At 41.9% G+C, this 121,896-nt stretch overlaps 2 protein-coding genes across 4 annotated transcripts; one reads left to right on the top strand and one right to left on the bottom strand.

The window, feature by feature from the left end:
* The first annotated feature begins 22,206 nt into the window (after window positions 1-22,206).
* Window positions 22,207-53,648, top strand: chst15 (carbohydrate (N-acetylgalactosamine 4-sulfate 6-O) sulfotransferase 15). 3 transcript variants are annotated; one of them, XM_048270438.1, is made up of 8 exons: window positions 22,207-22,458; window positions 44,165-44,840; window positions 45,266-45,581; window positions 47,722-47,865; window positions 48,989-49,145; window positions 50,013-50,169; window positions 51,155-51,302; window positions 51,769-53,648. In XM_048270438.1, exons 2-8 carry the CDS (start codon window positions 44,418-44,420, stop codon window positions 51,957-51,959), a joined length of 1,536 nt encoding a protein of 511 aa, XP_048126395.1. In that variant the 5' UTR covers window positions 22,207-22,458; window positions 44,165-44,417; the 3' UTR covers window positions 51,960-53,648. The 3 variants fall into 3 exon arrangements, with proteins under 3 accessions (XP_048126395.1, XP_048126393.1, XP_048126394.1); XM_048270436.1 differs by having other exon boundaries at window positions 45,242-45,581; XM_048270437.1 differs by lacking the exon at window positions 22,207-22,458 and adding an exon at window positions 32,239-32,510 and having other exon boundaries at window positions 45,242-45,581.
* A 61,087-nt stretch (window positions 53,649-114,735) lies between these two features.
* gpr26 (G protein-coupled receptor 26) lies at window positions 114,736-120,629 on the bottom strand. Its single transcript, XM_048268968.1, has 3 exons — window positions 119,410-120,629; window positions 117,702-117,815; window positions 114,736-116,957 (listed from the first exon to the last, which is right to left on the bottom strand). The coding sequence occupies exons 1-3, from the start codon at window positions 120,078-120,080 to the stop codon at window positions 116,603-116,605; spliced, it is 1,140 nt and encodes a 379-aa protein (XP_048124925.1). The 5' UTR covers window positions 120,081-120,629; the 3' UTR covers window positions 114,736-116,602.
* Window positions 120,630-121,896: the final 1,267 nt, after the last annotated feature.

The following is a 121,896-nucleotide window of genomic DNA, read 5'->3' as shown; positions in this document are numbered from 1 at the left end:
AATGGACGCAGAGGTCACACAAGCACACTGGCCCACTGGAGAAGCATTCTTTCCCTCCTGATGAAAGGCACTTAAAATAGAGGGGCTGGGAGAGCCAATGCTGCTGGTGGGTCCCTCACATCCAGACAGAGGAGGACTCTAGGCAAAGTGGATGAGGATTTACAGTAGTCTCATTAGTCTTATCATAAAATGGGTCTCTGGTGCACCTTAAGAGCTCTTTTATGGCTTTTTAATTTGAAGTGTCCTTTATTTGGACGCCTAATTGTATTGAGTATTTGGCCGAGGTATCTCATCATTAATACTTCAAGAAAGAAAAAAATATATAATTATTCCCCAGCACAAATCATGAGGTATGCAAGACTCTATCTACCCTAATGACTATCATCGATTAGTCCTTTTTAAACGTGAGAGAGCACTGAACTTTGATCTGTGACTCTAGTGACTAATGCAAGATAACATCTCACAAGTCAGGATATTGGTGAAGCATCTGAGTCTATTTTGGGAACCTACACTATTATAAACAGGGCATCTTTATCCACAAAACTCTAAACTTGGAATGTAGCATTTTTCTGTTTTTGACTGTTCATATATTCTGAGTTGAATACATTGTGTCCTGTCATCCGCAATGGTATGAATCTAACTCTTTTTGACAATAATCACCACATCCAGGTGTTTACACAAGCTGGATCTCAAAGAATTGCATGTCATAAGCCTGAGGGTAAATACCTTCGTCACAAACACTGAGAGAAGTAAACACAGTGAAGACTTATCTGTGTTTGCTGAGAGCCCAACTGCAGTAATGACCATGGTGTGAAACAGAGGGCCAGAGAGCATACTTTCTGTCAGGGAAGATGAACGCTCCACAGCCTCAGGCCAGTGCGAGTGTTTATATAATTTAAAAAGTATTTATACCAAGCTGGAGGTTGTTAATGGATGAGACTGCGCAGAGTGGTTGGAACTCAATGTCAGCTAGTCTCCCAGGAATGGAATGGAGACATCATCGGCGAGTCTTTCCATCGGCCCAAAGCGTAATTGCTGCCTCAGCTGAAGTAGATGTGTCCCATGAATCATCTTGTGTGGTGGGGCATGTGTGGGACATGTTTGCTCTCATTTCCAGTAATGCAGTGGCATTTGTTGTCATTCACTGTTGGCCAACAGCGGTGATGTATTAATGAAGACGTTCAATGTCAGAGAGTTTCAATTCCTTGAACATGGCGTTCATTCACTGCGGGATCTCCCCCTTCCCCTTTGCTATACACAGACACATATCTGGAAATAGTTTACACTCTGTTTTACCAAACCTCGGTAAAAGTGTATTTAGCATACATGAGTGTTTGTTCTTAATGAATTATTTCCTGTGATTAGATTATTACTCGAAATAAAACACAATGCACACGTATGTCTCTGTGTTCACACTCACTATTTTAGTAGATAAATGAGCAGGAAAGTGATCATCAGTTAGAGGCTGTTTAAATTGACCCCATTGCTTGGGAGAGCTTGTCTCTATGCATTTGTTTGCATCTGAAATTATGTTACTGCTGAGGATAAAGAACACAAACAAATAAAATATTTGAGAGCAATTGGGGTTGGCATTCTGGTCATGCTCACTGTAAGATGTTTATAAACGGAACACGCTCACCCGCGGGATCACCAGAAATTAAACACATAGTGCTTATGCATATGCATGATGTGGAGATGTTGATTATTCAAATGAGATTATCTTTGGTGGGCTGAGGGGAGCTTGGAACATGTTTGCTACATATTAGATTACAAGAATTTCTTTCAGTATCAGTAACTTCAGTAATTTTATGGACTTTGCAAGCATATTTTTGCATTGCATTTTTTAATCTCTTTTTAATAATTTTCACCAAGAACAACAGATAATTACAGGTGTAAGAAGTCCTAATGTTTCTATACTGATCAAACTCCTGATCATGTGAACTGTTGATTAATTACCCTACCACGTGATGGTATGACCTCATGGTGGGTCCATTGTCACATATTGCTGCTGTAACGGCGTGGGCTCGTTCACACCATCACATAATGAGGGACAAGAAACAGTTGTAAAGAATAATAATTTTTTAAAGAAGTGCAATCAAATCAGGTCAATAATATGTGTCTAGGGTATGTTGGTGCAATGTCGTGCGTGTATGGATGTGGTGAGCGTCTAGTAGATCAGTATCAGGATGTTAGCTGCAAAGGAAGGAAATTATCATTAAGATAGAGTGAGATGAAGAATGATAGAGAGCGTGTCCGTGAAGGAAAGAAGTCAAATAGTGCCTATATGAAAGGAAAGAGTGCCCAATTGAAAGAGAGAGAGAAGCCCCTTTTATAGCCCAACCCCTAAGTGCAGGTGAAACCAATAAGGCACTTAGGCTGCCTAGGACACCCAGGCCTAGCACTGTCCGTGCACTGACTGCACTAGACCCATAGGGGCCGTGGTTTGCACCCAGGTGGGCGTCACATCTCCCTCCCTAAAAAGGTTTGCTAAGGCAAACCAAAAACCCAAACAAACAAACAACAACCTGTTCCACACATGCAAACACCTCCCTAGATCCAGGCGCCTTTGGCCTAGGGAAAAGAATGAAGGGAAAACAGGCAGCGTGAAAGCAGTGGAGGAAGATAGAAAAAAACAGAATTAAACTCTAGACAAAGCATCAGCAACAACATTGTCTTTGCCTCTGATGTGCTTTATCCTTAGTGGATATTGTTGAAGAATTAAGCTCCAACGCATAATGCGTTGGTTCTGATTCTTCATTCGATTAATAAAGACTAACGGGTTGTGATCCGTGTAAACCTCTATTGGAGTTAAAGAAGAGCCAAGGTACACCTCGAAGTGTTGAACAGCTAGGATTAAAGCTAGCGCTTCACGCTCAACAGTGGAATAGACTCGCTGATGGCGATTAAACTTCTTAGAGAAGTACCCAACAGGGTGCTCTACACCGTCAGATCCCAACTGCAACAGAACTGCACCTGCGCCACTCTCACTGGCGTCAACAGCAACACTGAAGGGACAATCAAAATTAGGAGCAGAGAGAACAGGGGCAGAAGCAAGCAGACACTTTACATTATCAAAGGCTTTTTGACACGCAACAGGCTCTGTAGTACCCTGCCATACCCAGAAACTTCCGGAGATCCCGGCGGGTTTCCGGCACTGGGAAATTACAAATGGCTTCAATTTTGGCCCCTACTGGTCGAACTTGCCCTCCTCCTACTACCTTTCCAAGATTTCAAGATTCCAACTCACATTTGGCCAGGTTAACCGTAAGGTTAGCTGCAGATAGTCTGGGTGAAAAGTTCATTAATCTGTTTTAGATGATTAACCCAGTTATTACTATAAAGAACCAAATCATCGATGTATGCATCAGAGCCACGCATCCCAGCTAAAACGCAATTAACAAGCCGTTGAAATGTGGAGGCAGCATTCATGACCCCAAAAGGCATGACCTGGTACTGCATGAAATTGTCAGGTGTTACAAAGGCAGATAACTCTTTAGCCCTAGCCGTTAGAGGGACCTGCCAGTATCCTTTTAGAAAGTCAAATTTACTCACGTACCTAGCCTAATCTAACACGATCCACACAGTCATCGCAACGTGGTAATGGATAACAATCAGGTTTTGTTACTGAATTAAGTCGCCTATAATCAGTGCAGAACCGATACGTTCCGTCTGGTTTATTAACCAACAGACAAGGGGAGCTCCAGGGACTAAAGCTAGGTTCAGCAAGATTATTGGCTAGAAGGTAATCAACCTCTTTTTGCAACAATTCCCCTTTCCTTGGATTGACATGATAGGCGTGCTGCTTGATGGGCAAAGCCTCGCCAACGTCTATATCATGTTCAATCACAGATGTACGGGAAGGAACGTCAGGAAAGAGACTAGGAAAGGACTCAATCAACCCAATGATATCTGCCTTCTCTAGATCAGACAAGTGAGAGAGATATGAAGGCAGGTCTTCCAAGAACTCAGAGTTTCGCAAGCGACCCTCCACAATCGCCTGCGACGGACCCCTCACCCCCTCATCAAACTCTTCACTGACAGGATCCAGAGACGCAACCCCATTGCCAAAACAGACAGGTTCTGAATCACTAGCGCTCCCTAGTGGAGTGGTGGTAACCAAAGCAACAACTGTAGATGGCACAGATGAAAAGTAAGGTTTTAACAGATTGATGTGACAAACTTGTACCTTCTTCCGCCGCTCAGGCGTACTAATGAGATAATTATGGTCAGGAAGGAACTTGACAATCTCATAAGGACCGCTATACTTAGCTTGAAAGGAACTATTCACAAGAGGCAACAGAGCCAGAACTTTATCGCCAACGTTAAAGCTACGGTGTTCAGCCTTCCGAAAAAGACGTTGCATCTTACACTGAGCTTTACCCAGTTTACGTCTAGCAGCTGCTCATACAACCGATAGCGGAAGCCACTAACGTAATCCAGCACATTAACCGGGGCCTCAGCTACACACCACTCATCAGCCAAAACAGCCGTTGGCCCTCTTACTGCTTGACCAAAAACAAGTTCATTAGGGCTGAAGCCCGTGCTCTCCTGGACCACCTCTCTAATTGCCAAGAGTAGCCAGGGGAGACCCTTCTCCCAGTCAGACCCAAGCTCAACACAGTAAGACCGCATAAGAGACTTCAAAGTCTGATGAAATCGCTCAAGGGCACCCTGACTTTGAGGATGGTAAGCGCTTGAGATGTTGTGTTTGGCACTGTTGATGCGGCACTCGCCTCAGCTTTCTTTAAGACGCTTTTAACCTCCAACTGGTTTTTAACAGAAAGATACAATGTTTCCTTTATACTTTTCTCTTGAGCAGTAACAATCAAGTTGTAATGTTGAACCACTTCTAACAGTTGAGCTTTACTCAAGCCAGACAGCAACTCCTCAGAGGGGTCAGCAATAAAGTCTGCAGAAGACACCATTGTTCAACACAATGAGCTATACACCCAATAAACCCAATAAAACTCTTTATTATGACTATTGCCAATAAGCCGATGCTAAATTACAGCAGCAATAACAGAGGCACAAAATTACGCAAAATCAAAAATTGAGGCACAATGAGAATGTAGAAAGAAAAAAGAAAATCACACAGGCTACTATAACTTCCCCACGCACAATGGGTCAATAGGCTACACAGTGTCAAAGTGTTACCACTAAGCACACATACCGGCAAAACCACAAAAATAGCCTATCGTTCTCAAAACAAGTTTTAGCTAAGTGCTAGTGATGTGCCCAATGAAGCGAGGCTTCGGAGCTTGTGTCGAGCAGAAAGGGGCGTGCCAGATGAAGCCCCGGTTCGAGGCTTGTGTCGTTTCCATACAAATCACGTGACTGATGACAAGCGAGGCCTCGGTTTGTGAGTGTGACGTCTGAAGCTTCTTTTGGGACACACACCCACGTGACTGCTTCGGAATCTGATTCAAAGGCTTTGAATTGCGCGGACCAGGGCACCCGCTCTAGTGTCGGAATGAGTTGTGTTGTATTGCAAGAGTCAGGCGAAATTTGTGGGTAGCCCTGTTTTATATAGGATGTTTTCTCTGTGAATTTACGTTCTTTTCTTTCCGGAAAATGTCCATAATCCATAATATCATGCACATAGAAATAAAGAAGAAATAGCCTAGGCCTAGCCTAAAGCTTTGCCATTTAGAACAATGACATTAAAACGTGTCTGCGTTGCAATCTTGTCTCAACTTCAATCGTGTAATTTAAAAGCAATACAGGCTAATAATTTCTATGTAGGCCTAACAATAATGGCTGACATAATATTTTCCTTTTATTGAAAGTTTGATTCATGAAACGTCAAACTATGTCAGGCCATGTAGGGTTTGGTTTAATTAGGCGCCTGGTCCTTTCCTTTTCACTCTCGTCCATAGCGTGTTGAGGTTGATAATACTTCGTCCTTGTTCAGAAGCTAAGTAGTGTCTACTGCGGTCGTTAAGTGGATGGGAGACCGATTGGATCATTGACTGGGATAACACATGATTTCACGCCTCCGCGGAAACCCCAATCTTCACGTGATAACGAGTGACGGGATTATGTTGCCTAATCGTATTTTATTGTATTGATTTGAGACAAACAGAATTGCAAATTTCTTGCAACACTTTTAATGTAATGAATGAGAACATTTCGAAGCTTTGGCATTGTGTTGAACGTTGTAGGCATTCTTTTCACTAGTCCGTGGCTGCGATAATTTATGCAAACCACCAGATGTCGCTGTGTTTTCCTTGTCTTCCATGTTTCGAAGCTTCGGCACATTACTCGGCACATTAGGGAAATGTGCCGAGTAGCGCTCGAGGCTTCATTTACCCATCACTACTAAGTGCTGAACATCACGTTCAGGCAATCAAGCATTAGCATAACACAGAACATCAAGTTCCAACAAGTCTAACTCACTCGCTTTATTAATTGGCCAAGTTAAGTATATGCAAGCATTAAGCTAAACGAGGCATAACCTCAACAAACAGTAACTTTAAATTGCCTATGCGTTCGCCTGCATGGCCCGAAACGTCGCCGAGACAGACTACACACAAACAATGATGAACGTCAATCAACCTATAATTAGGTCACTGCAAGTTCCTTGAGCAACTTCACTACAATGTATCAAGATGTAGCGCAGCAAACACAAACAAAGCTAACAAACTAAGCTACAAACAAAGAAAAACACTTACCACATCCGCAAGCGTGGACCAAAATACTCGAACATACCTCCAGGTGAAAGCATCAGCTGACTGCCGTTGAACTCCACGGTAGCTGTGTGGATAACGCAGGCCTCTGGTTCCTAATTACCTAACCAGGAAGCTAACTGACCTTGCTAGGCTTCGGGAACGTGCCGGTCTTGGGATGGCTGATTAACGCTGAACTCGCAACAGTTTAACTGTTCGAAGTGTACCCCTGACAGGAATTTAAAACAACTCCGGGCCGGAATTGTCCCCAAAAACAAGAAGCTAAAATAACAAACAAAACAACAAACTGTGCACCGATGGAAAGGCCAAGAGCCCAGCTGGAGCACATGACTTACCAGAGCCTACAACTAACCAACGAACAACCAAAGGATGTTCTCACCTGGAAGCACGTGAGTCTATGGTCAGGTTTTCAACCAATTAGGCTAGATCGTGGACGAGAACCCCAAATTATGTAACGGCGTGGGCTTGTTCACACCATCACATAATGAGGGACAAGAAACAGTTGTAAAGAATAATAATTTATTTAAAGAAGTGCAATCAAATCAGGTCAATAATATGTGTCTAGGGTATGTTGGTGCAATGTCGTGCGTGTATGGATGTGGTGAGCGTCTAGTAGATCAGTATCAGAATGCTGCAAAGGAAGGAAATTATCATTAAGATAGAGTGAGATGAAGAATGATAGAGAGCGTGTCCGTGAAGGAAAGAAGTCAAATAGTGCCTATATGAAAGGAAAGAGTGCCCAATTGAAAGAGAGAGAGAAGCCCCTTTTATAGCCCAACCCCTAAGTGCAGGTGAAACCAATAAGGCACTTAGGCTGCCTAGGACACCCAGGCCTAGCACTGTCCGTGCACTGACTGCACTAGACCCATGGGGGCCGTGGTTTGCACCCAGGTGGGTGTCACAGCTGCTACAAAAGCCTGAAGAAGAACAGCAGCTGAAGAAGAACAGCAGCTCTGTGGAGAGGGACCTGGACAGGGCGAACCAGTTGAAACACTTCTACAACAGGTTTGACTGCCCTGCTCCAGCTCCAATGGCGGTGGTCTGTCCACCATCCAGCCCCCACCCCCACACCCCCACACCCAACACTCACCTCCATCATCACAGGCTATCGTACCCCCACCATCACTGGATTTTGCACCCCTCCCCCACATGGCGATCATGAACAATGAGGTGACCTCAGTCAACAGCCATCAGACACACAGATCCCAGATGCACCCCTCCCCCTCTCCTCCCCTTACACCCCTCACCATTACAAAAGGTCAAGTGACAGTCCAACTTAAGAAATTGCGCAGCAATAAAGCAGCTGGGCCTGACAGACTGTGCCCAAGGCTACTCAAGGCCTGTGCTGCTGAACTGGGGGAGCCACTGAAGCACATCTTCAATTTGAGCCTCACCTTTGGACAAGTTCCAACACTGTGGAAGACATCATGTCTCACCCCTGTCCCTAAGAAGCCACACCCTAGTGAGTTTAATGACTACAGACCTGTCGCTCTTACATCACATGTGATGAAGACAATGGAGCGATTGGTCTTAGGTATGCTCAGACCCCAGGTACGCCATGCACTAGACCCGTAACAGTTTGCTTACCAGGAGAAAGTGGGCGTGGACGATGCCATCACTTATCTTCTACACAGGACACATTCCCACCTGGACAAGGGGAAAAGTGCTGTGAGAATCATGTTCTTTGATTTCTCAAGTGCTTTTAACACCATCCAGCCCCTCAGATTGGGAGACAAGCTCTTGCAGATGGGTGTGGACGCCACCTGGTAACCTGGATTACAGATTACCTGACCGGCGACCACAGTTCGTCAGACTGAAGAACTGTCTCTCTGACACTGTGATCTGCAGCACCGAGCCACAGGGAACTGTGCTCTCTCAGTCCTGTTCACCCTGTACACATCTGACTTCTGCTACAACACGGAGTCATGCCACATGCAGAAGTTTTCTGATGATACTGCAATTGTGGGGTGTATCAGGAACGGGCAGGAGGAGGAGTACAGGAGCCTGGTGGAGGTCTTTGTGCAATGGTGCAAACTCAATCATCTTCAACTTAACACTTCAAAGACCAAGGAGATGGTGGTGGATTTCCGCAGGTCTAAGCCCACTCTGCTACCAGTCCACATTGATGGGGTCAATGTGGAGGTGGTTAGCACCTACAAGTATCTGGGTCTCCACCTGGACAATAAACTGGACTGGTCAGCCAACACTGACGCACTCTACAAGAAAGGGCAGAGCAGGCTGTACTTCCTGAGGAGGCTGCGGTCCTTCAATGTGTGCAGTAAGCTCCTCAGGATGTTCTACCAGTCTGTTGTTGCCAGCGTCCTCTTCTATGCAGTAGTATGCTGGGGAGGAAGCACAAGGAAGAAGGATGTGGGGCGAATTGACAGGCTGGTAAGGACTGTCAACCACTGTCTTTATGCCTCACTGTTTGCGTGCTATATTAGCACATCAGCACATATGCATAACCCCCCTATATTAGCACATATGCATAACCCCCCCCCCCATGCCACAGCCGAACTGTGGCCACACTTATACATTTTCTTAAATAGTTAAATATATAGATATATAGACTTTACCTTACTTTATTTCTGCATTGTTGCACTGTTGACTTACTCATTTGCACTATCACCATTGCACTACCACCATTACACTCATTCACACAGAGCACCTTAGAGCACCTTACCATACCTTACTATGCACAGAGAATCACAGGCTCAGTCCCTGCCTCAGTCATTGCAAGTCACCTGGGAGCTGGCATGTTATTATGAAATGACCAAGCATTACACAACGGTGGGCAGTTTGTCAGCGATGGTCCTAGATTGGTCGCGAAAACCTAGCACAGCCTGACCCCCTGTAGCATAGGAATTTGCTTGACTGTCTAACACGCTGATGAGTATAGCAGTCCGGATCAGCATGTAACCTCTGACCACTTCCAGACCAATACGTGTTATGTTTAGGAACCGCCCGAATTAATCAGCAGATGGAGGAGACCTATAGTATATATTCCTAAGCTTGAGCGCGTGTCACAAGAAAACGAGTTAGGCATTCTCATTAACAATATGTATTGTGACCGTATCAACCCACTAAGGATAACAATGTTACAATGAACCGAAACTTTTCTAATATTGAGCGGAGTTAGATTTATGAGGTTTAACGGGGGTTTATAATCAATTGATATATTTCCAACAGCGCGCGGACAGCTTCACGATTTCCTTCGACCACTCCCAGTTCCCTCATTGGTCCTGACGAGTGACGTCTTACAGGCAACGTATACTTATACTTATATTCCCATATCTTATGGTTGGCAAGGCTAGTGCAATAATCATCAGCATAACAATATATAGAGACCTGAAAAACACAGTTACTTCAAATGAAAGAGCCTGAGGTGGAAAACCCATGTAGACATACATCCACATTTACGCCTCATCAGAGGTATGCACAACAACACCAGTATATCCACATCCCCAAGGACTCTAGCAATATATACTAGTAGAGCCACACTCGTGTTTATCCATCTGCTGGCATCCATTACGTTTATGGTCATGTTCATCTGCTCTCCCTCATCCTCGCATTAGAGCTGGGCTATATAGCCCTAGTCCTGATCTTTATTTTCCTCTCTCTCCCAAGGGGATGTCTCTGTTTACCCTATTACATCTCCAAACATAAACCACGCACAGGATCGTTAAACTCTAGGGCAGGAAAATATGCAACGGAAGATTAAGAATACTTTGGACAGTGGAAGGAAAAAGACGATTGCTCTAAACTCCTACTGTTCATAAATGCTAATTATTGAGTATAAGTGCAATGATAATAAGACAATGTTATGATCTCTTGTATCAACAGGTCTCAGTTCTTTCAGCAACAATCTCTGATGCACATGTAAAGAGGAGATGATGATTGATGATTCATGTTGTCCATGACACAAAGGCTGCTTTGGTTCCTTTGGTCTTCTCTGAATATCTTTCATCATACTATCACTGGCTGTTCAGGTGAGTTGCACATGAGGATTGTGTAAAAATTGTGATGACACATGTAAAGTTATTTTCGAACTCCACGTTGTGATTCACAATATCTTTTTTCTCACTGGAGGCAGCCCTGAAGAGGACACGACAGAAACAAATGCCCTTGAGGGAACCTCTGAATCAATCAGTTGCTTTAATCAACCACTTGTTCTACAAAAAAGGAGAATGTTCACTAAGCAATGTCTTGTGGCATTTCAGATTCACACCAGATGAATCTGGTTAATCCGTTTTGTTACGTTAATTTAGGAAAATAGCTAAAAATGAAACAAATGTATGAGAAAACTAAATATCCATCTCCATTGTTAATGGTATGCACCCTCATCCTGTGAAATAATATAACATTGAAAGTGAAACCACATAATAATAACTTGGGTCATTATGTTCTATTCTAATACATCGTAAACATGCAATCTTTTAAGAAGGTGTTAGTGTCAGCTGTTAACTCTGAAATATACACTGTGACTCCTGGGGAAATCCCGGGGGGGAAAAAATCACTTAATTTCCTGACTTTGATCTACAAAATCACCCTAAAAAAATGCAGTTGACCCTTGACCTCAGGAAAAGGGAATGAACATTTATTTTGATCTTCTGTGAGTGAAGTGGCTGCATCTCTCAGTTCACAAACGTGTTATTGTGAGGTAATGAAACTGCTCTGGGCCTTTGCACTGTGTATTCAGATTTGAGGGCATTAACGTCGCTGTGGGGAGAGCTGAATCCCTTCTTTTGTTCTCCGCTAAAAAAACACAGTTTGTTTCAATTTATACTAATACTGGGGGATTTTAGCGCTGCTCTCTCATCGCACAGGGTGTGTAGTGTGTTTTGAAAGAAGAGAGAGAGAGAGAGGGAGAAAAAAATCTACGGCATACATTCACAGCAACAGACAGTCATTGTGCAGTGGAAGCATAGGGCCTTCACAAAATCAGGAAGGGAACAAAGCAGCTCCACAGCCCACAGCCAAAGTCAAGAGTGTACATGCAATAGATAACAATTTCATACTCTACTGGCTGCCAAAGAAGATGGCAGTGACTTACAAGTGTTCACAAGTCTAATAATTACCGGTACTGTGCATGGTACAGTGGCAACATGGGAACAATGAGGAAAAGGAAGCCAGAGCAAACTATACCTTCAACCAGGAGAGGAAGGAATTTTATATAATATTCTTCATTAACATTGATCTGGCAGTGGTGATTGACTTAGTCCTTGTTTATTGAAGGCATGGCAATACGTGTAGGTGTGCATTTAGGGGTGCATTTCCACATTCATGGTTGAAGTTCCACAAATCATGTGGTCTAAAGAGAAGCTTCTAGTCAAGACAAGCCCAAGTGATCTCCATAATACCGTTCATCTGAAGCAGTGCTTGATTGATTAGAAACACACAGGGATTTCTAAAGCCTGTCTATCCTTCAATTCCAGCAATAAAGGCGAGCAGATGTTTGCAGTTTCACTGGTGTCCTCGCAGCTTCGGAAACGGAGTGAGTAGCAGGGGGATGAACAACAAATAAAACCATTTCAGCAAAGCAATAAAGCCAATGATTCCCTGCCATATATGAGAACGACGATTTTCCTCGAATAAGAGACTGATTCCTCCTTATTACCTTCTTTCCCGTTTTGAAATTCACAGCTTCTGTTTTGGTGGTACTGCATTGCTGTGCACGATTTGTGTTTTGTCCAGTAGATTAGTCTATTTATATCTTCAATCAAAAGTGCTTGTAAAATGCCATGGAGGGATTTTGTGTTTTCTTAAATCTCATTGGCTATGGGGAATTAAGTTTTAATTTCCCATTGGGCAATTCCAGTAGACAGGGGGAAAACTCCACCTATAAACAGCCCCAGGTCATTGGCAAGTGTAGGCACTCCACTGCAGAGTCGGGAGATGGAAAGTAGAACATTGTAATGCACTATCAACAATCAGACAACACAACATATGAAATGACAGAGAGAGAGAAAGAGAGAGAGTTAGAGAGAGTGAGAGAGAGACTGCACTGCAGAGAAGTATAGTTGTTTTTCTCCATTCCTCTTACGAGGATCATTTTGGGACAGAGCGTAAGCAAAGTTTCAAAGTTTGTTTTTGGAATTATAAGTAGAGCAACAACAAAGATGCCAGACAACATGTGCCATTTCATTCATAAAAGTTACTGAAGATGCTTCAAACATTTTTCACAAAACTTCCATCCCCTCCTATGATATGTTAAGCACATGCAAAATGACTGGCAGGTCAGGATGCCTTGTTGGATTGGGCTTAAACATTTACTTAAGTGCACCTCTCAAGAAGCAAAAGCTAATTTTGCTATAAAGTACTAAAAATATCAGGATGTAAATGCAGTTTAGCAGATTTTTTCCTCAAAAGAGCACAAACTGTGTCAGTTTTGGTGGCACTTTTTTGTACCTGTGACAAATACAGTTTTGACTTTTCCCATTCACACCTAACCAAATGGCCAAAGGGTTTTCAACTAAGTTATTAAGCAAGTCTTATGGAAAACAAATTGCTCCCTTTGGTGTATATCAAGCCAACCGTGGCAGAAATGAAGATGAATATTCTTTTGTCACTATGCATAAATTAAACATAAAACAATAGGGTTATAAAGCACAATGGCAGAATGTTCTAAATATATGCTCAGTTTGAATAACACTCATTGCTACTGTTCATTACAAAAGAAAAATGAATTAATTCAGGAGCAGATTTCAGGTCATAGCTCAGGTTTTTACTTGCATCAGCCATCCTCTATCCCATTGCCTTACCCCTGAGGATAATACCATGCAATGATTTTGTGAAATACTCCAACACCATTATTCTGCTGGTACTGACGGTATGTAGGTGTTCTCTACTGAATCATTCTGCTGTGGGTGGTGCTGTCCCTCCATACAGTGAGATTATAGTGAGGCTGTGAGCCTTTAATGTGTCCCTGTGCACAAAGGTGCCAACAGCACCAAGAGATGGGTTTGAATCCAGGGAAGCACACAAGCCTCACATGGACACATATGGACACTCATTACAATGGCTATCTGCATTATAGGTTTCTTTGAAGAGTCATATACTGTAAATGTAAATGGTTTTGTGTGAGCGTGGGGATGTGTTTTTTGTACCATGAGAATGAGTTGTTTCACTAATGCTAATCTCTGTCCCTGATTACTCATATTCCATCCCAAGAGGTTATACTTATAAGCGAACACTACTTTATTGGTGGAATCTGTATTCAATGCTGACAGGCCAGAGCTCATTTCAAGTCTCTATGCAGGTGCAAACATGACATCCATGACAGCGTTGTGACGGCCAACTAAAGACGTCATATAGGCTCAGTGAGGGACCTGCCAATCACAATCTTTGGCTCAGAAGTCACCTTATCCTTTGAATATTAGATTCACACCGTCACTGAGGGAATTCATATCTAGCCAGAGGGTTCTTCTCCTTTTGCATCAATCATGGCTTATCTAGTGGCCTTGGACAACGATGCATCAGAAAAGCCAGGCAGCCTTGCTCTGGCCCACACTGCCCTCAATTTCTCTGCCCTCTCAAGGTCATCTGTGGCTTTGACACCATTCTGGTTATTGTGTGGCACTATTTCATACTCCACTTTTGTTTAACTTGTGTATTGTGAGAGATTTTCTGTATTGTGTATTGTGAGAGTGTCTGTAGTGAGTGTGTCTATCAGGGTTGTACAAAATTCAAATTGCAATTCTGCTTCCTGTTTGCTACCTCAATTGAAATGCATTTGGAATTCGAGAACTGAATTGGAATTTAAGAGCCATGTTTCAATTAAACAATTAAATTCTGGAATTTTACCCTTTTTGTATATTGTGTTTGTATGAGAGCGAGAGAAGAGAGAAGAGAGAGAGAGAGAGAGAGAGAGAGAGAGAGAGAGAGAGAGAGAGAGAGAGATACAATACTTGGTACATATCAAACAAGGCAAGGCTAGTCTCTCCTTTTCTGGTAATGCTATACAGTACATCAAGGGAACAAATTGGTCCCTTTTCTTCACAGAGAATGAACACAAGACAAAGAATACATGTCTTGATAGATGCAAGGGTTTTTTCTTTTTTGTTGCTGTAGCACAGTGTGCTATTATCGCCTTTGATGGATTCCCAAGTCTCTGGGATAATAAATCGTGCTACGTTTGGAACAAAATGTGGATCACAGTGGCCCGTCATACAAACTCTGTCCTGTCCCCTTACAAAAACCCTTGCACTTGCTGAACTACACTAGTGTGATGCAATTATTTGCCTGCATGGGAATATTTCTAATGAATTGAAAATGATTTTACTTGAACAGAATGAAACGACTTTTCTGACTCGTTTTGAATCGCCTTTGACTACTTCAGAGTGGCTGCCTATGGGCATGCATAAACATATCTTTAAAACAACCCTTAACGTTCATTTTCAAAACTGTGTAACTTACCGAGTGGTTAGTGGTGTTCGTTGATGTTCCAAAAACAAGTAGCATAGCGAAATACAGTTTCTGACGTGTTTTATTTGGCATTTTGTAAAATCCCACTGATTTCTGTTGGAAGTCTCATTGCACGTTGATATTACCAGAGACTTTCTAATGAGGAGACACATCACTCAAAAAATCCTCCATAGAAATGCATTGGGTTAGTTTCCAATATGGCAGTTGTCTACACCACTTCCGCGGCAAAACGTCGACATGTGAATACATTGAGCCAATCATGTGCTGTGTTGTGAATACATTGAGCCAATAATGTGGTGTGTTGTGAAGACATCGTGCCAATCATGTGTTGTAATCTCGCTGCTGGAGCAAGATTGGTGTCGTGAAGCCTTGCGCACGCGCATTTCTGCCGAAATAGATGCCCGATGAGTGCCCAAAAAGCATTGCAATATGGCCGCCGAGTGGAGGGACTTGCCTAAAAGGACTTTGATATTACTGTGCCACCGGAAACGGAAACGGGCTGTTTACATTTGGTTGTAGTCTTTCCCCCGCGAGACTTTCTTTTACTGTCTATGCTTCAGGCTCAAATATTGAGCGGAAGTTTATACGGTCTTGTGAGGTATCTGAAAAAAATAGTTCCACAATAGCAAATAACACGGCTGGAAATCATACATTGCGCCGATATTTGTTTTTAATAATCAAATAAACACCACTAACCACTCGGTGAGTTGCACAGTTTTGAAAACGAACGTTAATGGTTGTTTGTGCATGCCCATAGGCAGCCATTCTGAAGCAGTAAAGGCGATTCAAAACGAGTCAGAAAATGTCAGTGTCCACCACTCTAGTTCATCCAAAACAAACCAGAAAAGGGACTCAAAGTGCTAAATACGGGAATTATCCTTTAAATTCAAATGTATGCATTGCTGTAAAGGCAGATCAAACTAAGCTGATTCCATTAAACAAGTTGATAACAATTATGTCATCCTAATCATGTTCAACCTGTCATTGTTTTTTTGTTAACACTTTACTTGACAGTATCGACATAAGAGTGACATGACACTGTCATGACACATGAAACCTAACCCTAATCCTAACCTCTAACGCTAATCCTATTGTCACTTAATAACAGAAGCGCCATAAACGTTAATGACTTGTTTATGACACGTTCATGTCAGTGTCATGTCACTCTTATGTCGACATTGTCAAGTTTTTTTCTCTCTGTTTGAAGAACATGAAACAACACTCGGCTCTTCAAATTGAGTGCACAGGACAGGTAATCTTTAATGTTTGTGTATAATGCAGGAGCTTACAGTTTTTAACTGTTTACACACCATTGCTAGGTTACGGGGACGCTGGCGAGACACGCCGCTCCGTCTGGCGTCATGTTTTTGTTTGTTTTTATGTAATGTTCGTAATTTTATGTAATGTCATGTTTCTTTTTTGTATTGGTTTGTCTAGTTAAATGTTTTCCCTATTTATTTACGTTATTTTTTTTTATAGTTTTCATGGTTGCCTTTGTCAGTGTCCTTATGTGAACTTGCACAGGTAAACTTGCTCATCTTTACTTGCGTACCACTTCACACCAGTGCTTCAGACCAGAGCTGATGCTTCAGCAATAGATGTCACTGAAAAGCTGTAAGTGTTGTTGAACACAGCTGTTCTCACATTAGCTGATTGCGATAAACATAAACCATTGTTGCCTAATTACCAATTATTCATTACACCTGTCTGTAGTATCTACTTTTTTGTGTTTTTCACATATAGAATTTTGCAGTATTTTTAAAATTACAAAATTACTATTTTGCATTTGAAACACATATTACAAAATTCTGGCTATGATTGTTCCTTGTATTGCATCATGAGCCATCACTGCACCTATTGCATTCTACTGTTGTTTTGTCTTCTTTAAACAAAAGCCTAGCTCAGTCATTATGTTGTACCACATCACCCTCCATTAGAAGTGCAATGAGCTGCATTGAGCATGATAAACTGCATTTAGAATTCCAAATCCATATTTCCAGGTTTTTGGTAAAAGTAACTTAAAAGTAATACAATAGTAGTGTAATGCCTTACAATTCAGAGACAGTAATATTATAATGTAATGAATTACTTTGAAATGACAGTAATAAGTAATACATAATATATTACGATTTTGAAGTAACTTGCCCAACACTGATTAAACCACATGTTACTGCTTGACTAAATGAAAAATATAGGCTACTGAACATGCATGGAGATCGTCATAGTTGACAGAAATTACGATACTGATTATATAATAACCTATAGGTCCAAATCTAAATGTTTGGGTTCAGTTTATGAAGTGTTGCTACAGCATGATACTGTGTGTTTGTTATTTATGGGGGAATCAGGGGGATTTTGGGTATCGGTGGGCTTGTGTGTGTGTGTGTGTGTGTGTGTGTGTGGGGTCGTCGGTCCAGTAGTGGGCCTGTCCAGGAGAAAATTGCCAGGGCCGAATTTTGTTCCCAGTCCAACCCTGCACTGAATGCAAATGCGCGATTTGATGCAGGCAAAAGTATTGACTGTTACTAATGAAGGTTTTATAGCAATATTATAAATGTGATGACAGAATAGCCTAGAACTTGGGTAAGCCTTGCGTTTAGTAGCCTAATTGCGGTGATAGCCAAAACTAATGTGAATCACGGACTATCCTACAACCAAAGAAAGTAAAAGGTGATTAGTAGGCCTACCTCGTTAGCCAAATAAAGGACGGACTGCACCCTTCACAAACCGTAAAATAAAGTTTATTAGTTTTACAGTTGACTACAGTTGACAGTTCACCATCAGTCCACACAAACAATTCTGGTTTCCTTGCACTAGCCATTTCGTTAAGTAGCCTATTCTGTCTGTTTGTAAAGCGCAAGTTTTGGTCAATTTATGTAAAGAAACAGTGCCACCTATAGGCCTGGGGTATGAAGTAACGTGTTGAGTCGTGTTGAGATGGATCCATTTGGACGCAAATATTCTTGATACGGTTCCAGGGAAGATGGAGGAAAAAAAGATTGGTTTGGTACGTGTGGACTAGGCCTAACGTTAGCGATGAAGAGCTCCAATCTCACGGAGCAACAAACGGTCGCTGTTAAAAGTCCATCTACACGATCGCCCACTACTTCAGACTGTGCTTCCAGTGATCTCCAGACTGCAGTCTACAAGGCCTAACGTTAACGTTATCTCCAGACAGCCAGTGAATTCACCGGGTTGGTCAGTTGCCGTTGCATGTGAAGACACAGCTCTGTGCGCAGTTTTCACGGATCATCATTGCCCTTGGACATTTTTCAGCTGGTTTGGAAATTGGACTAATTTTAACATCACTTTTCCCACTTTTTAAATATATATATATTTTACTTTTTATTTGTTTATTTGTTTTGTTGTCTGTCTTGTATGTCTTGGTGTCATGGGTACGCTGGCGACTACGCCGCTCCGTCCAGCACTTTTTGTATTTGTTATTTTTTAAATGTATTTGTGATGTCTTGATGTCATGGGCACGCTGGCGACTACGCCGCTCCATCCGGCATCTTTTGTCTTGTTATGTGTCTTGTTTGTGGAGCGCTTTGGGTTGCACTCTGTGCATGTTTATAGCCTGGAAACCAGACTCTCTGACTTCGCAGAGAGTCTGGCCTAGATCCATAGGCGTTTGTTTATTTCCGGATGGGAGGGCACAGTTTGAGGCTTAAAATCATTGGAATTCCTTTGAACCGCTTTGAACCAATCACTAACAATCGGCGTTTCGTCATACAGAGAAGTTTCTCTGCAGCACGCCCATAACAAGTACGGGTGCATCTTATCAGCAAACAATCACACGTTTCATCCGCGTAACTCTCGCCAAAATGCATCATATAGTGTTTTGTGAATGTACCCAAGTCAAACTTTCATTATGCATAAGTACGTCCAAAGCACCACTTTTAAGCTTGTATGCGTTGTCGTTTTCGGGTGAAATTACCTTTTGAATGGGATTCCTATAGGGCTACTACTTTTTTGATACAATCGCGTCAAAATCGCTATTTTTCAAATACTATGAAGGCTCGACACAACATGAAACTTTGATCGAAGTATCATCAGTGTCTCTACACATGAACTCGAGCATTGAGAACATTGTTGGTGTACACAAAGTTTACTAAAAGAGAGGTTTTGAACAACTCACTTGTTTTTTCTGCTCGCTGCCATCTTGCCATCTTGCAAGGAGTGAGTTGTCCAAAATCTTTCTTTTTAGTAAACTATGTGTACACAAATAATGTTCTTAATGCTCGAGTTCATATGTAGAGACACTGATGATGCTTCGATCAAAGTTTCAAGTTATGTCGAGCCTTCTTAGTGTTTGAAAAATAGTGATTTTGACGCGACCATGTAGCCTACTAAACTAGAGTTTGACTTGAGCACGTTCGTAGCCTATTTCAAGTGACAAAATCTATGACTAAAGTTTAGCTGACGATATAACATCCTACTCCACTTCGTTCGTGATGCTCCTGTTAAATAGGCTAAACTATTATTCACATTTGCTCAAAGATTTCATAAATATAAGCCCTTTTCGCTCCCTACGTTGATGTACAGTACGTTGACAGCAATGTCTCGGTCAGGCCTCACACACCTCTGCTCAGCACAAGCACGTGCATGCCATTTACAGTTTTTTTCAGCTGCTTACACACTAAATATTTGCTTGTCACACAATTTTCTGTGACAAAAGTCTTTCAAACACCATAACCCCACACCAACTCTGCAAAACCATACTGTACACTAATTCTCAGTGTTTGAATCAGTTTAAATTTCAATTTCCTAAAACACATTTTGCAAAACACCACACACAATTTTCTACATAGCACAAAAATCGAACAGGAAGTAACTTGATTTCGTTTTTCAAACACAACCCTATCAAAATGCCACACTTATTCACACTCAGTCCTCAATGTACAAACACTCACTACTTTACTGAACACTATCCGATCATTGCCTTGGTATAGGCCTATGAATAGATATACTGTATATAAAGGCATAGATCCTTTTAATCTATTTCTAGAGGATTTCCTAGTGGAAGTGGGGCGGTGGTAGTGTAGTGGTTAAGGAGCTGGGCTAGCGTGCAGTAGCCTGAAAGTTGTCGGTTCAATTCCCGGCTTCCACCATTGTGCCCTTGAGCAAGGCACTTAACCCCAAGTTGCTCCAGGGACAATGTGATCCCTTGTAATATAGCTGACATATGTAAGTCACTTTGGTCAATGTCTGCTAAATGTAAAATAAAAATGTAAAATGTAAAGTGCTCAGAACCAATGAAGATACCTTAAAAAAATTAATTTGACTTTAGCATCATGTTTTACAAAAAGTCGACTTGACATAAAACTTGTCTTTTGTCCCGAGTTACCATTAGCTCAATGTTTTCTGTGCACATGTTTGTTTCTGCAGTTGAAGGGTCTATAGGCTTATGAATATACATGCCCAACTGCACCCCCTCCCCAAACACACACACACACACAGACAGACACAGTAATACTGTATATTTTCTTTGAAAAAAGCAAAGTAATTTGATAGTCAGTAATTTCTTTCTTTGGAAATACAGTAATTTCTGGGCCTTTTCAAAACTCCATTTGCTTCCTTTTGCTTCTTGTTGGCTGTAAAATACTATATTCGCAACAGCAAATTATTTGGGGAAAATCACTATTTTTGGTTTCAATATTGCTTACATGTTTACTGTGTATTTCAACTTCTCTCTGTAGATAACTTTCACACTTGTATGAAAATATACATAGAAGCGCATGAAAGACAGAAGAGCTTTTGAGTAACAGTGTGTACAAAATGTCATATTATGACAAAAGTGTTCATAATGTGAGGCGAATGTTTGCTTTAGAGATGTGTTTGGGACATTTTTAATGTTGTGTGTCATTTTGCTGGAGATTTGAGGCATTTTGCATTTTGTGTGAGCAATTGTGGGTTTTGTGTGTATAGAGTTTTGAAAAATAGACACAAAGTTTTGAAAATGTGTAAACAATTGTAAAAAAAAAAACTGAACGGTCTATATGGTCTGCGGATCTTTTGTTTCGTTCAGTTCAGGTTTTTGACCTAGCACCTGTGCCAGTTTTTTGTGGATGTGCATACCCTGCACTTTGCTCTGTGCATGTGTGTAAGTCCATGAAAACTCTACACATCAGCGAATGTGCTTCTGGCACTTCTCGTATGATTGACACAGTGATTTTGAGTATGATGCCAAACATGTCTCTAGATGGACTGACAATGCATAATTTAGAAGGAGCAAGGGTCAAACTAATGGGAAGATGGTCAGAGAGAGAAATGGAGAGAAGCGTGTACATGACTGGCCTAACTACAGACAAATAGAAGAGACATTGACTGCTAGACAGGGTGTATGGAATAGATGGAGTAGTCCTGCAATGTGGTTTTGATGTGGTGATCTACTCACTCACTTTCTTTCCTATCAAAACGAATAGCAGAATTACAGTGGGGTATAGGTCTAGCTTACCTGTTTTAATGGACTCGACAATTTGTTAAAATAATTACTGAACCAAGTAAATAAAAGTACAGTTTTACAGTTGATCATAAGTAGGCCTAGTTGTCAGCTGTGATGGGAGTACAAGTGTCTGAGGGCTTGGGGTTGGTTTGTGATTGTGGTGATTTTACAAGTCTGCATTCAAATAGCATACACAGACATAGCCTAAACTAAAGAGTTGCTTGAATTGCTTTAAGCTGTGGTGTCTTTGAAGCTATTGAAGCGTTAACTCCAAGTTACATGGAAGGGGCTTTCACTTTCTTCATATCAGCAATATGTAGGCTAACTGCAAAATGTATTGAATGTTTATTCATTAGCCTAAATAGTTGCCTAATGTAGGCCTATGGTTCATTAAGGCTCCTGGTTGAAGGAGATACGCATCTCGCACCCATCTATTGGTTTGAATTCGTTTCGAACATCACCAGTTCTGTGAGTATCCTCTCAGGGTCAACTATGAAACGTAATTTTCCAAAACAGTTGGGAGAGATCGGACTCGCTGCCGTAACATGATGACAGTCAGCTGATTGGAGAAATTTGAGTGATGCGCGTTTTCCTGTTTCTGCTCTCCGGTGTTTCACTACCCCCTGTCGCCACACTGACAGCTCAGAAAACCTGAGCATGACCGACCGGGCGTGTGTGTGTCAGAGAGAGAGTGTGTGTGCCGAGAGAGGGGGGCTTCAGCGCAAGTCGAAAATGAGCAGATGAATAAGGCAGACAAACTTGTGAGGACATCTGAATGCCGTGACATTTTCAAATTTCAATGTAAAAGCAATCATTCCTTGGCTCGGATATTTAACATTTATCAAGACGAAGAACGAAGGACGTCCCCGGAATAAACCAAAGGAACTTAAATGGAAAAGCATGGTACGTTCACGTTTCTCAAGTTGGGCATCATAGCCTCATGGATTCTATAGCCTACACTGGAGCTCTGGGCTAACGTAAAGACCACTTGTACATGTTATAGGAAGCAGGCTAATGATATCCGTTTTCGCATGCCTTTCGTCAAATAAATGACTTGAATTCGCCAGCAAAACGCGGTCTTACCGTAAGCCTCATTTTTTGTTTAAGGCTACTTGTGCTTGTATTAAGTATTAAACCGGCAAACATAACTATTTAAATGGCAACAAACGGTCATTAGTTTGCTTGGGCGGCATGGAATTCGGTTCCGTCTGCCCCGGTTCATCTGGAAAGATGATGGTAAATGAACATTTAGATGGTTTGCTGATCGTAGGCTAATCTATCTTGAAATGTTAATGTTTGGTAAGTAGCCTAGGCTATTGTAGTGTGTTCTTTGAAATCAGGTTCCGAAGTGTAGTTTTGGAAACATTGGCATGAAGACTGTTCGGTCCGGACCCCGTGTGTCAGCGCGCACAGTATTGCATTGTTGCTTGCGATTATTATGGCAGCTCGAACAAGGTATAAGAACGGAACAAGATTTTTTTTTTTTTTTTATCACAGATCAGTTCAAGAAACACAACATTTGGACATGAACCAATGTCATTTTCCAGATGTTGCATGCGCATCATATAGGCTTAATGTGTAGGACGTGAACGTGATTTTCCTTTTATAAATCGTGAGACTAATAGCCTATTGGTCTGTATGATCAACAAACTGAAGGGTAGAGGAAAAATAACCATAAATTGCAGTTTTCATGTAGGGTATAGATTGATGGACATTAGCCTATATATAAGGTAACTGCCCAAAGATTGTGTTGCTCTCTGTCCTGCAATGATGTTGTCAGTGAACCATCAGACAGTGGCAGGGTTGGCCTTATCTGTCCAAATGAAGGCTTATAATTGTTTCATCAAGGAAACACTCTCATACTTCTTGCCAAGTCAACACAGCCAACAATATGGATGCCATCAGGGGCAAACATTAGTGACTTAAAACTGAGACATACATGCGCGCGCATGTATGTACACACACACACACACACACACACACACACACATACTAACACTGCTATTTCTGTTGAATAAATGTAGCAGGTCTGTACAATTATAGTAGATGAGTTTTATTTGCACCTTGCATTTTTGTATTGTTTTTAGTCCTCAGTGTAAGGGCCTGCATGGACAAGAGACCTTGCTCGTTTACAGCACAGTGTGAGACAGGGAAAAACAGTGCCTGTCCAAATAGTAGGTGGAAAGGTTCTGTCCGATGGAAATTATTCGCCATAGTCTCACACCCACTTATTCCAAACGTGGAGCCATTTTGCATTAAACAGATGCAATAACGTCAGGAACCTCAGTGGAGGACCACCTCAAAGGTCATCAAAGGTTTGGGTTGTTATGGCTCCATCTGATTGGCTACCTGGGAGGTAGCTGCCAAATGCTTTGAAAGGAAAACAGCAGACACTCATTAGGCGTCATTCCTCTGTTTTTTCCCCTCTCACAGCTGCACAACAACCGTCAGAATGGCAACAGCACCAAATTACCACCCAGTTGTCCATGTTACTGTTTTGGGCTCTGGATTCGTCTCTTGACACATTGTCAACATTGTGCACATTAGCATTTAAAACTGGATTAATCTGTGTTTTAAGGACAGCGTCTAAGCTTCCTACATTTTATGTATTCTTCTCTAATGTGATGGTTAGTTTTTTACAGATGTGTTTGGGGTGTGTGTTGATGCTGCTGCAGTCACTCCGGGGAATGTGGCACAACTCACAGGAAAACTTGGATTTCTTAGATGTCAAACGAGCCAGGGCCGTTTCCCCCTGACATTTAGCTTACTTCCCCTCTTGGCAGCAAATGAAATGAAACATGGCACTGGGCAGACAGATGACCTTTAGGTCCACCATCCACCCTAGCCATCATGCATATTGTGAGACTCACGCAAAGCACTTTAAAAGAAACTTCTCAAACTTCAGAGCAGGTAGCACTGAGTGGGGATGAGGTAATTGTCCAGAGACTTAAGTTTTCCAGTAATGAACCAGACAAGCTCAGTTCTACCTGCCTAAACTCAGATATAGTGAACATCTCTTGGTGCTCTTTTTCACTCCTTTGTGTATTTCAGTGTCCCAGGAATGGAAAACTTTTTAAGTTTAAGGATACAATAGTGCTCGTGTACTTTTACAGCCGTGATGCCATTCATACGGCAACATTTAAAGCACAGGGCAAGCTAGCTCACCTCGCATTGCTTGAGGAACATTTTTCAATGCTTGTGTTGTATTAGCACATTTTATCAGCTGGAAAATGCTGTCATGGAGCTTGTGTCATACACAAATCTAGATAAAATCGCACTGTTCATTTTTGTGGCTCTAGAACTGTAAGACAAAGGGGAAAAAACATTTCTCAGTACAATAAGGACTGATTGTCCTTTACACATGGACTGACAGAGAGACTCAACCTGTCTCTTGAATGCTCCGTCAACCACTATAATCCAAGCCAAATCAAGATATATAGAGGAGAAGAGAAGTAAAGAGACAGATAAATAGATAATGATTGATTGAAAGAACGAGTGAGTGAATGGGAGGGTAAAAAACCTAGAGAGTTCTAGGCAAAAAAGAGAGAGAGAGAGAAACAAGGAGAGAGAGGGAAGAAAGCGAGAGGGTGATGGGATTGCAAACCTGATGGAGAGAGTAATTTGATTCTAATGTGATTTGTGCCTCTCGATGGCTGGTGATTCATGCCTGCCCATGTCCAGTGTTTCTGCCTCTCGGCAGGACGGGCAATCTTTCAAAGCCACTGGAGCCACTGGTGGCGCTGATGAGGAATTAGGCGGCAGTGCTTTACAATCTCACAGCCGTGTAGCCTGTGGTAAATAACGACAATGTAGAAATATATCACAATCTGTTGTTGGTTCATGCCACACATGTAAGAGAGACAACAGCTCATTGAACCCATCTAGAGAAAATATTTAGTCTCTCGAGGCCCTTGAGAACTTCCAACTGTGCTTTCCATGTGAACCGACAAAGATATGCTTTGTTATACACTATAGGCCTGGCTGGCGCACATTTCTATTTATTTGTATATCATGCATCATGCTAAGCTTGTTGTGAGTTTATGAGTGCATGTAAGACATGCATATGTGATAAATGCAATTGTATGTGCATATGTTTGTGTGTGTTGTACATGTATTTGTTTGTATTCATGAATATGTGTGTGTGTGTGTGTGTGTGTGTATGTTACACACACCCCTCAAGGCCCTGGAAAGCTCCTCAGCTGCTCTGCATGGGCAGATAAGGCTTGAGAGAGCCTGGCTTTTCTCCGATGGCTTGGGGATTGAGCCAGGCCTCCTCAGCCCCCCTCTACCCACTTTCCATCCCCTGGACCACCCAGCCATGTTGGTGCTTACCCACCCCACCCCCATGCCCCTCCTGTTGCCCCAGTCTCCCTCATCCCGTAACCTTCACACCAGGCAGGCGCTTTTCATCTCCATTTGAAATAGAAACATAAACAGAGGTGAGCCACGGACAGATGGACGGTGAAGTGCGGAAGCGGTCGAGCGGCTTTGACTGGTCCCCGTTGGACTGGACTCTGCCAAACGTTCGAGGCTGTTGGCTGTCTTTTTTTAACGGCGCATACAGAATCCTCTGGACGGCTTCCTCGCCGCCTGTAGTGGAGTAGAAGAGAAGAGGGGGAAGTGTGCTGAATGCACGCGGCTGCTTTTCATGTGTTCAAACTGTGGGGGTAACCATGATAACAGGCTTTTGATGCTGACAAAAGAAATGCAAATATTAGGCTGAATGCACAAACTCTTGTGGGTAGAAATGAATTTATGAACGAATGAATGAATGAATGAATGAAAATGTGACTAAGTGAGAGACTAAAGGATACATTTGATGAGAGATAAATTTGCCTGGACCTGGAGATTGTGTTCTGATTCTCCAGTGTCGATGGCACCTGCTCTATTTCATCGACTCCTTTGCAGGTATAGTGTGTGGTGAGCCGTGAGAGATTTACTGCCCTTCCTCAGGACGTGTAATTAGCCAGGGTCAGGCTTTACACATTTTATGGGCCAGGCCATTTGAGGAGCCTTCTTATTGCCACTTCAAATCACAAGTACGGCCTGTCGTTGAGTAGTGCCTTGCAATTGCTTTATGCATAAGGGGGAAAGGCCTTGGCCATGGACTGTTATAGTGTGGCACTCAAAACTTCTGTGAAATTTCTCAGCACATGAATGGGTGTGTTATTACCTGGTGTTTGTGTGTATGAGTGTGTGTGTGCGTGTTTAGTAACACAGCCAGCTGAGGTAAACTGGGGAAGCCGCCGGCAGACAAGCTGCTCTCTCCTCTCTTTGGTTCACTTTTAATTCCTCTTCTACCTCACGTCTCTCAACGCTAAATGTGAGGTGGATTATTTCCTCAGAAGTTTCTTTTGTCAGAAGAAACGGAACATTACAATGAATCTTTGCCTGGAGCTGAGAGGAAAGGGAAGCAACGCAAGGCATTAAAAAAAAAGGAGGACAAAAGGAAATCCTTGGTCACGTCTGTGGGAATACACCTGCGAAACAGTAGGAGGATGCTTCTGCGTGTCAATCTGTTTGTTATTATGACACAGCAGCACAGAAGCCTGGTGGAAATGAAACAAAAAAAAAACAGAAAATCTCACGTTAGTGGGCAGCTGACAAATGTCGCTCGCAGCCCACATCTGCTTTCCAGATGTCGGTTGGACGGACCTCATGGGGTGTTAGTGTTCCGTTAATCTGTCAACAACTCATTTTCTCAATGTCATTTCGGATGGCAGCATCATTTCTTTTGTGTGTGAATCTGTGTTGGGTTTTTTTTTTTCAATAACAAATGCCACACTGCCCAAATACATAAGCGGTCACGAGATGCAGTTGGTTAATAGCCTATTGTTTGCCAGAGCAACAGATGCATGGTTGTGCGTAGCTGTGTGCGTGGGATACAAAATGCCTTTCACACTCCCCATCCTCATGTGCGTATTGCTCTCACAGAGATGGAGAGGGGTAGGGGATATTTATGGATTGCTCAGCTGACAAGGATCTGTCCTTTTCAACAGAGCTCTGGTCACAGGGGCAAGACCTTGGAGGACCAATTTACAGCAGATATCGCTACATTTTCTGAGAGAGAAGGAGAGAGACAGAGAGAGAGCAGAAGTGGTGGTATTTACTGTTTTACGTGATGCACAATTTAATGCACATTTTCTGGCTCTGAGGATATCTTGCAGATTGCAGACTTTCAGATAATAGCTGGAATGAGTAATAAATCAAAAACAAACCCACTGTGAGGCAGACTCAGGCATTTCCCTGTGGTCAGAGCTCTAATGTTCAATCAGATGACAGGTGGAAAAATGGACCAGTCACTTTGGTTTTGTACTCAATTGCATAAATAAATAATAATGAAAAACATAATAGTGACCCGTGCATTTTGTTTACTGTTTTCCTAAGCAGTCATTTCGTGGATCATGTCATTAGATGATATGACAAAGAATCAGAATGAAACATCACCATGGTTTTAATTAAAATGTCACATGCTCATCCTCCTCCTGCCTGTCAGTGGTGTTGTGTCTTGAAAGTGCGCCTCATCTCCCCCTCTGTCCAGTTTTGCCCAGCAGCCTGTCAGCCTCTCGATTTTCGCCCCTCTTTCGTCTCAACACAATTAAATCTACCTGGGCTTGGCTCTCTCCCGTGTCAGAGCGGTTTCATTTCATCCCAGTGTAGGTCAACACCGGGGCGGGTGTTTCCATCCCCCACAATTTTCACTGCAATCATGGTGGTCTAATGGGCTTCACAGAATGACTCTGAATGAGACTGGATCAGCCTTTCAAATAAATGGTCAATTTCCTTATCACTGACTGGACTGGCAGGGGAGCCAGCTGGTGTATCAAACTCCTCCTGAAGACACCTTCTCCCACGAGGGGAGCTCCACTCTCAGTTCAGCTTTCAGCAGATTTATTTACATATCTCACGATGCCAACAGATTTACTGGCAGCATATGTGCTAACCATTTGTAGCTGGTTCTTCAAAACACACTTCTTTTTTGCCATTACTAGAACCATTCCTCACATATCACCGATTGGTCTTAACTTAAAGGTTCCAGGTCCAGCTAATGAAGACTCAAGGGCTTCAGCTTCATTGCTAATTCAGATGATAGTCCTTCAGAACTGGGCTTGTGACATTTGTTTTGGCGATGTCAGGCTATGTAAACAAGTCAGCACAACAGATGTTGCTCATATACTGTAGTGGTCACAAATGAAGATGCTGGGCCCTATTTGATCTAAAATGTGTGGTCTGAAGTGTATGGTTTAAGTGTATTTAAAGTGTATATAAGTCACATTTGCTAGTTTGATGGCGAAATAAATAAATAAACGCCAGGTGCATGCCTTAAAAAGGTTATTTACGTTTCTCAATTAATCACGGGTGTGTTTTTGGCATAACATCCAATGAGAGCACCTTCTCCCATCCCCTTTAAAAGCCAGGAGTGCTTTAATCATGGTGCGTTGCTATTATGATGAATGATGAATCAACACATCTCTGTAGAGGAATCTGCTTTTCCTTGTGGACTTGTAAACTTGACAAATATTGCCGTTTTTGTCACTTGAAAGCAGCATATCTTTCATTCACAAGCACCTCACACCATATTTTTGAGCAAATACAGTTGTTTATTGATTTATTATTATGTGTGTATGTTTTCATCTTTGTAGTGTCGTCCATGTGTTTCACATCCACATTCCAACTGCAAAACACATGAACACTTCATAAGAACAATGACATTCTCATTATTCCTAGAATGCATGAATGACCACCATTTGACACCGTGTGCATGGACAGATGATAACTGCGTTGGTCACAAACTAGTGAAGACACTTTGTGTCCCACCTACTGTAGCGCCACGATGCATTGGGCTTAAGATAGGGTTGGCAGAGAGAAGATGGTAATATTATTGATGGGTAAATTGGGGCAGCCATGCCCGACCAGTGGGCCGCGGCTGAAGTGCCCTTGAGCAAGGAACCTAACCCCTCACTGCTCCCCGAGCGCCGCCATTGTAGCAGGCAGCTCACTGCGCCGGGATTAGTGTGTGCTTCACCTCACTGTGTGTTCACTATGTGTTTCACTAATTCACAATTGGGTTAAATGCAGAGACCAAATTTCCCTCACGGGATCAAAAAAGTATATATACTATACTATATATAAATATTGCCTGCTCTAAGCATACCATAATATATTCCAGTGTATGGACTGGCTGTATAGGCCAGGCTACACGTCAAGCATTTTTGCATTGGCTAAACCAAGCTCTGTACTGTTGTGTTGAGCATAGACTTTGAATGAGCTGGATCTTCTTCTGGAGATGTGACTGGTCTACTGTTAAAGGAACCATATGTAAGATTGTGGCCAAAACTGGTACTGCAATCACTTTCAAATTACTGTAGAGCGGTGTATCCCCTCCCCCTCCCCCCTGACTCGAGGTTGCCAACCCAGATGGCGAAACACTACTGACTTTGTGATTAGTAGATAGGTGGAGGGTGGCGCATCAGGCCAAAACACAACATGATTTGACAAAACACAACATCAACATCAGTTGAGGGCTGCAACTTCACTATTTAAATGACAATATCCTGGCCGGACTACTGTTGTCAGTGATATAAATATTTGAAATGAACATGATTTCTTAATGTCTAGTGATATATCAGGGCCACTTTATGATTAATTGAAATACATTTCTTACATACGGTTCCTTTAAGAATCAGAGCACAGTGCCTGAAAGAGAGCTGGGTAGTGGTGGGGACATCACCAGGAGGAAATGATCATGAACAGATTGAAGGTGTTGCCTTTGATCTGGGTAGGAGGTTTCTCTTCAAAGTCTGTCAAATCATTATGATCGCTAGTGGGAATTGTGGAAACTGTTCAACATTAATGTCTTGTCTACTGCACATACACACACTCACACACACATATATAAACAGGTTTGGTCTGTTGAAGAGAGTAAAAAAAAAAAACCCTACTGATTAGTTCACATGGAACCTCTTGCATAGCCCTTGCATACATTTTATGTAATAGACACACCAAAACTCTCCGTTATTAGTTCATTTTACACATTGGAGAGCATGCATAATGATACCACACACCTGAGTGGCAGAACATCTCTGAGGCATAGGAAATTACACAATGTGTACATTGTAGATGTCCGGCATCAAGTCGCTCTAATTCAAAGACTTGTATGTGATATAGCACCGTAACAGCCATTTTCTCATGTGCCATCTAGGACTTCTTCCTCGGAAGTCTTAGGAGACTGCTTCCTCCACAGCTTCTTTCTAGTCTTATTTCACACAGCCGTGGATGATGGCATTGGGAAGATTGGAGCCGACACAATAATTTATGGCATGTTTTGAAAATAACGCCAGCCTGTGAAAACTACTGCCAGCCTCATGAATATTGCTTGCTTCTTCCAAATTGAGCTAAATTGGTCTTAAATAAATAAGCTGCAATGGCCAATAGAGGAATATATAAGACAGACCTTCAGAGTTCTTAAGTGTTCTTGGAAAGAATGTTCTCCTTCTTGCTAGAGCTGACTCACTTTGGTTGACAAAGTGTGTTTGAAACATAAGAACACCTTGAGAATTGAAGCTTTAGGTTCTGATTTTTTATAACACACCAAGATGACTTGACAGCATGACAGCAGAGGGAGACATGATGCACATGGCAGCCTCCTGACCATATTTGGGTCTTAGTACTCACAGGGATCTGGGTTCGATTCCCAATCTGGGATCATTTCCCTATTTCAACCCCACCACTCTCTCTTCTGTCTCCACTGTCCTCTCAAATAAAGGCAAAAACCACAAAAAACATGACTTTGCAGCATTGTGAATGTCATCTGGCAAAGCTGTCCTGGAAGATTTATAAGGGTTATAAATGAGGTTCATAGAAATCTATTTCTTTCAGAATATGAAGATATGTGAAAGACATTGGTGTGAGACGAGAGAGGGATATATCAGTGTGAGGCAAGAGAGAGAAGGATATCAGTGTGAGGCAAGAGAGAGATATCGGTGTGAGGCAGTGTGAGACGAGAGGGGGTGGGAGTGTCATATCTTTTTTAAGCATTTTTGCCATTTCGTTCAAAAGAAAACTCAGTTTTTAGTCACTGAAATGGTTATTTAGAAAAACTTAAGAAAAACTCCCTGTTTTCATGTGGACAGGGAAAAAAAGGGTTTTGGGATTGTGACGTGATATTTTCTCCTTTGTGTGAAATGTTTACAGGTCTCTGACCACCATCTGCTGTGGCACAGCTAGCTAGGCCTACAGCGCCTGTACCATATTCGGGTCCGAGTGCCCACGGGGACACAGGCTTAAATCCGACCTGCAGTCATTTCCCGATCCCACCCCATCTCTCTCTCCCATTTGCTTCCTGTTTCACTCTCCACTGTCCTGTCCAAATAAAGGCAAAAAGCCCCAAAAATATTTTATAAAAGTCACAACTGAACTACTAACTAATAACCACCGAACCTATTGAGAAAGCAACCCAATGCAATTCTAATACAACTTAACTAAGGGCCCGTTTACACATATCTAGATGTTTGTATAAACGCATACTTTGGTATGCGTTTTGCCCTTTCGTTTACACGTAAACTTGTTACTTTTACAAACGAACTCCAAAGTGAAAATTTATTAAAACGATGACGCTTTCGATTGTGTCGTGTGTCAATTCGATTTCATATGTGCAGCAAAGATTCTAGAGCGGAGCTTTTGACGTGCAGTGCAGTGCCTGCCTGAACATTTCACACAGACTGTAGCCTACACACCACACCTGATATGCGATTATTTTTAATATTTCGCATACTATTTCGTGCTCACCTCACACAGGTTCACACAACTGTCTGTTGACTTCTGAGTTAATTATAGAGTTTACTTCATGTAAGTAAGTTTAGTCTTGTGACGCTAACATAGCCTAGGCTAGGCCTACTCAACGGATAACATGTTGGATAAAGTCATCTTCATTTCCAAACCTAGAGAATGTACAGGTATGTAGAAGATAAGGTAGGCTATGTTTGTTATTCTGGCCCGCTGTGGCATGATTAATTGCCGTATCTGAGAAGTTATGCTATGGTGAGTTTTGGCAGTGGGTTTGCTATTCTGGTCAGTTTGGCATACCGTGCGAGTTTTATCCTTGGCGCATTGAAAGTGTTGTGATGTTGGCTCTGCTGCCAACACGGTCATTAAAACAGCCGCCCCATTTCAGTTCTCAGTTAAAAGGCCTTATGTGTGCTATGTGCAGACTACTAGCTGGGTCATTGTCCATGAGCACTTGCCAGCAACTCATGGATACTCAATAGCCTACCACACTTACATCACGGCAGTGTTATTACATGTCTTTATTTAAAATGCAGATATTCTCATGAATTACTGTAGCCTAGGCCTATTATTGGATGTAAGATCGCAAGGTGTGTGGGCGTCTGTCTGTGGGCGTAGGCTACACGGCATTCTAAATCGCCTGTTTACGTTGTGGATAGCTAAATAAATGTAGCCTAATGTTTTTACACCTGTAGGCGTTTTGTTATTAGGCATTTTGACCCTAATCGCATGTTATAGTTCTTAAGTTTTTTATGGCCATGGGTGTCTTTTGGGTGTAAAACCAATGAGAGTGATATCCGTCATTCCAGCAAGCAGTGCAACATCTAATAGCGCATCGGTATTTTCATTATTGACTTTGGCTAAGTGGCAATTGCTGGTGTTGATATAAAGCAGGCGTCGCCAACCTTTTTTCCTCCAAGAGGTAGCCTACTTTGACAAAATGAACATGGGCGAGAGCTAATGTTTATAGGCTATTAGTAGCGTAATCCGTGCCCTCCTGAACTTTCCTCACTTTATACTGTAGCCTACTAAGAGAAAGTAGTTCTCGTCATCGGTCCAAATGTATGAGCTGCTTTATGAGTCGCTTTTTGCCATTTCCCTTCGGTTTAATCAGCCCAAAACGCGTAGCCTTCTGTACACTTTATATGTACCTAAGTTTATTCTCGGATATGCAATTGAACTTTGACTGATAGCACAATTACAGACGCCGAAGTGTAAAGTGAACCGTGAGATGTTGGTAGGCTTTTGCACATTTTAATCAATGCTTGCCACGATATAACATAACTGACAACTCATCTCCATCTCATATTGTATATTGTTGGCCAAACTGATAAACTAGCACTGGTAAACCAACGTGTCTTTCTCCTTGCCAGTAGGCCTAGGCCAGTGGTCGGCAACCTGCGGCTCTTTGATCCCTCTGATGCGGCTCAGCTTTTGAAAATAATTAATGAGTATTTAATTAAAATGTATTTTATTTTAGTTCGTTCATTTTCAAAATGTAATATTGTAGCTCTATCTGAGTAGCCTAATTTATATAACTTTCCACCTCACATGACTCCATAACGTAGCCTGCACAATATTGGTAGGCCTACATTCGTGGTTCGTTGCCATGTCAATATCAAACAAAATCACCGATTTCCCTCCATTCCAGTCAACGACAACACTTTAATTGTTATTGTTGATGTGTGCACTTGCTGTAGGCTAGATTAGGAAAATGTCAAAAAGGAAACGTCAGCGACCACAGCTGCGAGTGCGAACACAAGCGGGCTGAAATGGATAGGTTTCCATCCGAAGACTGATTCTGAAAACGCAAAATGAACTGCCCGTTATCGCACACTGCAACGAGTTAGTATTGCTGTGTTAACCCTATTCCACTTGCATGTGAGAAATCTTTTTCACATATGAAAAATATAAAGACAAACCTGTGCTTACGTTTAAGGGCAATTCCGCGCAAAACTGTCACATACATAACGCCAACACAATCCCATGGTAGGCTATTTAGTTGGCGTTATGGATATATGACAGTTTTGCGTGGAGTTGCCCTTAAATGATGACAGCCTCAATTCTTGCATGAAACTTCACCTCACTGAATATGAGCCAGCCAGACTCCAAGGCCATCACCAAATCTAATCGCTGGTAGGCCTAATGTTCAATTTCGCCAATGACATGTCAACGAAAATTGAGTGTGTTGATACTTTGCATACCAAAGGACACAATAGGAGGTGGTGTTTAGCCTACATGGGCAGCCTAAAGGCCTATAGCCTACTTCTGTCATTCCACTTTACATTTCAAGTTACTTGCACATTACTATATATAGTTACTTTTAAAACTAGTAGAAAATGTATTTAAAAATCCTCTGTTGAATGAAAGTAGCCTAACTGTACTTTAAATATCCAAACTTTTTCTTGTAACCGTCTTTATGTGGCTCTTCTGAGATTAAAAAAAAAAAAAATTTGTAAAAGTGGCTCTCCAGGCAAAAAAGGTTGCCGACCCCTGGCCTAGGCTAATTGAGGGGAGGGAGGGCGAGCAACGCAGACAAGTAGACGACCTAGACAACACTTTATTCTAGGTTCTACATAAACATTCACCTTTGGAATCATTTTGCGTTCCAGTGTGTATGGATATATTTTTTAATCAAATGTCGTGTAAACGTGATTAAAAAAACAAACGCATACAAAAATATCCATTTAAAAAAAAAATCTAGATACGTGTAAACAAGCCCATAACAACTTCAAACTCATGGTACACTGACATATAAAATGGAGGATGAAGTCTCTGACATCGTCAGTGCATGCCCTGGAGCCAACTTTTTGAGCAGGCCAACCACATAGCCGGTGCCATGTGTTCAGATTGGATGATCATGTTAATTTGCCTACTGAAAAATAAGTTGCCCAATATCAAAGGGAACATGCCAGAACAATAATACTCAGGAACATTGCCCAGCAACATTACTCGAAAAGGTCATCAGCTTTGGAGGACACATAAGCTTACACATCACAGTCAAAGTTGTTCCAAAGTTCTACCAAAAACAGGCAAACTTGACTTGAGTTGAGTTAGTGGGTTGGTGTGAGCATGCAACTAACATGTTGCTCATCTGGCACTGGATAATCTTCCTGAATCTCGGTAGTCTGGGCAAATTACTAATATCACCAAAAGTATTGGTTTTACCAGAAATATTTTGGCAGCATTTTTAAACTACAAAAATACACATATATACAGTATTTTGATATAAAATACACTGCCATTTTCTTCAAACCAATAAAATACAAATAACAAAATGCTATTTTCTATTTGAAATACATATCAAAATTACTGACCATCCCTGTAGCTGCACCATGCAGGACACGCCTATTTTGATTTCATTGGTCATCATTGGTCATCATTGGTTGGCTTTATATGGGTAAAATGGCTGCAATTAAAATGGAGATAGATTTTTCATACCAAAGTCAGAGAAACTAGGCAGATTCATCTTGCAAAAAATAGTTTTAAAAAATAGTCTAAATAGTCCCCCCTAGACCCTCATCTATGGCATAGGCAATGTAAGCTTACACAACAAAATACACAATAGTTGACTATTTTGATGCTGTGAATCTAAAGCTCTCTGGTACTCCACTTCTGAAATAAGATTGTCTGACTGGTTGTGCATACACTAAAAAGGTCCACAAATTGGGAAAAAGACTCGCCTCATCCATCAGATTGGCTACGCCCCTGAGCAGAGGGATATCTGAGCGGAAATGAGAGAGATGTCAGAGTGAGATATGTAAGATGAGTGTGAGACAAGTGAGATGAGTTTTTCAGATATACACAGGAGAGGTGATAAATTCATTGTGCTGTAAGTAGGAGATTTTCACAGTGGCCAATCAGCAACCAAGACTATTTAATATCACACAACATGACGCAAGATAAAACAGCAATGCACAGCTGGCCGGTGGCCAATCACAAACACGCTGCATGTTGTGCCCAGGATACGTAACGGCTCATCTTCACGGTACCAAATGCGCTGCCAGTAGCCTGAATGTCCAACCAATGAGAGATGTCAGTGTGAGACAGTGAGGTGGGGTTGGGGAGTTTGTTGTAGGAGTAATTACCTCATGATTTATGCTATGGTGCATTGGATGATTCTGCCTACACTATACTAGTTTTTACCAAAAAATACTTTTTTAATAACTTTCTTTCAAGCACAGATCAAAGTGTGTGTGTGTGTGTGTGTGTGTGTGTGTGTGTGTGTGTGTGTGTGTGTGTGTGTGTGAACCCGAATGTGAATGTGCTCCTTCTGTGAGAGTATGTACTAGTATATTCAGCTTTTGAAAAAGTACATCTGTTCTTCTGGGAGAGACCCTTTCTCCATCAGCTCTTTTGTGTTTGTGTGTGTGTGTGTGTGTGTGTGTGTGTATGTTCCTAACCATCAGTTTTTCTACCCTTGTATCATCCTGTGTGAGTGTGTGTGTTTGTGTGTGTGTGTGTGTGTGTGTGTGTGTGTGTGTGTGAGCTGATCTGTGTGTGTTTCCGTACATGACTGCATAACCTGCAGCCTTTTCGAACACCCCTGGTACTGCCTCCGTATGCATTATTCACTGGGACTCCATCTCTCGTTACTTAGATCCCCATCTTAAATTAATTGTGATGAACATTTAATGGCTGCCGGGGGTCTCTGCGCCATCGTGCCCTGCGGCAGAAGCTGGCACTCGGCTTGCCTAACGCCGCCACACAAAGAACGTGGCATCAGTGGGTACAGCAGAAGAAAAGCCAACAGACTTGGCAGTGTTGCCAGAGCTGTAAGACTATAAGAAGATGGAGTTCTCAAGAGTCTGTAGCAGGAGATTTTTTTTGGGGCAATGAATGAGGGAGTTATAGTTTTCTTACCTGTCCATATTTTTGATTTGGGTGCGGGTGACTGAATATTAATGTGGCCTTGTTTGTGTACAGGCTTCATTATGAATTGAATTCCGTTTTGTTTTGATTTGATTTGTTTTTGTGCGTCTTTGTCCTGGCCCATTTGGGTGAAACAGGATGATTAGTTATGTAAGACACATTCTGGATGGCATTCAGTAATGATACGCATCAAGAACTGAACTGTGCCTCAGACAGGGCCGTGATAAGGCGCTGTTGTTATGGCTTGTCTGTCTGATTTTGAATTGTGACACAAAAATGTTTTATGTATGATGCACACATTTAAACACACAGCCCTTCACTGCAATGTAGCCATCAACTTGCACTGCATAGTACACAAACATTAGCTTGCACAAACACAGTCACACATACACACACACACACACACACACACACACACACATGCATACATGTGTACGCATACACACAGAAACAAGTACATAAACACACAGTAGTGGGTAAATGGATAACATACACACACTCACACACACACACACACACACACACACACACATACACACACACACTCACTCTCTCTCACACACACACACACACACACAGTCACACACCCAGACACACATACACACAGAGACACACACACACACACACACATACACACACACTCAAGTACATAAACATAAACACACATACACTCACAGAGCCCTCCACAGATCTATTTTTAAGATTTTCCAAGCGCGTGTTCCTGTGGTCTCTCCCTGCCCCCACACACACACACACACACACACACCCCTGCCCACCGTGGCCCAACACAGTGCGCTACAGTATCACGCTCCCTTCCGCGGTGGTGCTCCTGCGAGTGGGTAGGCGTGGCAGGCCCGACCTCGGACCCAGATTGTTGGCATTCCAGTCCACGGTTCCCCACTCCGCTGCCTGCTGATCCATTCATCATGGCACCGCCTGCCACTAACAGAGGCACATTGTGCGCTCAGACAGGCACAGTCTAGCACTGGATGGGGACGGTGCCAACTCTGCCCCTCCCCTCCCCCACTGCCTGCTGCTGTAATGTCCACGCCCCTCCTCCAGGCTCGTCTGTGGCTCCAGTCCGAGGGGACTATCTCTTTGGTCTGGCCCAGATCAGGAGCTTTCCACTGTCTCCTCTTGTATACTGTGCGCAAGTGAAGAGGAGAGTTTACTTGTCTCACTGACACTTCCCAAAAAAAAAAGGGAAAAGCATTAAGGTTTGCTCTTTCATTCATTTCATGCTGATACATAAGTGTTTCCCATACGAAATCAAAACCAGCCGCCACACATGGATATTCTATGTTGTACTATTTAAATTAAAGATAAGATAAAATCCTTTCATTGAGCTGCGCTTTTTACGCACGCAGCCTTTCCTTGCCCCGCCCGCTCTCTCTCGTAAGGAGCCCGCTGCCCCTCCTCTGCATGTGCATTTAACAAAACATTAAGGATAGTTGAAGGATTGTTGTTGCCACATAGAAGCATTGCATAGAAGACAGTGGGCTAAATTGCTATTAAATCCGCTTAGCATCGTGACAATGCTGCGCAAATTTGTTCAAAACTGCTGCATTAAAGTTAACTCTGCTAAGGTCTTATCAGAACATAGTACATTGAGGAGACTAAAATAAGTTAAGTGCAATCAAGCAGTATCTCAAAGCTAACATTAGAATACTGTTTGGATGTCGAGTTTAGCATGCTTACAGCTGTTTGTCAATTTCGATACTCATGCAGGGCTCATTTCATTGACTCTGACACTGAATGTTTGCAAAATCCCGATGTAAATGGAAAAGAGTTTTCCAAGACTCAAAAGTGCTTGTCACAATGAGAAGTACGAACCTTTATTTTAACTATGTAGAAAACGTTATGAATTGCATCCACACATCAGCAGCCTTTTAACTGTGTACATAATCCATATCCATTTTGCGAAAAATAAAATAAAACCTGAGGGTTTCAGTTGTTAAATAGGTGAAAACAATACATTTAACCATGTAGCCCCATGTATTTTGGACTCGCACGCGATCGCCATCTAGGTGAACTCTGGTGAACTGCAGCCAAATTCGGTTTGTATGGGATTTAAGAGTGGGGAGGCTCTCCCCCCCAAGTCGTGCTACCGCCACAAATTCAGTCAAATTCTGTGGGAAACACTGTACATGTAGGCCCCTTCCTCCTCTACACACAAACAAACACACACACACATCTCAGATAAATGCTTTGGCACTGACATGTAAACACAAGCATACTCTTTCTCAAGAATGTGATTCCAGAGTCAGGAATGTCCAGTAGAGATTAGCTCTCGGCTGGGTCACACATGAATAATCCAGGGTAAAATAAACTGGAGTGTTAACAACCTGGACAGCACGTGTACGTGTTTAAGCTAAGCTAAGTACGTGTTTAAGCTCTACAAGTGATCGGCGTGATGATCGCCATTAAAAGAGACATCACCTGTAAATAAGTCATTTTCACACAGCATTTTCAAACCGATCTCAATGTGCTCCAGTTCCATAGTTACATCGATGGTGCCATAGTTACATTGATGGCATGGATCTCATCTGGATTACTACTTTTCCCACTAAACTCTCAGCTAAAGAATCAGGATATCACACTGTCAGACTGGCTATCAAGCTAAATGCTGATTGGCTGCAGCAACTGACAATCAGAGCCTGCGGAAAGGCTCATCTCGTTTGACTGACATCCTTTTTATATCCATTGCACTCCCAGGGCTATTACTGTGATGAAGAGCAACTTGAGGCCAGACTCTTGATCCTTGCGTTTGGCACCCACTTCAGTGCATTTTTTGTTGTAGCTTTCTGATGTACTGCCTTCGCACCGGCTTATCAACCTCATCAAGAGGAACTTCAATTAGACAGCATCTTCCTGCCATCAAAAGGACTGGTTTTCAGCTTTTTTCCCTGTGAGGCTCTGAGGGATGTGTTCCCAAAGGCTTTGTAAACAGGATATGAAATGAATGGGAAAAAATATGGATGCTATTTTGTAAATACTTTGATTAAAGAAATGGTCAAATATTGCTCTGAAATGTCAGAAGTAAAGAGAAGAAGCTTCAACAAAAGCTTCAACTGAAGCTTAACTTTGAACCAAATAAATCACTATGAGTCACTCTACAAGACCTCCACAAGTCAAATAGACAAGAAAAAAAACAGGACAAGCCACGATAAGAATGTTCCCTCTGAGCTTGTATAGGGAGAAAAACAGGAACTGTTCATTTGAAGCCCTGCACCCGGAACACATTGGATACGTTCTTGTTAGTCACACTTTGGCAAACTTGAGGTGGCTTTATCCAGCCAAGCTGGTGCCATTCTAGAATGTTCTGGTGCTGCTCTACTTTACCTCCTCCCCCTCTGTGCGCTGATGAGCGACACACGGGGAGGATCTCTCTGATGAATTATCAAAGGTTTACATGGAACTCCATCTCCCCCATGGATATCTTCCCCTTCCTTTTTCCCTCCCTTTTCATCTCGTTCTTTCTCCCCCTCTCTCTCTCTCTCTCTCTCGGTGTCTGTTTCAGCATGGAAAATGTTCCAAATCTGCACCAAATCATCAGAGATGTTCTCCTGCTGTCACTCACGGCCATAAATAAACTCAAGCATCGGGACTGCTTCATTATCATTTTAAACGACGCTCTAAAACATGTGAATGCAAATGTTTCCTCATCCACAACAATGATAAGTTCTACACTAGCTTGCAAAGTCATTTTGAAACCCCTGTCTTTCTTTCCTCTGTATAACATAATGGCCAGTTTTTCTCAGATGGGGTAAATTTGAGAAGAAGAGAATTCCATCTGCTACAAGGCTTATCTTTACGAGAGTAATGTTCCTTTCTACCTTACCGTGGCTGCTGTTGGACTCGCATGCCAACAGATCGATCGCGACAGCCTCCCTTCCCCCGTGGGAGCCAGTACAGTCTCCTCCTCTCATCACACACATCCTCACCCCACACCAGATCCTTCTCTCAACCCCCCACACCCACCCACTCCAACATCTCTACCCCCCCCACACACACACATAAACTCACACCAGCACGACCCCCAACACCACCACCACCAGCATCCCCTCCCACATCTGCCCAGACAGTAATGAGGATCCGGAGGGTCAATAACCACTAATGGTTCTGAGTGTCTCCACCGAGAGCCTCTTCATCACTACTGATGGGAGGAAGAGGAGGACAATGTGGGGGAGGCAGCAAGACAGCGGATGCTTGATCGGAGAGAGAGAGAGAGAGAGAGACCGATGTGTTGCCTGTGGGCAGAGGATGAGCATATATTCTCTCTTTCTCTTTTTATATCTCTCTCTCTCTCTGTCTCTCTCTCTCCCTCACACACATACACACACACACACACACACAGAGGTGCATAGGCAATGTGGTGAATCTCATGTGTGGCGTATGAAAACCTGCCACCACTGCTGTATGTTTTCTAACAACCTCGGCTGTTGGTATGCATCTGTAGAGGAGACCCCAGCATTTTATTTACAGCAAGTTAGCCTCAAGGAGGGGAAACACATACAAACACACACACACACACACACACACACACACACACACACACACACACACAGGCACACACACACACACAGGCACACAGTCACATCAAGAGTTTAGTCCTCCATGCTGTACTCGGAGCTTTATAACCCACTCCTGAGGGCTGTGTAATCTGCAAAAGCGCTGGAGGATAGTAAAATAAGAGAGTTATGAGTCCAATAAGAGTGAGTGTGGGTAGTGTTCGAGGTTGGGAATCCCCCCCGCCACACACACACACACTCAGTTTTTGATTTCAGTAATAACAAAACTCCCAAACGGTGCCAAAGAGCCATAATTGGCCTTTTAGCTAAAAGTGCTAACTTCTTTTCCTTGCCCATCTGTGTCAGTGACCGAGGGGTTGGAGCTTGGCGATGTCAAGCCGAGAGAAGCCAGCTGCTTGCAGATGTTGTTACGAGCCTCTGCGTGACCGTAATGTTTTTGTGGTCACAGTGACGCCGTTTAGCGCACGGCAGTATGGGTCGGCCCTGTTTGACTTTGAGTGCTCAGCTCCTACAGATTTGATGGCAGCTCACGCTGATCGCAGTGTGTTCCCTGTACATTTGATAAGGGCTAATCTAAGCAAGAGTTCTATACATGTGCACATCTACTGACAATATACTGTATCAGACATTTTTGCAGAGCCAGACACATTTGTTGTCGACATTTGACATTCACACCCTGATGGGCACACACCCATACTATACTATTTACTGTGCGCACACCCTGGTGCGACGCATGGCTGAAAGACTGACTGACTGAAAGACTGACTGACTGGGTTGCCAGGGGCGATGATGGTTGTTGACGGGATTGGGCTCATGTTCAGACAAGCCGTTTGCTTTTGCTGGCTGTTAGTTTATTGCAGGCTCCAATTTAAACATATATGGTAATGCAGGTGCCAGCACACACACACACACACACACACACACACACACACACACACACACACACACACACACACACACACACACAGTCATGATACACATACAGAAGTAAGCCCTGTCAGTCAACAAGAGGGGTATGGCCACCCACATTGGCCCAGCAGGTAATAATATCACTGGTTTATGCAGTACTATAAATTAAGCCCGTTTTACTCAGTCTTCATATTTACATTCAAAGAAATGAAGCTGCAAAAACTGCAAAGCCCTTAATAGTGGTATTTAACTCTTCACTTTGAAATGCCCAGACCGGCTATTGCATGACACACCTTAAAAGTGGACTGACCACAGGGCATAATTTCATGAGTTATGCACGTTTTTGTTAGAGTTTAACATTAAAGGAAAATGAACCTCAGATTTTTCCATGAGTTATTCTATGCTTAACATACATATACTGTACATTATATGCAGGGGAGAAAACTAAAGAATAACTGGAAAATGCAGAAAGTAAGGAAAGCAGAGGTAGAAATGTTCTAGTGTAGACAAGGTGACTATGTTGAGGTCTTTTTAAAATGCGTGTCCTAATCTATTATGCTAGGCTAGCATTGTACATCTGTATTCGCTTTGGGAGCAGTCTTACACAGTTGATGAAGGACATTTTTTCAGACAGCTTTCTTGTTCTCAAGAAACCTTGTGCACTATACTGGAACATTTCTTAAATGTACATCACTTTCTTCAGTGCACAGCAATCACCTCCAGGATTTCCAAACAAACAAGAACCTACAGTTTATTTGGGTTGTCCTGCTTTTTTTTCTTTTACATCTTCATTAGAATAGTCATAGAAACCTACATTATACCTACATACCTACATTTTCTTGTATTATTTAAAATGGTAAATTGCTGTAGAATAAGCACACACACACACACACACACACACACACACACACACACACACACACGCTTGCGTTAACACATGCACAGAGACTTGCAAACAGAAATATATATACATATGCATGCCTTTAGTCATAAACACTTTGGCACCTGCATGTTGACACACACACACACACACCGATGTGAACACAGTTATTTACCTACTGTATGCATGTATCCACAGACAGAAGCTACTATAGTGTGTGCAGCATGAGAGAAGAGTGAGAAGGTTAGCAGCTGGTCTCTGGCTGGTCTTCATTAGTTCTCGCCTGAGGCTGATGGCCAGAAATGGATTAGTACTTAAACCTGCTCCCAAAACACACAAAAACATGCTCCCTCTTGGCAGCTGCAGAGTACCACTTGGTGTCTGGTGCATTGGTGCAAAATGGTCAATGCCCATTTTGCATTGACCAGGGAAAACATATCTATCTTTTCTTTTATGATACTTCCTTTCAGTTGCTTATGAAGCTGCATGAAAGTGCAAGCAAAAGGTTAAAAAAAAATCTCAGAGAGAACAGTTAAGTCTGATCGATTATGTTCCCCTGAAAAGACCTGCATCTCTATTCGTCGTTCTGATTACTTTAGAGTGCGCTCATAATGCCTCTTTATCTCCGCAGGATGAAGGGAGACTGAGGTAGGAGCTGACTCCTGGTCTGCAGGACCGACGACCGCACCGCCATCTGGAGTGATCGCTGGTGCGGCCTCCAGAGCAGCATCTGGCTGTGGCTCTGATGGAGAGGCCCATTCATCCCTTCCCAGATGTGTCCCGCGGCATTCCGGGTGATCTGGAAGCCTCCATCTCCTGAGTCCAATTTAATTATCTGCGACTCTCCCACACTGCAATCCGCTTGATTTTGAGGCATCTCCCAAATGGACTACAAATATGGCCGCCTTAGCCTCCCTGCCCAGGCTGAGGACTACAGAAGAGAGCCTATCCTGCAAAACGCAGGCAATAGGTCGATGAGCCTGTTGGCTCTAGTGGAGGGGAACAGAGGGCAATGGTGGCCCTGGGGCAACAAGAAGGCCAAGCTTTATAGTTTCCTGTTTGGACTGACAGTGGCCTTTCTGATCACAGCATCCTATGTCCTTAATGGTGACAAGAAGGGTCTCCTGCTGACCCCATCGCCATACCACTTCCAGGTTGTGAGCAATACAGGACATCACCCTTATAACCTGACCTTTGACAGAGACTATGCTGGTGTTAAAGAGGTGGTGAAGAGCATTGTAGCCAAAGTGGAGTTCAGCCATCGAAGAGTGCCTGATCTCAAAGAACTGCTGGAAAGTGAACCACATGTAAGTTTAATGCTTTTTATGCATAGTCCTTGCGAAAAAATGAGAAATGTTTTCAAAGCATCCTCGAGCTGATTTGTCTGACCTCATTAGTGCTTGTTAGACACTATTTTGTCTTTTTTTAACCTTTTTTGTCTTTCTGTTATTCTGTTTTTCCCCTTTTTATCCTTCCCTTCTTGTTGCTTTCATGTGACGTTCAGTTTGGTATTTTGAACTCTTATTCCCTTATTTATGTATATTTTTAATTATGCATTTATTTCCCTTGTCTAGAAAGCACTGTTCAAACCCATTTGTTTTAAAATAAGCCAACATTATATAATTAAAAGTGACATGATTAGATCACCTCTAGCCTTCACTTGACATTACCAACTTCTGAAACCAACTTCTCTGCATTGACAACACAGATATTCTCCGTTATCCCCCGTAAGTTCCTCACCAGCATCAAAAATCCTTGCTGGTACGAGGAGCATATTGGGAATGCCACTGCTGACGCCTACGGGAAGAACGTGTACACCCTCTACTCACGCCGCTTCCAGGCCATCTACAAATACCTGAGGAATGCTTTGATGGAACATCTGTACGAGCACGGAGGGAAACGGTACCGCCTGCGATGCCTCCCTTACTTCTATATCATGGGCCAGCCGAAGTGTGGCACTACGGACCTGTACGACCGGCTACGCCGGCACCCTGACGTCCGCTTCACAACTATGAAGGAGCCCCACTGGTGGACCAGAAGAAGATTTGGTAAGGAGTTAAGTTCAGTGGAACTTTAGTTAAAAAAAATCTTGCAGACAATGCCACCAAACTTCAGCTTTAACTTTGCTAATGCCAAAGGTTGTGTCATTGTGACAGAACCCAAATGTGTATGAAAGGTAATCATAAAAAGGTAAATATGGGGTAGGATTAGCCTGGCGTAGCCAGACTAGATTTCTTATTAGAATTTTAGTCTGGTAACCCATAATTTAGATTTGATTATGGGATGAATTTCAACCGATACAGGGAAAAAATGCATTGGCACATAAATAGATAGGGCTGACCAATCAGAGCGACTAAATATGTGAATCCTATAGGGAGAACAGCAAAAACATCCTTCTTCTGGACAAATGCCTTAATCACTGTTTTCTGTTCATCTTTTAAAGCAATTGCGCTGTCAATATCTTGTATAACAGCGGAATCAAAACATCTCGCTTAGCCGCTGCCTTTTTGTTGAAAACAAAATCAACTCAAGTGTACTCAGGTTGACGTTAATGATTATGTCACTGACTGTTGCTCATCTGTCCATCATTGTATAAAGTCTACCCACATTTTTTGATTGGTCTGAACACAGCTTGTCTAGGCATATTAGATATAGACTTCTTAATGGAGGGACTCCAGACCCAAATTCAGTCTGGAGGGGGCGCACAGAACTGAGGAGACCATGGTGCCTTGCTATGGCACTGCACTGATGCCTTCATCTCTGACAAACGAGGGCCACATATGTGCTCCTGGGGGTGTGTGAACAGAACAGCCTCTGCTTAGTCAGCAAATCTAGGCACACATGAAGAAACAGACAGAGAGAGAGCGAGAGAGAGAGAGAGAGAGAGAGAGAGAAGGAGAGAGAGAGAAATGAGCATAAAATACAGTAGCAATTTTTAAATTGTGAAAGATTCAACTCTGTCAGAGGTGTGGTGTAATATCCATTTGGAAAAAAAATGCATGCTGTACTCCCTTCACAAACATCTTATTGCGCGTGCTGCATGGTATCGTAATCAAAGTGAGAGATATACAAACACACCAGTGTCTGTAGCCATAATTAGACTCACTCTGTGTGCACTATATATCACAGCTGGCTTGTGTGTGATGAAATAACACACTGGGTGACTATTTATGGTCATTGACACAAGCATTTCCAAAGTGCTTGTGAAGCTGTTCTGTGATATAGCGTCTATGGAGGTGTTAAATATTTATAGGCCACTCTAACTCATGTGACTCATTTGTATTCTGCAGCCTCTAGAATCTAGGTGATTTACAGAGAGAACTCAGACTCAAATCAAACTCAGCCATCAAATGTGTTATCAGGCTTTTTCTTACAAGGATACATTCGGCAAATCCTTAAGTAAATACAACATGATTTAAACTATCAACTTATTAGGTAATGCTTTTAAAAATGAAATGTGAACCACTTAACATATTTATTTGTTTATGATTACTGAGTAACTTTAGGACATACTGTTACATAAATGTGTGTTCTCGTGTGTTATACATAAATTACATAAATGTGTTATTCTGTAATAGAACTTTTTAGTGGTTTTGCTAGCCACTTCTGTCAAACAGGCTCATGTAGCTTTGAGGAAAACATCAGGGACTGGTGCATTTTTCATCTTCATCAGCCTTGTAACAATTTACAAAATTGCCATTTTCTGCCCAGTGGTATCAGGATAATCACATTTCATACCAGCACTGTGACCAAAAAGCATGAAACACTTTCAAGCTGCAAAGATCACATGGTATTTTCCATTTGTTGTGAATGCCTTTGTCTTTTGTGTGTGTGTGTGTGTGTGTGTGTGTGTGTGTGTGTGTGTGTGTGTGTGTGTGTGTGTGTGTGTGTGTGTGCGTGTGTGTGTCTGAGTGTGTATCTATATGAATGTGTTATGTGTGTATGTCTGATCTGGGGAAGCATTACTGATATGCATGGCATGTTCTGATAAGACTGTAACATTTAACTAATACAGCCACACAACAAGGTGTCCAGACCGATAATTTGTGTGAATAACAGGAGCTGCACTACACACTGGCTTGAACAGTCTGAATAGGACTGATGGGGAACAACAATCTAATGAATGAATGAATGAGATTCCTATGACCCTATACAGGTGACTGAATACTGATTGTCTTTCTGACTCAGGTATCATTAGGCTGAGTGATGCCTTCCAGGCCCGCTACCCCATGAAGGACTACCTGGATCTGCTTGACCTGGCAGCTTTTCAGATTCACGACAATCTCTTGGGGAACCGATCCAAAGGTCGCACCAAGCGGGATATCATTATTGGTAAATGACATCATGATGCAAAAGTAAACAGCAATGCATCAATTCCAAGCCCGTTTTTGTAGTCAAGGTGGACCCTCGGCAAAAACAAGGTTTCTTTTCCCTCACACATGCTGTGGAGGTGAAATCCGGTTTCTTAATCCTTTAATCTGAAATGGTTAGGGGTTTCTGCGGTGTCCAAGACTGAGGCAGTGGCTGATTTGTGATCTTGTGATAAAACAGGATCACTGATATGTGGCGTGAGGATGCTGTTATAATCTGCCCAACCCTCATGACCAAGGGCACAGTGAAGGACATGACCATGCTCTTATTTGTGCACTGTTACCTACATATTACCAATATTACTGGTACATGTTTTTTTTTTTTTTTTTTAAAGATGTGTGCACTGTTATGTTATTCTCTTTTGGCTGTATGTTTAGCTCTAAATGGTGACTGCCCAGTCCTTATCAAAGCAAATTAAATTAAATCACTTTAATTGTAAAGGACATGGTGCTCGCAGGCGCAAAAGCTTACCCTGTCAACAATAAGTAAGGGTGACAGTTTGTGTGAAGGAGCTCATTTGGAATTAAAGAGTAGATTTTTGGATCTGCCAGTGAGAAGGTCATGCAGGTCTCAGCTCTTACTGCTTATATTTTACCTCGTCTGGCACTGCGCTGTCTGGACTATGAATGTCAGAGTTGATTTATCATCATACTGACCACAGCGTTGCTGATAAATGGGAGACCTCATCAGGAATTTGCAGGACATCATGCCGGATACCTGCTGTGCATGTCGGAGCACTGAGTGGGGTATTATTAGATGCAGTCAGTGCAAGGCCCTCATCTAAATTCAGACTCATGTGGCTATTAAAGCTCACATCTCAGATGGAATTCATTCGTCTTCAAGTGGACAAAGCTAACAAACATCAAAGCGAGTCCTCCAAGACAAGCCTTTGAAAACTACCCTCACATCACAACCTGGCAGTGCCATGTCTACGTTCAAACAGAAAATGCTATATGCCCAGACATAACTAACTATATCTGATATCATATTATATGAGAATAAGTTTTAAAAATAATGGATTTTTATTATTTCTTGAGTAGAGATGTGAAGAAATGGTCATGGGATAGTACCTTGTTTTTGTCAGGTGAGGCCAGTGCATCAACTATGTGGGACAACAATGCCTGGGTGTATTTCTACCATAACGGGACAGAGGAGGAGCCACCATTCTTGGTGCTGGACTTCATTCATGCTGTTCAACCTGATGCCAAATTTATTGTGATGCTCAGAGATCCAGTAGAGAGGTACAGTACATATGTATCCTCTTATAGTTTTTCGTATAAGATATACAGGCTGTTTATTCAGATGTATAGAAATGCCCTCAAAATAGCACACTTCATTCACTTCTCTGGTCATGGATTAAAATGGGCATAGATTTGCTTATTCATACAAACCATACTTGTTTACTTTGATTAACTTTATACTGTAATCCACTAAACTGTAACCACACTAAATACCATCCTTTGTAGCAAGTAAAAATGCTAGACATAAGATAAACATATTGTGACATATTGTGGTCGAGGAAGTACTGTTGTCAAATACACATACATCATAAAGCCATTTTGTCATATCATGAAAATCACCCAGAAAACATAGTTTATGGGGGAAAAAATCATTAAAACAAGCCATGTTTGTTGTGTGGTAGGCACACTATGAGTCAGCGTCTTCCTCTTTGGTTTGGTGGAGCTGCAGTCAAACTACAGGAATGTCTGACTCAGACTTTCCTGTGTATGTTTTACAGAATTTTAATGACTTATTGCATGTAATTAGTCCCTTTCAAGACTAATACACAGTATATTCACAGCATCGGCATGTGCATTGATGTTAATACTGTAAGTGTTTTTCATAAGAAATTAGAAAGCAAAGATTAAGTTGAGACCTTTTTATCTTACTTACTTTTAATGTATTTATTTCAAGCATACATACATATAAATAAAGACTGATTGGTCGATTGATTGATCCCTAAACCAAAGAGTCTGTCCTGGGTTGTGTTCAGCTCCTCTCCTCGTGTCCATGTGCGTTTGTGTTGTGTTGCCTCTCTGGAGTCACTCTGTGTCTGCTCTCCCACGCCGTGCTCATGTCTGCTGTGTGGTTTTGTCCTCCTCCCCCAGACTCTACTCTGATTACTTGTACTTCGGCCTGGCCAACAAGTCCGTGGAGGACTTCCACGAGAGGGTGTCCGAGTCCCTGCAGCTGTTGGAGACGTGCCTGTCTGAGAGCTCCCTGCGTTCCTGCGTCTACAATACCTCCCTCAATGTGGCCATGCCCGTGAGTTAGCCTCCAGCCTGTTTGATGAACTGATGAACTGTACATTTGTTTTCCTTTTTAAATATGTACTTAGTACCAGCTAAATTAAAGCCAAGTGGCATGGTCATGGGCTGGAGGGTTATTTGTCACAGCCTTTAGGGGCTAATGTTCCTTGTGTCGATGGCTTCCTGAGATGCGGCTGTGTCTCACTGACACAAAAACAATGACACTTCTGTTGTCTCGATTGGGCTTGAATGATGCGGACTCAGGTGACATGATAGTGTCCCTCTTGTCTGTGTCTGACGCCATGGTGCTTAGTGATGGTCTATTAGTGTCCCCTCAGGGAACTTGCCCAAACAGCTTGGCTCTGCTTCAGAGCTGGAGATTTGCTGCACCTCGAGAGGATAGAGAACTTCATTGGACTTCATTTGTTAAAGTGTTTTTACATGGATTGTACCAGCTGCAGTCTGGGTTGCTTTGGTCATAATAGATACATTTGTAGCACAAAACACAGTAGAAGGCCTCTGGTGGTTGACAAAAATGATATAAGCCTTTTTTCATGAACACAGATAACTCTGAAAACTCCCTGGCATGTAGAGACCATCTAGAGGGGGAATCTTTTAAGGATAGCCTTTGGTGCACTCTGCTGGTTGGCAGTGTAAATGAGACAAATGACAGGGGACCTCTTGTGGTCATAGAACTATAAAGCTGTTCAAGCTTTTCATACTGATATTTTACTGATTTTATCAGTACATTGAATCATCAGCTGTTGTTACGTAATACAAGGCCACCAGAAATAACATTTGAAATGTGATTTCACTGGTTTTTTCGGAGGGTCCCTTCTCCTAAGTTAGGAGAAACAGGTGAGATCTCAATAAAAGCTGCCTTATTTCTCATGAGACAAAGACAAGACATTTCAACACAAGAAACTAAAACCCAACAACATTATTTTTTTTGTTTGGTCTTTGACATTTTCCATAGCCTGTTTCTCCCTGTTTCCTTCCAGGTAAGACTCCAGGTTGGCCTGTACATAGTGTATTTACTGGACTGGCTGTCAGTGTACAGCAAAGAGCAGATCTTAGTGCTTCGCCTGGAGGATCATGCAGCCAACTGCAAAAAAACAATGCACAAAGTCTTCAAATTCCTCAGTTTAGGTAAGACCCAAACATTTTCATTTTTGGATGATACAGACTGATATCATGAACTGCGTATGTATGACACGGCAATGGCCACTGGCGTGTTATCTAACGCATAATAGCATTTTGGTGTGTTTATCTACGTCATAACCTAACCATAAACCAAACCCTAACCCTAACCCTAAAGGGCGCCATATACTTGGCGTTGACCTACACCGGGAAGTGAGACTGTAAGTGGCGTGTATGTTGTATGCGGCGTTGACATACGAGCTGATAACTCCAAATGCGTGCAGATAACAGTCAAAAAATTGACTGTTGGCTATTTTTGAAGTGGTGTGTATATTTTAGCAAAACCATGATACCAAGTTGCAAACAGGATACACCCTAAACTGTAGAGACTGTAAGTTTATTCTTGCTCACAGTCCTGTCAATTTGTAGGATTACACATTTGTGTAAATGTGTGTCTGTGAATTGTACACCTCAGGACCTCTGTCGGAAGAGAAGGAGGCTGAAATCACTAAGAGTCCAGCTTCCAACACCAGGAGAAAAGCTGACCTGAACCTGGGACCCATGTTGCCTGTGACAAGGGACATCCTCCAGCAGTTTTATTGGCCCTTCAACCAGAGACTAGCCAAGATGCTTCAAGACAAGGCCTTCCTATGGACACAGTCCTGAGAAGATGAACCAGTTTGTCTTTGGAACAGCATTTCCATATAGATGGCTTTTAGGAGACCTCCAAATGGAGACACTCCACTGTGACAGAGATGCAAAATGCTTCTAAAGACAAAAATAAATCCCTATCATTATAGGTATGTATGGATACCTGGAGACTTGGACTCAGAATGTTGAAGCCACACTACTGTCCTTAACCAGAGTCTTGAGAGCCAGCAACTCAGTCTTCATGAGGTTCTAATGAATGGCTAAAGCTGTCAGATTCAAGAAATGTCCTTGGCAAAAATAATTGAATGTCTCTCTATAAATGAATTTCCAAACTGCCTCTGCAGCAAGTGAAATGCACAAAAGATGTTCTGATGATGAGTGGGTGTCTCTACTTATGTGACCTTTTCTGTTTTTGTATCGGTGAGGAAGTAAGATAACATGAGAAAAAACATGGGAAATATCATAATTAACTCAAGGCGAATATCAGAATCCTAAAGGAGTGGTGTGCTGGGGTCTATATTGGCTTCTTCTGAAATGAGTGGTTACTGTATGTGTAACATCAACATAAAGACAGTGCTGTTTACCATTCATCATGCCTTTCATGCATAGTAATACATTTTACACTGCACAAATTAACATGTATGTACAATAACATCCATTCCTGTCATGTTATTCTGAAAGCGTTCTGTCAGTAGGTCTATAAGCCACATTTAGCTGATTACCTGGTATGATACTCATATGAGAGAGAGGTATTTAAATAAGTGCAGGTAACTTTATTTGTACTCTTTTGACTTGTTTATATTTTTTTCATTGGTTGAATATACTTTACACAATTATGGGTGATTACATTATACTGACCATGGGAAATATTGATAATACAACTGATAGAGAAGATGTATCTGCTATTTGCACAAATATCTCACAGGGAGAATACTACTAGTAGAGTTTGACTTATATAGTTCAACAAACAAAGGGTGTGTGAGACAAACATAACATTACATTAAGCTGGTGTAGTTGCTTTCTAACACAGTGTGTGTGTGTGTGTGTGTGTGTGTGTGTGTGTGTGTGTGTGTGTGTGTGTGTGTGTGTGTGTGTGTGTGTGTGTGTGTGTGCATGCATTTATACACAGCCATTATATGGGTAGTGTCATGTTCTAGGTAAGCGCTTATTATCCACATTATCCATTATGTCGGTGTACCTCAAACTATGGGATCATGATGGATAGCTGTATTATAGTATTAATGACAAGACTTACAGCACATAGACGATTGAAAAAAGTGCAAAATGAAACAGTTACATTCTCAAATTGACATTTCATTTTAAAATTACACCACATACCGCACTAAGACATTCTATAATATGTTGTAGTTGTGAAGTACAGCACAGAGGCCCAAATTATCATCATTTTAATGGAAATGATGGGTATTTAAAATGTATAGGCCAGAAATATAGCTGACCTGGTTGAACTGATTTCACAGAGGAAATACTTCAGATATGCATCCAACTAAGAAACAGCCTACCAACAAAATATTGTTTACACAAATTTAACCTCATACTAGACACTGTATTTGTTTTCAGATGTCCACTCCAACACTCTAATATCACTGGAAGTATACATATCTAAGAACTGTCAGTGACCAGTTGCCATGAAGCACCTTTTCACCCTTCAACAGATGTAGATTAAACAAAAAAAAAAAAAAAAAACACAAAATAATGATATTTCAAAAACCGTAGGTTTAATATTTAGGCCTAAACAAAGCGCTTACCCTGATTGTGAAACTACCCATGTACCTGCAGTGATGCCACTGCTAACCTGAACAGAAGGTCCTTGTAGGTGTTCATCTGCAGATCTACGCAGGTTTATCAGCCTCACTCTGGTCAAGAAAGAAAACTTAATGTGACCGGCATCATTGCCCAGGCCTTTTGTCAGTGTCTGCATCACCTGTGACCTGTGACTTCTCTCTGTCCTTTGGGGCCTTTAAATCTGCCAAATTGTACCCCCCTCTCTGTCTCTCACACAGACAAACACACACACACAAAATATTGATGTAAATAACAGCATAATTTTTACCACTCCAATAAATCATAAATCTTCCTGAACACTTTCATTCTACTTCCTGCTATCTGTCCTTGTACTTCTTCCTGTCACAGGAGGTAAGCAGGACTGTTTGACATTTACTCAATGTGGGTTTGTCCTTAATGTGGGTTTGTCCTTTGAATCCAGTAACACTTTCTTTTACATGGGGTTCTCTTGCCATATGATTGAGATTGCACTTTTTGCATTTAAGAAAGGATAAAGAAGCACGGAAAACTATAGTGCAGTATTTCTTTGTGTGAACACAGCCTATTAAAGCTCCTTTCTTGCAAACCTTTCAAATGCCATTACCTGCAGGGAAATGACTGAGGTCATTGATATGTGTGCCACATGTCTACATGTTGAATGTCGATTTGTGTAAACGAACAAATGTGTTTGACATTTAATGCTCAATTAAAAGGTGTGCACTAAAAAAAAAACTAACATTGAAATCTTCTTGGTATCTTCTTGGTAAAATGACCAATTCTCACACCAGGGGGCAGCACCTTCACAGTCCAATTTCCTAAAACTATGCAGTGCGGTTTATATATGGATCAGTAATGCATTGTTTGGCATATCCCCCTCTATACATCAGTAGTGCTATTGCACAGTTTGCATTCTTTAGTGTGTGTGTGGCTGTACCGCAAGAGAGGAGAAAGAAACCGACTTGTCCGGACTCATCAGTTTCTGTCCTCTCACACACCTTGTCCTTGGACTTTATAATAGCAAAGCAGAGACAGAGCATTTAAGTGGAGCAAAGATGCGTTTGCAGCACAAGAAGATGACTTCAGGGAGATGGTGAGATTCTATTGTAGTTGATGAAAGCCTGCCTATGACAGCGGCACATTTGATCCTTTTTAATAAGGAAGAGCTTAAGAGCCAGGGATGCACTCACCCAATTAACAAGAAGACGAAGGATAGAGACAAAGGGACACTCCGGAGGTCACCTTTTGAAAGTGCCTTCACTTTCTCAAACACTGGAGTGGATACGGATGAGGAATTTTTTCAGCAAATTCATGAATATTTTCAGCCATTAACTAACCAGAGCAGTTTAGGGAGATGTTTGAAGAAGAAGCTTGTTATATTTGTGAGTGGGAGAGCAGTACAGTACAAATCAGATTCTCTAGATGCCTTAACCTCACCTTCAGACATTTGCTCATGAACCACAAGGGTTTACTGTGGATGGAATAATGCAAAAAGATGCATGCTTAAGATTGCTTAAGTTTTACAATGGACACTAATGGTTTTGAAGGAAAAACTATACTTTTCATGTGTTTTACCCTGCTTGCCTCTGGAAAAAAACTGCTGTGATATTGGACGACAACACCGTTGTCCTCACATTGACCAGTTTATTGAGTCTGCATGCAAAAATAGGGGGAATGGAAGTTTTATAGTCATCTACACGAAACAACAACATTGATTATAATGTAGTTTTATATGTTACTAATTCTAATTAAGCTGTGTTGGCCTATTGGTATTGGTCTCTGTGATAGAGATTAGCATCTACATTACATATTGAAATAGAAACAAAACCTATGGTAACATAAGGAGTGCTAAGCCATAATTTAGTATTAGAACTCTCATCTCAGATGGAATTCATTCGTCTTCAAGTGGACAAAGCTAGCAAACATCAAAGCGAGTCCTCCAAGACAAGCCTTTGAAAACTACCCTCACATCACAACCTGGCAGTGCCGTGTCTACCTTCAATCAGAAAATGCTATATGCCCAGGCATAACTAACTATATCTGATATCATATTATACCCCTGGTGAAAATAAGTTTTAGAAATAATGGATTTTTACTATTTGTTAAGTAGAGATGTGAAGAAAGGGATAATACCTTGTTTTTGTCAGGTGAGGCCAGTGCATCAACTATGTGGGACAACAATGCCTGGGTGTATTTCTACTATAACGGGACAGAGGAGGAGCCGCCATTCTTTATTCTTTTTAAAAAAGGCATTCAGAATATGTTTGATGATGGCGGAGGTTATTGTCCAATGCTTATAACAATACCAGAGGTATTAAATAGTTCCTAGAGTCTTGATGAGTGTAGACCTACATATTGTGAATGTGGATAATACAGTGTGATTTTTGAATGTTAAAAATTGCAATTGGTGAATAAACTCTAATAAGAGGTGGATAAACTCTATTTCTGACATTTCAGAGGTGGATAAACTGTGTTTACTTGCGTTTAGCCTCCACTACACCCCTGCATCCTTTGTATCAAGTAAAAATGACATAAGATAAATATAAGATTGACATATTGTGGTCTAGACAGTGCTATAGTCATATACACATACATCATAAAGCCATTTTGTCATATCATGAAAATCACTAAGAAAACATACTTCATTAATCATTAAAACAAGCCATCAGGGTCGGACTGGGAACAAAATTAGGCCCTGCCAATTTTCTCCTGGACAGTACATTCGGCCCTGACAATTTTCTCCTGGACAGATGTCACTGAAAAGCTGTAAGTGTTGTTGAACACAGCTGTTCTCACATTAGCTGATTGCGATAAACATAAACCATTGTTGCCTAATTACCAATTATTCATTACACCTGTCTGTAGTATCTACTTTTTTTGTGTTTTTCACATATAGTATTTTGCAGTATTTTTAAAATTACAAAATTACTATTTTGCATTTGAAACACATATTACATGTTTCAGAAATACTACCCATCCCTGGGAACAGGCAGATTACATCTTTATAGTTGGCCATATGATGACATACTTAGGTTAATACTGTATTTCACCAGTTAGGGCACCAAAATGGCCAGTAGCTGCACTGTGTAGCCTATCTTGACATGTCTTTAAGTTTTGGGTTACAATATACAGGTAGTGGGCTCTCTGCTGATTTTAATGAGTAGGCCTAAGCCTAAAGTTAGAGCATTTCTGTCACAATTGACCAGACTTTGACCTTTTGTCTTCTTTAAACAAAATTCTGGCTATGATTGTTCCTTGTATTGCATCATGAGCCATCACTGCACCTATTGCATTCTACTGTAGCCTTAAGCCTAGCTCAGTCATTACTGTATGTTGTACCACATCACCCTCCATTAGAAGTGCAATGAGCTGCATTGAGCATAATAAACTGCATTTAGAATTCCAAATCCATATTTCTAGATATTTTGGTAAAAGTAACTTAAAAGTAATACAATAGTAGTGTAATGCCTTACAATTCAGAGACAGTAATATTATAATGTAATGAATTACTTTGAAATGACAATAATAAGTAATACATAATATATTACGATTTTGAAGTAACTTGCCCAACACTGATTAAACCACATGCCACTGCTTGACTAAATGAAAAATATAGGCTACTGAACATGCATGGAGATCGTCATAGTTGACAGAAATTACGATTTGTGCCAACATGTTGTAGAAACACAACCACAGCCTTTAGGCCTATTTGGTGCAAATCGTCTACATTGGTTATAGTCAGCGATTCACATTAACTGTAGGCTATCACCACAAGTGTATACTAAACGTTTTTGCCCAAGTTTGTGTGCCGTCATCACATTTTGCAAAATTAGGCTACCTTCCTTACTAACCTACCAGTTGATACTTTTTACGTTGCATCATTTCACATTGATTGTGCATCTAATGTAACACTCAGTGGAGAGACTTCCACTTTCCAAGTTCCACTTTCACTGTCGTTGTGAGCTAAAAGGCTACTATATGGGAAATACTTTGAAGTTCCTTTTGAGTCCAAACATGAATAGGTTTTCTTTAACCTGTGCTACACTTTTCCACCAAGTTGTGCGAAAATTGTAGGTACCTGGAGTTTTTTTTATGTTGACAGACAAACCGCACTACAGTAGCCTACATGGTGCAGTAAATGAAAGCTCTTCGTAGCGCGTGCAACTTACGTCTATAAAAACAATATATTTATGGAATAAAATTAGACACCTCTGATTGCTGTTTACGGTTAAACTGCGATGATGTGAACACCAGCCAGCGGAGGGCACTTATATAGCCTAGGCTACCATGCATGGACTCGTGGGCTATATTTCCCCACAAACCAAGCGGCTGCTTGGACAAATCCACTTGAGGGGAACACACACTGAACCTGTCATGAAGAGGCCAAAATGATTGACCTGTCCCCCCCCAATCCAAATGGATGCAACTGCATTTATAGGCTAAGCCTAGGTCTACATGACGGGCCTCAAATAGGCTAAATAACTTAAAAAAAAAAAAATCCCGGAGGTCACCGGCCCACATGTGGACAGGCCCACCGGGCATTTGCCCGGTTGTACAGATTACCAGTCCGAGCCTGCAAGCCAAGTTTGCTGTGTGGTAGGCACACTATGAGTCAGCGTCCTCTTTGGTTTGGTGGAGCTGCAGTCAAACTACAGAAATGTCTGACTCAGACTTTCCTGTGTATGTTTTACAGAATTGTAATGACTTATTGCATGTAATTAGTCCCTTTCAAGAATAATACACAGTATATTCACAGCATCGGCATGTGCATTGATGTTAATAAGTGTGTTTCATAAGAAATTAGAAAATAAAGATCAAGTTGAGATCTTTATTTGTGATATATTTTTATTGTATTTATTTCAAGCATACACACGTAGAAATAAAGACTGATTGGTTGATTAATTGATCCAAGAGTCTGTCCTGGGTTGTGTTGAGCTCCCCTCCTCATGTCCATGCTGTGTGGCTTTGTCCTCTTCCCCCAGACTCTATTCTGAATACTTGTACTTTGGCCTGGCCAACAAGTCCGTGGAGGACTTCCACGAGAAAGTGTCCGAGTCCCTGCAGCTGTTCGAGACGTGCAACACCTCCCTCAATGTCGCCATGCCCTTGAGTTAGCCTCCAGCCTGTTTGATGGGGACACATCTCCAGAATTGGTTTGAGCTGAAGTGTGAAGTCGTTCGGTGGTGTAAATGTGACACATTAGGAGGTTTGTGCTGTCTAGGTGGAGCCAGTAGAGAAGCATGTGATTAACAAGGATGGGGCCAACTGGTCACACCTCTGCTATTGTATGTCTAAGGGGTGTGCTGATAATGCCTCATTACAATCATTTACTTGAAAAGAAACAGGCCGAGATCAGGAGTGTGTCCAGAACGCAGATATGTTATTTATAATGGGCCTTAATGTTTAAGCTCAGCACTGAATTACTTCTTGGTCGACTTCTGCTGTCTCGATAGGGCTTGAATGCTGTGGACTCAGGTGACATGAGTCAGGATAATGGTTGGGGGCTTAGTTGATTGGTTGTCACCGGGATGCAGAGTTAGTAGTAAGGTAAGTAAGGTGACAGCCGCAGGAAAGAAGCTTCCGCTGAACCTGCTGGTTCGGGTGCAGAGTGACGCAAGCATCGCTTGCCCTGGATGGCCTGGATGGAGGGGAGTGATGAGGGGAGTAATGTGAGACCGGTGATGCGTTGGGCAGTTTTCACCACCCTCTGCAGTGCTTTTCGGTCAGCAGTTGCCATACCAAACTGTGACACAGTTGGTGAGGGTGCTCTCGATGGTGCAGCGGTAGAAGTTCACCAGGATCTGGGGAGACAAGTGGACCTTCTTTAGTCTCCTCAGAAAGAAAAAAGACGCTGGTGAACCTTCTTGATCAGGGTAGAGGTGTTGAGGGTCCAAGAGAGGTCCTCAGAGATGTGGACACCCAAGGACTTGAAGCTGGTGACACACTCCACCTCAGTCCCGTTGATGAGAATGGGGGTGCGTTTGCCAGCTTTAGACTCTCTGAAGTCTACAATGAGCTCTTTGGTCTTTTTGGTGTTGAGAGCCAGGTTGTTGTCAGTGCACCACGATGTAAGGTGCTGGACCTCCTCCCTGTAGGGCATTTCATCGTTGTTGCTGATGAGACCAATCACCGTAGTGTCGTCTGTAAACCTGACAATGGTGTGTGATTATCTAACCTAACAGACTGAGGTCTGTTGGTTGGGAAGTCCAGAATCCAGTTACAGAGGAAGGTATTGATGCCCAGTTCACTGAGTTTGGTGATCAGTTTGATCAGGAGATGATGGTGTTGAATGCTGAACTAAAGTCAATGAACTGAACAGCATTCTCACATAGGTGTTGCTATTGTCAAGGTGGGACAGGGAAGAGTGAAGTGCCGTAGAGATGGCATCCTCTGTGCTCCTGTTCTGATGGTAGGCGAACTAGAAGGGGTCCAGTGAGGGTGGTTAGCAGGTCTTGAGATGAGCCAGGACCAGCCTCGCGAAGCACTTCCTGGTGAGTGCAACTGGACAGAAGTCATTAAGGCTTGTTGCAGTGGAGTGTTTTGGCACCGGCACGACGCGGGGACAGCCACCTGGGATAGTGACAGATTAAGTATGTCAGTCCAAACCTCAGTCAGCTGTACAGCACAGGCCCTCTGGGGTCAGAGTTGTTCTTGAAATGATCCTCAATCCTTAGCTTGTGGTTGTGCTTGGCCTTCTTGATACCCCTTTTCCCGTTAACCCTGGATGAGCTATAGGCGAGTATCACCTGATCTGAATGCGATGTCTCGTGCCTTCAGCAGGAGTCTGACTTCTCTGTTCATCCATGGCTTCTGATTAGGGAAAGTCGTTATCCGTTTGAGGGTGGTGACACTGTTGATGTTGGAGTTGATACAGTCCAGAACGGAGGAGGCATATGAATCAATGTCCGTGTGGGAGTCATGGGGGGCCTGAGTTGTGAACACTCTCCAGTCAGTGTTTTCAAAACGCTGCTGAAGTGCCGAGTCATCTCCCTCTGGCCACACTTTGACTGTCCTAACTGTTGGTTTCAAACGTTTGATGAGTGCTGTGTATTTGAGTACTTAGACAACTTCATTGGACTTCATTTGCTAAAGTGTTTTTACATGGATTGTACCAGCTGCAGTCTGGGTTGCTTTGGCCAGAATGGATAAATTTGTAGCACAAAACACAGTAGAAGGCCTCTGGTGGTTGACAAACATGATCCACATAATGACATAAGCCTTTGCCCATAAACACAGACACCTCTGAAAACTCCCTGGCATGTAGAGACCGTCTAGAGGGGGAATCTTTTAAAATAAGATTTTAAGCTGGTTGCCGGTGTAAATGAGACAAATGACAGGGGACCCCTTGTGGCCATAGAACTATAAAGCTGTTCAAGCTTTTCATTACTGATATTTTACTGATTTTATCAGTACATTGAATCAACAGCTGTTGTTACGTAATACAAGGCCACCAGGAATTACATTTGAAATGTGATTTCATTGGTTTTTCCGAAGGTTCCCTTCTCCTAAGTTAGGAGAAACAGGTGAGATCTCAATAAAAGCTGCCTTATTTCTCATGAGACAAAGACAAGACATTTTGACACAAGAAACTAAAATCTACAGACATTATTTGGTTTGGTCTTTGACATTTTCCATAGTCTGTTTCTCCCTGTTTCCTTCCAGGTAAGACTCCAGGTTGGCCTGTACATAGTGTATTTACTGGACTGGCTGTGAGTATACAGCAAAGAGCAGATCTTAATGCTTCGCCTGGAGGATCATGCAGCCAACTGCAAAAAAACAATGCACAAAGTCTTCAAATTCCTCAGTTTAGGTAACATTTTCATTTTTTGGTGATACACAACCTAACCTTTAGCAGAAAGTTGAGACTGTTAGTTTGTTCTTGCTCACACTCCTATCAATTTGTACGATTGCACATTTGTGTAAATGTGTGTCTGTATTGTACACCTCAGGACCCCTGTCTGAAGAGAAAGAGGCTGAAATCACTAAGAGTCCAGCTTCCAATACCAGGAGAAAAGCTGACTTGAACCCATGTTGCTTGTGACAAGGGACATCCTCCAGCAGTTTTATTGTCCCTTCAACTAGAGACTAGCCAAGATGCTTCAAGACAAGGCCTTCCATAGACACAGTCGTGAGAAGAGGGACCAGCCTGTCCTTGGAACAGCATTTCCATTAAGATGGCTTTTGGGAGACCTCCAAGTGAAGATCACTGTGACAGAGATGCAAAATGCCTCTAAAGACAAAAATAAATCCCTAATAGGGTTGTATGGATACCTGGAGACTTGGAATGTTGAAGCCCCACTACTGTCCTTAACCAGAGTCTCGAGAGCCAGCAACTCAGTCTTCATGAGGTTCTAATGAATGGATAAAGCTGTCAGATTCAAGAAAGGTTCTTGGCAGAAAACAATTGAATGTCTCTCGATAAATGAATTTCCAAACTGCCTCTGCAGCAAGTGAAATGCACAAAAGGTGTTCTGATGAGTGGGTACTTGAGCAGAGACATTTGCCTCTACTTATGTGACCTTTGCTGAACAGAGCTGATAGATAAGGTGTAATTGCTATTTGCACAAATATCTCACAGGGAGAATACTACTAGAGTTTGACTTAAAAAAAAAAAAACAGTAGTTCAACAGACAAAGGTTGTGTGAGACAAGCATAACATTACATTATTATAGCATAACATTAGGCTGGTGTAGTTGCCTTCTGACACAGCGTGTATATGTGTGTGGTGTGGTGTTTATGTGTGTGTGTGTAAGTGTGTGTGTGTGTTAGTGTGTGTCTATATATGTGTGTATTACGGTAAATTAAGGTAAGCGCTTATTATCCACATTATCTGTGTACCTGAAACTATGGGATCATGATGGATAGCTGTATTTTAGTTTTAAAGACTTACAGCACATAGACAATTAAAAAAAGTACAAAATGACACAGTTACATCCTCAAATTGACATTTAATTTTAAAATTACACCTCATATCATATCATATCAACAGAATTTTACTGTGGCCAGAAAACAGGATCACACTAGGATATTCTATAATATATAACAATACTGTATACAATTGTGACATACAGCACAGATGCACCGAATTATCATAATTTTAATGGAAATGATGGGTATTTGAAATGTATAGACTAGAAATATAGCTGACCTAGTTGAACTTATTTCATAGAGGAAATACTTCAGATATGCATCCAGCTAAGAAACAGCCTACCAACAAAATATTGTTTACACATATTTAACCTTATAGACTAATTTTTGTCCACACAATGTCCACACAAACACACTAATATCATTGGAAGTATACATATCTAAGAACTGTCAATGACCAGTTTTCATGAAACATTTTTCACACTTCAACAGATAACAAAAAACATACATAATGATATTTAAAATAGGATATTTTTTCTTAATATTTAGCTAAACAAAGCACTTTCCCTGACTGTGAAACTACCCATATACCTACAGTGATGCCACTGGTAACCTGAACAGAAGAGTCCTTGTAGGTGTGTGGTCAAAATTAATCCAAGACAACTGGTGTGAGACTGCAGCTTTATTCACAACGCCGGCTTGGGCGTAGATTTAGGGTGGGATACTAAGGACTAGTCCTAATCAAAATTTTAAGATGACAAAATTGTCCCCACCAATATTTTAGCGAACATATTTGTACTGCTGATCATTCCGACAGCCAGCACGACAATACAAGAAACGTCAGGGTTATCTGACACGCAGGCTACACGCATGGAGAATGCCAATGCACAGGCTACTTTGCAGTGGCAGTCAAGCGAGCAGGTGTGTCAACAACAACGGTAAGTTACCAGGGCTGTCTGCCAATACATACCCCATAAAAGGCCAAAGTAAAACATTTTGATATTCCCTTTGCCCTTCAGCATGTACATGTCTGCCCCTTTTTGTGGTTTGTAGATCAGCTATGCCACCCAAGAAGAAGAAAGGGGACATACAAAGCTTTTTCATTATGCAGAGTCTAAGTAGGCAAACTAGCCATGCAAACTGGCAACTAGTAACCAGGCTTTCAAATTCGGATTTTAGCCTACTGTGTAAAATAACATTAGCTGTTAGGATTACCCAGGATATTGTCACAGCTAAACCTAGCTTCTGCAATCTTTCAACCAAAGTTAGGAGTCATGTTGAATATGGGTGTGCCGTACGGAGAGTCTCATAGGCTATAGCACAGAAAAGAAGCCACTAGGCTGCCAATCTTGCAGTGTATTTGTGAAAGTAGCCTGCACAATGCAAAGAAATAAAAGATAAACTAAGTGCATTTCCATAGAAATTAAAAAAACATTGCGAGACACCAGATATTTCTTCTATGATCTCATCCCATAAAGCTTTTCTTTGACTTGTTAGGTTTTTGAACATTTATTTTATCTAATGACATAGCAAACATGATTAATTGAATCCACATATCCTAGCACTTGCGAAAACTATTTTTCACTAGCCTAAAACAATGAGGTCGCAAAAACAATGACTTCAGACTTGACTTGCGACTCCATTCGAAAGACTTCAGACTCGGACGCTTCGAGACTCCAGAACAAGCTGTATTTCATGCAATTATTGCTTTTTTTAATCTAAATGTATTCATGTATTTCTATTTTATTGTAACATACAGTATACTTTGGAAAACGTATAACGAGCGGCATGGCCCCTTTGCCATAATGTGCAACATAACGCACGTGCGCACACTCACAGATAAAAAATGCATTGACCATGGCGACAAGAAGTCCTCCCGGAGTGCCTTTTATCATTACTTTCGGTTACAATAACTTCGTGCACAGAGGAAATAAGCGAACAGCTACATGCAAGGTGTGTGGCAACAAGGTCTGATTTCATCAGGTATCTCCAAACGCACCCATATAGGTCAGTCACTTAGGCCTAGTATATATCGTCACAGATGACAAGCTGTTGTGTTGTCAAAGTGTTGTGCTAATGCTGGGAACAGGCAGGGATGGGCAAAAATACATCAGAATGTATTTCAAAATAAAATACCTAATAGGCCTACCCTCATTTTTAATGTATCGAAATAAAATACTGTATTTTTGTATTTAGAAAATACTCAAAATACTTTTTTCAAGGAAGTTTGAAAGCACTGCAAAGCCTACTGGTTAGCGCTTCGGACTTGTAACCGGAGGGTTGCCGATTCGAACCCCGACCCCTCATTGCTACCCGAGCGCTGCTGTTGTTACCGGCAGCTCACTGCGCCGGGATTAGTGTGTGCTTCACCTCACTGTGTGCTGAGTGTTTCACTAATTCACGGATTGGGATAAATGCAGATATTATATTATATTATATTATATTTATTATATATGTAAGTATATTTTAAATGCAGAGATTAAAATATACTTATACTTACAATTAACCACATTATAATCAATAGGCCAAAATCATAATTGTGTATCTGTGCCGAATTTCGTAATTCAAGTCCAGTGTAGAACTGAATAAGAAAATCATAAGGCTGTATATCTTGAACTTCCAGTATGTGAGAAACTTGACTTGCCTTAATATCTCCAACCTCAAGTATGCAGCTAATAAGGAAATAGAATTGTTATTTAATTAAACAAGGTGAACTTCTCCCCACTGTGCAATGCAGAAAAGGATGCTACAAGGAACGGAATTCAAACACACTCAACACCCTACCATCTATATGATCTATTGATGTCATTGTGGTTCATTGAGATATCTGACATTTTTTTCTGTTAATTGGCTTGGATACAAAAGGACATTGTTGCCTTTGTCGGTGTCCTTATGTGAACTTGCACAGGTAACCTTGCTCATCTTTACTTGCGTACGACTTCACACCAGTGCTTCAGGGCAGCCGTGGCCTACTGGTTAGCGCTTTGGACTTGTGCCCGGCGGGTTACCGGTTCAAACCCCGATCAGAGGGACGGCTGAAGTGCCCTTGAGCAAGGCACCTAACCCCTCACTGTTCCCTGAGCGCCGCTGTTGTTGCAGGCAGCTCACTGCGCCGTGATTAGTGGGTACCTCACTGTGTGTTCACTGTGTGCTGAGTGCGTTTCACTAATTCACAGATTGGGATAAATGTAGAGACCAAATTTCCCTCACGGGATCAAAAGAGTATTTATACTTATACTTATACTTCAGACCAGAGCTGATGCTTCAGCAAAGGCCGTCACTGAAAAGCTGTCGTTGAACACAGTTGTTCTCACATTAGCTGATTGCGATAAACATTAACCATTGTTGCCTAATTACCAATTATTCATTACACCTGTGTGTAGTATCTACTTTTGTTAGTGTTTTTCACATACAGTATAGTATTTTGCAGTATTTTTAAAATACAAAAATACACACCAATAAAGTATTTTGATACAAAATACAGAGCCATTTCCTTCAACCCAATAAAATAAAAATGACAAAATACTATTTTGTATTTGAAATACATATTACATGTTTCAGAAATCTTGACATGTCTAAGTTTTGGGTTGCAATATACAGGTAGTGGGCTCTCTGTTAATTTTAATGAGTAGGCCTAAGCCTAAAGTTACAGCATTTCTATCACAATTGACCAGACTTTGACCTTTGGTCTGCTTTTAACAAAATTCTGGCTATGATTGTTCCTTGTATTGCATCATGAGCCATCACTGTGCCTATTGCATTCTACTGCTGTTAGCCTTAAGCCTAGCTCAGTCATTATGTTATACCACATCGCCCTCCATTAGAAGTGCAATGAGCTGCATTGAGCATAATAAACTGCATTTAGAATTCCAAATTCATATTTCTAGATATTTTGGTGAAAGTAACTCAAAAGTAATACAACAGTAGTGTGATGCCTTACAATTCAGATACATATTATAATGTAACAAATTACTTTGAAATGACAGTAATGAGTAATACATAATACGATTTTGAAGTAACTTGCCCAACACTGATGACAACCATCACTTTCTATGTATGTCTGTGTTTGTGTGTGTGTGTGTGTGGAGGGTCAATCAAATTCTATGATTGCCACTGATGTGAATGATCTCAGAAATCACACAAACCAAATCAAGTTTTAAAAAATCGCAAAAGTATCGAAATTGAGATTCTTCACTTAGTATTGGTATTGAAAAACTAATGTTGGTATTGTGACAAAAGGAGTTGGGGATGTGTCCCCACCAAAGCTGAGACCAAACCTACGGCCTTTGACGCCGGGAGCATGTTACCCACATGAAATGTCAAAGTAACAAGCCCACCCATCTGTGGGTGAAACCAACTCTTTTACCCTTAACACACACCCATGGAAAATCACAAGTTGTCACCCACCAGTGATCACCTAACCATCTGAGATAAGAAATGTTTACCATCCCTCATCCTGAGGGTTACCCCTAGTTCGGTGACACAGGGTTATCTTAGCTTTCTTAAGTCAAAACATGCCAACATAGGGGTTTTAGATGACACAAGGGTCAGAGTAAGAGGATGGTAATTAGATTTCACTACATGTCTGTAAGGTATAATAAACATTCAATGAGAGACATATGAAAATTATCCCACAGGTGTTCATCTGCAGATCTGCACAGGGTCATGCAGTGTCACTCTAGTCAAGAAAAAAAACTTCATGCATCACCTGTGACCTGTGACTTCTCTCAGTTCTTTGGGGCCATTAAATCAGTGAAATTGTACCCCCCCCCCCCTCTCTCTCTTTCATTCACACACACACACACACACAAGCACACACAAACATATTGATGTATGTTAGAGCCATAATGTAAATGTGTGAAATTATTTAGTTTGTAATGTCTGTATTGTTATTTAAGTTTTAGAAATGAATGACTGTTGTGTGTTTGGTAAAATCAATGTTTACTTTGCATATTTGTTATTGGATGACAGGCACCTGTCTGACGTCACTGTCTTAAAGAAGCCCTATGCAGGTCTGGTTATTCCTTCGCTGTTTCTGGGTTTTCGGCTGATTTGGACTCACATTTTTCACGACATAGCTCCCCCTGCAGCTTCGGTAGCAAGTGACTGCTACGCTAAACCCCCACTAGCTAGCGAGCTAGCCATCAATAAACCAAGCTAAACACATAGGGCTCACAATAAAACGGTCGAGCAAACACATTGTTCAAGAGACTATCAAATCACATTACAAAAACGAAGTTCACCCAAGGGTAGGCTACTCACAATTTCAACAGCAAAAAAGTCGGAGTCCGTTTTGCAGTCTTCTTAGAAACTACAATCTGACTACATTTTCGAGTATTTCCGCCGAGTTACATCCGGATGTGTTCGGACCGCGAACAGAAAGTTGCATATTCGGTTTTTCTGTGGAGAAGCACTAGGGGAAGACGAAGCACCCACCAAACGACCCAAAAAGTGTTGTAGAACCATCACAACGACTCTCAACCTGCATAATTAAGGTCATTTTTGCTAAAATTGTTGCATAGGGCCTCTTTAAAGCGGTAAAAAATGTACAGTGATGCATAGGAGTTAGAGTGCAACAGTCTTTGACCGTGACTAGACGGAATTTGCATGCTTCTGTAAATTGCTACGGAATATCTGTAATGTACAGTAGCCTGCCTTTTACATTACGAAAGTCTTTAAACTTCTTGACTCGCGTCATTGACTCAAGTCTCAATAAAGAACAAAAATAAGAAACTGCCCTTACAATGTAAATAACAAGCATAATTTCCATCACTTCAATAAATCATAAATCTTCCTGAACACTTTCATTCTACTTCCTGCTATCTGTCCTTGTACTTCTTCCTGTCACAGGAGGTAAGCAGGACTGTTTGACATTTACTCAATGTGGGTTTGTCCTTAATGTGGGTTTGTCCTTTGAATCCAGTAACACTTTCTTTTACATGGGGTTCTCTTGCCATATGATTGAGATTGCACTTTTTGCATTTAAGAAAGGATAAAGAAGCACGGAAAACTATAGTGCAGTATTTCTTTGTGTGAACACAGCCTATTAAAGCTCCTTTCTTGCAAACCTTTCAAAAGCCATTACCTGCAGGGAAATGACTGAGGTCATTGATATGTGTGCCACATGTCTACATGTTGAATGTCGATTTGTGTAAACGAACAAATGTGTTTGACATTTATTGCTCAATTAAAAGGTGTGCAATAAAATAAAAAAATCATTGAAATCTTCTTGGGTTCTTCTTAGTGAAATGACCAATTCTCACACCAGGGGCCAACACCTTCACAGTGTAATTCCCCTAAAACTATGCAGTATGGTTTATATATGGAGTAATACATTGTTTGGCATATCCCCCTCTATACATCGTCAGTGCTATTGCTACATTTGACTTGTATGGCTGCACAGTGTAGTATACGTCAATCTGAGCACTTAATCAGATTGGTCAGATTGGGATGGAAGCACACTTTGCACTGTGTCTTTGTGTATAAATCACTTTACATAGTCATTGGACCACTATCCCAGAGGATTAGTGGCCTACACCAACAATCGAGTAAGGATGGTGTTGTAAATACTGATGAACCTGTGGACCCTTCACAAATGTCTAACCTTGTGTATGTAACATATATTTCAACACAACAGGAAGCTTGTAGAGAAAACCAGCCCAAGTGAGTTTTCCATTGCCTATGGCTTTAATTTGGAGGAATGTGATTTCATGAATACATATTCTACTGTATATTCATATAGAAGGAATACTATTGAAGACCTTTTACAGTACTGTACGTCCATTGCTGAAAAAGGGCTTTTGAGCCAAGAATTTCGCCTTGATTATGGCATATTCATGCTGATGGTAAGTTTTCTGGCATTCAGACGTTCACAGGCATTCAAATAAAGCCAAATCAATCTAAGAGATTTGAGTAAATTCCATTTATTTTTCTCTCTTGCCTGTGTCTGACGCCATGGTGCTCAGTGATGGTCCATTAGTGTCCCCTCATGGAACATGCCCAAACAGCTTGGCTCTGCTTCAGATTGGCTTTTTTGCTGCATCTAAAGAGGATAGAGGACTTCATTGGGCTTCATTTTCCAAAGCGTTTCTACATGGATTCAGGAGCGGAGCTTGAGGGGGTGCGGGGGTGCGGCACGCCCCCGGCCCGGGACCCGCAGGGGCCCGGTGCGAGGACGCCCCTCCCCCACCTCCGGGTAAGGTGGGACGGGCCTCTCCCACGGCACAAGGCCGGAGGAGCTAAGATCATGCAAACGGTTTCTTTTCAATCATTTTCATCAGAGTGGGATGTATTAGGCTTATAGGTTGCCCCAGTCAGGACGAGTTATGACTCACGGTTGCTGAAAAGTTTTGAAATTTACTTTGATGATTTAGTAGGTGTAAAATATTGAATAAAATGTTCTGCTGTATGACTGGATTTATTTTAACTCTCATATTGAACTTTACGACGTGCAAATTTACAAAATTGGATCAACGATATTGTCTCCTACAGGCGTCAATGAGAGAACAATTACACTTACATGATTTTGGTTTCGATTTTCTAATTGGAGTAAGTCTTTGTGACAACACGTCATGATTCATTTGATAATGTTTGATCGTTGTTTTGGTATGAAGCATCTTTTACATGCGCTCTAAAGTGAAAGTAGCCTAACCTAGGCCTATATGCGCTCTGTGTCTGAGCTGTCTGTGCATGTCCGCAATTGATTACGTTCCTCAAATGGAGAACACATCAATCCCATGGTATTTTTGCCCTAAAATGCATGAAACATGCAAGTTAAAAATCCTGCCGGTAGCCACGTTACATCTCCGTTTTATTTGCCTAGGCTACTAGCCTACAATAAATGAATTGAACGAACTCAACTGACAACAGGTATATCTACTGATTCGGTCATTGAGACAACAGAATACAGACTACAGAATACAGCACAACAAACTTTCCGTCTTTCTGAAGTTTATTTTTGTATTCCGGGGTACAGTAGCCTAATTGCCTAATGTCTTGACAATAGTTTTTCTTACCGGCTTGCTGTTTAAACTGACTGCGCCGCTCTGAACTTTCCTGCCAGGTTTAGGATGTAAACCGCTAGGGTAGACTACAGTTGAGACATGTGTACAGTTGAGACACCTTAAATATCTTGCTTGCACAGCAAGCCCAAGTTGTGATTTTTGCTATGCACATGCGTATTAGTGCCCTCTTTGATCATGGAAAATTTGAATGACACAAGTATCTCCCATCCAAGGATATCGGCAAATGTTTTTTTTCCAAAGTAAGAATTTCACTACACCATGCACCTTCGACAATGAATAGCTCATTACACTTATGTTACTGTTAAACGTAACAGGTATCATTACAAACATTACTCTGTGTCCTAAAAACTGAAATATTCAATGGCATTGTGTCATGTAAGGTCGTTGCAAAATCTAGAGAAATGTGTGAGGTGGTCAGCGGGGGACAATTGAGACACACATTGGATTGTGTTATTACTTGAACATTCCATTTGTAGGCTAGGCTACTGTTCGCCATATCTGTTCCTGTGTCACATTTTGTTCATAATATATTCCTTTTAACCAACGCTAATTTAAATGAAATTAATGAATTTTAACTACAAACAGTTTGCAATTGCTATCTTTTTATTTATTCAACTTTCCAACTAACTAGTTAACTATACATCATTAAAGATGGGTGTCTCAACTGTACCAGGTAGGTGTCTCAACTGTACTCTATAGGGTACAGTTGAGACACTCAAGACAAAAAATGCACCTTATGTTTATGAGCTAAATGTTGAAAATATAAACTACTTATGGGTATTATTAATTGATAATATCTTATAGATAATAAAAGGAAATAGCATGTGGAATGTTGTGTGGAAAATCACTTTTCAGGATCTATTTTTTGTTTGCTTTTGTGTGGTCAAAAAGTGTCTCAACTGTACTCAGTCTACCCTACATCTCGGCTCTGGCATTGCCTAAACTTATCGTGTGGGAAATCAGATTATCTGTCAATGTTGGGCTTTGAAAGTAAGGGATATTTGCTCAGTAATAGTAGGCTACATTTTGTAACATTTATAGAGAAACCGAGGGGAAGTTAAATTAGAAATTAGAATCGTTGGAAATTGAAAACACATACAAAAAAAGATTTGGGGTTTTTGAATAGAGATTCGGGGCTTGAGCCGATGCAACCGCCAATGGGGCCGCCAATGCAACCACCCAGCAGTAACTTCTGCATTCAGTGAGATTTGCACCGCCCTAATTTTATTTTTGACTCTTCCCGTCACCGTTGCAACCTCTGAACGCTCATTCTCCAAGTTAAAGATCATTAAAAACCACTTGAGGAGCACAGTGGGACAGGAGAGACTGAGTGGACTTGCCATGTTGTCCATAGAGAATGAGAGAGCAAAGAAAATGGACATACACAGAGCATCGTGGGCCGAAGTTCGCTGGCGCAAGGCTCGTCGGCCCTTCAAATAGTGCTGCGTATTATTGTTGTTTTATTATTAGGGGTCATGTAGCCTAATGTTTTTGTTGTTGTTCTCTTGGTTACACTTCATGTACGTTCGATGGACTTTAAAATGACATACCGTAAATCCTCTAATATTGGCCTGTATTCCATTAGCGGCCGGGACTCTAACATTGGCCGGTCTTGCTGTCGGAGGAGGTAAATAATGGCCGGCCTCTCATACAGGCCGGGGCTATAATTAGAACCAACGTTTTTTCTGGGCAGGCCTCAACATTATACTTGTGGTAGTAACATACAAGTACCACAGGGGGGCAATGTTTGCTAACGAATCCAAGCCATAACTACGGTCGCCTGGTCATCACCTCGCTCTTGACTCGAACGTGAGATTTCAGTTTTCACCAGTAGGCTAACGTTAGTTAGACATCAAGTTCAAAGAGAACGTGCTGGAATATGCTGCAGAGCACTCTGGGGAGCAAGCTGCTAAACATTTTAACATTGACCCGAAAAGAATAAGATACTGGAAAAAGCAGAAAATGGATCTAGCCGCAGCAAACAAAAAGAGAGAAAGACTGCCAGGAGGAGGGAGAAAAAAGGTTAGCGAGGAGTTGGACACAAAACTCTCTGAGTGGATCTATTCAATGAGGGACAATCATAACCGAGTGTCAAGAAAAATGATCCGAAACAAGGCTCTGGAAATCTACCCCACAGTGAGTCATAGCGGTGCACGATTTCTGGCTAGCAGGGGTTGGCTACAAAAGTTTTAAACCAGAAATGGCTTCGCATTGTGACGCCGCACCACAATGGCTCAGAAGGACCCAGATCTCCTCACAGAGAAACTTGTCTCATTCACCGACTCACGCGAGCAAGACTGTCGCCTCTCGAAAAGAATTTCAGAGAAGGACATAATTGCAATGGATGAGACTGCCGCTTGGTTCGATATGGTGTCTCCCAGTACCATTGACGAAGAGGGACGAAAGAGCGCTATGCCAAAACAACAGGCCACGAGAAAAGCCATCTCACTGTTGTCCTTGCTGCCAAGGCTGATGGCACTAAACTCAAGCCTTATGTCGTCTTCCGGGGGGCCATCCGTGAGGTGAAGGCAATGCAGCAAGAGATCTCAAGAGCAGTCATCGCCACATCTGCCAACAGCTGGATGAATGACGACTTGACCACAGCATGGCTAAGGTCAGTGGTAGGCAAATTCAGTTTTCGCCCGCGCCTGCTGGTGTGGGATGCCTACCGCTGTCACATCAGCACCTCTACCAAACAGGAATTGAGGCCCTACAACATCACAACCGCGGTGATCCCAGGAGGCTGCACTAAGTATGTCCAAGCCCCCGATGTCATGTGGAACCAGACATTCAAAGCGAGCCTACATGCTTCTTATGATGAGTGGATGGCTGGGGACGCAGACAAGCAATACACAAGTGGAGGGAACCTAAAAGCACCATCTCGCCGTCTGCTTGTGGACTGGGTTCTTGCTGCTTGGGACAAGCTGGACAAGGACCTGATCATCAAGTCCTTCAAAGTGTGTGGGCAGTCTGTGAAACCCGACGGGAGTGAGGACGACCTCATATTGTGCTTCCGAGAGGGACAGGTATGTTGAAATTAGCACTCACTTCTATCACTATTGCATTCGTGAGTGAGCCTGTCCACTGTGACTTAATGGGCAATAACGGCCAAACTAAATTAATGTATCGTTCTTTACAGCCCTGCGCTGCTGGACGACAGGCCCTGACTGCTGCCCGTCTGCGCGAGGAAGAGAACAGACACGCAGCAGAACATGAGGAGGATGAAGAAGAACTGTACAATAATGAACTTGTTGTAGAGACTGGCGCGAGTGATGAGGAGGTTACAGGGAGAGATGAAGAGGGGGAGGAAATTGAGGAGGAGGATTAAACAGAATTGGAGGATTTTTTTAATTTTTTTTACTTCAAACCAAACAAGACAATTTGAGTGAGCGGTAAGTTGCCTTTTGTTGAATCAATAGCCTAATTATCACCATGTATGGTTAAGTGTTTACAATGCACTACTGGTATGTTTGCTACGTTTTTGTTACCATATTACTACACTGGAATTTAGCCTGAATTACCGGTAGGCTATTTGTTGTTAATGTTCTGTATACCGTAATGGTAACTGTACTTTTTCAATAAATTAACCTAGTATTTTATAGGTTCAAATAGACACAAAATCACATTTTTATTCATTCCACTGGTAGTCTGTTTTGCTCAAATAGAAATAGAGGCCTGTCTCTAATTCTGGCCTCTTTCCAATAAAGGCCTGGACCACGACGCACTTGAGTGAAATAAAGGCCCGGGCCTATATTAGAGGATTTACGGTAGTTGCTCTCCGTGGCGCTGACGCTTGTAAGACCCGCTGTTGTGGGCATGTGTATGTTGTAAAATTATGTTATGATGAGTTTAATAAAGGGCCCGGTCATGTGCCCCGCCCCCGGCCCGGCTCTGACTTGTTCCGCCACTGCATGGATTGTCCCTGGGTTGCTTTGGCCAGAATGGATACATTAATTGCATCAAAATATACTGTTGGAAGGTATATTTTGTTTGACAAACATGGCATAACTCTGGAGCTTACTGGAATTGCGGGCAGCCGTGGCCTACTGGTTAGCGCTTCGGACTTGTAACCGGAGGGTTGTTGGTTCGAACCCTGACCAGTAGGCACGGCTGAAGTGCCCTTGAGCAAGGCACCTAACCCCTCGCTGCTCCCCGACCGCCGCTGTTGTTGCAGGCAGCTCACTGCGCCGGGACTAGTCTGTGCTTCACCTCACTGTGTGTGCTGAGTGTGTTTCACTAATTCACGGATTGGGATAAATGCAGAGACCAAATTTCCGTCACAGGATCAAAAGAGTATATATACTTATACTTACATACTTACTGGAAACTCCCATCAAAGTAGAAGGGGTATGTCATGGTGAAACTCTTGTAAAGTTACAGCAACCTTTGGTGCACTCTGCTGGTTGACTGTGGAAGTGAGACAAATTACCAGTGTGATTATGACTGACCTATGGAGGCAATCCTGAGGAGAGGGACAAGTTCTTCCTTGTACAGCATTTTTAAAAGGGCATTTTCCTCTCCTGACTTGGAAACTGCCTCTGTAACAAGCAAAATGCACAAAAGGTTTACTGATGAGTGAATATTTCAGCAGAGAAATTTGACTACTTCTCTGCGCTGCAGATATTCCTCATGCAGGAACAACATGCTGTTGTTGTATTTGTATTAATGATGAATTAAGATAACAAGAGGAACATCATGGGAAATGTCACCCAAAGTATAACTCAAAGCCAATATCAACATCTAAAAGGAGACTTTCTCCAGGGTGCTCTTGCCATATGATTGAGATGGCACTTTTTGCAGAGGAAAGAAATTCAATAAGCTATTATGCATCTTTGTGTGAACACAGCCTATTAAAGCTCCTTTCTTGCTAACCTTATCAATGCAAATACTCACAGGGTGTGCATGAGGCTAAATCTATTTGTGTGTTGCACCTACAATTTGAATGTTAATGAACGATTAGTTACTGGGTATGTAAATCCAGTTGTACGAGTATGGGCTCCGCCCTATAACAGCTCCGCTAGTGCCTTCCCCTTGCTGCTGCGCAGCCTGCCTGAAGTCTTTGCACATCCACCCCCCAAGGGCGGGGCATCCCCTATATAATGGCAATGCCCCCAGCATTCGTCTCCCATGGAAGAGAAACTGAAGCTCCGATTGTTAGAGGGCCACGCCCATACTCGTATAACTGGAGTTACATACCCAGTAACTATCATTATACTTCGTATGGGCGCCGCCCTCTAACAGCTTTGCAAGTGGCAAAAAGGGCGGAGCCTTTATGAGTCCACGCCCAGTTGTCCAAGTGTAGAAGGGGGCAGAGTTGTAGCCAATGGACCGATAACCAAGACTCAACTCTGGCTCTGTTTCCTGTCCGCAGCAACATTCAAAATCGCCTCGGACACAGAGCCAGCTGTCATATCCCTGAGGTAGAATCTAACAAAGGGGGATGGTGACGACCAAGACGCCACAGCGCAGATGTCACCAACGGAAACACCCCTATACAGGGCGGCAGAAGCTGCCATGCCCCTGGTAGAATGAGCACGCAGCCCCGTTGGAGCAATGCTCCCCATGGCACCATAGGCCTCAGAAATGGCATTGGGGGTTCACCGACAAGGCACACATATCACTCACCCTTTTTGCAGAAGACAAGGCCAACAAAAGGACTGTCTTTAAGAACAAAAAGCGGATAGAGACACTCTTCAGTGGCTCAAACGGTGCCTGTTGGATACCACTCAGGACTACTTGTAGGTCCCATTGCGACTCGCAGTGGCGGCCTCTGGTGTAAGGCGCCCTTCAGAAAGCGCCGTAAAAGGGGGTGAGAGAACACTGGAGCCCCCTGTAGCCCCTCATGACACGTCGAAATGGGGGTCAGGTTATCCACACTGGACCAAAAGCCCAGACTCGGCATGACAGACCGCGGCAGCGTAAGCAAACAGAATTTTTGCCGCCGAAACCACATCTGCAAGGCCACATGTGGACAAGACCCAGGGGTACCACCACATGAGCGGCCGACATCATGCCCAACAACGACGTGAAATGGGTAGGAATGCATACAGTGTTCCCCGAGGCCAGTCCATCTGCGCCAGGGCATCCATGCCCAGCGGCGGGTTGTCCTGAGAGAGCACCAGAGAGGGCATAGGGTGATTTCCTTTGAAGCAAACAGATCAGTGACTGGGGGGTCAAACTGGGCCCACACCAGTCTCACAATGTGTGGGTGCAGGCACCATTCTCCTGTCTGGGCCCGCCCTGTGACATGAGGTCCACCCCTTGATTCAAAACCCCTGGGGTGTGCTGTGCTCTCAGGGACTTGAGGTGAACCTGGCTCCACAGCAGTAGCCTCCCAGCGAGGGCGCAAAGTGTTCTCGACCGCATGCCACCTTGACGGTTGATGTAGGCCACCACAGTTGAGTTGTCGCTCCTTACCAGGATGTGTCGACCCTGTAGGAGCTTGAGGAAATGATGCAAGACCCTCTCGACTGCTATCATTTCCAGTGTGTTTATATGCCTGATCTCCTAGGGGCTCCACAGTCCCCCAACAGACCGGCCCTGGCACATGCCTCCCCAACCTTGGAGAGAGGCATCTGTGAATAGCTCGATCCAGTCGGTCGGCTGACCCAGAGGGACCCCTTTGGTCAGGTTTTCCACACTGGACCAAAAGCCCAGACTCGGCCTGACAGACCGCGGCAGCATAAACAAACCCAGGGGTACCACCACATGAACGGCCGACCTCATGCCCAACAACGACATGATGGTTTGGGCCGATACTCTCCGAGACACTATGGCACGATGCGCCAGTCGTAGAAGAGCCGACGTGCACGCCCTGTCGCCGTGTCCAAGGTGAGCCCCAGGTATGCAATCTCTTCTCTGCGCTCTTCTCCCAATTTATCGCAAATCCGAGCCGCGATATGTGGAGAATCAGACATTGCGCTTGCTCCATGGCCACCATTGGTGAGCTGGTCAGGAGAAGCCAATCGTCGAGATAGTGTAGGACTCACATCCCCTTCCTGCACAACGGCTCCAATACCACATCTACGTACTTGGAGAACATGCGGGGCGTGAGAGAAAACCCAAAAGGCAATCTGGAGTATTGAAATGCAGACCCCTGAAACATAAAGCGTAAGTACTTCTGGTGATGGCGATGAATGGCCACGTGGAAGTACGCATCCTTAAGGTCGACTGAAATGCACCAGTCGCCTGGCTGGACCGTCCAGTATGGGCCGCATTTGACCAGACTTCTTTGGAACCAGGAAGTACTTGGAATAAAAGCCGCTGTGAGTGTCCGACGCCGGCACTAGAACAATGACAGTCTTTAACAATAAGCCCTCAATCTCCTGTGAAAGTCTGTAGTCTGTCTGACAGCGGGTGTGCCTGTGAGCGGGAAACGCTCGCAATGAAAGACTGATAGCCAACCAGACCCGTTCCGCCGCTGGGGCTAAAGAGAGAAAACTCACCCCAGCCCAAGGGGGGCCGTCCCTGAAAGGGATTCATGGTATATCCATCGCCAGCTGCGTTGGAAAAACCAGAACGCAAAGGGTTAATTGTGCCTTTTAATGCGTTCTCGGTGACCGAAGGTAATTTGCCATGAATCTACTACCCTCAAAATACCACAACACTTTGCTTACAAGGCTTGACCAATCTTGACCAATCAGAGCATGTGAACAACCAGGTCAAGACGGAAGTTCCACTCGGCAGCGCTCGGGTTCATCCGCGGGAAAAAAAAAAAAACAATCGTGAAGATGTCTTTTCTGGTATTTGAGATGTTTTGTTTGTTTATTTTAGTTTGGTATGCATGTGAATGAATAATATAATTATCAGAAAACAGTTCATTGACAATATATTGTTGCACTACTTCAAGATTGAACTTTTTGGGGTGGTTTTAGATAGGGTATGTCTACACATTATGTATTTTTAAAGATATAATTACATATTAAGAAAGCAGAGATTCTGCTGAATAAAATGATACCAAACACTTAGGAAATATGTATGGCAGTGATAAAAATGACTAAAACCGAGGGTATGCTAAAATGGTCAAAATGGGCTGCGACTCCCAAGGGTTAAAGCACACGGTGTACTTATTTAGCCGCGGCTGTGTGTAGAACGGGCTCGCGTGCTTACAGCGGTCTCAGATGGCGCCGGCCTAGTTGGGGCACGCAGGCTTGTGGTGGCGGCAGGCGATATGGAGCTGTCGAAGGTGGCTTGCCTCTCGTGAAGGAGGGACGCATTTAGCATTTTCCCACCAGCTGCGGTCGTCATAGAGAATGGTGTCCGGGGCTGGCTCCTTGACTTTTCCACATGCCCCTGAATAGCCGCCTCGAGGGGCGGGCCAAATAGAGAGGAACAGCACAGAGGCGCTTTCAGCAGCGGCGCCTTCTGGTGCTCCTTCAGAGAAGTGTGGCTCAGCCACATCTGCCTCAGTGAGACCAATGCCAGGGACATCGTTCGTCCGATGCAGACCGAGGCGGCTTGCGCAGCGTGCAGCAACACACCCGCAAGCCTGTGGGTGTCCTGCCAAGCACCATCTCCCCTTTCACGCTGTACATGGAGCAGCGAGACTTCCGCCATGGCGTTCCCAGTCAACCCAACAATGTTCATGGCCGACGCCGCTTGGGTGCTAGCCTAGAAATCTAGACGCTAATCTACATTTGCTGCCAGGGCTAGTCTAGCAACTCTCCGTTGGCTTGTGAGCTCCAGAAATCGAAACTTAATCCGGCCTTTGAAATCGTGTATAGAATCGTTTGGTGGGTTTAACATAATGATTGATGGCAGAGTTGCAACGGTTTGGCTTGAATTCCCTGCTACTTGAAAACAAATATCCTATTGCGTCCTATTGCGTGCAGATGGGAATTTGAAAGACAACTGATTATCCCGCCCCTCGGACTGAGCACTGCGAACGGTGAGTGCCCAGACCCTACATTTTAATGTGGGTCTGGCTCGCCAGGCTACTTGGGTGCAGCCTATGAAGAGTTTGTCATAATCTGTAAGTGTTTATGATAATTTCAAGCCTAATAGTGTTATTTATTAGGGTTCGGATTTGTAAAAAAAAAACAACCTAAAATCAGACCATGCTGCTGTCAGTTACTGTCCAGTTGCTAGCAAACTAGCTAGCCTCCTAGCTAAGGTAACATTTTAAACAGAGAAGTGTAATTTCTTTGAAATGACAACTAGCTGAATAATATTACTGACATTAGTTAAAGTGGATAGTTTATACTCAAGTGAACTTGCAAAAGTATATTAAGTTTAAGCAAAGTCTTTCAACTACTAGTAACTTGTTAGCGCATAGCTGTATTGCCATAGCTACTCCCATCCACTTGTATAGCGTTTTAAGCTAGCGTTAGCTAGCTAGCTAGCTCAGTTCACATGACTAATTAAATTATTCATATCATATCCTAAAGAATGATTCATTAGTATCATACATGATTATAGACAATAATACTGTGAACACAATTATGTTTATCTGCTCTTATTGCTTATTAAGAGAGAAAGTTTATTTGGTGATGTAAGGTGACACTCCCACTTATGCAGACTTATGCAAACTGTCCTGTTTTGCTCCCATAGTAACGAATTACGTTGCTCTTATAGTAATCGTAGTAGTAATAGTAATAGTAATAGTAAGGATCTTTGGTCAGACGGAGCTCACGGCTGGGGCCCCACTCGCCTGTCCAGGCTGAGGACATCATCCTCTGATTCGTTGTCGCCGAGGGTCTCACTGAGAACCCGCTCCAGCGGGATCAGTGCGGCGAAGAAGACACGTTGCTGTCGCACCGACATGGGCAGGCTTGCACACGAAGGACAAACTCAGCACTAGAGGAGCTGTTAGAGGGTGGAGCCCATACGAAGTATAACATTTGTCAGTCATGCTCAGCGTCAAGACACTTCAGTGTGTGTGTGTCCCCAACAAAGCCACCACAAGACTCGCACAGAGTTAGCGGGACCGCCAGGGAGGCGGACAGGTCTCCCGCCATCTTTGAGTGAGACTGAGGCATCTCCAGCACTCCAGGCACTACTTCCAGTAGTTTCAGTAGCTTGCATGGTGCATTGACTTCTGAGGGCTGAAGTTTGCTGGGGGCATTGCCATTATATAGGGGATGCCCCGCCCTTAGAGGGGGGGTGGAAGACTTCAGGCAGGCTGCGCAGCAGCAAGGGGAAGGCACTAGCGGAGCTGTTAGAGGGCGGAGCCCACGCGATGTTGTTTCTTCTTGGTGTAATGGCCATGCAGATCCCCAGCAGTCTCACACCAGGGGGCAGCACTTTCACAGTGAAATTCCCAGAAAACCTGCAGTGTGGTTTATATATGGATCAGTAATGCATTGCCTGGCATATCCCTCTCTAAACATCATTAGTGCTATTGCTACATTTGACTTGTATGCCTGCACAGTGTAGTATTTGCAATGTCAATCTGAGCGCTAATTCAGAACGGTCATAGTGGGATGGAAGAGACATGGAAATGACATCTAGTTCAGATGTCATTACAAAATGCACCAGGTTCAGACAAGGGATGAATACAAAACAAATCCTTCACCTTTACAGAATACAGCATTGTATTTGAATAGTCATTGTCAGTATTATAGCCACCATTTGAGTCCTCAGTAATTGAAGAAAATATGAAGTGTTCACCTTAAAATATTATACCAAGGTCACAAAAGAGTCTCTGCAGTTCTGAATTCAGCCAAGTGATTGTTTACAGCCCTGGAGCCCTGGGCAGGAGTGATGAGACCAGCTGATAGACTTCCAGCTCAAGGATGTGCCACTGAAAATTTAGATAAGACAGACACTGGGTGGAGGGGTGTGTGTGTGTGGTGGAGACATCCCTTGCCTTTGCATGCATTGGTGTGTGTTGTGTGCCTCTGTGCACATACCCATGAGAAGAAGAAAACACAGACTAGCAGAGTTTCTGTCCTCTCTCACACACCTTGTCCTCAGTCTTTAATAATTAGACAGACGCAATATTTAGATGGAAGAAAGTGTGTAATATGTGCAGCTCAAAAGGATATCTTCAGGGATGCTGTTGATGAAAGCCTTACTATGAGCAGTGACAACAGTACATTGGATCCTTTTTAATAAGATTTAGGAACTCTGGAGATGCACTCACCCAATTAACAGGGAAATGTTGGACAGAGACAAAAGGCCACTTCAGAGATCACCTTTTGAAAGTGCCTTCACTTTCTCAAACACTGGAGAGGATACGGATGAGGAATCTTTCCAGCAAGCTCATGAATATTTATGCTGTTAACTCACAGTTAAAGAAATGGTTGAAGAAGCTTGTTACAGTATATATGAGTAGGACTGCCAGATACCATACAGTACATATTAGCTTTTCTACAGTTGCCTCAACCCCACCATTGAAATTTTACAATATACTGCTTTTGCGAAGCACTAGAGTTTATGGTGGATACAAATACTAAAGTTTTTAAACTGGATCACTTTAGGATTTTACATACCTAAAATGCGTATCAGTCAGTCAGGTCCATAAGTATTTGGACATTGTGCCCAGGGCCGCTTTTGGCCATTTGGGTGCCCTAAAGCTACTCCTATTTATTAGCAAAATGTAGGTGCCCCCTCTGGCCCTTGGTGCCCTTCGCATAGTGCGTGATGCGTGTGGTGGGAGCGGCAGTGCCCTTCACCCACACCTCACGCACATCTGGATTGCTTCATTTCAGATCTATTCTGAAGGTGTACAGGGGCAAAATTACAAACACTGTCCAAATACATATGGTCCTGACTACATTGGGCATAACGTTTACAATGAATGCAGTGGTTCACCCTACTCACTATGTGATGCTATGCATTGTCTCTTCTGCCTAGAACTCTGACCCTTTATAACTTATGGAAGACAGACAAGGGTTTAAATAATGTATGTGCCCTGGTCTTTCAGCTTCGGCTTATGTTCATAGAGTATCAGCCCAGGCGTCATGATGAAGATCTCCCCTCAGAGACAGCTTTGCATCTGGCGATCGATATTTACCAGTATCCAGCGACATGGCATTTAAGAGTGGAGCAGCCTAATATGGCTCACACTGGCTCACATAGCAGAGATTACCTGTTTTCACACGCAATAGTGTTTATATTGCTAGGGATCATTCCAGGATGTGCCCCACTATATTTTCAAATTAGCTATACAGTAAGCCTGCTTCTTGGAATTGAATCAACAGCTCACTGTATCTCTCTTTATATACATGTTTTGTTAGCCATTTTATTACATACCATTGGTTTGCGGTCACTGGAGACTACCACCATATGTAGTAACAAATGACGTGTGGTCTGTGAGTTCAATTTCCATCTTTTTCTCATATCATTTTGAAGACAGGTCAAATTTATTCTGGAAGTCCACCTGGCTGTGCATGCTGCGTGTGATTACCACCGTGTTTTCATCTTATGACCCTGATCTGTGGGGCAGGCATGCTGCCTCTGCATGAATGCTGAAAAGGCAAGTTTTCATCCTCTGGATGGTGGAAGCCTCTGACATGAATCCCAACATCCTTGTAACTCAAAGATGTCAGAGAATTGTTTGTCAGTTGCATTGTTTACATCACCCACTTGAATTCCTTTAAGTGACCCCCGCTATTCTGCTACTAAAGTGCTGTTGGCTATTACATAAAGGGGATTTTTGAGCTTTTTGTTTTGTATGTGCCCTGCTAACACGTACAGGCTACTGTGCTCAGAGAGGGGTGAGATTGGATTTGCACTGGCTGTCTCATTTCTCTCTGATTCTTACAGTTACTGTATGTGAGCATCCCTGCTTTGCATGAGCCATTTGTGAGGGAGACTTCAGGGGCTGATGAGTATCTGTGTTATCGAAAGCCAATTGGTCACTGAGAGTGGAAGGTGTTAGAGCCAAGTCAGTAATCAAGCAATGAAATTGTTGCCTGTGTCTGCACAGCCTCATGCTTAACTATCAGGCATCATGTGTTTGTCAATGTCTCACTGAGACACTGGGCTCTTAGTGTGAGCAATTTTTACTGTGTGGTGTTTATCCTGATTGCTATTTAAAAAGCTGGCAGTCTGAGGTGACCTGAGGTGGCAGCGCTGGGAGTCAGGTACACCCATTACTGATGATAATGATGTGCCCGGGATGTCAGGATGAGGCTAGAGGCTTCTCTTCTTTGATGATGAGCAGTTAGCTGAGACCTTGTGGGTAGGTGTGAAACACACAACCTGTTTCTGATACACAGTGTATATTTCAGCATCTTGGTGTTGAGTAATGTAATGCTCCTGCATAAATTAAAGACATACACATTAGTCCCTTTTAAGTCTCGGGGGGCTTGTTGTTAATGCACATGACATCCACTGAAACACAACAAGAGAATATAAATTGAGTGATTTTCCGGTGAGGATTCCATTTCAAATGACTGAAATGTAACGGAACAAGTGGGCTGATATGAAAAGAGGAAGCTGTAAGACACCAGACATCAACATTTTACACAACAAATGCATCCCTAAATTGTATGTCATGTTTTCTCTGTAGTTTCTGTCTACCCAAAATCCATGTTATCAGGCATGTCTGTGCCCAGAAAGAAGATCCCTCAGAGTTGATAATTGAAATATAACTGAGGATGGTGGGGAAATTGTTCATCAGAAATTATTGCATTTTCTGTGTTTGAGTAAGAAATTTGTTGTTACAGTTTTTCTCAGTCGCTTTGGTGCTTTTCTCACATCACTATTAACATTTGCACAGCAGTTAGTGCATTTCTCAAAACAATTAGTGCAAACTGCAAAAACGTAGTGGATAACCTGCAAAAGCACGTCACTTGCTCAAAATGGATTGTTGTTGTGTTTTCCCATGCAAAAAAAAATGTAAGAACTTGGTGACACTACCTGAAAATGCTCAAGACAGCACTATACAGTATTTGTACAGCCATTTGAAAACTACAGAAAAGTTACAAATTGCTGTTTTTAGGGTAGTAAGTGATTACAAGACACTGAATATGTACGTTTCACAGTTTTACTGTATGCTCTTTGCAATTCTACAACTAGAATTTTTTTAACTTGTTTGATGTGATTTCCTGTATTCTGGTGCATTTTGGGGATGGGCAATACTAAATTCAATCAGATTCATAGCCTACATCCTGATTTGTTGATATTTCAGGCAATGATTCCATGCAAAGGCTTGGGCTTGAATTTCCCCTTGAGGATCAATAAAGTAGGCTATCTATCTATCTATCGGCTTCAGGGCCCCCTGACCCCTTGGGCCCCTGGGCCTGGGCCCGGTAGGCCCGTGCAGTAATCCATCCCTGAGCATTGTGACAGAATTTGATAACTAGTTCACCAATTTTGTATGTAATGACTCAAGCAATGAAATAAAGACTATTAGTTTTATTGGGAACGACTATTCAGCATCCATAAGTATAGTTAATTTTGACTGACATGACAAAGCAACTGATACATGTTCAAAAGCATTTGCAATTTGTTCAGAGGAAGGAAAAATTGTTACTATGATGTGGATCTCATCGGTGATTGGCTGGGACAGTTTGTTATGTTTTTATGGTCCAGGCTGGACCAAGTTGTTTTTGTTGCTATTTTTGGAGCCTGGGCTGTCCACAGAGACTGCGTTTTTTACAGTGTATTCAGGGCACAGGCAGCTAGCGGATGGTGAAGTGATGTTTGCTGTATGTGACAAAAAATGTTTTAGCTTAGAAACATCGCTTAGAATACCTTTAACAATGGTACATTTATTTTTTTATTGTATATAATTAAAGTAAAAAAAAAATGCCGTTGATTGAGCCAAATTAATCTTGATCAGATATGAGCAACTGTGGGCAAGTGTAAGCATACCAAATGTCAAAATTGTACTTTAATCAGTTCTTGAGATATAGAAATGAATACATTGCAGCACCCCCTATGGCCAGATGTTCACTAAACCTGGAGTGCATCCAGAAAATGTTGACGGCAAATTCTGTACAGTTTGCACCTTCTCGTCAGAAGATATTCACAATCGATCGAAGCAGCGCATTTTTGTATTTACAGGCGCGACACCACAAATAAGTTGTAATGGACGGAGCTGATGTGCCTCCTTGAGACATCTTCTCTGGATGATGGAAGACATCTGTGGCAATATCTTTGCGGAGGCATACGAGGGCTGGATATGCCACTTCTTTGCAGGAGTAAAAAACTAATACACCACAGGGGGCCATTTATGCCATTTCACGCTCATCAAAAGGTAACAGAGCTTCAAAAATGTCAACACTTACTGGATGCTGTTGAACCCTGTCTCAAGTCTACAGCTATAAAACAGATGATTTCTATGGAAGTCTATTTCCATTATTTTTCTTTTCAATTATATTACTTTTGGCAAGTAAGTTGGTAGATTCTTTGAATTTCAGGTTAGGTATGGTCTTTCAAAGCAGAACATTACATGCACACACAGTCTTCTCCACACAACATAACACAACTACCATGAATGAGAAAGCATGAGTCATGGTTGGTTGGAGATTTTTCTGTCCTTCTTAACTCCGAGTCAGAGTAGTGGAAATATTTATGGACTGCCTCCTTAGTGTGTAGGCTCTTTGCAGCCAAGAGAACACTCTGTTGAAGATGCACTGAGCAGCAGCAGGCATGAATCATGAATTATGCGACTGCTGTGTCACACTGTATCCTAATGTGATTTGATGACCATGATTCAGGATTGCCCCCCCCCCCCCCTCTCTCTCCCTTTCTCTCTTTCTCTTTCCATGTACTACATAGCTGATGTATCAAGTAGTTGGCTGATAAAAATGACTTAATGGCATAGTAATGTATGCATAACTGCTTTGGATTAAAACAAACAGATAATTAATAAAAAATAAAAAAATGTACAAAAATAAAAGGAGCACAGTTTCTGTTATTGAGGAGGAGTCCATTTAACTTGTACCTCTAAGGCCACATTGCGATATTGTTTCACTCTACACCAGCTAACAAGGCAAACATGTTTAACCTCACACAATATCAGACATTACGATGGGCGAACTGGTGAAGCTAATTTATCCCAGTTTTGATGGAAACACTATTAATTTTAATATTATTAAAAAAATTGCCTGTTAAAAATGTGTATCACTGTGCTAATTTAAATCCCTTGATAATGGGCATTTTGGCTGCATTACAATGCATTATGGCATATTGTTAATGGCATCGCAATGAATTATGCATCTATGGCACTATCTAGCACAATCTACTGAAGAGCTTTCTTTTTTCCACCGGAACAGAATTACAGCATGAAGGCTGCGGAGGATACTCCTTTGAATGGTTTAACATAACTGGGTCAGAAGACTTCATAAGCTAATGGCTTGTTAACTGTGGCAGCGTGTTGCTATTTGCCCACAAGAATGGCCCTAGTGAACTTCTACAGGATTATAATATGAAGAAGAGCCTTAAATCAGGAAGTTAGTGCCTACAACAGTTTGTTAGAAAGCATGTCAAGCTATCTACCCTCCTATTTCACAGTAAATGATGGGATGTGAGTCTCTGAAGGAAGCTATTGCTGTGCTATCAACTGTTGGAGATTTAGGCTTATCTTCAAAGGAAACGTTGAAATGATCACTCTCTGAATTCTGTAGAATGTTCAAAGCTCGGGTGGTTCACATAGAAAATGTCACTAATATGAACAGGTGTGCGTTGAAGTAGAGATTAACAGTTGTCATGGTGACCGGGTCTCTTTGGCAAAACAGAATCATGGCAAACACACAAACTAAACCCTGGGACTTGTCTCCCTTCTTCCTTTCTTGTGAAAGGTTTTGGAGAAAGTGGTCTTCAAGCAAGTATGTAACTTACTTTATCAGAATAAAGTACTAGACCCTATGCAGTCTGGTTTCAAGAGTAGTAATTCTACTGAAACTGCTTTTATGTCTGTGACTGAAGCATTGAGAGTAGCTAAGTCCTCTGCTCAGTCATCAGTATTCTACTAGATTCATCTGCAGTATCTTTGATACTGTTAACCATGACACTCTCCTTTCTACACTATCTGAACTGGGAATTTCTGGGAAAGCTCTTGACTGGTTTGAATCTTATCTTAAAGGTGGTTCTTTTAGTGTGTCTTGGCAGGGATAGGTATCAAAGTCTCATGACCTCACCACAGGTGTGCCTCAGGGATCAGTATTAGGGCCCCTGCTTTTCTCTATTTACACCACTTCCTTACAGTAGGTGAGACCATTCGCTCCCATGGATTTGACTATCATTGCTATGCGGACGAGACTCAACTTTACCTATCTTTCCCACCAGCGTTTCCCCTCGGATTTCTGCATGCCTTAAGGATATTTCAGTCTGGATGAAAGAACGCCACCTTCAGCTTAATCTCTCAAAAACGGAGCTTTTTGGGGTTCCAGCTAAAACAGCTATTCCTCAACAGATTAACATCCAGCTTGACTCATCTTCACTGACCCCAACTAGATAGGCATGCAACCTTGGCTTCGTAATTGGTGACCGACTAAACTTCTCTGAGCATGTAGCATCAATTGCAAAATCATGTTGGTTTATCCTTTACAACATTAGGAAGATCAGACCTTATCTGACACAAGATTCCACACAACTTCTTGTACAGGCCATGGTTATCTGGCCTATCTGCTTGTGTTGTAAGACTGTTACAACTTATTCAGAATGCTGCAGCACGCCTGGTCTTCAATCAGCCAAAGAGGACACATGTAACTCCTCTCCTAGTTACTCTCCACTGGCTCCCTATAATGGCCAGAATTACATTTAAATCTCTCACTTTGGCCTATAGGACACTGACTGGATCTTCTCCCTGCTATCTTAATTCAATGATCAACATATATATCCCCAACCGCCCACTGCGCTCTTCTGATGAAAGTCACCAGCCATAAACTCTAGGTCAAATTCAAGACTCTTTTCCTCAGTGGTTCCTTGTTGGTGGAATGAGTTGCCCAGTGCTCTCTGTTCCTGAGATAGTTTTGGGTCTTTCAAGAGGGGTCTAAAAGCATATCTGTTCAACATGCACTTAGTCTATTAAGCGTTTCTTATGCGTTAATGTTTGTAATTTACGCTATTATATTGATTGAATTGACATTGTTGTTTATTATTGCTATTTTCCTTAATGTAGTCTTATCAACTTTTTAAATTGTCTACTGTTAAATTGAACTTTATATTGCTGTTATTTGCAGGCTATGTCGCTTTGTACAAAATACCATAAGCATAAGCATAACCATAACCTGTTGGAGCTGCTATTCGGTTGTTAAGTCATGATGCAATAATGGGCTGATAATTCTCTCCGGGCCCAACAGCTTCCAGAGCCGCTCGTTTTTCTCCATAGACAGTAAAATAAACGTTTTTTTCCGATTTGGTTTTACCCTTACTAAAACCGAAGTGATGATGACAAGGTATACAAGTTGTGAATAAATTAATAAATAATAAATGTTTTTTGACGAAAAAGCTGTTGGGCCTGTGATGTTGGATACACTGTCTGGGATGTAAACCACAGGTGCCGTGACTGAGCGAAGGTAACCCATGGCGTGGCCCTGGGCCAATGATGAGCACTTGATGGCTTCCTCAGCTCTGTCAATGTGTTAGGGGTAAGGCAGATCCAGCAAGCTGCGGTACTGAATGCTCGGCATGACAACCACATGCTCTGTTGATGAGAGAAGCAGTGACGTGGCATGGCTTGGAAAATCCAGAAAACAGGTGAGGTGAAGGCAGAGTAGCCTTTTTTTCCAGGTAAAATATGATGTATTAGGACTGAAAATGAAAAGTACACTTTGTCTGCAAAGAGTGTTTTAAAATACTGAAAACACTATTTGTGTAGGCTATTTATATATCCAATCGATTCCAACCAGCTAAGATGTAGCCTAACAAAAACACAAGTGTCTCAGATTTATTACACAAGTGTGTAGTTAGTAGGCTAATTAGTCCACATGAGCAGTTGTGACAGAGAAGTTTGGTCACATACGTTCATTTTGAAAAGATTAATATAGTGTTTAAAAACAAAAACAAAATTGTTTAGAAATTGTGTGTAAGAAGCTGAAACAAAAAATTTTAAAAAGAGAGCATCATAAGATCAATCATATCTTCTGCGTCCAGCTATGTGATCAACATGCAACTAAAGCAAGAGGTCGCAGTCTCCATAATCACTGGATGATCCATTGATTTTGATTGACTGAGGAAGTAGAGGCATTAAGCTTGGCAATGAGTCAGTCAATATAATAGCAGCTTGACAGGAGATTGAGGCGCTAGAAGAGAGAAACTACATTGACACTCTTGTTCTCCTTTGCGGTGCCATGCTAAGTGGCTTAGTGGCTTAATGTGCGATTGCGCATGAATGTGCTGTTGGCTCACACAAAAGAACAATTGCCACTGTGTGCATGAAGAGCTGTTTACTACTACTACTACAGCTCTGCCTGCCATGGCTGGTCTGCCCTGGCCAACTTATTGGACTCCAGCACAAAGACAGACTAGAGTGGAAAATGACAAAACATTGACGCTGAATCTCTATCATCATTATTACAGTGCATGAAAATGCACTGTACTGTTCTTCCTAGGCTTCTTCTTATTATTATTATAGTGCATGAAAATGCACTATATTGTTCTTCCAAGTCTTCTTATTACAGTGCATGAAAATGCACTGTACTGTTCTTCCTAGGCTTCTTCTTATTAGAGTGCATGAAAACGCACTCTACTGTTATCCGATTTATTAGAGTGCATGAAAATGCACTGTACTGTTCTTCCTAGGCATTTTATTAGAGTTTATTGTTATCCGATTTATTACAGTGCATGAAAATGCACTGTACTGTTCTTCCAAGGCAACAACATCAACAACTTCTTATTATTATTCCGCTTACCACTTTTTCCGTACGCAATTTCTCTTGAACAGTTTAACTTAGAAACTTCGTTCAAACTTTGTAACGTAGGTCTTCAAACGGACCAAGATGCTATGTCTTTTCAACTTTGAAACTTTTATACTTTTTAAACTATTAATTAAAAACTAATCAAAATTTCCCCATAGACTTAACATTGCCGATTGTGACATCATAATACGGCCGTTAAGCAATTAGAATCCTATGGCAGGTGTTCGGGCTACCTGGATCAACTGCCAGTCTCAGGCTTTAAGCATACAAACTGGCCCTATTAAGACTACACATCCTGTTCAACAGCTTCCTCTGCCAAAAACTGTTTCAAAATAAAAGTCCTCACTACAATATTTCACTGTTAAACAATTTAACCCTTTAAACTACTGAACCTTTTAACTGTTCAGCCATTGTAACTGTTACTTGTCATCAACTATGACTCCTACCCACTGTAGCTAGTAAGCATGGTTAGCATAGTTAGCATGTTAGCATTGTTAACATTTTAGCAAAACTGCTAAAAATGATTAGCTAATTTAGCTAAGTAACATGGTTAGCATAGTTAGCATGCTAGTTAGCATAGTTAGCATGACTACTAAAAATGATTAGCTAGGTTAGCTAAGTCACATGGTTAGCATAGATAGCATGCTAGTTAGCATAGTTAGCATGACTACTAAAAATGATTAACTAGGTTAGCTAAGTCACATGGTTAGCACATCACTATGACTCCTACCCACTGTAGCTAGTTAGCATGGTTAGCATAGTTAGCATGTTGTCAACTATCTACCTAAATAATTTAACCATTTACACTATCCACCTATTTAACTGTTCAGTCATTCCAACTATATTAAACCTCATCTACTTAGCAACCAATTTAGTTTGTTTTTACTCTGTATGATATTTTACATCATATTTTTGCATTTTCATGCACTGTATTTCCTTCAGGAAATGCTTTTCTAGTTATTATTATTCTTCTAACGCTTTTTGTGTGTATAATGCAGCTTCAACCGTTTAACTTAGAAACTTCATTCAAACTGCGTTGCGTAGGTCTTACTTATGTGACTTCAGCTATGTATGTTCAATGTTGTAACTTGTATACTTTTTAAACTATTAATTAAAAACTACTTAAATTTCCCCATTGACTTAACATTAGATAATGACATCACAATAGAGCGATTAGAATCCTATGCCAGGTGTTCAGGACACCTGCAACCACTGTCTCAGGCTGTCTCAGTCTTTAACCATACAATATGGCTGTATTAAGACTACAGATCCTTTTCAACTGCTTCCTGTGCCCACAACTGTTTCAAAATAAAAGTCCCTTTAAACTATCCAACTTTTTAACTGTTCAACTACTGTCAACTGTTCAACTGTTGTAACTGTCAGTCAACTATGACTCCCATCAACTGTATCCTCTGCCTTCAACTATTTCAAAATAAAAGTCCTCATTAGCTAGTTAGGATCATTAACATTGTTAGCATGGTTAGCATAATTAGCAAATGATTAGCTAATGTAGCTGAGTCACATGGTTAGCACAGTTAGCATGTTAGCATTTTTAGCAAAGCTGCTACAATTGATTAGCTAAGTTAGCTAAGTAACATGGTTAGCATCGTTAGCATAGCTAACACTGTTAGCATCGTCAACATTTTAGCAAATGATTAGCTAAGTTAGCTAAGTCACCATGGTTAGCATATTTAGCATGTTAGCATTGCTAGAAAACATGAGCTAAGTTAGCTAAATAAATTGGTTAGCATTATTAGCTGTGTAACATAGTTAACATTACTGTGAGCAAACATTAGAGCCATTCCAACTGTCAGTTATCGTCAACTATCTACCTATATACAGCCTTTGAACTATTTGTCTATCAACACACATTAAACTATCAGTCTATCAACAACTTTTAAAATATCTACATTTAACAAAACTTTCAACATTTATTAAACTATGTGTATCAACTTCCATTAAACTATCTGTCTATTAACAACTTTTAAACTATCTACATTCAACTTTTAAACTGTCTACTTCTAAACTATCAACTTTTATTAATGCTATGTCTGTCCTAGCTTCATTTTCATGCACTCGTAATTCCCCGGAATTGCATTCTCTAGTTATTATTATTATTATTATTAGTTGTAGTAGTAGTAGTAGTATAAATGTTGTTGTTCAGCTGCAGCCCGGCATCTAGTGCGATGGCTCCGTCCTGTCTCGTCCACTACTCCTGCTGAAGCCTCCCTCGACCGTGATCCTGCTAAACTGCCTCGTCCGTTTTCCAGCCCCTCAAGCTCTCCCGACAGCGTTGACTGGACCGCTTTGTACTCAAGCTCCGTCTCGATGGCGCTCCGCGCGTAGGCCTGTTGAAGCGCACTGGGCTAGCGGCTAGCGATGAACTAACCCTCCAGATGGCCTCGATCAACGTGAGGTCTCTGGCGAACAAAACTTTCATGCTTAATGACTTATTACTTCCCGGGAACTGGACTTTCTATTTCTGTGCGAGACCTGGGCCTCTGCAGGCGATAACACGCCGTTCTCTGAACTCCTTCCACTGGACTGTAACTTTTTCAATTCCCCCCGCGTATCTGGGAGAGGTGGAGGTGTCGCCTTTGTTTACAAATCACTGTTTCACTGTCGGCAGATTGCGAGCTTTGAACTGCAACTGTTTGAAATAATTCTGTCTTTCCCCGTTTTGTGTGCAGTGGTGTATCGCCCACCTAAATTCAACAAAGACTTTATCCATGACTTTGCTGACTTTTTGTCTGGACTTATGGTAAAATATGATTACATTTTAATTTCTGGTGATTTTAATGTCCATATTTGCTGTGAGTCACAACTTCTGACCCGGGACTTTTTAAACCTCCTCGACTCATTTAGTTTAAAACAAGCTGTCACCGGCCCAACTCATGAAAAGGGTCACATTTTAGATCTTGTGCTGTCCTATGGCATTTCTGTCTCTGCTATGGAAATCTGTGCCATGTCTTTTTCCGACCACTCCCCAATTCTGTTCACTGTGTCAGTTCCATGCCCAGGTAATGCCCACAGTGTCTCCAAACAGGTATCCCGCACGCTAAACCCCTCTACTGCCGGGCATTTTTCAACCATGTTCAACGACTCCCCCTTGTGTAGGCCGTCATTAGACTCTGAGTACACTGCTGATGAGCTTCACTCTATGCTCTCATCATCCTGCACTGGCATTCTGGACTCCATCGCCCCTTTCAAACCCAAACGCAAAAAAAACACAGTCAACTCCATGGCTCAACGACGCAACACGCAACCTTAGACGCACCTGTAGGCGGGCGGAGCGAAAGTGGCAGAAGGACCGCCTTCACGTCTCCCTCCAAATCCTCCGTAGCTGCTTGTCGGACTACCACCGTTAAAGTTGCTAAAACTCAGTACATTTCTACCCTGGTCTCCAGAAACAGTCACAGACCCCAGGTTCTTTTTAATACACTGAATTCTCTCTTAAATCCCCGTAATGAATCCCTTGTTGTGCCATCACCCGCCCTCTGTGAAAGTTTTCAAAAATTCTTCATTGACAAGGTTGCCGCTCTAAGGCCTTCAGATACCCCTGCCATCCCACTCCCTACCCCTCCCCCTGCCAGCTGTCCTCAAGCAGTTTGAGCCCATTTCCCTATTCTCCCTCTGACTGCCTACCCCCCCGTCTACTCAAGGCTGCTACTGTCCTCGGCACGGTTGCCCCCTTCCTCCTGCTGCTGATAAACACCATCCTCACCTCTGGTTGCGTCCCGGCTGCCTTCAAGCATGCTGTGGTTCAACCATTACTAAAAAAGCCCAACCTTGACCCCGCTATACTCTCAAACTTCAGGCCTATCTCCAAGCTACCGTTCCTATCCAAAGTCCTTGAGCGAGCGGTTTATGTCCAGCTGCAATCCTTCCTGTCCAACAATAACATCTATGAGAAGTTCCAGTCTGGCTTTAGAACAGCCCACAGCACAGAAACTGCGCTCCTGAGAGTCCTCAATGACCTGCTCCTAGCCGCTGACTGAGGTAGCCCTGTGATCCTGGTGCTCTTAGATCTAACAGCAGCCTTCGACACGGTGGATCACAGGATCCTGCTGGCTTGGCTCGAGCATCATGTGGGCATCAAAGACTCAGCCCTGGAGTTCTTCCGGTCCTACCTGGCCGATAGGAGCTTCTCTGTCCAGCTAGGAGACTCTATCTCCTCTCCTGCCCCCCTCACCTGCGGGGCCCCTCAAGGCTCTATTTTGGGTCCAATCCGCTTTTTACTGTACATTTTACCCCTAGGGGATATCCTGGCAAAACACAACATCTCCTTCCACTGCTTTGCAGATGACGTCCAGCTGTATATCCCTCTTAAGGCTGATGGGCAGGCTGCACTCCATCTACTGCGTGACTGTCTTGCTGACATCAAGTCATGGATGGGTGCAAACTTCCTCAACCTTAACGAGAGCAAGACTGAGTTAATTGTCTTTGGCAAAACCTCTCCGGCCTTCTCCACCAATGCCCTGGGCCCCCTTGCCTCTAACATCAGGCCCTCTGTCAGAAATCTGGGCGTGATTTTTGACAGCAAATTCAAGTTTGAACAGCAGGTCAGTGCAGTAGTTAGGAAGAGCTTTTTCCACCTCAGAACCCTAGCTAAGACCAAAGCCTACCTGCCCCAGAGCGATCTTGAGAGAGTCATCCATGCCTTCATCACTTCACAACTGGACTACTGTAATGCTCGTTATACTGGCATTGATCAATCCCAGCTCCGCCGCCTGTAGTTGGTTCAGAACTCAGCCGCCCGACTCCTCACCTGCACTAAAAAACGTGAACATATCCCCCCAGTTCTGGCTTCACTCCACTGGCTCCCCATCCGCTACCGCATCAATTTCAAACTCCTCTTGACTGTATATAAATCTCTCCATGGTCTGGCCCCCACCTACCTGTCTGATCTTCTACACCACCATTCCCCTTCCAGAGCACTACAGTCAGCAGACCAACTGCGGCTGGAAGAACCCACGGCGAGGCTGAAAACTAGGGGGGACAGAGCCTTTTCAGTGGCAGCCCCTAGACTCTGGAACTGCCCCTCCACATCCGTTCAGCTCAGTCTCTAACCTCTTTTCACTTGCCTTTGGCTAGTGTCTCCCTTTATGCCCCAGTGTTTAGTTTTAAATGTTCTTTTTCTGCTTTTCTTAATTTATTTTAACTGTAGCCCTTTTTGTTTTGTTTTTGTGCCTTCCTGTTTTTATTTATTGCACTTTATTGTGAAGCACTTTGGTGCGGCTAAGCCGTCTGTAAATGCGCTTTATAAATAAATTTGACATTGACATTGACATTGTTATTGTTGTTGTTAATAATAATAATAATAATAATATTATTAGGTCTATTATTATTGCAATTGTTGTTATTGTTACTATTTTTTTTTTTGTGGTTGTTGCTGTAACTATGCATGACTGATCATTTATGGGGATAATGCATGGTGTAGTTAAGAGTTTGAGCACTTGGAAATCCAATATGAATAAAATATCTTGTGTGAGATGCTCATTACAGTTATTTGTAACACATTGTTACCAGCCAATCATCAAGCTGTACTGAATACAATGAGTGATACAATCATTAAATGATCCTGCTCTCTAACAACTGCTCTCTAACAACTGCTGTTTTAATCATAAAAGGTTATAATTAAATCCCAATATACCAGTAGGAGGTTGTGACATGCCTGCAGAGAATGACAATTCAGTTGGATGATGTGAAGTAGCTTATCAATGTCATCCCTATGCAATCGAGCACTCCATTCAAGATCATTCCATCCATGATTCTCTAGTGATAAGTAGTCAGTGTGTGTGTGTGTGTGGGGGGATGGGCTGTCAGTGAGAGAGTGGATACGTGAGCAGAAATGTATGATTCTGTGTTTGTTTGTGTGTGTGTGTATGTGTGTGTGCGTGCGTGTGTGTTTGTGGGTGCATGTGTGTGTGTGTGTATGTATACATATGCATCTCTCTCAGCTACTTTACAACAGCCTGCAGTGGTAATCTCAATGAGATGGAAACCAATTTGTGCTGTGAAGCATTTTCACGTCATTGGAATGCCATCTAAATTGAGATTGTCATGAATAACAATAAGAGCCTCCACCACACCCTTGACATTGGACAGTATATGAAGCGACAAGCTGAAAATGAGCTAATGGACATGAAGTGAGTGGATGAGGTAATGTGATATCTTATAGGGGATGACTGTCTCCTGGGGAAGGTAATAGTGGTTTGTTTAGAGGCCAGTACTACTGTTGGAACCATTGAGATGGAGTCAAGCTCAATAAGTCAGCGCTACCAGCACTATCAGAGCTACATGTACAGTGACAAGCTACTAGAATGAATGCCTTATTAACAAGCTGGCAAACGTAATTGTTTGTAATTAAAACAGTTGTGGTGGCATCAGTGTCATCAGTATTCCTCAAGTGACTGCATGATTGAAGTGGAAGATGTACTTTATATTCATCCAATTTAGCATTTCAGATTAACAACAGATAACTTCCTTCACGGCATATTCACATTTTTCCAGTGTTCCAATGACAGTCCTACTAGAGGCAGTCCATTATCAGACCCACAGTGAGTTAGAGAGGTAGACAGGAGAGGACACAGAGGTTAAGGTTAAGGTATAGGCCACAAAATCAACATGTCAACAATTGAGTCGACAAATCAACAGGACTGTCTTCGACATGAATACACACACTGATTGAAAATCAAGTTGCTGATGTTTTCTATGAATCCTTGTTGATGTCTGCTATGTTTTACAAGACATATCACAAGCAAAATAAGCATGGCTGAGGATTTCTGCTAGGAGCTACATTTCACTTTTCAGGATTCGGGAAGATGTAAACAATTTCCAAAATGAGGAAGGTCTAAAGTTACATTTATGCCATTTTAAGACCATGTTTTTTCTATGAAAAAATAACATTCTAAATGTAAACTTTAGAGGAACAGAGAAGAGATTTAGGGGTGTAATAAATTACTGGAGTTCGTTTTTAACCTAAACGTGCTGTGTAGGATTTTTTCTTTAAATCGTTGACTGACAAAATGATCTAAAAATAGCAGCAGGATGTGAAGAAATACTTGTTTTGATGTAAAAAAAGGCCTCTGCTTTGTTACCCAGATACACAGGCTAACCAGCTAGCTTTGTCCATGCTGTGTCTATGAGTGTGGACCCATCCTATCTCGTACCTGGAAGCACTGTGTCAAATACAGGCAAGTCAATGGATGAGCGCGGTTGTAAATGTAATGGTGCATTCAAGACAACTTGAGACAACTCTAATTCTATACATATCCCCTTTAACCGCATCTCTTTAATGGAGTCTTTATCGTGCTCCAGGATTTGCCTGATGAAGACCTATAATGGAAATGCAGCACCATTAAGCATTGCCAGTCATTGCCAATTATACAGAGGCTCCATCAAAGACCCCTAGACCTCATGCCAGGCCTCCTTTCTGTATACTCAGCCAGGCAGATTGGACTTTAATGCCTGCCTTGATGCATCATTAGCAATGCACCCTTCTAACAGAAGAGTTCCTGGCTTTTAACGCCAGGACAGAGCCAGTGCCCATCATGGCAAATATCAAAGAGGACACCTGGGCCTGAGATCATAGGGAAAGAGGTGAGTTGAGGACACTATGTATTAGCTTTCACTTGACTTATTGCTCTTGACTGATGTGCGTTTTTATTGTATAAAAGGATTAAGGTTACGTTATAATTATGGAAGGAACTAAGGGGTCAGTTGTTAAGATTATTGACCTTGAAAGAACAGCAGGTGAATCAATACAGTAGCTTTGCATTTTATGGTACTGTACAATGTTTTATATTTTAATTAATGAATATTATTAAGAGAAATAAGGAATATTCGATGTGCTGTCTGCAAATCCATCCTAATAATGAATCAAACATTTTTTTCTAGACATTAAAGCATAATTACAGGCAGTTATATTAATTTGTGAAATGATTGTTAATAATTACATGTACATCACCACCTGCTTGTGTTAAGGGGAAATTCTACTGTGCTAAAATATCAAACTCCATGTATTATTTTAAAATGTCATTATCTTGGCAAAAATGTAATGTAATTCGGTTCAAACCCTCATTTCAGAGGAGAATTTGAGTATGTCATTTTAACATTTAAACTTTAAGGATCAATCATATTAAGTGGACACTGGAGCAAAGCGAGAGAAAGGGACAGAGCCCAGAGAAAGAAAGCGTCAGGGACAGAGCAGACCATTTGGGAGACCAGATACTGGCACTTAAGATTTTAAAATAAGTTGAGCAGACTCCATAAGAACTCTTGGATACTGGGTCACTGATGAGGGCTCTCTGAAATACTATTTTTTGTATGTGTGTGCATTCATCTTTTCTCTGCTTGTAACTCTGGCTGAGGTGGCTTTTAGTTTGATATCCCCTCTCTGAGGTCTCACTTGACCTCTTAGCCGGCCCCCCACCCACAACGGTGAAAACGGGAGCCTGTCTCTGTGCCTTGCTGGTGTTAAAGTGCTCTGGAGAGGAACGCGGTAAAAGAAAGACATTGGAGTAATTTGAGGATAAGCTGCACAGAAGCAAACAGTGAGAACACACGCACACGCACACGCACACACACACACCTCTGGACGTTCGGTACACTTCATTTAAAGTCTGTGAGATATCCAAGACATGTAGCCAGAGAGGGTTTTTGGAATGTCCTGGTTTCAATTCAAGTGAAATTAAATACACAGGACTGGTAATAAAGAGAACATCTATTTTAAAGTTGCTGTTACCACAGATGCCAGCGAGCATCTTGACGGTGACGTCAACAGCTGTTCTAGTGTGAGACATCTCTTCAGGGAACGGAGACTCAGATGGGAGTCAGACGTACTAATTAAAACAGCAAGAGGGAGAATGATAAATGCTGGGATATCATTTGGATTACAAATGGCATACAGTGTATGCTGTGTTAGCAAAACATATGTTTAATGTGGATATGCTGTTCACGCAAGAAGTGATAAAAATGTTGGCTTTTCAGGTCGTCTGAGACAGGCTATTTTAAGCCTTTTCAATATGAGCACAGGCCCTGCTGACCTACAGCAGGAGTAATTATAATGATGTAATTATGTCCAAGAAACAGTCATTAGAAACTCTACTGGAAACCCTCATTTGCACCATCATGAATTGCAATCACTTTAAAAATTGATGTTTTGTTTCAAGCCTCCATCCATCCATCTATCTATCCCTCTATCATCTATCCCATCTATCCACTGTATGTCTGTAATAGTGTATTACTATTATTCTGGCATTTGTTTATCAGCTGTGTGCCGTCGGATAGAAATGCAAAATGTATGTGTGTGATAATGTATCATTTGAACCAAATTCAACTCCTTCAACCTTCAAGGGAGAACTGCTCCATTTTCAGCCCGCGGGAGCCCTCTCGCATGGATTTTAGAAGACGTGCTGATGACTCACTCTCTCTCTCACTTTCTCACTCTGGAACAATAAGGGAGAGAGAAGGCAGCCCAGCTGAGATGACTGGCATATTTAACTTTGCACACTTTCACACTCTCCCCAAAACTGCAAACAGACTCGTCAAGACAGCTGGAGCCGCCTGCGCAATGGTGTGTGCATGTGTGTCAGTACTGTGTGTGAGTGTCTATGTGTGTCTAGGAACAGGTGAGTATATGTGTAAAGACATGATTCATCCATCAAAGTCTTGTTAAAGTTGAATGAGACTATGATGCCAGCCAAACTGAAACTAGATGTACCGCAAAGTGGTACAAAATATTACCGGCGCTGAGTTCTGCACAGTCCTCCTCTTTCCGCAAAAAAATCACACTTGTCAATTTGTCTCCATCTCCTACTCCATCCCATAATCTTGTGTATGTAGACATAACTTTTGTCTACATGTCTGTGTGTGTATGTGTGTGCGTGTCTTTGCGTGCATGTGTGAGTATGTGCATACTTGTGTGTGTGTGTGTGTGTGCGTGACGGATCAAAACAGAAAAACAATGGTTCCGTGTCATCCTTGTGGGACTACATGCCCAACAAGTTTCGTGCACCCCGATCATTCAGTGTCCCGAGAATCGTTGACATAAAATTACTGAAGAAAAAACAAAAAAACAAAAAAATCCGGAAGAAAAAAAAACTCTGACAGAACAATTATTAGTGATTATGATTACTGATATATTTGTCAACAGGTGATGGTGATGAAAACAATTATATGGCTGTTGTCAGAATTTGAAATTTTTCATCTCAGACGGCTTTGCTGAGTTTTGGAAAGGCTGATATGAAAACACTCTATTGCCAGTGGAGTTATGTACTTTGAACCATTCCTACAAGGAAATAAGGGGAATTGAATAGAGAAAGCACTCAAGCAAAGAACAAAGACTAAAAAAATGAAGCCAAGACAGAAAGGGAGAGACAGAAAAAAAGAAACCAAGCAGGCATGGAAGAGCAAGACAAAGATGAACAAAAGGGCAGGCCCCTTATATTCCTCTGGGTGGGAAAAGCATTCCTCTCTCCAGCTCAGCAGTGGAATGGGTTTTCTCTGTTTTAATAGAACATTTTCACCAGTCTTGCATAGCATCAGTTGCAAAATGCACAGCTCCAGAGAGGAGCCCCCCTATATTGGAGCGATGTGGCAAAAAGACGGAGAGTTTGTTTCAGCACAGTAGTAGTTTGAGCTGGTAAACATAGCCTTAAAGGATCATGCTAACTCTATGGTAAATTATCTTATTTGCCATCTACCCCATTGTTAGATGCATACAGTATCCTTCTCTCTGACACTGTTAGCCTAGATTAGCATAATTCATAGGAAATGGATTAGCTTATAGCTAGTCTCAAGCTAGTACTTCACCATCCTCTACCTCAGCTTAGTCAGAGGTCCCCATTTGTAAAAAAAAAAAAAAAAAAAAACTGTTACTCAGAGTTGCATGGATAACCAGTGCCAGTTTGTCTAAGCACAGCAATTTTTAACGAGCTGGCACACCATTATGAGACTCCCGTGCACAGAGTGTACAGTTACTTTTTCTCTCATTCAAAGCAATTTAGCTAATTTCAGAATCCACTTATTAAATTAGCAGTCACTGACTTTCTCAATTAACACTTTTAGCAACTAGCCTTTTATTTTTGAAAATAACAGAGATGACTCACTGTGTTTTATTTTGATTGTTACTGGGGCTTCGAGCAGTTGACATCAGCTGGTCCACTTACTGTTTAAAGTACCATTCCAAAGTCCTATCTTTAATAGCTAAACAGTGTGTGTGTATGTGCGTGTGTGTGTGTGTGTTTGTATGTGTGTGCGTATAAAACAGTAAAATAAATGCTGGTATTCAAAGATCTTGTGACATTGAAATAATACTAAAATAGACTGGTATTTTTCTGATTTCTATAACTTTCATTAAAAAAAAATCTTCACCCCTTGAAGCAAGTGAGAACATTGGCGTGGTGGGGATGTTGACTTTATTCGGGCCTACAGGGTGAACTACAATAATGGCATACTTCCACTTCCTCACTGTTAATGTCATCCAAGCTATCAAAAAAATTTGGGTTAGCCAGATCTCAGTCAATGAAAATTTGAATCAGAAATGTTATGGTCATGGCACAACACAACCTCAAAGTACCCTTAAAATGCCAGTTAGATGGCAGTCCTTATTCCTGGCTTTTTTTTTAGAAACCCATGCCAGAACATAATTACATAATGACTGCAATAATTGCAATAAAAGCAGTGACGGTGTAGACCAAAGCAGCTTGTCTACTGCCCTAACTAATCCAACAAGTAAGCCATATCACACACTCTCCACACCACCCTGGCACATCTAGACAACAAAAACGGCTTTGTCAGCTTTTTGTGGACTACAGCTCAGCTGTACAGCTTACTTATACTTACAACAGAGGTGGTAGTGGAATCTAAATGTCTACCTTCTCTGGCAACAGCATTGTTGTTGTAAATAAAATCAACTGTCCATCATGTAAATGTAAATGTGAATCAGGTTTCTCGGCCAAGGATACAAGGAATTTGGTCTCTGCATTTATCCCATCTGTGAATTAGTGAACACACTGAGCACACAGTGAACACACAGTGAGGTGAAGCACAAACTAACCTGGAGCAGTGAGCTGCCTTGCTACAGCAGCGCTTGGGGAGCAGTGAGGGGTTAGGTGCCTTGCTCAAGGGCACTTCAGCCGTTCCTACTGGTCAGGGATCTAACCGGCAACCCACCGGTTACAAGCCTGAAGCCCTAACCAGTAGGCCACGACTGCCCCCATCATCGTAGAATGCCCACCCGGACGATTTGATTGATGTGCGCAGCTTTCATACGGGCATAGAGGCCTCTCAGTGGACCGTCCAGACTGAATTTCCCAACTTCAAATTTCCCAGGCTTCACCAGCATGTGCGTATTTGGCAGTAACGCCCAATTCCACCTTGATCCTTGATCCTCGAAGCCCGGTGCTTTAGTCTGAGCCAGACACAGCTAATGAGCCAATACCAAGTTAGCTGACGACACCAACACCAACAATGATGAGACGGCCTACGGAGAGGAGGTTTGGCTACTGGCAACAATCTTGCTCTCAATGTCAGCAAACATGGTCATTGACTTCAGATAACAAGATACAGCTCACACTACATCAGTGGGAAGGCTGTGGAGAGAGTTAGTAGCTTTAAATGCCTTGGGGTTACCCTCAGAACACGCAGCAGCTGTCACAGAAAGGGCCCATCAACACCTTCAGTTTCTCAGGCATCTGCGGAAAGCTTGGATGCCCAAAATAGTCCTTACCAGTTTTTACAGGGACTATATCCTCACAATTTGTATAACATGTATGGCAGCTGCACTGCATGGTACAAGAAAGCCCTCTCAAGGGTATAACCAAGGTGCATCACTCTAGCCTCCCTGCACTGGCACTTTTCTCCTGTCTGCCCTCAGGTCAAGGCTCAGGGCTATCACAGGCACAACAAAATTCTGGAACCGTTTCTATCCCAAGACCGACACTCAACACAACCATAAACATGTATTTACTTCCATTTATCTCTATTTAGTTACTTATGTATATTTATTATTAAATATATGTCATTTTGTGTATATATTTACAAGTATGTGAAGAAGCATTCCAGTAAGAATTTCATTGTAATTGGTAGCCTACACCATATATATATATATATATTCTATATCTATGGCCTACACTACGTTTTACATATGACAATGAACTTTGAACAATTATATTCACACAAGATTACAGCTATTTGCTGCCTCTTCCATTTGAAGAGAGAGCAAAGGAAGATTGCCGAAGTGAAGAGTTACAGTAATTGAAGCATGTCATATTAATCTAGAGAAGATGAGTGGTAAGTAACATGAGGCAAGATGACAGTGTGATAGGGGTTAATTAGTTTCGGGTCGGAGATAAAATAATTCCGAGCTACACGTCAGCACTGTGACATTAAAGGGTCATCAAATTACAAAGAGAAAATGACAGAGATTTATTATAGCCTGCACTCATCTGAATCTCTTCCGCCTCTGATTGACAGCCATGGTGCCATGGTGAACATCATTCTGGAGCACGCCAGCTAAAGTGTTCCTGCCTAGCCGCGGTAGAAACCACCGCCGAGATCTTCAGAGGTTGGGTTTTAATCTGCGGCAAATGTCACCAGGTAATCCATTTGTGATTGGAGGTGGATGATAAGGAGTGCCAATGTCATATTTGCATGTTAGCATGTGCTAATTAGACCTGTCTCAAGCTGCTTCAGCGGATCTTGCGTGGGTAAACAAGTGTCATTACTTCCTCATTATCACTGGAGGGTAGAATGAACAGCAATTAACACTGAGGCTGAAATAAAAGGCGTTAGACACGGATTTGAAACAGCAGTCGTCCACCACATTAGCCCATGGTCATCTGACGCATACGTACACATCATTACTTGAAGAACTGTATGTAGACAGACAGAGTGAGCCATGGATATGCACTATGTGACCTGCCATGGTACTGCAAATGTAAATTAGGCTAAATCAGGTACAATGCATCTAATGGCAACATTTATGTTAAACAAAGTAGGTGTTAGGGGTATGCAGCTGATGGCATTTTGTTCTGTTTTATTGTTTTATTTTTACTTAATGTACAGTAGCAGTAAAGTAATAAGAGGATGTTCATTGTTGCTCTGATGCAGTAACACTTTATAATATGTACACACAATTCATCATTTATTAAGCCTTTGTTACGTATTAGTTAATGGTTTGTTCATCATTAGTAATTTATTGTTCATACATAATTTATCATCAGTAAAGCATTTGTTCACACAGTTATACATAGTTTGTTCATAATAAATAAGCCTATATCTAAAATATGGTTATACATTATTGTTAATACTTAATAAATGATGCAATAATATATTTTGATGAAGTCATATTTCCATTATTTAACAGTTGTTACATACACATGCACTAATGATTAGCTAGGGTGAGGGTACATATTTTATAAACCACTTCCTAATATTATAATTCATGATTAACTCAGGAGTTACAAGTGGTTAGTTAATGATACTTTGTGAGCTCATATACTGTAAAGTGAGGACGTTTTATGCCTTGCAACACATTTACAAATGAGTTATAAAGTTTACATTAGCATGTATTCATTTAGAAGACACTTTCACCCAAAGCGACTTACACATGTCAATGAAATTAAAGGGCAAGGCCACATTGGTGGACACCGGGGCTTGAACCCCCAACTTTATGGGTTGCTGCATGCTAACCCAGCTCCTTATCCACTACACTACTTCTGCCCAGTGGTATCACAACAGTCAATTCAAAAATATTATATAGATATACGTGTTTACTATGAACAAACCATTGTAAACACGATTTACAGATGATAACTAGAAAATGTAATTTCGAGGAAATTACCAGTGCATGGAAATATAAACATACTGTATATTAACATAAAATGCCAAACAAACTTATATTTGGAAACAGTTGGCAGGAGTCATAGTTGATAACATCTGACAGTTGAAATGGCTGAACAGTTAAAAAGGTTGATTAGTTTAAATAGTTATATTAAAAAATGGAAATAGGTGGAAATAGTAGTCTTAAGAGAGCCAGATTGTATGCTTAAAGCCTGAGACAGAGTATATAGTTTAAAAGTTGAATGTAGATAGTGTAATGGATGTTGATAGACAGAAAGTTGAATGGATGTTGATGTATAGTTTAATGGGTGGATGAGTGAATGGTTTGAAGAGGATGAATGGATAGAAAGTTGGATGGAATGTGCCTTATATCCTTGTAGAATGGAGAGACACAGAGAGAGTTGGCCTAGTTAAGCAGAAAGCAGTTGATACAGGTGCAATCAGTTTAACTGGCCCTTTGATGGGTCCTAGTAGTGAGCAGCTGGAAGTTGATACAGGTGCAAATCAAGTTAATTAGTCCATTGTGATGTCATAGTGCTAATGCAAAGTCTATGGGGGAAAATAAGCTTGTTTTTTATTAATATCTCAAAAAGTATAAAGTTTACAAAAGTGAAAAATACATTCCCCACGTGTCCTTTTCAAGACCTACGTTACAAAGTTTGAACAAAGTCCCTACGTTAAACGGTTGAAGCTGAATTAGACGCAGAAATTTGGTGGGAAGAAGAAGAAGAAGAAGAAGACTTTGGATAACAGAACAGTGCATTTTCATGCACTGTGATTACAGTGAAGTACAGTGTTCTTCCTAGGCATTTTATTACAGTGCATGAAAATGCACTGTACTGTTCTTCCTAGGCTTCTTATTCTTATTCTTCCGCTAACGCATTTAATGCAGCTTCAACCGTTTAACGTAGAAACTTCATTCAAACTATGTTACGTAGGTCTTACTTGGGACATGGGTGCTATGTATTTTTCAGCTTTGTAACTTTTATACTTTTTAAACTATTAATTAAAAACTAATCAAAATTTCCCCATTGACTTAACATTATGATTATGACATCACAATACGGCCGTTAAGCAATTAGAATCCTATGGCAGGTGTTCGGGCCACCTGGATCAACTGCCAGTCTCAGGCTTTAAGCATACAAACTGGCCCTATTAAGACTACACATCCTGTTCAACTGCTTCCTCTGCCAAAACTGTTTCAAAATAAAAAGTCCTCACTACAATATTTCACTGTTAAACAATTTAACCCTTTAAACTACTGAACTTTTTAACTGTTCAGCCATTGTAACTGTTACTTATCATCAACTATGACTCCTACCCACTGTAGCTAGTTAGCATGGTTAGCATGTTAGCATTGCTAACATTGTTAGCATTTTTAACAAAACTGCTAAAAATGATTAGCTAAGTTAGCTAAGTAACATGGTTAGCATGCTAGCATAGTTAGCATGCTAGCATGTTAACATGTTAGTTAGCATTTTTAGCAAAACTGTTAAAAATGATTAGCTAAGTTAGCTAAGTAACATGGTTAACATAGTTAGCATGTTAGATGCTAGTTAGCATAGTTAGCATAAGTGCTAAAAATGATTAGCTAAGTTAGCTAAGTAACATGGTTAGCATAGTTAGCATGCTAGCATGCTAGTTAGCATACCTACTAAAAATGATTAGCTAGGTTAGCTAAGTCACATGGTTAACATAGTGCTAGTTAGCATAACTACTAAACATGAAAACATTAGCTAAGTTAACTAAGTTAAGGAACTTGGTTAACATTATTATCTTTGATAACATAGTTAGCATAACTGCTAGCAAACATTAGAGCCGTTCCAACTGTCAGTTATCGTCAATTATCTACCTAAATAATTTAACCATTTAAATTATCCACCTATTTAACCGTTCAATCATTCCAACTATATTAAACCTTATCTACCAAGCAAATCATTTAACTATATAAACTATCCACCTATTTAACTGTTCAGTCATTCCAACTATATTAAACCTCATCTACCTAGCAATCAATATAGTTTGTTTTTACTCTGTATGATATTTTACATCATATTTTTTGCATTTTCATGCACTGTATTTCCTTCAGGAAATGCTTTTCTAGTTAATGTAGGAATAATGCTTTACAAACGAAGAATACAGCATTTAATTATAGTTTACAGTTGTTTAATAAATGCTTAACAGTGTGATAGAAGAAGTAATAGAAGAAAACAGAAACTCTTGTATGGTTGTTGTATCTGGGTCAAGGTAGTGCAGTGGATAAGGAGCTGGACCAGCATGCAGTAGCCTGAAAAGTTGGGGGTTTGATTCCTGACTTTAACTATTGTGTCAATGGCCTTCAATTTAATTGACATGTGTACCTCGCTTGTCTTCTAAATGGATGAATGTGAATGTAATCTTTACAACTCACTTGAAAATGTGTTGCAAGGCATAGAAAGTCCTCACTTTAGATAAGCTCACAAAATATCATTAACTAACCAGTAACTCCTGAGTTAATCATGAATTATAGTATTAGGAAGTGGTTTACAAATATTTATTACACGGCTCTTCAGAGTGCTGCAGAAAGTTCCATTCACATGAAAGGCCCGAACGTTGGGAAGGCCCAATGTTAAATCTATATAAATCACCGGCAAAGTATATAATCACCGCTGTTAATGGCAACGGGTTGATTAACGTCTTTCATATCCCTCCGCAAGAATTCCGTTCTCTTATTGCAATGGAATTTTGGGGCAGCCGCGGCTGAAGTGCCCTTGAGCAAGGCACCTAACCCCTCACTGCTCCCCGAGCGCCGCTGTTGAAGCAGGCAGCTCACTGCGCCGGGATTAGTGTGTGCTTCACCTCACTGTGTGTTCACTGTGTGCTGTTTGTGTTTCACTAATTCACCGATTGGGTTAAATGCAGAGACCAAATTTCCCTCACAGGATCAAAAAAGTATATATACTTATACTTAATATATTTCATTGAAAGGGAAAGTAAGCTAGTAAGACGTTGCCACGCAACACCTGAAACTGTCAAGTTCTATCTGTGTGGCGAACTATTTATTTTGTCAGCGGAAGACACGAAAGGGTAGCAAAATCATTGTGTTAGGTTTCTTTTCTTGTTTTGGCAAGTAGCCGTGTAATAAGCGGGATAATGTATTGTCCACCGGTAATTATCAGAAAATAAGTCCCGACAGGGAGAACAGAACCCCGACGCGCAGCAGATTATCCCTTACGTATCCTCACCCTAACCAATCATTAGTGCATGTGTATGTAACAACTGTTAAATAATGGAAATATTACTTCATCAACAAAATATTATTGCATCACTTATTAAGTATTAACAATAATTTATAAACATATTTTAGATATAGGCTTATTTACTATGAACAAACTATTTATAACTATGTGTACAAATACTTTATTTATGAGATTTAACATAGGAGCAATGCTTTACAAATGATGAACAAAGCATTTTGTAATAGTTTGCAAGGAGTGTATAATGGGAAAATGATTTTATTAATTTATTCATAAGTGGTTGTTTCATTATTTATTAAGTATAAATCATGTACTTACAAACATATTTTTGGATAGGCTTATTTACTATGAACAAACCATTTATAACTGTGTGAACAAGAAATTACTAAGTGTTACCGTGATGCTCAGGACTTCAGATCCTGGTGAGTGAAGGAACCAGAGCATACAAATATTTGTTGTGAACAGATTTGTTTATTATCGGCATAGTGACATTACTAAAATTATGTTTTGAATGTAGTTAGATTTACCAGAGAAGACTCCCTGTGTCAGTGTTGAAACACAGTTCCTGTGATTGGAAATATTCATACCATTATGCTCAAAGTCACTGGCAATGTATAGATAAGAAAAAGACTTCAAGCTATCTCAGACTTCAGACGTTATGTTAAGCTATAGATTCTCTCTGAGCATTTTGAACATAATGATCATGGCAAATAAAACCTCAGGGTCCAGATGCATGCTTTAGCAGTACCATGTTTTCCTTTTAAAGAGCTAGACTACAAGGCATGCTTTTTTTAAAGAGGGTTTTATGCAATGGTGTATGCTGGACTTCAAACAGACCCCAGTTTGAGATGTTGTCAGTATGTAATTCTTTCACATACGAACACACAGAGCATAGAGAAATCTGAACACTGGCGAGAATTGTGCAAGAGGCAGTGTACACAAATTGTTAATTTTCATAATTTTCATATCATAGTAGGCTACCATTGCCTCATCATATGAGCACACATTCTCTCTCTCTGTCTCACACACACACACACATAGACATACACACACGTGCGTGCACGCACCCCCCCCCCACACACACACACACTAATTATGTCAGTGGGGGTGTGCCTCCTGCTTATCAAAGTGTGTTTGCTAATGGGCAGTTTCTGCTTGCACCAGGGGTTAGTGTCGATGAAACATAGAATAGTGTGCCGATTAGAGGCCCTGATGGAATTCTGCCCTGCGCTCTTCTCAACCTGTCTCTTTGTGTTTTCTTTCCGTCTTGCTTCCCATTCATGCCCCCCTTTCTAATTCTCCTTCCAGATTCTTCCAGCCTCTCCACTGCTATCTCTACAATAACTAGGAGCTTTCAGGAAAAGAATAATATCACCATCTGCGATCTTTAACCACACATCATTGGCTGCGAATACAGTGGAAAAATGTAGCAGTAATCCAATGTAATGCTGTGGAGATCCCCACGGCTTTGTGTCAAGCTATCAGAAATGTTTCTGTTTTTTTCCCTAATCGAAGGGCTTGTCTGCTTAAATCATATTGATGGCTGAGATGGCTCGCTGTGCAATGACCCTGTCATGCTGGCCTTTTCAGATCACCATGGAGACTTTTGGGATGAAGTGGTGGTCATCTCAATGTTAATGAAATCTCTACAAAGGGCAGCTTTCATCAGCCTCAGAAAAAATAAAGGAGTGAAACCATCTGCACACAAGGCTTTGTTCACAGTTTTTTCCACCTACGTTTTTTGTCATACCAAATTGAGACTCAAATTGAAGTTATTATGGTTTTAATGACAGCAATGAAACAGCAATAACTCAAAAAACACAATCTTCACCTCTTGACCTACTGTCAGTGAAATAATGTTTACTCACAACTTTTGTAATATTCTTTGAATAAATCCCTCTATGTTTCTATGCTCCATCTCCAGCTCTTTACAGCTCGGATATTCCTCATCCTACATTTATCTTGTCTTTCCTGGTGCCATTTTCTCAGACCTCCCACCTTATCCATTCATCTGCCTCCCAGCTTGTGAGTGGATGGCACTGACGCCATTCCATATGCAATACCACCATCCCGACAGCTTCTGCCCCACCCCTCCTCCCCCTCCTCCCCGATTCCCCTTTCCTCCCAACAGCCCACTTCTGAGCTCATTTTTTTTCTTGCGACGATGTGGAAGAGAATGTCAGTGGCAACCGTCTCCACGGTTACCGTGGTGGGACCCCTTTTGAGTTGGCACGGGTGTGTGTGTGTGTGCCGGGGGAGGGGGGAGGTTGATCACTAGGGGAGGTGTGACTCAGTTGTGGCCTCCTGTGGATAAGCAGGGCCTGGTTTGACAGGTTGGCTAATGACAGATGCTCCATAGGTGATGCTCTTGAATCGGCCTGTTATTTGTACGACCTGTCAGGGCGTCTCTCGGGGGGCTGTCAAATGCAGGAGTGGGGAAGACACTGGGAGATAAGCCTGTGGCCCCTGATATATATATATATATATATATATATATGTGTGTGTGTGTGTGTGTGTGTGTGTGTGTGTGTATATGTATATGTATGTATGTATATATATATATATATATATATATATATATAACTGCCTTCATATGGAGGAAAAACACACAGACAAAAAATGTCTCTTATTATTGCCAACTCTCTATAGGCCAACTCTCTCTGTGTCTCTCCATTCTACAAGGATATAAGGCACATTCCATCCAACTTTCTATCCATTCATCCTCTTCAAACCATTCACTCATCCACCCATTAAACTATACATCAACATCCATTAAACAATCTGCCTAGCAACATCCATTCAACTTTCTGTCTATCAACATCCATTACACTATCTACATTCAACTTTTAAACTATATACTCTGTCTCAGGCTTTAAGCATACAATCTGGCTCTCTTAAGACTACTATTTCCTCTGCCCAATTGTTTCAAAATAAATGTTCTCACTACAACAAGTGTATATCATGTAAACATTATCGTGCACCCAGAATTTCTTTAAAATTTTGTGTTAATGTGTCCATCTCACGGAAAACAATTTAATACTACACAGTGGCGCGTTTCCCAAAGCCATAGCTGCTAACTAAGTTAGCAACTTTGTTGGTTGCAATGAAATTTCCCATTGCCAACCAACTAAGTTGCTAACAGGTTAGCAGCTATGGTTTTGGGAAATGCACCCTAGGTTAGCAACCTTGCCCAGCATAGCCTGATCAGCATAGCCCATCAGGTAACTGAGTTGCCAACAGGGAGCTAATAGTGAAGAGTTGAGCTGTCAGGTGTAAAACCAATAACAAACAAAATCAGAAACGAAATCTGTTTTTTTTTGTTTTTTTATCTAAGACTAGAAACTGTCAATAAGTTAATTAGTCTGAAACTATAATATTAGCCAAGACTATAATAGTAGCCTTAGAAGAGGGAAACTGGTGATAAAATCTCTAAAGCCACTCATTTGATCATGTTGCTGGGTATTTTATAGTATGTTGAAAGACGTGCTAAGAGATTCTAGCACCCCTGGGTTTTGCTCCCTGTAAAATTAAACAAACATGGTGTATCTGAATTTGGTATATACAGTAAATCAAAATTTGCCATTGGCGTTTTCTGTCAGGCACTTATTGAAATGATTGACAAAAGTGTAAATGTTTGATCTGGATTAATGTATGTCTTTTGCAACATATAATGGCAGTAATCACACATGCACACATGGGGCCCGAGGGCGTCGGCAGTGGTGATATAGTTAGCGGGAAGCTACGTCAAGGTGGGGACTCTGAAATGGGTGAGATCTCTCCGGTGAAGTGAAATTGAATAAACCAATCACGTGCAACCAGTGTTCAATTCTGATCTATCTATCTATCTGTTGATAATTAACTTCGGCCTGACTCAGCCCACTTTGTGCGTCTGACTTCGCACATGCACTGTCCGCCAAATGTGCTGTCAAACTTGCACCCATGGTCTGGCACTTTCTCTATAATCGTTATTGAACTTAAGCTCACTTGCTAACGCGCTCGCCTCCCAATCGGAAGTGCTGAAAGTGGATTCAAGTCTGGGCAAGTGCGGGGCTGAACCGTGGGGTCAACACAATGCAGGTTACATTGGTTCCGTGACCTGGATGGGAGTGAGTTTATTGGTAGGCAGCTGGTACATTAATGTGCCAGCTGAGTGTCTGTGTTAGGGGAGGGGTACCCAAATAAATTACCTCCCCTACATGCACACACAGACAAACACACACTCGCAAACACACACAGACACACATGCACACCTCGTCTGGCACTTCCTCTATAATCATTATTGGACTTCAATCCAATTTTCAGTTCTTTTGTGGCTGTGAAATAGTGCCTATGTTCAGTCCAGTGCCTTCTTTTGTTGGCACTGAAGGTTGCATTGACCTCACAGACGTGATTTGAGAGGGTGAGTCACTAAGACAAGTCCTTGAGTTCTCCTCCCCACTGCAGGTGTTATAACCGTTTGTGATAAAGAGAGACAATCCTCCTGACTAGACGGTAATCAATATTAAGCAATCAGTTACAGATTTGAGTGTGTTACAAATAACGCAAAAAAATATATTTGCCACAAATGCTACACAGACTGAAGTAAACAGGGAATACATAATAAGTATGGATTAATTCCAGCTTGAGTTTGGTTTTCTGCAATGAGTTTGGTTTTGTGGTTTTATCTTTGATCAATTTTTCCTAACAGACAGAGGTATGTGTGTGTGTGTGTGTGTGTATGTTTGTGGGTGAGTACAGTATGTGTTCATGTGTGCATGTGTGCCCATGCATATTTGTGTGTGTGTGTGTGTGTGTGTGTGTGTGTGTGTGTGTGTGTGTGTGTGTGTGTGTGTGTGTATGTTTGTGGGTGAGTACAGTATGTGTTCATGTGTGCATGTGTGCCCATGCATATTTGTGTGTGTGTGTGTGTGTGTGTGTGTGAGGAGCTGTGAGCATCTCTGATAGTAGTGATGAGGGCTGATGGTGATGTCTGGCACCACTGAGAGTGTTCAGGGCATCTGCCTGAGCTCCTCTGCTGCAACAGCAGCTTCTGCATCAAGCTCCCAACAAAGTCATCCCTGTCCCACTTTCATCTGCTCTCCCCACTGCTTGTATTTTGGCAGTGTTGTGAGACACTAGGTGCTCTACAATGCTTTAGTGTTTCACTGCGTTCCACAAAGCATCTGACACGGTACATGGATACCAAAAATATTTCAGCATTCTCATTTTCTTAGCAAACAAAATTTCTTATTCATTTCATAATGCTATATTTGTAGATCCCTATAGGTGTAGTAACCTTAGAGATGTGTATTGCATTTTGGAGATACTGTTTGGGTTGTTTGTTTTAGGCTATAATTAAAAACATTTTTTTCAACATCTAAAATTAGATAGGGGGTTGTGTTTTCAACAAAAGGAGAAGGTAATTAAATGTTTGGTGACAAAAACACTGTTTATCTTACATTCTGTCATGGAGCGACGTCTGCATCTTAGGGAAGTCTTCACTAAGTATGTACTGTACTTCAGCCAAGGCTTTGACATGTCCTGTGAATTCATTTCTTCAGCTACACATTCACACTCACACACACGCACACACAGTCGCACATCTTCCATATATTCCTGGGAGGTCCAGGCAGAAAAAAAAAGACTACTAAGAGTAGGTTGTGTGAAATGCAAGACGCACACCCAAGACCACCTAACAAGGCCGTTTTTCTCGCCTTTCTGGGGTTTGTGGTAATTAAATACCTAGTATTCCTCATGGCTGTCATAACTGGCTGTTCAGTGGCTCGGGCATAGAGCTGCCTTCTCTTTCACCTCTCTCCTCCACTCCCCAATACACACACATCTGCTCATTTTCTCTATTTTCCCCTCTTTTCCTTGTGGCCTTGCAATTACCTTGGTGTGTAACGGGATTCAACTCTCCATTGTTCAGGCGGCTGGGGTGTCGAGAAAGCACTGTGCTGTCATTGCCTCAACTACGTACTGGCAGTGGGAGGGAAGGAGTGTTTTAAGGAGCTTTTTTTCCCAAACTAATTATCGCACCCACATGCTGTCTTTAGCCTTGTTCTCAGTGGATGATAGCACAAAGCCAAGAGGTGCAGGGACCTGTCTCTCCTTTAGCACAGGGGAATATTGAGAAAATAATTACCCTGAAGGTCTAGTGTGGGGAATGTTCCATCATGCGATGTTAAGAATTAATGGGTGAAAATGTAACTTTGATCAAAGTAAACATGACAGTGGTCATGACAGAGGGAATAGGCCGGGCTGAGCAAAAAAGGATGATCTTGATTTATTTTAAAATGCACTACATTTTATTAGATTCAAGTCACAAATATATAAGTATATTACACACCTTTACAGTAACAAAAATATAGACATCTTTTTTTCCTAAGGCTTCACACTTTTCACCAAAAAGTGCTTAAACTAAACACAACAAACATAATCACCAGAAAGTTGTATTCAAGACCCTTACTGATTTTCTTTAACTTCACGTCAGCAAGTGTGACCGATATATGCCATTTCAGATATCAGCCAAGTGCAAACAAACTATATATCTATAAAAATTTAATGACATTCAAATAGAAATCACCCTGTGTTCGTACCCACTCACTGAAATACAAACAACACAATTAAGCAACTCCAGTAAGGAATATAATGGTCAAAATCGACACCATATCACAGCAAATAATTAAATACCCTTGCCAGACACTTTTGTTTTCTTAACCATGATATGAGTTTACTTGGCAATTTGCATCCAACTTGTGAATATAATTTGCAAAGCTACAGTGTCTGCTCTTGCTGAATATTAAAACTGCAAGAGGCTGTCATCAGTGAGAGTTTGAGGTACTTACTGTTGTGTTTACATCTCGCACACGCACACAAAGCTACTGGGAAAAGAAAGAAGGAAATGTTGACATTTAAATTCCAAGCTGGGGACATGCCCAGCAGTATACGTGTTAGAATAAAGTGTCACTCTACACTGGGGCATAAAGCTGAAACAAGTACAGTATGTTGGGGAATGAGATTGAGAACCACCAACATGGAAGCTTACCGTTTATACTGGATAAGGAGGTTTGTGTTGGGTTTTACAGAACATCCCAAAGGCGGGTTTTGGCCCGTTTCATTGATAATCCATTTGAAGTGAAAGTGGAAAATACCCTTAGCTTCAGCTTCAAACACAATATCACTCAGAAAGGCACAACATTTGTGTTTTCACTCGACCACAATGTACAAACATCTCAGAGAAAGAAAACATCCCTCACAGGATTCCTGAACATATACTGTAACAACAATATGCTCCACCTTCAAGCAGAGCCTTGTCTCAACGTGACTCTGCCTTCAAACAGAGGTCCAAGCTGCACCATATGGGACAATAGTATGGTGCTGAATCTGAATGCCCAGATTTGTTGCTTAAATTAGTTTAATCAGAATAATATAAAAACAACCCACCAGTTCAGAAATGGACAACTACCGCAATGAAACAAAATCTATTAATGAAAGCTTTATTTATGCTTTCCATGGAATTACACTCATTTGCTCAGACAATGCATGGCATTTTTTGAAGCATTCCTTCTAAACAACTGATTATATATATTGTGTGTGTGTGTGTGTGTGTGTGTGTGTGTGTGTGTGTGTGTGTGTGTGTATGTGTTTGTGTGTGCGGGGGCTTGGGGCGGGGGTTGGAGGTCATGTGTAATTTTCTTCAAATTTAGCAATATGGCTTTGACTCTTGGAATCATATTTCATAAAACCTATTGGTTTTCTGCTACATATCTAATCCTTCAGTCCATAATTTTCCCCAAGTAAAGTACCATCTCCTTGGTACTTTCTGACATTGGCTAAATCAGCCATGTCAGAAAGTTCTGACAAACTAGCAGCTTGTCAAGATGGCAATACTTTGTGGTAATTTATAAGACTTTATAAGACATACATCACTCCAGTGAGATAGTACTAAATTGTTACACAACCCCATCTTTGATACTATGAAATCACCTGCATACAAGGAGATATCAGGTTTCAGATGTAAACATCAAAAAACCTGGTAAAATCTATTAGAGTGTAATATAAAAGTATAAAAACTCTTTTTAGCATTCTATTTTTCCTCTCTCTTTATGAACATAATTGTGTTTTTGTTCAAAATAAGGGGAGAGAGCTGCCTCTAGTGTATTAAACTTTTACCCTGTTCCTTTTGTAGTGCCACTCAGTTCCTTGGTATTGCTCTTTGTCGTCATATTGCCTTTCCTCTCCGTCTCTCCTGTCTCCTCTTTCTCCTCAGCCTTCTCCTTCATCTCCTCCTCTCTGGTCCTGTCATCCTTCTCTCTCTTCCAGGCTCTGCCGTTCTCCAGCCTGCGCGTGGTGAGTGAGCGTCTCCGCAGCAGGCGGTTCATGATGTCGTGGAAGGTCTTCCTGTACTGGTGACGCAGGAGGGAGTAGACGAAGGGGTCGCACGCCGCCTTGCTGTAGGCCAGACACTTGCACACCACACCCCAGTGAGGGCTGATGGGAAACAACTCTAACAACTCCATCACCCTGATGTGGCAAAGACACACACACACACACACACATCGCTGATTACATATAAATATATCAATGCCTTTTAAGCAACACAATGTAGTTATTTTACTTTAAAATTATGATGATACATAGATTTACAATATGTAGACTTGTGTCTCTGTCAATAACGATGAGTGCTCAGAATGCCTGGTATTGCACTATATACTGTAACTATGCTATTCTGACCAGGAACATGATTCTTTTCGTCAGTCTCCGATGAATTGAATACGCCCTTAGTGCTAAATGGGTACAAAAGGGGACAAAAGGTAGAATTGTGAAAAGGTACATTGTGTTACTTGAAAGTATAGGAATAAGAATAAAATGAAAACAACCTTTCTCATCTATTGTGTACATTGTGTTCCTTCAGTCAGACACAATCATTACATCACACTTACATCTTAACAATGTAGCTGTTGAAAACTGATTGAGATGCTCAATCAGACTATAAATCACTAGCTGAGGGACTGCACTGACTGCAAGATACGTCTCCTGAATTCTGCTTTTAGTGATGTGAAAGGGAGGTAAGAGTAGATCCATGGAAAGAGCTACATCAGCCAGTACCCCACTGCCACTACTCAAATGGGCATGATTGAAAAGGCCCAGGGACACCCCGTTCATCAAAATGGAAATATTCAATCTCCGGTCAATCAGCAATCACTCTGCGATTCAGTGCCATGGACCCATCCATCGTCCACCTGGATGCGGCCCCTGCAGTCTTACCTGGTGATGACATAGGGGGTGAAGCAGACCACGAATGTGCCGATGAAGGTGCTGATTTTCCTTGTGGCCCTCTGCCTGCGCCTCTTCTGCTCCTCCAGACACCGCTGCCTGACGCTGCGGGGGGTTGGGGTGGGGGTGGGAAGGGGTACAAGAAGGGAGGTGGGACAAGGTTGGCAAAGACAAGCTACCATTGGCATCGCCAGCACACTGCTGCACTCTGTGAGGGGTAGAGAGACTGGCAGCGTCCCTTAGTATAAAAGCCCACCCCTGGCTAAATGGAAACGTGGAGATGAATGCCTTACGAATAGGCAGCGCAACAGGGAGTGGTGGGCAATTACGGCATGCAATTGGGCCCATTCTACAGCACACCTGACCGAAGACGAGTCGTTTCCCACACTTTGTGTGAGTGTGCGAGCTCTCAGGATGAGTCTTACACGCTCACCCAAACTCAGTTTGATAGGCCAGATATGGTTTGAGCCCTATGATTATGTGAAATGGTTATTAGAAAGCTCTGTTGACTGTGCAATCAGTGGTGGGTGAAAATGACATTTTGAACAAAGCTGTCGTGATATTGAGTGTTTTGATTATTCTGCCTTCCAGATATTATGTGCGCTTGAACCATTTGCAGCTGAGCATATCTAGCATACAGGCCTTGATCGTCTCCACCATCAAATTCTTCTATTCTTGTTGCTAGGGGAAGGGTCTGGAAATACCAATGATTCAGTGTGTTGCTGAGAACAGTGACCTAATTCATAACAGTAGTTGTAGATTATTAACAGTTGAAACAAGCACTCAGACACGACAAGGACATTTTAGACTGCAGGGGTATGAACACTTGAAAACAAGGAGCAAGCCACTCAGGTCCAGACAATGTTGAATGAAACAAGAAAAAGCTCATTAAGGAATATTAACCATTACACCTCAGTCAGTACATTACCAGAAAGTGTATAGGTTTAGCTGTGTATGTGTTGTCTAGTCTGTATTGGGATAGTCTGTCTGTATACTACTCTATACACTCTATACACTACTCCCAAACTGGGATATTTGGGATCCTCAAAATTTATATACAGCATATACAAAGTAGATTAATGAAATATTATGAGCACAAATAATTTAAGTTTGGCTGGGAAGGCTAGCAAGCTTTAGAGATATGTGAGGCACATATATGTTTAGACTGATGGTGCACCAAAATATCTCCTGCTAGTGTTGTCACCTGAGCTATCGACAGCACACTGAGGTGTGAGAGAAAAGGTCAGGTCTAATCTAAAGATATAATGAAGAGAACAGATCAGGTCTGATCTAAAGGTCTAATATAATGTTCAGTTGTCAAGTTCATGCAAACCAATCATAGCCTACCTCTGAAAGCTATATCAAAGTAGAGCTTTTACATAAAATAGCTCAAAACCGTCAAAGCATATCTAAGGTTTGTGAACACAATCATAGTACATTGAAATACTCTGGAACTGGCGCACATGCGCGCGCACACACACACACACACACACACACACACACACACACACACACACACATAAATATTACAAATGGCAAATAAACTTGGACACGACTGTGTTTTGAGACTGATGCAAGCTACCCTGATAATAATGATAAGAATAATAAAAACAAAATACTATTTTACAGGTCATTTCAAGACATGGCCAGTGTACAGCAACAAGGCCCTGAGAAAGAGTACATAACATAATCTAAATACCTCGGGTGGATATCCACAAGCAGCACCAGCGTCTGCATGGTGATCACATCAATGCGTTTGCAGTGAAACCTCGCCACTTTCAGCACTTTGAGATACGTTACGCAGAGCACGACCAGAGACAGCAGGAACGTGACCGAGTGTAAAACAAGCGTGTAGATGACAAATTGGGTCCTCATGCCGCTCGCTCGGGTGTTGCACAGGGTGCACGAGGCGTAGAGTTGATGGTATCCCACCCAGGAGAGGCACGATGCTACTACAGAAAAGGACAGCGAGTGAATCCACGTGTAGCCGAGAGCAATCACGGCGTCCCGATGCCGGATCCTGGAGTGGTAGCTTAGCGGGAAAACCACAGCCACCCACCGGTCTATGCTCAGAGCAGCCATACTCAGCATCGAGTTAGTGGTTAGAAAGGTGTCCAGGAATCCCACTATCTGACAGAATCCGTGCCCGCCCGGGTGACCATTGTAGATGAGTCCTCCAAGAGTCAGGGGCATGTTGGACACCGTGAGCAGCAGGTTGCAGAAAGTGAGATTGAGGATGAACAAGCCCGGCACCTGTTTGCGAATCTCTGCGTTATACAAAAAGCAAATCAGCACCACAACGTTGGACAGCAACGACACCACGATGATCACGACTAACAGGAGAGAAACCACGACCTCCACTGTGTGCATGGTGCGTCCAGCTCTCAGATCCCCTGGCAGGTGACGGCACTTTCAACACACCTACACATATTGCCCTAATGCATGGTCACACAGCTGCTTTGCAGATGTGTTTCCAAGACGCGAGACGCCTGGTCGCGCAAAACGGAGCGCGATCGATTGGCTGCCTCCTCCCTTTAATTTGCCGAAAAAACGAGGGACCCATCAACTTTACCGCTGAAAATGTTCTTTAAAATCACACAGCACAACACCGGGTCCGAAAAACTGCGTTCACGTTTTACTCCACTTACGCTCCCCGCCGTCCACAGGTCCCCCAAGTATCGTCTTGTTGCGCAATTGCGCAGTGCCAATTCGTTTCGTGCGGCGCTCTTTGAACATCGTCCTCGAAGCTACTTTATGCCTAATTCTGTCTGAAGCGTACCCTTCCCACCCTCGCAAGTAAAACTCACAACTTGCACATGTGACATCGGCCTTCCTAGAAACGTTTACACCTCGGCTTTTTCTGGATATATCTAATTTTAGGTGCTGATATTTCTGGTGGAGGGAAATCTCTGACATCTGCGTCATAGATACACGCACAGCACGAAACACGATGATATTGTAGTGCATATTATTACACACGCGTCATGCCAGACTATGCATTTTATTCTGCACCCAGTTACTGTTAAGAAATTGTGAAAGTGTCAGTCAATTGGGAAGTGAAGTGCGTTTGTGCAATTTAGGCATGGTATTTTAGAGATGTTTTAAACTGAACTGCTCTCTCATTAAAGCCATATACTGTAAATGTCAGAAGCCATCATCACTGATTTAGTCTTACATGTTATAACTGCCTAATTGCCTCAACTCAAAATGATGAGAATGGAAAAACATCTCTCTCTCCCTCTGTGTGTGTGAATGTGTGTATGTGTGTGTGTGTCTGTAAGGTACATTTTTTATCTTTACCTACAAACATTGTGTTCAGTCGGCCTATTAGCTACTAACTGGGAGACACAAGAAGACATGACTGTATCGTCAGTACTGTGTAACTTTTTTGAACTCCCCCTACCTGGTTACATACAAAGGTTCCTACCCAAGTATTTCAACTAACACTACATCCCCCTTTCTGACTAAAGGATGCTTTCACTGGGAATGTATGAAAAACAATACAACTCATAGTGATGTTTTGAAAACGAACAAAAGGTTGTTCACTTCCTTTGAGTGTTTACATAACAGCCTTAACCAGGAAGACATGTGGCTTCCTATTAATCTCATTTCTTAAATAGTCTTTTAACAATTGTACTCCTAACATACTGTCAGTCACTGAAAATATCAAATAATTTCAAGTGTTAACACCAGTCAACAACAACTAGGCTATTACTGCCAACAACTTAGAAATAATTTTGTTAAGACCATTAAGCAATAGAATATTTTCAAAGTTGACATCTTTCAACAACATTCAACACATTTCACTTCACATATTGCCTGTCCTTCTTGTTTTTTTTTTTTCAATGTCAATATCTATGAGCGAACAAAGTCTTTCAAGTACACTGGAGGTACTCTCACTCTGGTAGACACAGCTTTCCTGCAGTGAAGCCTGCTGACCGGGGTCACATGGGATTTCAGGTGTGACAGGTGTACTCTCTGCCTATGGATCAGCACCATCGGGTGTTACCTCAGGTAAGGCAGTGGTTGTTGCTGGTGCTTTAGGGGTGGATGAGAGGTGGTACCGGTTTCTTCTCAGGGTCCCCCTTGATGTGTCGATGATGTAGGACCTTGGCGTACCTGCATTAGACACCACTGTACCTCTCTCAAGCATATCCTTGACCCACACGTGGTCACCTTGTTGCAG

The sequence above is a fragment of the Alosa alosa genome, chromosome 18, assembly GCF_017589495.1.
Source record: "Alosa alosa isolate M-15738 ecotype Scorff River chromosome 18, AALO_Geno_1.1, whole genome shotgun sequence".
In the NCBI taxonomy this organism is placed as follows: domain Eukaryota; kingdom Metazoa; phylum Chordata; class Actinopteri; order Clupeiformes; family Clupeidae; genus Alosa; species Alosa alosa.
This window is presented reverse-complemented; position numbering and strand designations above follow the sequence as displayed.

Bases quoted from the DNA above. Each gene is read 5' to 3' on its own strand.
- gpr26 (XM_048268968.1), bottom strand. From the start codon at position 120,080: ATGCACACAGTGGAGGTCGTGGTTTCTCTCCTGTTAGTCGTGATCATC. The intron at 117,816-119,409 runs GTATTTAGATTA...AACCCCCCGCAG, and splicing joins CTTGTGGATATCCACCCGAG to CGTCAGGCAGCGGTGTCTGG. The intron at 116,958-117,701 runs GTAAGACTGCAG...TTGCCACATCAG, and splicing joins ACCCCCTATGTCATCACCAG to GGTGATGGAGTTGTTAGAGT.
- chst15 (XM_048270436.1), top strand. From the start codon at position 44,418: ATGGACTACAAATATGGCCGCCTTAGCCTCCCTGCCCAGGCTGAGGAC. The intron at 47,866-48,988 runs GTAAATGACATC...TGTTTTTGTCAG, and splicing joins CAAGCGGGATATCATTATTG to GTGAGGCCAGTGCATCAACT. The intron at 50,170-51,154 runs GTGAGTTAGCCT...GTTTCCTTCCAG, and splicing joins CCCTCAATGTGGCCATGCCC to GTAAGACTCCAGGTTGGCCT.